General features: G+C 43.9%; 1 protein-coding gene and 1 non-coding gene across 2 annotated transcripts; one reads left to right on the top strand and one right to left on the bottom strand.

The window, feature by feature from the left end:
• Nucleotides 1-68,459: 68,459 nt before the first annotated feature.
• On the bottom strand, nt 68,460-132,406 carry DNAAF9 (dynein axonemal assembly factor 9). The gene is made up of 37 exons (XM_072335895.1): nt 132,239-132,406; nt 125,655-125,734; nt 121,597-121,716; nt 120,680-120,804; nt 116,872-116,968; nt 115,372-115,478; nt 113,880-113,957; nt 112,047-112,145; nt 111,390-111,445; nt 110,267-110,402; nt 108,420-108,501; nt 107,623-107,659; nt 105,319-105,406; nt 104,845-104,921; nt 104,571-104,615; nt 104,051-104,096; nt 103,617-103,728; nt 102,284-102,354; nt 101,494-101,544; nt 100,598-100,685; nt 97,607-97,710; nt 94,347-94,493; nt 90,345-90,433; nt 90,010-90,108; nt 89,627-89,744; nt 87,629-87,717; nt 86,189-86,347; nt 83,915-84,040; nt 82,182-82,219; nt 78,441-78,576; nt 77,998-78,084; nt 76,674-76,780; nt 75,915-75,989; nt 75,576-75,778; nt 74,335-74,400; nt 73,639-73,732; nt 68,460-72,519 (listed from the first exon to the last, which is right to left on the bottom strand). The coding sequence occupies exons 1-37, from the start codon at nt 132,322-132,324 to the stop codon at nt 72,407-72,409; spliced, it is 3,531 nt and encodes a 1,176-aa protein (XP_072191996.1). The 5' UTR covers nt 132,325-132,406; the 3' UTR covers nt 68,460-72,406.
• TRNAL-CAG (transfer RNA leucine (anticodon CAG)) lies at nt 98,021-98,103 on the top strand. Its single transcript has one exon. It is a non-coding gene; the product is annotated as a tRNA-Leu (tRNA).
• Nucleotides 132,407-144,179: the final 11,773 nt, after the last annotated feature.

Below are 144,179 nucleotides of genomic sequence, written 5' to 3'. Positions count from 1 at the left end.
TTATTTGTTCCCATAGCAGAGAGGAGAAATACCATTGTAGCATAGAAATGAGTGGGATGGAGGTGTTATTGGCACCTTCGGCTGTCACCTTATAGACACAGCTCAGGTCCGGTCCTTCTCTTTGCATGGACTTGGCCTTCAAGCAACATATTCTGCTTATACTGTCCTCACTGTAATTTAATCCAAAAAGTAGATTATGTTCCTTTTTTTTTTTGTTTGTTAGGGTTTTTTTTTGTCTCTTTGTTTTCTAATTTACTTTTCAGGTCCATTGGATTTGGCTATTTCAGTTCAAACTTGTGAACAGGAAAAAAAATACATTATTTCTTTATTACCAAGGAAAGAGAGAGGTAGACAATTGATTTTTGTTTTCCTAGTAGCGATTTTCCTAAGGAAATGAGGCCTATTACAGAAAGCTGTGTGTGGAGGGGTATGTCATGCCATTACACTGGTAGGGAATGACTTCTGCTCAAAATGCCTTATGCTTGCAATGAAGACATATGGTCCAGATCTGGGGAGTACGTAGGGATTTATTTTCCTTGCATACAAAGATTTGGGATGCAGAGTTGAGGATATAGATCTAAAGCTGGCTGAAACTTACAGCTTCAGAAATGTAATATTTCTCATAACCAAGTGAGGATGAACAAGATGCTGAGGAACTCAAACCTTCTAAAGACCCTAGAGAATCCACACAGAGTGACATCGCTGTGAATCATAGGGACAAGGTTCTACAGGATGCCTTGTACACCTGGACATGAGAAGGCAGTCATCAGACACAAATCCATGCGACGAGGATGGGCGTTAAGTTTGCTGCAGTTCCCTGAACTGCTCATTTTCATCTTCAGTTTCATCACACAGTCCTGGAATGAGTAAATTCAGGCAGGTAACGGAAGGATAAGCACTCGAGCACTTAAGAGCAATGCACATTTACAATAACTGAATCATATAATAGCTACCCATGCATCCAAGGCCATAATCTCAAATGGCAGCAGCAAAAGACAAGTTAATAATAGTCATTGTTACATGATTAAATTAGGTAGACAGGAATAATTTTTGCAGGACTCATAATGGTTTTAATGATATTATTTGGTTACCAAGAACAATATATCTTCTCTATTCATGAGTTCCTGGAAATCAAGGATGTTGAGCTGTAAAATATGTTTTCAAAGACAGACTTGCAAGCTACAGTCTCTCTGGAAGTTACTTATACATGATATTGCAGTTCTACAGCTATTGAGTTGTGCTTATGAAGTAAGCAGGATGTGCTGAGGGCCTGGAGTGAGATTTGTATGAGAACACTGGGCCTTCGCATGACATCCTGAGTGAATTCGGGTTTTGAGCTTGGGTCTGTAGAAGGATTTCAGATAGGATGAAAGCTTGGAGGTCAATGTCATTGTGTTATTGACATTTGGCACATGGCCACACTGTATCAGAGTGTCATCAGAGTCATTTTCCTACAGACCATTTTCCATTTTCTTGTGAGCATTCTCTTTGAACCACATAAAATGCACAGAAACTCTCCAGCAGTAGTAATGCCACAGTGACATGGTGCTGGCATATGTCAGTGTCTTCACACCACTGGGAGTTGTTTCACAGGACAGTTTACTATGCAGTGCGGAAATGCAAACTGAAATCAGGGAGGCATATTACAACAACATAAAAGCAGATGTTGAAGCATATTGAAACAGGTCAGATAGCTTTACTCTTATGATGGTCATAGCAAGAGCTTAAATTCTTGGTTGGCTTGAGCTGGACTGCACTAACAGATACATGGGGTGCTGGTTCTATCAGTGTGAGCCTGGGAAAAGCAGAATTGGAAGTCCAGAAGAGTAGTTCAGTCTGCTCCCAGTGTAGGATCAACCGCATGTCTTGATAAGATAACAGATCAGCACCAAAACATGACTTCAGCAATGTCATCAAGGGGCCAAGACAACACTTGTGCTGGAAGAATGGGATTGTGCAGGTGAATTTTCAGTGGCAGATGCAGCTGAGCACCCATACTGAAGAAGATAACGGGAGGGGGAAAAAAAAGCTGCTAAACTAACCACTGGCAAGGAGTACAGGAGATGTGTGCCCTGACTTTGGAATACTGAAACAGTCTCTCCATGTGGTTTGGAGAAACAGAGAATGACAGAAACATCTGTGGCTCCCAAACTCTTCCTTTCGTCACCTTTTAGTACAACTATATTTTGACAGTATTTGTCCCATTTAGCAGCCTGGTCGAGACCGTGAGTGAAGACACTTGCCTTTCAGCTCTTTGTGTAAAGTCCTACCTTCTCCCAAGAGTAAAATGAACTTTCTTTTGTTATATTAACCGGAATAGACATCCTCTCACAGAATAATGCTGCTAAATGAGTGCTTCACTGTGAGCATCTCCTCATGCCAGCCTTCATTGGCAATGAGAAAGAAGGTCCCGTGAGGCTGTATGTCGATTTGTCATCAACTCTTAATTAAGATAACTGCTTTCTTAATTCCATGATTAGATTCAAGCCTGTAATTCCAATGCTGCATACAATAGGAAAAAGAATCAAAGGGAGGAAGTCACAGTGAAAATGCTCTTGACAGCATTTACAGATGTCTGTTACACAAGAGGGTGCAGCCCTCTCCCACTGTCACCTGATGAAGCTCATGAAGTAAAGGAAGAGTTCCCATTGGTGGCACTTTGCAAATTCAAGATTCCTAAGCATTGCTAGTTGACTGCAAATGAAGGTTACAACACGACGGGTGAGGGGTTTTTGTTTTTTGTTACACTGAATTCAATCAAAATGTATTTGTATTCTCAGGGGCCAAGAGTCTGAGAATGGCCAACACAAGCCATTCTATGATTCTATGATTTGTGTCTGAGAAAAGCAGGAGTAGCTGAAGTTATTAACTGCAAAGTCCTTGCAGTGTCAAGTCCAAACTGAGCAACTTCAGCAGCATTTCTTTTTGAATGAAGGGCATTGTTTAACTTGTGCGTTTTAAGAGCTTCCCTTTTTTCTGCCATGGAATGTTGGCAAATAGAACAGGCACCTCGTCCCACCAACTTGCCCCATGCTGGAGTGAATCAAGGACACGACTGGCACTGAACTTCCAACCTCAGCTATATGACCTGATCCCTTCCTTGTGCTGAATGAGCGCTATCATGCCTTGTGTCTATTAAGCGTTATTAAATGAAACCACCTAGGATAAAAACAAAACAAAACAGAACAACAACAACAAAAAAAGCACAGGAAAGAGGAATTTTTCAAGCAGATTTGGAACCATCCGTACTTGAAAGCACCAGCCAGAAGCCCTCCAGGTGTCAATGACAAAAGCTCTTTTGTGATGTCCCAAAAGGCAGTGACAACAAAAAACATTACATAAGGTTGAGAAATCTGACAGTACTTCTGTTTGATGCCTTGTTAATCCTCCTGCAAACAGCAATCACGTTCCATTTCTCTCCACTGCTTTTCTGTTTCTACTAAGGCTCTTACTATGGTCTTGTTATCTTTTTATTTCCGTAATCACATCTATCAATCTGATAAGCAAATAAAAGAAAGCATTGTCCCTGTAGGGATGTAAGACAGAAACGAACATCTCCACCATGTGCTCTGGTGATGTCCTGGAAATGTAGCGTATCCAGATCTAAAATCATAGAATCATAGAATCATAGAATTACTCAGGTTGGAAAAGACCTTGAAGATCATGAAGTCCTACCGCAGTGAGATCCATGGGATCTCATAAAAGACTTTTGAAAGGCTTTGGTGTGCTTTAGTGAGAGCTCAGGGAAATAGAAAATAACACTCAGTGACATTTGAAACCATCATCTATGGTGAGTTAGAGGAATGGAAGTATTTTAGGCCAAAAGACCAGATTTGTCTTTGCTTTATACAATCAAGCAACCTGACAACAAATGTTCTATCTGAACGCCCATCTGAATGAAGGTGGAGCAGTCAGCCCTCATGACTACAATCTGGCCTTGTGTAAATCTAAAAACTAAGACAGGGGATGTTTAGGCTGGATATTCGGAGGAAGTTTTTCACCCAGAGGGTGGTGACACACTGGAACAGGTTGCCCAAGGAGGCTGTGGATGCCCCATTCCTGCAGGCATTCAAGGCCAGGCTGGATGTGGCTCTGGGCATCCTGGTCTGCTGGTTGGCAACCCTGCACATAGCAGGGGGTTGAAACCAGACGATCATTGTGGTCCTTATCAACCCAGGCCATTCTGTGATTCTTGGATTCTATGAAATCTGGGGATTACTCACTGATTTTAATGGTGTTGAGCCATTTTCTGGAGTCTGATGCTCATCAGCCCCTTGAAGGCATGGGATCAACCACAATGTGTAATGGTGGCCTTCTGTAGCACTCACTTTGTGCTTTGCTGAGATAATCATTTTTTGTCCCACTTTTGCTTGCTGTCTACGAGAGAATTATTTCTTTTAGAAATCACATGTAGTTGGAGGTCACAGCTTCTGATGCAGTTCCCATCCCACCGCCTCTGAAGCACAGCGGGAGCCACACTTTGTCTAGGAAATAATATCTCCGCCCCTCATTCGGAGTCCATCTCAGATGGAAAATCACAAATGCCATAATGAATAACCACAGGGTTGAGGAAACCTCCCAGCGGAGGCAGGCTCCACTGCTTGTTAATTAGTCCAATCATTAAAGTGAATTTAATGCCATTTCTGGAGTTCTGTTCTCTGTTACTCCTGGCTTTGTTTAACTCAGAGCTGAAGAAGACACGTTTCTCCAGATGAAGAAGCTGAGATCAGATTTCCTTGCAAAGGGCTGATGATGCTAATACCCTTTGCATGAGCTTGCTTGGAAGACAATATTTCAGTTGTTCTCCAGTGAGGATGACGAGTCAGAACAGCAGGGCAAGGCAGCACAGTGCACTGTGACATGTGCAGGGAGTGGAACACAGGACTGGGTATATTCTGGGGCTACACGGGTCACTTTGCTATTCTCCAAGCAGTAATTAAAGCCAGACAGTGGAATGGGAAATGAAGTCTCGATTTTTCACAGTGGATGTGAAATTCTCCAAGGGCAGTAGAGTCCTTTCTTGCTTCACTTCTTCAGATCAAAGCTAAGTCTTTCTGCAAGAGATGCTGAAGGCAAATACAAGCTAGCAGCCTCTTTGCAGCGCTAGTAGGGTGATTTGAAAAGGTCTGTTCAGGTTTTTGAATTTAATAGCATTTTTCCAGCCTTTACAGTTATGATTGTATTGATAGAACAAAAAGTACTAAAGGACACTATCCCACAAACCATCATGTCAACTTTAAACAGAAATAAAATACAACAAAAAATGCAGAAAAATGATAAAAACCAAGGAAGGCTGAGTACTCTTTTGCATTACTCCAGTGGGCTCTGGAGATTTGCTTGTTGCCTTTCAGATCTTTTATATACTTACAGATTTGGGCAAAGTCTCATGGGGAACACATAGAACACCTGTAAGCATGAGGCTCTGGAAGACAAGGTGAAGAACCAGACTACTACCAAGATGGTCCTGACCTCTTCCAATCCCCCAAAGGATGTGTCCATTAGGGTATGAGTCTTGCAGCTCCTCCAATTTAAATATCAGAAGTGAAAAAGTGAAAGGATGAAAAATCACACAACAAAGAGCTACTCAGACCTGGCATGGAAAAACTCAACATGGAGAAACTATCCTCCTGAGAAAAGAAGCAAAGGGGCTGGAAGTCTTACCTTTGGTGGGGTTTGCCTCTAGGGAAAGGATGAAGGAAGAAATTAATCAATCCGGTCTTCTCAAGAGAGGCAATGTTTGGGCACAACCAGACAGAGCAAATATCAGGTCCAGAGCAAGAAGGAGAATGAGCACTCAGATCACCAGATATCAAAGGGACCAATTTAGGAAGCACATCACAGCCACAACTGGAAGAAAAAAGAGTTGACAGCTTTTTGTTGCTGTTGGAAATAGAAGTATAATGGTCAACCCTCAGAGGACCCAGACAGCATTTCAGCAGTTTTAGAAATTCATGGAATCAGATGAATTTCACAGCAAAAGCAGCGCAAGGTGAGTTCAGGCCAGGGAGAGATTTTGCGAGAGCACAATCTGCCATAAAGCAAAACAACAGCCTTCGGGAAAGCTTCTGCAGCCTTGACAACAGTGAGCAGGCTGAAGAGAGCTGTTGAGCCCTCCCTTTTGATGGCCATGGAGCAGCTTTGATTTGGCATTAGCAGTGTTGCTCAGTGATGCCAAACATCTGATGCTCACTCCTGCTGGTCCTCAGGCAGGGGATTGGACATGGTGATAAGGTGGTGTGACCCCCTGATGTAGTTTCTTCCAAAGTCTGAGTGAAGGAACTCAACTGTGTTGAAGCAACACAACAGGGAACGAGCCTTGTTGCACCTCTGTAAGAGCCCCTCTGTGGAGAGCCATTGACCTTGTGGTTCAGTTCTCATCATCCTGATGGAAAGCTGAAATGAAAAGAAATCTGGGCAAATGGTCTGTATCGTCATTTCTCACCCAGGTCTCAGCAGTCAGCTCCGTGTCCCTGGCTTCTGGGATGCCTCTGCCTGCCCTCCAGCCACGGTGTTTTGCAATGCTTTGTTTGTTTATACTGAGGAGACTTCTGTTGTCAGATCTTTTTTGGCTGCTCCATGGGGGCATTTAGAGATTAAGATCAAGCAGCATCTTAACATGCATCTTGTGGTGAAGAAGGTGCCCCTATTTCCCACATGGGGAATGACTCGGAGATACCTTGTTCAGGAGTCTCAGGATCTTTGCAATTAGCAGAAAACACAGGGTTCATCAGAGAGTCCACTTAGTGGCTTCTGTTTACTGAATGCATAAAGTCCCAGGAGCACAGAAATGCCCTGTTTGTTCACTCAGAGATGAAATCCTGCAGTCTCTGACCACCGGGCAAATCTCCCTTTTGTGACTCAGCCCCCGGCTCTGTCAGTCCTTCCAATTGCCAGTGTTTTCAGCAAGCTGTGACTAACTGAACTGCAGACCTCCAGTGCCTTCTCATTCCCATCTTCAGAAGCTGGACTCAGTGATCCTCATGGGTCCCTTCCAACTCAGGATATTCAATGGTTCTTTTTGCTTCCATGATGGACCTGGAACAGCTTACCCAAGGAGGCTGTGGATGCCCCATCCCTGAAGGCATTCAAGGCCAGGCTGGATGTGGCTCTGGGCAGCCTGGTCTGCTAGTTGTCAACCCTGAACATAGCAGGGGGTTGAAACCAGTTGATCATTGTGATCCTTTTCAACCCAGGCCATTCTATGATTCTATGATCTCATCAGCCTTTGGTCAACAAATGGAGGTAGGAGCCCAGGTTCACATGAGTCCCACTGCATCTCCCCACTCCCCGAGCCTTTCCCAGCAACCTTCTCCATGAAGCCAGCCTGTGACCATGTTTTTCTGTCGTCACCCACATTCTTGGCCACTTTCAGGTGCATCCTCCTTGCGTGGCAATGAAAGAAGCAATATTTTTCTCTATTGCAAAATTCCTTCCTTCATCTTTTATGACTTCCCAGCTCTTTGGGTCATCTGAAGGGTTTTATCAGTGGTGAATGAATGTTTTCTTCAGGTCATTAATTCAAACATTAAATAGCATGGAAATGCTCTCTGCCCAAGCCCAGTGGAATCACGGCCACTGTATTTATTATCACATTTGCAATTACTCTTTGAATCTTATTCATTAGCTACTCTGCAAACCATTTTGTATCTTCCCCATGCCCCGTGTACCATTCTAACTATTATCCAAATTGAAAACAAGGCTGAGCTGAAGAACCATTTTCTGCAGTTTTCTGACAAAACCCATAACACCAACCTTGTTACCATTCCTGACAAAAAGAATTGGTAATCTTACTTTTTAAACAAGGTACCAAATTCACTTGACAGCATTACTGCTTGGCTTTAGTTTTGCTACCCTCCTTTAATTTCCTTCCTCTATTAATTATCCTCCTTTAATTTATTGCGTCCTGTGTGAGGTTCTGTATTATTTTGCCTGGGACTGATGCCAGGCCAACAGACTTACCCTTTCCTAGGATATCCCATTTACCTTTTGAAAAACACAGTTTTGATGTTAGCCGTACTCTCGTCTTTCAGAACCACCCAAAACAACGGCAAGAAAAAAAAACATCATTAATGTCCCAGAGACATTAAAAGGCTCTGGTGGACCTTTTAAAACTCTTGGGTGCAGTTATCCTGATGCAGCCATGTCAGGAATTAAGAGCTGCCTGAGCCCCCATTAGGGGGTTACTGTTGGAATGGAAAGCATTTCACCATCTAGGTGTAATCCATGATTACATTATATTACATTAGTCTGTATTCCTGAATACAGAGCAGAAATATTTATGGAACTTTTCTACCTTCATTACTATCGACACTGTTTTCCATTTCAGTTATATGGTAATGGCTCAATATAGTAGTTAACTTCTTGTTGTTGTTGTTGTTTTGCTTTTGCTTTTAACGTTGCTTTAAGACTCCACATTGGTCTCTACTGTCCTGGCCCTTGATCTCTCCTCACATTCCCTGTGACCATGAGCTTAAGCTTCCTTTTCCACCAGAAAAACACCCAAGATGAGAAGTGGCATCGGGTTCTCCACAAGTAATGGGGTCAACAGCAGAGGAGATGCTCAGCTTCTCCCTCCAGGAGCTCACTTTGCACCTTTCCTCTCTGAGCTTTGATGTGGCTGGCTTTGTCTGTCTGTCTCTGCACCGATGGTCCCACAAACACACTGACTTGCACAAGGACTGTGTCATGGGCACAAGGGGTGTTACAAATGGTCCTAGGGCTGTCCATGAGGTGATATGGTGAGAGATATCTCTTGATGCTGGCCCTGTTCTGATGGATAAACCTCCTTAAATGTCTGCTATGTATCCGTGTTACAGATTGGAGCACTGGCCTTCTAGATGATTGCTCCAGTGCAATGGAGCCGGTGTGCTCTTAGACCTACACTGTATATTCAGAGCAAATGGGTTCTCTGGGATGTGGTTTATTAGGCAGCATTGGTGGTTGTGAATGGCTGGACTTGTTGATCTTAGAGGTCTTTTCCAACCCTAATGATTCTATGATTCTGTGATTCAAATATCTTCCAGTGTTTGGGGTTTGGTTTGGTAAAAAAAATAAATAAATTACACTCCAGTTTGGAAATTGATATAGCAGAAATACAAATGCTGCAATGGAAAATAAAATCGAACCGATTCACACTCAGCATTCCACTCTTGAATAGGAGTGTTGTGAGTAAACAAGGCAAGACCTCAGATGTTAATAGGAAGGGTTTATTTCTGTTCAAGGAATACTTGAACAAGACAGCAACTAAGTTATCTTCAAAAGCCCTGGAAAATGATTGCAAGGGAGAAGGTACAACAGGCTCTTATTTGAAAGATTCTTTCATCCTCATGTTTTATTCTAAGCCCTCCACTGCCCAGATAATGTAGGCAGAGCTGCCTTGCCTCCTGTGCAGCCTTTCAGCCTGCTCTCTGCATGAAGGCAGCCCAGAGCTTCCCCTCTTATCAGCCCTCAAACAATGCTTCTACCAACATAAAGGGAAGAGATGATAAATAAAAGGAGACCCGAACAACGGCTAAGGAAAGTCCCACTTCCCACTTAGGAGCTCTTGAGCAGCTGAACTGCTTTCAACCCTACAACCCTTGAGCTGACCAGCACATGGGAATTAGAAGATAGGAGTGAAACTACAATAAATATAAACATAATCCAAAGTGTTAATCCTGGACGTGATAATCAGAAGGGAAAATGCAGTGGGAGAAAGGTTTCAGCTTGTACCTCTTTGCAGATTACTTCTAATGTACCTGGAGAGACTCAGACCTACCCCATGTTCTGTCCTCTGGAAAGAAAAAGCTCCAGGACAACTACGTTATGGGGCTGGGACACACTGCCAGGATCTCTTGCCAGTGGGAAGGAACTGACTGACAAACAGATGGGAAAGTTTCTCTCCAGAAGATGTAGAGCAAGGAGAACATTCTCACAGTCCACCATTTTTATCACTGCAAATCTGGGTAGACAAGGTAGACTGGTGACTTAAGCTCTCAGCATGCAGTGTCCACCCCTGAAACAGACCCATATCTGAACCTTCCTTTGCTGAGGAAGCCCATTGAGAACAAAGGCAATGATTCAGAGGTTCAATGAGTTCATGCAAGAAGTCTCTGTCTGGTTCCACATCCTGACCCCAGGTGCAAGAGGACTGCAGTGAAGGTGAGCAGTGTCCTCCTGAGCTTATTTCCTGCCATTCCTAAGAAAATGGTTACTGGATTGAAGGTAGAAAGGATGTCTTAGATGTGTGGGTATAGACTGAGCTCTTGGTGGGCTCTAGCTCCTTGTGCAAAGCTTTTCTAATGGAAGAAGATCTGAAACAAATACCAGGCTGGTAAGAAACCCAACACACAGAGCAAACCCCTCCTCATTTTGATCTTCCCACTAGGGAAGTTCAAAGAGTGAAATGAAACCATGGCCATGTAGGCGCTTGCTCCTTTTTTTAGCATACACAGCTCTGCAATGAGCTCGTTGCTCAAAGAACTAAGCAAAACCAGGAGACCTTATGTGTGTGGCTACCATCTCAAAGAGCAAAAAACAAAGCAGCCATGTGCAGATAAAACCCAGCCTCTAGAAATGGAGAGCTGTTGTGCTGGGAGGTGTTCATCACTGCAGTCATTCCATGGTCAGCTCCTTACCCAGTGCAATGGGAGACCTGGACTTGAATGCAAAGGAAATGAATATTCAAACCTCTTTGCAGCCTTTGGCTAACACCCTTTCTCAGAGCCTCATCATGAATGTGATTCTGAAGGCCCCTGTCAAACCAAGCAACACTTAAACTGCACCAATTATGTGTTTAAAGGCTAGTCAAGGCCTGAAGAAGCTCAGTAAAATTACTTCTCTGCCACTTTGGTAGGGCTGGGTCTCATTCCACCTCAGTATGGAGAGAGGGCTGGCTGGCAGGGCAATATCTTTGCCTTCACTGAGACATTAAATCTTGGTTTTCCTGTGCTGTCCTCCCTGGATCCCAAACCCCCTGCATTTGTGGACATTCTGGGAAAGTGGCAAAAGACATCTATTCACAATAGGATTACTGGAGACAGCTGAGGGTTGATTTCCTGGAATGATGGAAAAGACTTCTTTGTGGATATCTGGCTGGAGTGTCTCTATTTGAGTGATGATTTGATTGCTCCTGGGGTTTTGCTGAAATACTAGTTATATGTAAAGACATGCTCACCCTCATATGAGCGTGTTTCAGTGTTATTTGAATAGAAAGAAGCTGGTGAATACTAGGGCTGGAAAAAAACAAAAAGGCAACAATACGTGGCTGAAGGCAAGTATATTCGGGTTGGGGAAGGGCCTGAATGGGAAGCATACATTCTTCCGTGCTTGGGTTTTAAATTTATAGTACAGGGTGTTGCTACAGTGCTGCACGTTGGAGATCTTGTTTCTGAGATGAGATAGAAAATTCAACCTGGGCTACCCTTAAGGCACAGATACAGAGCCATAGCCACTGGCAGAATCTTACCATTTCTCCTACTTTTTGCCCTCCTTTTATTTACTTATTTTTTACAGGGTGGTGGGCATGGAACAGGCTCTCCAGGGCAGTGGTCATGACCCTAAGCTGCTGGAGTTCAAGAAGAGTTTGAACAATGGACTCAGCTATAGTGTTTGGAATTTGGGTGATCCTATATGAAGCCAGGAGCTGGACCTAATGGTCCTCATAAATCTCTTCCAGCTTGGGATATTCTATGGGTTTATGAGTCTATGATTCTACTTCTTGCTATCCCAACAAAATCATCCTTCTCCTTCTATTTGAGTCAAAGATATCACTGCAGCCTTACTCATCCTGTGCCTCAGCAACAAGGAGTTGCATCTTGTCTGGCCTCAATGGCAACATCTTTCTCCAGTTGGTGTTTCCAGGCATATCCTTTTGGCTCAGTCCTACCACTCCCTGTTTATGGCCCTTCACAGACTTCCTCAGCTCACTGTCCTTGCATGGGCTCAGAAGAGGACTGCTCTTCCTTTAGGGTTGGCTGAGCTTCAAGCTGTCCATCAATCCCTAGCCAACAACGGCAGATGTGAGCACCAACCCTTCACCCAGCCACCCTCGTGCTTCCCTCACACACGTCCCTTTCTCCCTCCCCTGCCGCCTCATCCATCAGGATCCAGCACACAAACAACCGCTTTCTGAAAGCAAAGAGGGAAAGCCAACAGCAGCTGCTTTGAATCTGTTGTAGTGCTGGCGGCAATTGCATAAGGCAGAAGTTCTGTTGACGTCCCCACCCCATTCCTGAGAAATATTTAATTTATTTGAGTGTTGCTGTGCCCGCTGCCCATGCCCACAGCACATTTGCAGCGCGGGAACCACCCGTCCACATTTGCAGCATGTTGCCAGCAAGTGCCAGCATCAAAGCCCATCTCTGGATTCACTTCTCCCCTGACACGATCCCACAAGAAAGAGGCAAGATTCAAACCAGCCCGCTCGGCCCGGTCCAGCCAAGTTCCTTGTCATGCACTGGACGTGCAGAGCTTGGTAAACAGATGGATCTCACTGTGCCCAAGGGATTGGTGGCTCTAGGCCCTGACAGAGCAGCAAGTTTCAAATTAAATGAGCCTTCAGCAAGAGGGCCCAGCCTGCAGCAGCTCTGTCTGCTAGCAAGATGCATCGCTCAGCCCCAGGCACGGATCTGTCCCACAGCTCTGCTTTGCATTAAAGATTTTGGATGAAGCAGCTGCCCTGAATCGAAGGCTTTGCCTTGAGTGCAAAATCAGGTCTTGTTGTCTCCAACCCTGGATGCTGAAATCTGTTGCCTCAAAGAGCCACTTGCACCACAGGGTGCAAATGGGAGCAGAGTCGAGAGATGCTCTCCTGGATGTGTTGGATGTGGTGCCCCTCCATGGACAGCATGGAAGAGCTGGCCATGCCACAGATGAAGGACTGTCAGATTTTCCTCTGCTCTCAGACTGTGCAGGCCACCTTTCTTCCTGAAGACATAAAACTATAAGCTTTTAAGGCTGGAGAAGACCACTAAAACATTTCCAGAAGTGAAAAAATATGTGTTAAAAAAAAAAATAATTAAAAAAGGCATCTACAGCCCCATCTGTTATTTCTAAACACCTGCAGGAATGATCTTGAGCATAACCTTCCCTTGGAAATCAAGGTTAGGGAAATATGGGACCCATACTTGAGAGATATCATTGCTGCTGTTGTACAGCTAAAATAGTTTGTAGGTTTTTTGAGGTGTCATGAAAGGAAGTTGAGAAAGTCCCCTAAATCTACAGACACTGATAACATAAAGCCAAGAGACTCCCAGGACTCCCAAAACCTCTGAGGACTGATGAGCAAAAAAGATCTCTCCCAGCATCTCAAATCACAGTGCGTAAGAAGTTATGTTTTTCTTACCATTTTACCCAGCCCTGTGAGTTACAAGGGGATTGGAAACGTGTTCATTTTTCAGGAAGAAGCTCCAAGCTTGGAACAGATGACAAGTATTGAATGAGAATATCTGGCATGCTCCAAATCTGCTGTTCCCATATGGACATCTTCCTCAGCCTCCGTTCCCACCTCACTGGGGACTTCATTCCCATTCCAGGCATTAAACACCTCGAAAAGAGGGTAATGAAGCGCTCAGGATTGTGATGTTTAAATCCTCAGTAAGATTTATTTCCAAATGACTCGTTCAGAGCTACAGAGGGGATCTGTAACCATGCCAGGAAATAAATCCACATTCCCCGAGCCCCAATAATTTCTCTTAACAGCAATATAATTCATCCTGTCTCCCAACAGGGACATTTGGAGGCTTTAGTTTAGACTTCCTGGGCAAGAGAGATTTTTTGTTCCTTCAAAAAATTTACCATTTCTATCAAAAATTGATAGCTGGCATTTTGAAATACCTCATGGGTATTTGATTATATTTTATTTTATGTTTAATTGAAGCACATTGGGAATAGAAAAGAAAAGAAAAGAAAAGAAAAGAAAAGAAAAGAAAAGAAAAGAAAAGAAAAGAAAAGAAAAGAAAAGAAAAGAAAAGAAAAGAAAAGAAAAGAAAAGAAAAGAAAAGAAAAGAAAAGAAAAGAAAAGAAAAGAAAAGAAAAGAAAAGAAAAGAGAAAGGAAAGGAAAGGAAAGGAAAGGAAAGGAAAGGAAAGGAAAGGAAAGGAAAGGAAAGGAAAGGAAAGGAAAGGAAAGGAAAGGAAAGGAAAGGAAAGGAAAGGAAAGGAAAGGAAAGGAAAGGAAAGGAAAGGAAAGGAAAGGAAAGGAAAGGAAAGGAAAGGAAAGGAAAAGAAAAGAAAAGAAAAGAAAAGAAAAGAAAAGAAAAGAAAAGAAAAGAAAAGAAAAGAAAAGAAAAGAAAAGAAAAGAAAAGAAAAGAAAAGAAAAGAAGTTTATTTTAACTTCACAGCGTCTTGCTTCATCCTGTTTGGACTTGGTTTAGCACAGAAGTCAAAACAAAGTGGGATGACAGAGTCTGAATGCAGCTTTCTCCTTGCACCTTTCTGTTCCAAATGGAAATGCTGAAAGAAGAGTTTTCGTTTCCCATGACAAACACTGTCAAACTCGATGGGCCCCTGGGAAACGGAGATGCTTCTGCAGAGTTCCTGGAGCTGTTGGCTGTTCTGCTGATGCACACATCTGATGTTTGCTCTGTCTCTTCCCAACGTCCACGTCTCTAAGGAGAAAGGAGGATTTTTTTCTGCCTGTGTTTCAAAAGGCCATTGATAGGGCAAGGGGGAATGGTTTTAAACTGAGACAGGGGAGGTTTAGGTTGGATATTAGGAGGAAGTTTTTCACACAGAAGGTGGTGGTGCACTGGAACAGCTTACCCAAGGAGGCTGTGGATGCCCCATCCCTGCAGGCATTCAAGGCCAGGCTGGATGTGGCTCTGGGCAGCCTGGTCTGCTGGTTGGCAACTCTGCATATAGCAGGGGGTTGAAACCAGATGATCATTGTGGTCCTTTTCAACCTGGGACACTGTATGATTCTATGAAAAGGATTTTGGATTACAAGACTGAGGAAAGCTTTGCCTGCCTTAGACTCACAGCTGGTTGAGAGGAGAGGAGACATGAAAGAAGTCTAATCTCTGGAGACACCCAAGGACAGTCAGGATGGGGCTCTGAGCACCTGATGGAGCACTGGGTGTCTCTGTGCATTGCAGGGGAGTTGGACCAGGCAGCCTCTAAAGGTCCCTTCCAACTCAAACCATTCTACAATTCCAAGCGCAGTAAAAGTGAAGGACGTTTCTGAGGGAACAGGCTGGGAATCCCTCCGTCATGTCTAAAAAATGAGAAGAAAAAAACCAACAAAAACAAAAAGCAAAACCCACCCAACAAAGTCAAAAGGCAAATAGAGCACCTCATCAATTTAAAACGCGTTATTACAATGCCTAATTAAGCTGTGGAACTCATCACCAAGAGCCATTATGCAAGCTCAGGGGTGAGCAAGATTCAAACAGAAAAAGAAAAAGAAAGAAGAAAGGAAAGGAAAGAAAATGACATTCATCTGTCTAATGGAGCATCTACAGCTATGTTAGATGGCTTTGAAAAGGATATCAATTCTCATACTGCAGAGCACAAACAAGCTACCAACAGCCCATTAGGATGAAACTTCCCCTGTGGGAAAATTGCATAATTTATCAAGTGTAGAGCTTCTTACATCTTTCTTAGAAACAGCTGGAGATGATTAATGTCAAAAGCGAGATCTGGAGGAAGATTGGCCACTGGTTCTGGCACACGTGGGCAGTTTTTGTGTCACCGAGTAATTAAACCTCAGAGGATTTCAGCAGGCCAGGACAGAGTTAAATCATTCTCATAAAATTTAAGGACCTCCCGTGTGGGTGCAGAAAGGGAAATTGCATTCTCCGATGGCTGATCCCTGGAAAAGGAGGCCCCGTGGAACATGTAGGACCCTCTTATGACGTGGAGGCAGATGGAAGGAAACGTTTCAGAGCCCAAAGGCAAAGCTGGAGATATCTGTGCTAGGATTCCCAAAGTGAAGGCAGTGGTTGCCTTGGTGACAAAACGATATGGCGATTACAACTCAAGAGGATGTTAACCCAAGGGAGCAATGTAAGAGCAGAAGAGAGGGGCTGCAGTTAGTCACAAATACAAGGAACGGTGACAATCTTTGTGTTTTCCAGGCTGTAACAGCTCTATAAATTGGATAAAAGTTGCGATGACATCTGCCAACAAAGGTGTTAGCTCCATTATCAAGAAGTGGCGGTCAGGAACCTTCCTGGAAATCACTATGGTATCTTGTATTTTGCTCATCAATTGTAAGCAGTTTGGGACAGGGTCAGTCCTTCCATCCTAGACACAGCACTGAGCTCAAACTGGGGCCACAACTGGTACTTTGTGTTTCTACAATAATACGGGTAATAAAACCAGACAAAAGACATTACAAACTCTTGTGTTTTTTTTTTCTTTTTCCCCTACTCTATTTCCTAGAAAAAGTGCTTTACTCCACACTTAAAGGTCCTCAGCTGGACAAAAGATCCCCTGATGTACCCCAGCCACAGAAATTCATCATGTACCCTGAGGGGAGAACCTGGGATGGGATAGGAAATAACACAACCTCTTCCATTTTAATGGTGGAGATGACGCGCAAAGTGACAGCTTTAGTTGATATTTCCCAAACCTGGGCTTTTTTTACTCCTTTTGTTTCTTTCTTTTTTTGGGGGGGGAGCTCAAATGTTTAATTTTTACTTTTTAAAATAAATTCTTTTTAATTTTTACTTTTTAAAATATATATATATATTTTTAAAAATAGGTTTTCAAAGAGTAAAAGTTTTTCAACGCAGCACAAGGAAGTCCAGATGGAATCATAGAATCCATCATAGGATCCAACACAGAAATGCATCTAGGTGGACTAAATGGAATTGTAGAATCATAGAATGCTTAGAGATGGAAAGGATCTTTAAAGGCCATCTAGTGCGACTCCCCTGCAATGAGCAAGGACATCCACAGCTCCATCAAGATGCTCAGAGGCTGGTCCAGCCTTGCCTTGAAAGTGTCCAGGGATGAAGCATCAGCCACATCTCTGGGCAACCAGTTCCAGTGCCTCACCACCCTCACTACTAAACAAAGTTTCCCTTTTATCCAACTTAAGTCTACCCTCTTTAAGTTCAAAACCATTTCACCCTGTCCTATCACCATACACCCTGCTAAAGAATCGGTCCCACTCTTTCCTGTAGCTCCCCTTTAGATGCCCAAGTTTTGACACCCCTTTTTTCCTGTCCCTTTGTTTGGTGCTTGTCAAGATTTTCTCAGGCATAGGTAGTGCTTTTACCACATCACGTAAGTGCCTGTTTTCTTTCCCTATTTGTTACAACCTCCTCCACACACTGAGTCATTCTTTCCACTTCTCCCCAAAATGCTGATGTAAGGCCAAATGTCACGAGCTGGCTGGAAAGCCTTTGCTCTTTTTAGCCTTTCATTTTCCCAGGGCTTCAAGCTGCTCCTTAAACAAGAAGGCAAAGTCATGTGAGTGCCTGGTGCCTGCATGGTAGCCCATTTCAACATGAAATTTTGGACTCCTCAATGAGGAGAGAATCACGCCAACATGATTTTCCCTGCCTGGGATCTTTTGCATGGAAATATCAAATACAGCTGGCTGCACTAATGACATTAGCACGGGCACCTACTCCTGCTAAATAGGATATTTAATTCCCATTAACGATGAGCTAATTAGAGCACGGTAAACAACAATCAAAGAAGAAAACAAAACCTTTGCCTCTGTGTAGAACTAGTTATGATTTCCTATAAATAACTAGATCACCCTTTCGTTCCTTGAGCTCAAGGGAGGATGTATACTCATTGATTAGAACAACCAGCAGAAATCTTCAAGATTTCATCTTTCATCTTTCATTCAGGGATAAATTTAACTACAAAGAAAAACTGTTAGGTTTTCATGAATACAGGCAAAGGCAGACACATTAGTCAGAAAGCCTGCACTGCTAAATACAGTGTGTGCACTCAGAGTGACCTAAATATCTATAAAATTACCCTGCCTAATTTCAAGCAAGAAAAAGCTACCCAGAATTACTTTAATTAGCTTAAAAGGATGCTGTCAGCCACTTTCTCACAGTGGATTTAATGCTTCATGTTATTCACTGCACACATGGTGTCCCATGGTAGGAGAACAAAACGCTCGTCTACTCATTGTTGTTAATATTACCATTATTTATTCTTATCCCGATCTCCTCAGGAATTGCAGAATGCAGTTTGGTCTCCATGGAGTGCTTCATCCATTCACACATTTAACTTCAAGCTTGTTTCCAACCCACTTTTCAATTCTAAGAAACTACAGGAGAGATAGAATGGAGTAAATTCCACATTATCTCCCAGAGAAGCACAGATTTTGTTAACTGCCCAGCTCCGTGCTGGATTAGAGCTCAGCATCTCAAGCCACATTCACTGAAAGCAACAATCTGTGGCTCTCTTGGTAAAGTTTGGGTTGACTTGACCAGCATCATGAAGGAAGAGTGCAGCAGAATTTGAGTCTCCTTGGAAGGATTCCTACATCTTGATTAAGGAGGCTGTGGATGCCCCATCCCTGCAGGCATTCAAGGCCAGGCTGGACGTGGGTCTGGGCAGCCTGATGGTTGGCGACCCTGCATATAGCAGGGGGTTGAAACCAAATGATCATTGTGGTCCTTTTCAACCCAGGCCATTCCATGATTCTATGATTCTATGATTAAGTGAGCTGGTCTCTTCCTAGGTTTATGGGCCACCTTAAGTCTCAGTTTTGAGCATTCAAATTTTGGACCAAATGGTGGTCATAGAATCATGAGTCATTAAGGTTGGAAAAGAGCATCAAGTCCAACTCCAACCCAACACCACAGTGCCCACTGATCATTCCCAAGCGTCACATCTCCATCATTCTGGAATACCTGCAGGGATGGTGACCCCATTACTCCCTGGGCAGCTGTGCCAGTGCTTGGCCATTGTTTCTGAGAAGAAATTTATCCTAATATTCAATCTGAAAAAGAGAAGGAAATCACTCTAGGATCAGGAGGGGCTTAGAGAAGGGGAACTAGGAATACTGGTACAAGACTGAGGGATTTTCCTTTGAAACTACCTTGTGACAGGTGCAAACGTGAAGTTGAGATGTGAAGCTTCCCAAAGCCAGATGCAACCAGTGCTTCACATGTGTTCACAATATGATGGAAGAAGTTTAGGGAAGAAAAATACATGACAGCAGGTGGCAGAGGTTTCAGCAGGTCCCCAGCCTGTGGTCTGCAGCCATGAAGATCATGAAGCTCCATCTTGACAGCTGTGAGCAAACAAGTGGAACCTCAACATCCAGCTGTGAGGTGTCATTTCTGCCTCAAGTGTGCAAGAGCTTGGTTAGAAGTCCTTTCATTTTTGAGTTCTGGAAGGAGAAGTGATAACAGGTCCTTCTCCCCCATTTGGCTAAGGTAAGGATCAGAGAAATTCCCATCATGCTGTTCAAAAGCTGGAAAAACAAACCAGCTTCAAAGAGAAAGGTAGCTTTCAGCATACCAGGTATTTGGAGCATCCTTCCTATCTATGGTCTCTTCTGAAGTGCAACATAGCAGGGAAAACAGATTTGGAGCCCATGAGGCAGTGGAGAAGCTGAGGAGGTGAAGACATTGCTGAGAACAGCAGAAGTAATCTAGCAAGATCCTCTCTCTTCATCACTGGAGCTGCATTTTAGCCGAGTGAACAAGAGAAACCCAAACCACAGTCTCCGCCAACCCGGACAGCCCAGCGGGTTGTGGTGGGGGAAGGAGGAGAACTTTGTCTCATTAATCACTCCCAACTGTGTGAGACAGGCTGGGAGCAGGCATCCTGCCAAGGCGTCACTGGGTTTCCCAACCTGATGCCATTCTCCCTACTCTTTGCTCCCTGACACCTCCCTTCTGCATCAGATCCAAAAGGAATAATGTCCAAATCCAGGACGTGCAAATGGGGGCAAATTTTGCCCTTCACAAAAATCCACGCCAGAGACTTCCCCCATCAGGACTAATTTATCTTCTAGGCTATCTGAGGATGGTCACTGACAATTAAACCTGTCCAAAGGTGTTGTTTTGGGTACACAACCCAGTGAGATCTGGGGGCCGCTGGTCACAGTGCAGGGATGACAGGATTGTACCCATCATGAAACATGCAGATGGAGGAAAGAAAGACCTGCATCTCCATCCTGACATAAATAAATGCAGTACCACATTGACATGCCCTACCTAGGAGCATGAGGGACTCGTGTCTTCGAGGGCATACCAAACAGCTCTTATGCTTCAAGCACTGAAGTGCAACTAAAGGGGAAAGAATTAACTTGAGTTGCTAAAGGCAACCCAGGCACACAGGGCAACTTAAAACATTGCATATCCCCATCATTTTTTTTACTTTTGGAGCTGGATCTGTTTCTCTCCCATTCCCTAAATTTGGCTCCCCGCACCAAAACTAAAACTGAACAAATCTATTAAAAAACTTATCAATAACACCTTGCAAATTATTTATGGTCCTCGTTCACCAGGACCAAGACCTGTCTTACTTTTCACACCTGGGCTCCCAAACATCCCTTTGGCTTCACAGCAGCATTCAGCAGTGCTGGGATGCGTGAGTCTACAGTGTTTTGCCTTCATAGAGACACTGGATTTGACATAACTCATACACAATGCTTTTCACAGGAGGAATTTGGGGAACAGATCAACCCACTACCAGCCCCGCTGGCCCTTTGCTTTCTTTGCGATGCCTCCTGCTTGCTCTAGAATTAGGAAACCTTCCAAATGGAAATGTAAGGAATGCAAATTGATGTCTTCTCTCTGACATGAATTATCTGACTCCTGTGGCTGTCTCTGCAAGATCATTTGAGCTGAACTTGACTGTTGCAATAATTAAGTTCCAATCAAGCAAATTTGCGTAAATCTTCCCTTTAGAAATCTGCCTTAAATCAAGGGTTTAGGCACCACATTCCAGCTTGGTTTCATTAAAAATAGATTGCTATTGAAAGCTGCCAGCACTGTAAATACAGGCACCACGCCACCCTGCAGGATGGCTTGGATACACACTTTCCACATAATGAAAACCTGCCTTAAATGCCATCTCCACAGCAAATATGCCCTGCATCTGGGGGCTGCCATGTTGCTAACTGCAGCTCCAATGGTGTTTTTTCCTTGATGCATCTGACGTTGCAAGGCTTGCTTTGAAGTAAGAGGAATGAGGGCTCCGGGAAGAAAGAAGGTCTTGCCAACTTGAGAAATATCCTCAGATTTTGTGTGCAACCCAGAGCAGACTGCTGTTCCGAGGGGAGAAGAGAAAGCTCTCTTCATAGGACATGAAAGATGCATCCATAAAAAAAAAATCTTTCTCTTTATTCCACGATCACAGAAGATGACCCTAGGAACATGGAGAGCCCATCCCAGCCATCTCTGGAGGGTGAGGCTTGACTCATTAAAAGCACCATCTGATGACATGCCATGCAAGGCCAACTCTTTCAAAGGCTTTGTCTATACTGTATTCAGCAAGATGTCCTAGAAGAAAGAAAATCATTCTTATTGATGTTGAAGTCTACACCCATTAAGTACAGATGAGGTCTCCTCCTTTGCACAAGCACTCCAGGCAACACTGAAGTCCTTGTCCCCTTGTGGCCAGCTTGAGGTTCTCAGAAGGGTTCATATCTCTGGTTGTTAATGATGTTTTTTCAAAGGAAGTGACTGATGTAGAAAAAGAAGAAGAAAATTTGGAGCCGGGCAGAAGAATATCTAGTAATCCTGATTTCCAGCTTCCTTAGCCACCAAAACCACAGGGAGGATTGGAAGTACAAGCCTGCCTGCTGGTTGAAGCACACCATGTATTCCGGGCCTGTGAATGAATGAGAAATCTCCTAGATGAACCAGTGTCTTGACATGTTATTCTGAGACCTACCACTGCTATTTATTCAGAGGAAAAGAAAGAAACATCATCTTTTATCAGCAGCCAGATACAGGAGAGGAACTACTTGTTTCAGGAGTGCCTTTTTAAAAGATCTTGGGTACAGCTTTTCCTTTTATTATTACCTTATTATTATTTCATCTTATTTTTCCTGGATCATGCTGTTTAAACTAAGGAATAAAATAAGTAAGTCAGGTATGCCTGCATCGTGCTCCTTGCTTGTCAGTCTCCCAACCTTCACAGCTCCCCCCCCCCTCCCGTCCACAGCTCATATTTGAGCATAATGAGAATGGATGAGTGCTCTTTGCTGAAGGACTGCCTGTAAAAAGGTGGGAGACAAAAAGCTTGCATAGAGGAGAACACCAGCTTCTCCTTTATCCTATTGTGAGATGCTGACTCAGCAACAAGATAAAGGTGTCAAATAGTTTTTAAACACATTGGGCTTTGGCACCAGGAGCCCCAACACAAACATTCAGAGCAGCCTAATCTATGGGGTCCTGGGAGATAAGATTAAGATTTCCTGTATTTCTCTTTATTAATGGTCTCCAGTGAGTATGAGCATAATCCAGAATCCACCACTCCAGGCTGTTGGTTGGCTGATTGATGTCTTTGGTAAAGACTAAGAACATTCCCTTCCAGTGCATTTATGGTCACTTCTTGGTCCAGGATACAACCTGAGGATCTGGTTGAGGCTGATCTCCTTTAGTGTAGAAGATGCTAAGACTGAAATTTAGCCCAGCTCTGCTGTGACTCCAGGGATGTGTGCTGATTCTTCTTTAGGGATGTGACTTAGTGGGCATGGATGACGAGTTGGTGGTTGGACTTGATGATCTTGGTGGTCTTTTCCACCCTTAATGATTCTTATGAATCTTGGTTCTAGGAGGAGAGATGCTCCTTTTCTCCCTGCCTTTCTACAGCTCTTTCATCTTATATGCTTTCAGATTGGAATGGAGGTAAACCAAGACAAATCCTACAATCCTATAGCTTTCAGGAGGTGGTCCCCTCTTTGTGTCCTTCAGCTCTGATGGTATCAACTGATTCTATCCAAAGGAAAGCACACTAAGTAAAGGCTAATTTACGGAGTTTAGAAGTTGCCTCAGAGAGGCATTTTATGCTCTCTTGTCAACACAGAGTTTCTGTTCAGACTTCTGGGAGAGAGGGATGGAGAAGTCAGAGAGACGGCAACAGAGAAAGGAAGAGGAGTTAGTTTTCCAAAGCTATTCACCACATTCAACACTTCCCCTGAAGCAGCATTGCTCCTAACAGCTACCGAAATCTCTGCACTGAGAGCTGAAACTTCTCTGCCATGTGCTGCTCTTATCCCACTGTCAATACTTAATAAATAACAGAGATTTATACTGAAGTCATTCCTGCCATTAATCACAAGCAAACCCACATCCCCAGTAAATGCATTGATAGCATATCCTGAATCAAGCTATAACATGCCTTACTTTTCTGGTTTGTACCTCACTGGCTGAGATACTTAAGAGACCTCTGCAAAATGACTTTCATCGGCTGCTGTTCAGTTGGTCTCAGAATCTATTTTCCAGTCTCCAAAGCAAAATTACAGTCATTCAATATTAAAGTGTTTGCAGAGCAGCACTGCACAGGGGTGCTGCTATATTACTTACCATGGCAACTCAGGATGCTAATTTATCTTTTCCCTATATATGGAAGAGCCAAGATACTCAGAAATACTCCATTCTTAATGTGATATCATGTAGTTCTGTTGAAAAAAGCTTTTTACGTGCACAGAGAAGTCTCCCTGCCATGCTCAGTCAGAGCTGGGAAGGGTGTTTGTTCACTGATTAGATGAAGTAGAGTGTCCTGGAGTAGTCAACTCATTTTGTTCATTACCTAGGACAGGGAGGAGAGGCCTCCAGGAGGATCTGAACATCCTCAGCAGAATAATATGGGACACTCCTGCATACATAATATAAGAACCTCTCCCTGGCTTTTGCTTCAAGTTGGGTAATTCAGAGCATTTTGCAGTGGGTGTTTCCTCTTTAGCTCAGGTATGTCCTGAAACACCACCTTCCAATGTCTACAATTCCCATGAAAAGCTTTTTCCTACTCCTATTACTCTTGGCTGTGTCTATGTTCCAAGACAAGCAAGTCCAAGCCATGTCCAAAGTGTTTTTCAAGGTGCACCCTAAGTTTTCCCTTACTACACCCCACTGAGAATGACCTACAGTGTACTTTATCTCCTCTCATGCCTGCATACCCAAACCTTCCTTAGAAACTCAGCTGGAAAAGACACTGTCTCCTGTCATGAAGTCAAAACACGGCCAAGATGCCCTGAGAAGCCTGGGGACTTCCATGAACTACTGCTGCCCCATAGAGTTGATTCAACTTCTGTTCAGCCTTCCCAAGGCAGGAGGCTGGGACAGTCTGTGATGTGGGAAAGAAACATATTTTGCAGAAATGGAACACTAATATGTGATTATTAGCAGAGATCTTGCCCACTCTAATTATTTGGTGTGGTTTGTGCGGTGTTCCCTTCACCATTGGTGTCTGAGGATTAGGCTGGAATGCTATTCTTGGCTTAGGTCTGCATTTACTTTGGAATTCCAGTATTTATTCAATGCATAGAGACAGACACGTGTTCACAGCTCAACAGTTTATGGCACTGAACCTCACATATTCCTCTAACCAAGCTTGTTCCAGTTTCTCAGCCCTCCCTCATCAGTTCAGCCCAGCATCTTCTGCTGTTATGCGATCCACTCAACACCACCACCACTTTTCAACCTTCCGTCCAGAAACAAGACAGACAGAAGCTGTCAAATCACATCAAATTCATCACACCTTGAACTTTCTCTCCAGCCAGGGCAAGCACAGACCCCTCACTGAAAGGCTGTCCTTTGTTGATGGAGTTCCTTGTGGTTATAAGTACCCTGGTCTCTGAACATACCCTTGTGAAAATCACCACCACTTTGTCAACATAAACATCAGTGTACTAAAAGCTGCTGAACTGACTTCCACCAAAAGAACCTGGGGTTTGCTTGTCCTGAAGTTTTGAAACCTGCACAGGGCCTGGTGAGTGAGTGGGTTTAGACAGATAGGTGCCAAAAAATTCAAGAGTCCATTGACATCCTCTTGGCTTTAGAGGTAAGATTCAGGAGAGGGAAGAAGTAGGCTTGGCATAATAGGAAGCTCTGCTACATTAGAAAAAGGTTCTCAGAAAGAAAGATCGATCAGGCACTAGCACAGCTGGTGGAGTCACTGTCTCTGGAGGTGTTGAGGAACCATGGAGATGTGGCACTGAGGGATGTGGTTGGTGGACATGGAGGGATGGGCTGATAATTGGATGCGATGATCTTGGTGGTCTTTTCCAACCTTAATGATTCCAGGCATTCATGATTCTACATGCCAGAGGAACTATTACAGAGTAAAGCAGAAAGGGCAACCTCTGTCTCGAGGTCAGGGCTGATCTTATCAGTTTTTGCAGGAGGCAGAGGACATCTTGTCCTCCTACAGCCCTCCTTCTCTGCCTTTCACATTTCACTGCCAGACTCCTTTCCCCCTCCAGCCATCTCCAAAGTCCCTCTTTTTCACACCTGCCATCAGCTTTCCTTCCTCCACATCCTATTCTAGCACAAATCAGAGTCCTGGGCTCTCCAGATGTCCTTAATGATCCCATTACTCAGCTGACCCTGGCTTACACCCCATACCCTGGAGGACACGGATCACCCCATCCATGGAGGTGTTCAAGGCATGGGGCCCTGGGCAGCCTGGTCTGATATTAAATGTGGAGTTTGGTGGTCCTGCCTGCAGTGAGGGGGTTGGAGCTTCATGATCTTTAAAGCCTCTTTCAACCTAAGACATTCTATATCCATCTCCATTGCTGCTGCTATCACACCATTCATATCTTAATCCTTCCACTAGGCTTTCTTGTTATGAAATCCACCTCTCTTTCTCCAGCTCTTCCACCTAGACCATACTGCTTCTAAAACTTCTTTTTCCACGAGTCGCACCCCAACCCTATGCTTCTTCACCAGCCTGAACAGCAGTCACCTCTGCACTACTCCCTCTGTGCTGCCCAGTCTTTGTGACCAGGCACCCACCTCACCCATGCCCTTTTCAGTCTCTGCTGGAGCTTTCTTGCTGACAAGCAACACAAAGCCCTTTTACATCATGCCATGTGGTGGCCAGGAGGGACTTGCTTGGGAGAAAGGCAACAAAGTCCTTCTTTATGGGATCTGCATACACATGGCCCTCACAGCACTGTGGTGAACACTGCCAAGTGAGTGATCTGAATGGAGATGTCCCTTGCTGAATTACAACGGCACTACCAACCCCAACCCACAATGTGTAATGTAGTATAAATGTAATCATCTCTGCAGAATGAAAGGCATGTTGCCAGGCCGCACACAGCTTGGCTCTGGACAATAAAGACATAATTAAGGCTTCAGTGGGTTTGCTTTGCTTTGAGGTTGCCATCAGTGGTGAAATGTTGTTCCATCCTAACCTTCGGGAAGCAGATGATCTCATGAGCTGAAACTGCACAGGCTGAGCTTACCAGAGAGCCTATCGAAATGGGAGAATCAACAGCCTTTCCACTCAGCTGGATGGAGCAAGCCCATGAGATGCTTTGCCCTCCAGGGGAGCTTGCTTGGCCCGTTATCTGCTGCAGTGCACAATTCTACTCCTTGTTTTTGATTTTCTCCTAACCTGGTAAGTCTTAAAAGCCACCATCACTGCAGGAATGGCTTTGATCCTGTGTGCATTCCCATAGCTGTGATCCCCCAGAGAACAACTGTACTGTGCTCCCATCAGACCAATATCCATTGAGCAGCACATCCATGCTCACACTGGGCTTGGCACCCAGTTCTTGTCTTCCATAAATTCCCTTCTACAAAATCCAGCACAGAAGGGAAGAAATACAGTGAGAACGCACCATTATATGATGTTAAAAAGCAGCTACCTCCCAAACCACGTCCAAAACACATTCCTCTGCAGCTCATACCACCAGTACTTGCAGCTAATCTGCTGCCCTCTGTAACGTTTTCCCTTCCCTGTTTCTCAAGCAAACCTCAGTTCAACCAAGCTCTATAGAGATACCACAACAGGCAGAGTCAAAATGTTGCTTAGCAAATCTAACAAGGTCAAGATGTTGTCTGGACCTGAAGATAAATGGGGCAGCATGGGTTGTGTTCATACTCTTACCTTTTTCCTGTATTTCCTGCAGGTGATATTCCCTGGCTCTTGCAGCATTCCCAGCCCTAGTTAAGGAGACAGTTAGCACAGACCAGACCAAAACCTTCTGGAGACAGACGATAGCAATTCCAATGGTCACATAACAGTGTTTGAACCTATTCTCCACCCTGTTTCATTTACTAGTGTATAAGTTGCCACTAACTCTATTAGTGGTGCAGTACACCATGTCAGTCAGCTTCTCCCAGAGGCTCTCACAGTTTCTTGCTGGCCAGCACAGACCCAGCCAAACCTGATGAATCTCTCTAGCTGAAGCCTCCAGAGCCATCCAATAACCTTGCTTGGCACGGTCAGCCATTATTATACTGTATTTGCTGGCAATTATTTATGATAAATTGCTACACTCTGCAGTCTTCTGTCTTCCAGAGAGTCTTTCTTCCCTGTTTCCCCATTTTCCCTGTTGCCTTCCTTTATGTTGGCAAAGGAAGAAGATCTGAGGCAATGACTTGGACACCTGTGAACTGTGTTATTAGTCCCCATCACAACCCAGGAAGTTTTGCACTTAACATAGCATGGGATTCAGCTGAGCTTCATTGCATTACTGACACATTCTGCAGCTGCTGTGACCTGCAACGGCCTCTTGCTCTCCTTGGGGGAATAACTGTGGAAATCAGCTGCATTACACTGCTTGATCCCTATGGTTTTGCATGGAACAGGGCTTTTGGGTCCAATTTCTTCTTGTGATGAATGGATCTCCAAAAGCAGAATGATGGGACATGCTGCATGACCAGAGTCACACAGCAGAGAATGGTTTTGTAACCCAGTTCAGGCAACTCCAGTTTGTTTCTAAGCTCCACATTCATTTTCAACTCCATCCTAAAGGACATGCTTTGTTGTAAAGCTCTTTTCTTTATATGACTTTCAGGGATTTTAAGAGACTACAATTAAACCCAGCTTTTACCAACAACGAGTTATTTTCAACAGCACGTTCATACACTCCAGCAAACATTCCCCAGCTCCAGTTCTCCTCTCTGACTGCTTAAATTTACTCTGAAAACAATGTATTTGTCATGGCAAACCATTCCCAAGCTCTTCCCTTTCCATGTATCTGAGTACTTAAAAAACAAAACAAAACCAACGAAACAAAAATAAAACCCCAACATAGAAAAGAATACCATTAAAACACCCAAACACCAAGTGGGCTGAACAGAACATTTTAAGGCCATCAACAGAATGAGTACATTGCTTAACCAGAAAATACGTCTTTTTTTTGTTTCACAAACCCAAACTTCACATTTGTGCTACCTAGGTTGGTGAGGGAGAAACCATGGCAACTGCACATTTTAATTGGATGTTTGTTGGCTAGAGAGAATGGGAAAGATTGCATAACTGGTGCTTGGGAGCCGACATAAACATGACATGGTTTGGAGAGCCCAAGGATTCTGCTGAAGAGGAATGTGATGTAGCACATGTGGCAGTGGGGTGTATTGCTTTATGTAATGTGAAATCAGAGGGTGTCGGGAGCTTTGCACGGCTTCTGCAGAACAGCACAAAGGCTGATGAGTCAGCCATCCCTCATCACTCCGTCAGCCGCCTGACCCTGGGACCAGGCTGGAAAACAAAAAGGAGTGGCTTCTTCCAGGTCCTCTCCTCTGAGCCCTGCTTACTTCCTAGCAGGGAGAAACTCATCATCAGGCAGCTCCAGAACCCAAAGCGCAGTTTCTTGGAAGGTGGATTTAAGCGATGCCATCAGGCCTTGATTTACTGTATAAGGTGAACCAACAAGCTTTGGGGCTGCTTAAACTTCTTCTTTCACTCTCTAGTTAAAAACTTTGGCCTTTGTTTCTCAGTTCTCTCCCTTGAATTATGTCTCTTTGCCTATCACTCATTTACCTATCACTGTGACACCTCTACCACAGTTTAGCTGGAATGGGCAGCCCAGGTAGGTGGTTGAATCACCCTTTCCTGGAGGTGTTCAAGAAATGTTTAGATGCTGTACTAAGGGACATAGTTTAGTGGGAAATAGTGATTAGTGATAGATGGAAAGTTGGACTGGATGACCTTGGAGCTCTTTTCCAACATTGGTGATTCTATGATTCTAGTTCCTGTACACTCCCATCTCATTTGCTGCTCACACCAACAAATGGGGCATTGCCTTCAGCTTGGTCTACACCTGTAAGATAGATCCTGGTGTCCTGGAGTTAAACTGTGTGAGAGACTTCAGAGATCATGTTTGCAGCGCTGATTGGACCACAAAATCCAATGCACATATTGACATGTCACCATTGGAGCTCTGCAAAGGAAATATCCCAACCTAAAAAGGCATCTGGAACTTACTGAGGTAGTGTAGGACTTCAGTATATGAAGTCTAGCAATAACAGCGACTGGTTGCTCTAGATGTGGTGTTTTGTCCCTTCTTCCCATATCTGAGGGCAGATGCATAAGAAGGACTGAGCTTCCACCTTCCAGACTGGAACAAGCAGCACAGCAGGAGAGGCTTTAGTGTACATTCAGGATTTACTTTCTTTGTAGGCTCCCCAGACCTCATGGAGTTCAAGAAGTGAGACAACACTCTCAGACATATGGTTTGGTTCTTGGGTGGTCCTGTGGGAGAGCCAGGAGTTGGACTCAAGGATAGTTGGGGTTGCTGCCAACTTGGGACATTCTATGATTCTATGATGATCCTGTGATTGAGTGCAGCTCAGAATGGATGAATGTGACCCCTCCAAACTCACCGCAGTTATCTCTGTACATCTTCTCATGGCCTTTAATCTCTACCTTCATAACTTGAGATTCCATTTGAGCCCCCAGGATCTTTCCTGCAACATAATATCTATGAGCTAAATGGATGCTGGTGTTGCTGACAGACCCCCCAAAAAGTCAGAATGAGCGAAATTTACAAGAATCAACAGATGTCACCAGAATCAAAAATGGAATGGAGAAAAAGAAGATGATCACATTGAGAAGATAAATGACACACTTGACCTCGATGCAAGAATCAAACCCGTTTTGGTTTTGGGCTACTCAGCAGGTGTTCAGCCACCCCTTAACCCAATTATGACTTTCCCACTGCGCTCTCTGCTTGAGGAGCCGTCAGAAACAAGCTGGCGTGCTTGTAGCCAAGCCTTGCGTGTTTGGAGGGTTAGCAAACCATGCTAAGTGGATTCTGGCTGTGCTGTTTGTGTTGCTAAAGAGCAGCACATGGGCACAGATTCCGCCAGTTGGTGAGGAAAGGCTGGAACCCAGCTGCATTTCGAAACACGAGACGTAAACAATGATTTGCCAATGAGAGTAAAAGTAACTGCCTCTCAGCAGATGCTATAAACAGTCTCTTGCACATTGAATCCAGAACTGTGGGGCCATTAGACTTGCTATCGATACCTTGGTAATGTGAACTGGGAGAAGCAACTGCCAAATTGCTTTGCTCTATGGCAGCTCTTGCACATCCTCTCTTTACAAAGGCCATACCTCTCCTTGACATAGGCAGAAATTGCCTATGGCTTTCTGTGCTGACTAGGGTTGGCTTCTCTATTGCATTTAAAAAGTTGGCAAGAGGCCTTATTGAATATAACCTGAAACTGAACCCAGTGGAGGCACCCAATCCCTCTCAGTGGAAGATCTGTCCTGGACTTAAGTCATGGGGGCTGAACTCTTCCACAGTGTAGGAGGTTTTATAAAATGACAGAATTTTTGAGGTTGGAAGGGACCTCTGGAGGTCATCTTAACCAGAATATTCTAGATCCAATTGCCCAGGACCACATTCAAGTGGCTTTTAAAGATCTCCTTGCAAGCAAGGCCTGCTGCCTCCTGGTTTTCATGTAGCACTCAGGGTTGAGTGCCCACAGTGCAACCTCATTTATCCTTGTGTTTGGCTATGAAGGGCAGATTGCCTTCCCAAAAGTCATTGGTCTGTCAGTGGAGGTAACAGCACAGGAGGGGATTTCAGCATCAGATGCGCACATCCACACCGGGTCCACATGCTAGATCTGCAGATGACACTGGGCTAAGGGAAGCTGCTGACTAGCTCTGATCCCTGGCAGCTCTCCTTTTGTTGGCCTCTCCTGTTCAACCTCACAGAATCATGGACTTATGGTATCATAAAGCTTGGAGAAGACCTTTAAGATCACCAAGCCTAACCCCAACCCAATCCCACCATGCTCACAAACGTTGTCCCTTTAGTGCCATGTCTCCACGGTTCTAGAACACCTCCAGGAACAGTGACCCCACCACTTCCCAGGGCATCCTGTTCCAACACCTGACCACTGTTAAAGAGAAGAAATGTTCCCTAATAACAAGTCGAACCTCCCCTGGAAGCCTTAAGGCCATCACCTCTCATCCTATCCCTGTTACCTGGGAGACCAACACCCACTTTGCCACAACTTGCTTTCAGAAAGTGATGAGGTCTCCCCTGAGCCTCCTCTTCTCCAGACTTAATCCCAGTTCCCTCAGCCACACCTCGTAAGACTTCACAGCTTCATTGCCCTTCTTCGGACACGCAATGCTCAGCTGAGGAGAGCCCACCAACATGATGCACCTCAGGGGAGCCTTCTGTCCACCTCCTGCTCTCTTCTGCAGGTTCTCCATCAGAGCTGGGGCAGTTCAAAGCCTGACAGAGAGCTCACAAAAGCGAGGGCTGCAGACGCACTTAAGAAACAAAAGAACGGAGAGCAAATTGCAAATAAAACAATTCAGTGCAGAAAGAGACACAGCACCAAATCTCAGAGCTCTGAGCACCTCTGAAATTGCTGGATAAGGCTTGTTATGACAAAAAATATCCCTTTAAAAAAAAAAAAACAACACTTGCTGGGTTGGAGCAACCAGGCCATTCCCAGGAAGCTCCTGGAATTCCTGGAGAAGATGCAGGGAAGGCTGACAGTGAGGACCAACAAATGAGAGTGACCTACAGAGATGGCTCTTCACATCTGCATTGCGCATCTCCTTGCCACTGGATCATGAGGATGCTGACAGTTTATGCCAGCTCATGTGGAGAATGGATAAATTAATGGAGGAGAAATTAACTGAGAATTGCTAAATGTGTAGAGGCAACACTCAGCTTGGGAAGTGTCTAAGACAACAAGCCTGGGGGCTGGGAGGATCTTGCTAGGCTTGTATGAAGGCTCTGTTCTTCTGACTTTCCCTAGGACCCTCTGGCTATGGTCAGACATAAGGCACAGGGTAAGATGGATGTTCTGACTAACCCAGCACTTACACTCCTGTATTACATAGCCCTATCTCTGTCCAGATAGGTCAAGCAGGATAAATGGAAGGATAGATCTGCTCAGCCTTTTCTCTAACAGGGGACTTCATTTAAATGTATACGATGACTAGGAAGCCAGAGACCTTCAGGCTGTGCTTAGCCAGTAGCACAAACACCACCCACCCCTGGGATTATGGTACTGAGAGTCCTCAGGGACAAAAGACAATTACAAGCAATCAGTCTTAGGCTGCTGGTTAGGAAGCAACACGTTTGGCAGTGCAAGGAAGGCAGGAGCTGGCTTGGTGCAGAGCACTTTGCCCACCATGGTTTATGAGAACCATGAGGAACATGGCTCAAGTGGGCATGGTGGTGAAGGATTAGCAGTTGGACATGGTGAATAGGAATAAATTGATGCAAGCATCTATTGAAAAGAGAAGGATCACTACACAGATGTTATAGTAGTCCAAAAGGGCTCATGACCACTATACATTTCTTCTGATTATTTCTTTCTGAGATAGAAGGAAAGCAGAAAAAAAACAGGAAGTATAGAGTCTTAAAATCGTTAAGTTTGGTAGAGACCACTAAAAACACCTAGTCAAACCATCAGCCATCACCGTCACTCCCACTAAATCATGTCCCTCAAGAGACACATTCTTTGAGTGAATTTGATGAATTAAGGGTTGTTTTTAACAAAAAAACTATTGCTACTTTCATACCTCTGCCCAGATTAAGCTCTGCCCATACAGCGCATGTGCTCACATTGCCTTCCCCTTCCATGTGTTTTCTCTTTGCTCATCTGTTAGCAGATCTACCTCCTGCTCAGCAGGACTAAACAAAAGGATTTTCCATCCCCAAAACATGCAGCCAGAAGGAGATTTCCCCAAAGCCACATCTGTTCACAGTGAAGTCCTGTGTCTCCCACAGCCAACAGGCTTTGATTGCCAAACCCCAGGAGATACTGCCCATTTTCAATGAAACTCACCCTTGGGCTGAGCTCATTTCGGTACCCCAGAAGAGTGAAAGGGTTGTGCAAGGAATGAGGTTTGGAGAAATCCATTCATTTATTTCCCCGTCTGAAATCTTCAAAAGCCTGTGGCAGCTGGAGATGCAGGAAAGGGAACACTACAAATTCCACTTGCAGGATTTTTTTTTATCATTTGTTTATGGGGAAAAAAGGAAAGAAAAAAACCCATTATTCTCTTGCAAGTGTTCAACATGCATAATTACAGCTCTGGTGTACAAGCTGATTTGTCCTGGGTGGAGGCCATGAGGCTTCCCTTCCCTTCCTTTCCCTTCCTTTCCCTTCCTTTCCCTTCCTTTCCCTTCCCTTCCCTTCCCTTCCCTTCCCTTCCCTTCCCTTCCCTTCCCTTCCCTTCCCTTCCCTTCCCTTCCCTTCCCTTCCCTTCCCTTCCCTTCCCTTCCCTTCCCTTCCCTTTCTCCTTTGCTTTTGCCTTTCCCCTTTCTCCCTTCCTTTTCCCTTACTCCTTCCTCTTTCTCCTTCAACCCCCACCTCTTTTTTTAAAGAAATACCCATTTATTACTGGCATCTGGGAGCAGACCCCTCAGCAGGAGGGTTACAGCCCCTGTGGGCTGCATGCTCTGTAGCACGGATGTTGCAGAACCTCTCTGTCCTCCACCTCCTGTTGACAGCATATGCCCAGGAGAGTGCCAACACCTCTCTGCCAGCAGCACAAATTCATCAGTGGTGGATTAATTATCTGACAACCAGCCAAATTCATTCCCTTATCATCTCACAGCACACAAATGAGGCTGGTGAGGCAATACTGCTTGGGAGTGGGCTTCGTTAGTGTAACACAAAGGAGCCAGCCCTGGAAGGAAAACATCCAAGGAAACAGAAAATATGAACTCTTACCCTGGTGTCTGCATCCTTTCTAACTGGGGTGAGAAAATACAATTCTGCCTCTATCTGAAAGACTCCTTAATACAAAAGTCAAGTTATTTGTCATAGGAGCCCTCAGAAACCTGTCAGCATGGAGAAAATATCAATTAAAGAATTTGGGGCTCTGGGAAATTCATTAAATCTTGCTTTTCACCTCTCCTTTATCAAGAGGGTTTCTGGCACTACCAATTGGTTTGCACCCCAACAAGCATTTCACCAGCATTTGGCATGAACTCATTAATATTTTCTTCTTCTGGGGCTACAGAGCCTTGTGGGCAGGTTTACCTGGGACTCCAGTTTAAATTGTGAAGTTGCATTAGGAGTGTTCTACGTACAGCTGTGCAATGCTGAGATGATGTGGGGATGTTGTAAACATAAAACTACAGCGCGTGTTTTATAGATGTTACATTCATTTATAACGAGCATCAATAAAACCTGCGGGGCTCTGAGTGTCTCATTCAAGGCAGGAAGAATCTGAAAAATTGGGTGATACAATTAATTCTCCCAACCAATAGGATGGAAATTGGCTCACTTGAAAAATCACCAAGGCTGAATTTGGATCAGGACAAGGACAGGGAATAGAGTAGGTTATGAGATGGCCCTGCCTATAGCAGGAGGGTTGGAAACAGATGATCTTAAAGCTCCCTTCCCACCCAAACCATTCTATGATGCTATGTTTCTATATTCACCGGACAGCATATTTGTTAAGACTTAGCCTGGAGCAGTTCTTCTCAGCAGCTGCAGCTTTAGTGCTTATGATACAAGAAATAGACTAATCTCTGTTATCACATCAATAAAACCAGCACGTGGCACAGTGGTCCCAGACCTGGTCACATGAAGATTGCTCTTGGGAGATCTCTGACATAACTTGTGGCTCATTCTCAGGTGTTGATGCACTGGCACAGCTGCCCAAGGAGTGGTAGAGTGACCATCCCTGGAGGTGCTCCAGAACTATGGAGATGTGGCACTGAGGGACATGGTCAGTGGGCATGGTGGGATGGGTTGGACTTGGTGAGCCGAAAGGTGTTTTCCAGCCTTTATGATTCTATGATGATATTTCATTCTTGCATGCATTGCACCAAGGCAGTTCTCTCTCCTGAGCATGAGAATTTCAAGGCAGCTCTGTTGGGTCTTTCATCTGCACCGTGGCCTTTAAAACCAACTAGGATGGACTACGTCGTGATGGCTGTTGCTCAAAAACAAGCAGCTGTGGCTGTTCTCTTCCCATACCTCCTCCCCTGCCAGAAAACAGAGTTTTCCTGGAAAAGCAAAATACAAGAGATCACTCATTTCAAAACCTCAGTGAACTGAGCTATTTGTTGGCATCACGCCTGGCACCTTATTTACATGGTCATGAAAAAGAGGATTTTTGTGAGAATTCTGAAGGTGGGCAAACACCAAGCTGAGAATGAGATGGAGACCACAAGAGGGTTTTCCTGGAGAGGAACTGATGGATGGGAACAAAGTTTCTAACGTAGTTCAAAGGGGAGCCATCATGACCCTCTTACGAAACACATGTAATAGCTTTGACCAAAGGAAGAGCAAGGAGCTGATGATTGCCGTAGGTATCAGAGATAATGACACCACAGAGGGTGTTCTCATAAACAGAACAAAACAAAAACGCAGAATTTAAGAGCCAAAAAAGGGTTACGTACAATGATGCACAGTACAAGGATGCACACCGAGGGGATGAAACAAAATGTTTCTCTAAATGAGTAGAAATTATGGTTTGGAAGCAATGGAAGGAAGTGAGGGTGCGTGGGATATCTACAATGCATGTAACTGAGCATGTGGGAAAAGGACATTCTATAGAGTAAGCAGTTTCCATGCCCTGTAAGCTGAGTTACCTGGCTTGGCCATAAGTTCTTAGCATCAATAATATCTTCATGTAGGACTTCATCTGTTCTGCAGATGGTTTGTATGAATAGCGCCCATAACAAGGCTTCCTGATATAGGTGCTGGTAACAGAGCTTGAGCAGAAATAAACTGCAGTTCAGGGTCAAGGTGAGGGCTGTGGGTTTTTTATCTCACTGGTTCTTTCAGATTTTATGGAAGGAGTGGGTTTTTCTTTGTTCATTTTTATTGCAGCAGGGGGGGGGGAGGGTTGGAAGTAGATGATCTTTGAGATCTCTTCCAACCTAAGTCATTCTATGATTCTACAAGCTAAGCTCTTGCGAGAGAGGAGCTGCCACGTCAACCTCACCTCCCAGAGCAGACACCACCTAGAGATCGCTATTATTCTTTCCTCCTGCTATGAGACACAGATGCCCCAAAGAGGAATCTGTAAACCCCCTGAGGAGAGCTGCTTGAAGCTTAAATAATGCTTTTGGGCAGCAGTTCCCACAGGCAGAACGGCTGCAGAGGACTCCACAGGAAAGGCAGCAAGATAGCTCCCTAGGAGTGGCAGGGAAGAGAGATTACAGATATTTCCTCTGTTTGTTACTCAAACAATATAGAGACTTTGCTTCTCTCCTAGCAGCACTGCAGAGCTGCCCTCTATTCATGCACAGTGTGCACCCTGCTGTCCTCAGTCCCCAGCTGTCCCATGGGGGACAGCATTGAGCAGGGGGAAAGGACAGGAGAGACACAGAGCTGTGGGATGGAACACCTCCCCTGCAAGGACAGGCTGAGAGAGCTGGGGCTGTGCAGCATGGAGAGGAGAAGGCTCTGGTGAGACCTGAAGGGGCTGTTCAGTATCTGAAAGATCTGTAAGAAGGAAGAGGACAAAATCTTCAGCAGAGCTCGTTGTGATAGGACATGGGGAAATGGTTTCAAACTAAGAGAGGGAAGACTTAGATTGGACATAAGGAAAATGGTTCTTATGATAAAGGCAGCGAGGCAGTGGCACGGGTTGCCCAGGGAGGTGGTGGGTGCCCCATCCCTGCAGACACCCAAGGTTGGGCAGGTTGGTGCTGAGAGTGTTAATGTAGCTGTGGGTGCTCCTGTTCAGTGCAGGGAGTGGGATCCGGATGGCCTGCAAGGGTCTCTTCCAACCCAAACCACTTTATGATTCCATGAGGATGGATGGTTACAGTGGTTGCACTTCCAGCCACATAAAATAGCTGTGCTGTTCCTCCTACCTGTTTTTCACTCTCATTCTGGTCCCACAAGTCCTCTGACCCTCGCTGCCCACATCCTTTGCACAAGTGGGCAGAAACTGCCACAGGTTGGAGTACATCAGGAGATCTGTCTTCTTTTCTTCTCTTAGAAAATCTCAACTTGTCCAAAATAAAACAAAATAAAGTAAAATAAAATGGTTGTCATGCTACGGGACCACTTCTGATCCAAGGCAGAAGTGAAGGCCGCCCCCCATCTCCCAGTTCAGCCCTTGATCACCTCTGCTGCTGAAGCAAACACTGGACACCAAGCTTCAAGTCCAACCCCAAAGCCCAGCAGATGTCCAGGTCCACTGCAGCAAACTCACCACCTCAATCAGTGCTTCAACACAGTTTTATCCTATTTTAGACATCTTCCACAACTGTGTCCCTCTAAGGATGGTGCTGTTGTCCCATTAGGAACAGCATACAAGGCTTGGAGAGCCATGGTGTACCTAAATCAGGAATATCCTTGGAGTCTCCAATTGTTTGCTTGCTTAGAAGGGAAGAATGCTGTTTTGTACATAAGTTGCTCTTGCTTTAGTCTTTAATTATGTAGATCATTCCTCAGTCCTCTGATCCATAAAACAGGCAGAAAACTGACTGTGCTCTCCATCTTCTGGGGTTGCACTGCGCTCACACTGCAAAGAGCTTCCCAGTTGGGCATTACCAAGGCTGCAACTGCTCAGAAATAAAACCTTTCAGCAAAACTGCAGTTTCTCTTGAAAACAAACAAAGAAATAAAGAAACAAACCAGTTAATTTGCTAGGAAGGGGGATAAAAATGCACCGAATGATCTCTCTGGGAAAATGGTTGGGTGATTGGGTTTCTCCTGCCTGCCTGACTGTCCGGCTCCGTATTTTGTCTGCTTTTATTTAGGCTTGAGATCAGTTTTCTGCAATATTGAGAGAAGCTCTAATGAAACAGGGAGCTAGGAGATATGGTTTAGTGGTTTTCTGTAGGTATGGTAGAGGGAGGACGGTTGGACTAGATGATCTTGTAGATCCTTTCCAACCTTGTGATTCTATGATTCTATGATCTTATCTGCTCGTCCGAGGTGAGCCTCACTGTTGGAAGGGAATTGTTTGACACATTGGATTAGATGGTAAAAGAAGCTGTTTCACTCAATACTAATTAGATTAGCATTGAGTGTAAATTAAAAGAAAGAGAGAAGCTGATCTCTCTTAGAGAAGCTCAACACCCAGACGGCTTTAACGGAGCCAAGAAGGATAATTTCTGAATTATCTTTTTTTCTTCTCAGGATTCCTATTTTCCTAAGAGTCTGTAATTCTGAATCACTGTTTTCCACAGAATTGGACTTTTCAGCAAAAAGGAATTTTTCTGGGTTTTGCCCAATGGTGACTGCAGAGCGTAGGCACTGCTGTTAATTTTCACGTTCTCTGGGGATCCTGCAGTTTACAATGGTGTTTAGTGTGTCTGTGGAAATTAATGAAGAATAAGAGCTCTGATCACAGTGTTGCCACCAAATGAACATTATTGTGGATGCATCTCAGTCCTGAATCTCAGACCAACAGCAAAGGGCCCCAGCACTGCTGGGTGTTGTGTTGTAGTGTGGGTGTCTCATTCCTGGAGGTACCCAAGGCCATGGATGGGGACCTGAACAACCTGAGCTGGTGCCTGATTTAATGAACGGCAACCCTGCCCATGATCTTTCAGGTCCCTTCCAACCCAAGCCGTTCTATGATTCTTTGATTCATATGTGCTGCCTTGGTCCCCAAACCAGGAGAGAAGCAAATCTCCAGCAGTTTCACAGCTCCAAAACTGATGTGTGAGTTCAACCACCAAGGCCTTCGCTCTTTGCCTTTGACCAGACATCAGCAAACCCCTCACTGTTAAGAAATTGTCTTGTTTTCTTGCCCCACTTCCCATGAGGGTTTGACTGGACAATGTATACACTGAACATCCCATACTGCAGGTTGTACCTTTGCCTTAGTGCTGTGATAGAGACAAGGCATTTTATCACCTACCCACTCAAAATGGAAGTACATTTCTGAGCTGAAACAGCCAGCCTGTTTGCAGTAGCATATCACCCACGCAAATGAAGCCAAGGTTGTCTTCTCCCTTCCTACACATCTCCAATAGATGGCATCCGTGGTCTCTTTGTTATTTTGGGACCACCATGGCCACAAAGCAAACAAAGTCAAACCAATTACAGCCAAAGCCTGCGGTACCAACGTGCAGATTCCTGTAGAATGTGAATTGCACCTTGAAACTCCTGGAAGTGGGGTGGGAATTCATCTCAGAGCTTTCTTCTGCCTGGTGGATGTGCCAGGGTCTGGAAACAAGGCATTTTCCTTGCAAAGCCATTTCTGAGCTCAAAATCCATGTTTTTTTCTCGTTTTCAAGCAAGATCATACATTCAAATGCCATTTACTTTCTTCCTCTATTTGAATCAGAAAGGACAGATCATTTGTTCTTCCCACACACTCCATCCTTGCAAAGCAGGGATGAGTGAAAATAAACAAAAGCAAAGTGTTTCTGGAAGTGCACTTCTTATAACAGCCTGCACTCTGTCTCAGACATGACTTACAATAGGTGAAAAGCAGTCAAGAAGCAGTGGAGGACTATAAGACATGACATGGTGAGCACTGCCTGTGCAGCTGGGATGCTTACTTGCTATTATTCACCTTGGGGAATTATGTGGCCTCTTCTGACAGATCTGCACGTAGAAGTATGGGCAGTTTGTTCCTGGCAGACCTTGCAGGCAACCTTAGCATCTCCCTGTGTGCCAGCTGACCAATAGTTAGGCAGAAGTTGGACTCGATGCCTGTGGGTCCCTTCATACTCAGGATATTCTACAGTTCTGTGGTGACTTTCTACATCCCAAGACAAATAGCCAACGTCCAAAATGATCTTACTGTTGTGTGTATCCCCAGACCAGTAGGAAACACTAGAAGGGGCCACAGTGATCTCTGTATGGTAAGATCATGGGATCATTGAGGTTGATCACCAAGCCCAACCCCAACCCATCCCACCATGCCTGCTGACCATATCCCTCAGTGTCACATCTCCGTGGCTCTGCACCTCAACACAAAAAGACCAGTTACGTTGTTCTTTCACTTTGCAGAAACCTGACATTTCCAGCACAACAATACCAGGCCCAGCTCAGTGATGTCAGTTAAATACTTATCCAAGCTTCAAAGGATTTGGTGGCAGATTGGTGCCAGGAGGTGGCGGCTCTTAGGGTCACCTCAAACACATCTTTGCTGTTGAGAGGTGCCAGCGCTGGGAGCTCACGAAGCAGAACGTGCCCAGTCTCTGTAGGAGATTTTATGCTTTTGATTCGTTTCTGGTTCAAGTATTCACCTGAAAGGAACAGCAAAACAAAAGAGAAGGACATCATGGTGTAAGGAACTGTCAAAAGCTTTGTGTTCTTCCTCAGGCTGTGAAAAATCACTGTTCATTAAAAAGAAAACACTTGAAAAAGCTCAAAGACAGTGATGCATAAGATGAAACAATTCAGTGACAGAACTGTCTGATTATTTCTTCTATTGTTCCTTAAAAAGTACCTTTGCACCAGCTCCAGCTTTGTGCTGCACATGGGTAAACTCAACCACATACGCTTGAATCCCATGTTCTTAAAGGCCAGTCCAGTAGTGGGGTCACCATCCCTGGAGGTGCTCCAGAGCCGTGGAGATGTGGCACTGAGGGACGTGGTCAGTGGGCATAGAGGGATGGGTTGGGAATCTTGGAGCTCTTTTCCAACTGTAATGACTCTAAGATTCTGTGTTGTCCTTCAATCATACCCTGCCATGCTGGTTTCCAAAGCAGTTGTGGATTTTCCTGCCTGCTCTGTGCTGGGTTTGCCCGATGAGGAATCCAGCACAGACCTGCATCACTTGAAGGTGCTGGCCTGGAGAGTTTTAAAATACAGCCTCTGCTTTATTTCCATGTATTCATTCCCTCTTTCCAGGGAAATAAACTGGAAAAGCGGCTCTCTGCCAACATCTGAAGAGTGAGCAATTCTTCTGCGTCTCTTAAATTCTGGATTCCTGCTGAGTGCTTTATAAAATAAAAAAGTTTTGTTTTGTTTTGTTTTGTTTTAAATAATAAAATAACCTCCAAACCAGCTCCCTGCTTTCCAGCCAAGAGACTCCCTGAGTCTGGAAGCCTTCACAAGTATAACAAAAATTACAATGAAAATGACTTCTCAACCACTCTCTGCAGGAGAAGGCTCAGAAGGGCTGCCACGATCCCACGCCTTGGCCAGCTCTTGTGAATGCACGGTGCTGGGCTGCCATCCTGCTGATCCCACGTTGCTTGTGGTGAGGTGAGCAACAAACATCTAGAGAAAGGTAGCTGCTTGTCCACCTGAAATTTCTCCTCGTTTTCCAATAGTGATGCCACTATCAGGGATGCATATGGCCCAATGGCTACACCCAACCCAATGGGACTATTTGTCAGCCTTCTACCACGCAGCACAACCATGGGGAGGACAGCATAGATAAATTTGCTTTGGCCCAACCCATGAACATGCAGCTACACCTCAACATAGATATCTGTCCTCTGCTCTTTGTGACACATAACAAAGATCTAATCAGAAACAGCGCTATTTGGAATGGACATTTCTTCTTGAACATCTGCTGTCTGCGTTCTCTCCACATGGTGTTTGTATCCCATGCCCCCATCCACCCACACAGATCTCATACCCACATGGGGTCACAGCCGTCACCTCTCATCTGGGCTTGGCTGATGCAAATTTGCCTTTATTACACGTGCAAAACAACTCTCTGCAAGAGTATTTTTAGGCCCTTGCCTTGGCCAGGTCAACTCTTTCTAAATCTCGATTCGCTTTGCTCTCTTTCTGCTTCTGGAAATGGGCAATAAATGACTGGCCACTGTTATCTAAGGTAACACTAAGTGCCCACTCCTGTCTCATCTCGCAAGAGTCCCACAGCCACCTTTATTATCATCCTTTGCCTTCTAGATACTTCCGCAGCACATCGGTAACCTCTGGATTGGGTAGAGGTGGGTGGAGGGTCACATTGTAAAGTAGACCCAATTAATGGCCATAGGCAACTGGAAACATCTTTACCCTGCAGCAGTGCAGACTCCTACCCCAAAGATCCACCACTGTCTCCTTCAGCTTCCCAGTGCCAAGTCCCGCTCCTTGTGAAAATCCCATTTTGAAGCCATTTTCCACCAATTAGGGTGGTCTCAGCGCTGGCACACAAATGAAACATTGTGTGCTCTCCGGTTACTGGGTATGGGGTTGGCCACCTCCTAAGTGACACCAACCCAACACCAAGAAGGGGAGCAGGGGGAGTCACATGCAGGAGGAGGCTGTGGGTTCTGCACCCCAGCAAAGGGGATGAGTTTGCACTGAATCTCTCCTCTTTTGCAAAATAAATCTTTTTTTCTGTCTCTCTTTTTTTTTTTTTTTTTCTCTCTTTTTCTCCCCACTTTCAGCCAAATACTGGGAATTTTTATTCCAAGAATAGGCTCCCATTCAGCTGGCAGCTCCATTTCCCTCCCTTATTATTTCCTGCTTGATCAAGAAAATTTTCAGTATCTGGAGATGGAGCTGAGATGAGTGAGGCAGAAACAAGGGATATGATGCCACTTAGTGGAACATAGCTAGATAATAACCAAGAACAATATTCCAACATCCACGCTGCAAGTTATTGCTCATCTCCATGAGCTGCTGCTCTTATTCCTGATGTACAATGGAGATTTCCCAAGGTACCAAGTTAAGGAAAAAAACCTACAAAGCAGCAAAAGGTGCCCAGAATAGAAGCAAGGCTGCAGCAACACCCAAACCTATGGGCAGCTGCAAAAGCTGGCAGTCAGTCAGCCCCCATTGCCCTGCCAAAGCTTGGGCACTGATAAGAGAAAGTCTATTCCCTCTCTCCTATCTCCCTGCAAATACACTCCAGCCCATATGTTGCAGAAGTGCCGGGCTTTGGTTGGAGGCAGCAACCTTAGCACTCTTGCCAGTGCTTTATAGTATTTTTAGCCCTCTTGACATGAGCAAGGTGCAAAAAACAGAGCCATCCCTGTGCTGGCACATGTATATAAGGGATGGGGCTGCTGGGAGCTGCCTACCTTCTGCAAGCAGTGAGGAGCTGCAGCCGGGTCGTGAGCAGGGTGAGTAGAAACAGACCCATATGGGGTTATTTCCCATCTTTTTTTTTTGCCATTCTTCTGCACAAGTTCTCTTGGCTTCATCCATTTCCTCACGTGCCATGTCCTCACCTGATGGGGATGGGGTCCAACCTGGCTCTTCTCTTCCAGCCCCTCTGATTCTCCCCATCCCCTGACCACCATCACCTCCTCCCCCCAGCCCATGGCATTCTCCAGTCCCTCTGCGTACCCTGCCAGGCCTATTCCTATAGGAGGATGCTGCAGAGATGTCAGGCAGCCTCTCTCTGCTCCTATTGTGGAGATTCTCTATTTGACCCATGATAGCTCCCTAAGCAGCCACCGTTGCAAATTTCCATCCTCCTGACATTGAAACTGCACAGAGCAGCCGGTAATAACACAATGCTTTAGAGTCACACTCATGGTCAGGGCAGTCCAGGAACAAAGTTGAGAGCTTGGTGATAGCACGGCCATCCCTGGAGTTCTTCTCCCATTCAAATCAGAGCAGAGTTCTTTCATTGCCCTCTGCAGCAGCAACTCAGGATTGAAACAGCACCTCTGAAGCTTGTGTTTCATGGGTTAATGTGGTGGTATCACCGGGGTAATGCTAGGTGAAATTTGGGATGGAAAGTAAGAAAGCAGCAGTCCTCTATTCTTCTCCAGCTACCAGTAAGCAATGATTTAGGGACTTCTGAGATGGGCTGTGTCTGAAGGATCCAGTTTAAGTCAAGGGGAGAGAAATCTTCAGAGAAGTCAAAGTGACACTTCAGCTTAAATTGCTTTTAAAGCCCTAAGTATATGAGTGACACAGAATTGAAATAAAATGTTTGGTTTCATCCCCTTCTCCAATTTTAAGATAAGACCGAGCACATGGGGGATGTCCGCCTTCTCAGTCCTATGGGTTATTCCACTGTACACCACAGCCCCTCTTGACTCCCATCCCAAACATGAAGGCATCACAGGGAGGTGTCCTCAGAGTGAGAAAGAAGGGTTGAGGCAAAACTGGGCTTAGCAAACTAACCAGTCTCCAAGCCCTGCCAAAGCAAGTAGAGAAAGGCTGTAGCTCACAGGACCTGATGGGATTTATTTCTTGAGTTGGTCGGTGCTGGTTCATGTCAGGTAATGACTATGAAGGGCTCAGAAGTGGCCTCTTGTTCCTCACTTAGAAAGTGGCAGGTGAAATGCCTTTGTGCCTGTTACAGCGGGCGTCTGCGCATGCACAAGGACAACCTGAATGTGTCAACAGCTGGGCACTAACCATTTGTCTCTTCAGGCTGGGACTAAATGGGGAATATACAACTTCAACGGGCAATACAGAAACCCCACAGCAGCCCTGCAAAGACAAATATCTCATGCACAGGGCATGGAGGATCTACCTAGGGTACAGCATCCCACTGGGTCATCCTCTGCTTTTGAGCATCCAGCACTGGATTAACCCATTGCTATTGTTTACATGGTCTTGTATATAATACATGCATAAATGAAAAGGAAAAAAAAAAATGGATAGACTCATAGAATCATTAAAGATGGAGAAGATCTCTGAGATCACCACATCCAACCCCAACCCACCCACCATGCCCACTGACCACATCCCTCAGTGCCACATCCCCATGGTTCTGGAGCACCTCCATGGACAGCGATCCCACCACCTCCCTGAGCAGCCCGTAATTGGTGAGCATGGAGTGTTATCCCATCTGCATGAGGCTGTCCTACCCTCACAAGCCTCATCCGAAGCAGAAAGAGGAAAACCAGGGATGATTGACATCTTGCTTTCCTGGAAGAGCAAGGCCAGAGCCTGGTGCAGATGCTGAAAAGCCAGCATGGGAGAGGCTGGATGAGGAGAGTGACAGTTCTGGGCGACACTAAGTGGCTCACAGCAGGCTCTGCTATTTGCATGGCACAAATAGTCATTTCATGATTAAAAACAACAACAGCAAATGGCAGCTAAACCAAGATAAAACCAGAGAGAGCTGTGAAAACATTAAGTGCACGTGAGAGCTGTCTCAGCCCACAGCTTTAACCCAATAACCCCATCAGTCCTGGATTACACCTTCTACTTTGTCGCCTGTTTTCTCCTGCAGGCTTCTCACTCAGATGCATTTCAAGTGCAAAGTGATAAAGTAAAGGGTGACGGTATTTCTGCAGACCCTGAGTGGCAGAAGCAAATCCCAGCAAATAAAAACTTTTTGGGTGGAAGGTTGAGAAAAAGGAAAGATTTGCTGAAAGACGAACCACTTTGGAGCACCTAAATACTAATCACATTAACTCCTTGGTCTCCTTGATTCCTGCTTCTGGGGGCAGGGAGAAATGCTATATGACCAGTCTGAGCTGGGCTTTAAACATCCTTTCCAACTCAATCAATTCTGTAATCCTACTTTTGGCTAACTCCTGTTGACCAAATCCCCATTCACTGTAACTAACTAACCAACCATACTGACTGGTGGGTTCCTTTTGTAAAAAACTCATTTGCTTTTCCATCTTTGTGATTTCTTCCTCCTTTGCCCACTGCAAGAATGAAGACCAGCCATGATGGAGCCAAGCCATCCAAATCCCACACCATCAAAGCCAGAGAGCTGATTCTCTCCCCACACTCCAGGAATGGGGGCCACCATGAAAAACAGCCCACTCAAATTACATCAAGATGGGCCTATCCTAAAAGCCATGAAGGAAACTCAATGCCATCCCAGGCAGATGACATCTTGCCTGATCAGAGGGAAGCTCAGATGTCAGATGTCTGTAATGGCAACGTTAGCCTGGGACACGTTTCTGAAGAGATCAACCTCAATAGCTCAGAGAAAATCCCCAACCAGGACAGCAAAGCAAAGAGGAACAAAGATGGGGTATTAAAGAAAGTCTCAGCCGTGCAAAAAGTGAGAGATGAGCCAAAGGATTCCCCGTCCAAGGATGTTTTCTTGTTTTGGGCCAACAAAGTTAACAACAGCAGTAAAGTGAACACCTTCCCAAAGATACTGCAGAAGTCAATTGTGACTACAGGAAACTCCTCTCCATCTCTCCTTCCCCAGGAAAGACTCAGCTTAGAAGAAGAGAATCAGACTGAAAAACCCCAAAGAAAGACCAGAAGAGATCTCTTCTCTGACACTGAAGTTTTCAGCCATATAGACACTCACGTCCTCCACGTGAGCCAGCAGGTAGGTCCTGCAGTCCCTCAGCAGATCCATATCCTAATATTCAACTTTAAGCATAAGGACCTCAAGGACCTGTGAGGTGAAGTTGTCCTAACTATGGATGAAAGCCTCTGTGTCAGGGCACCAAGCATGACTGTATTAGGTTTCTACATGGAGACCCATCTGGAAGGGTTCATTGAGGAGAGAAATGGTCTGTGTGATACCCCAAGGCAGGACAGGCTGTGTTTAGCTAGAAAGGAACCAGTGACCAGGGTGTATAGAAAAACTGCCAGCAACAGCCACAGTCAAGCTGCAACCAGCAATCTCTTCATATCTGTGGCAACCTGAGTCTTATTTTTCTCAAGCAGGAGGCTTCAGTTGTGTCCTCATCTCAGTCTATGCCCTGTCATATGATGCTCTCCCTTTCTGGGTCCTTGGGAGCCCAGAAGGAGAGCACCAAACTCTCAATTCCTGTTACTCGAACCACACGCTGCTGCTGTAATTTCTCCCCTGGGGGCAGCACAATTTGTCTGGGCAGTGAACTCACAGCTTACACATCAACTCATTAGTGAGAGTGAAGAGGTACAAGGAATAATTGTGCTCTTTGTTAGAGTTGAAACCTGCAATTTCTACCTAGCCCGAGGCTAATATCCCTCGGGAAGAAGGATGCTGTGGTGTTTCAGAGCCTACCTAGTCTATTAAAAGGAGAAGAGAGGGGGAGGGAGGTGGAAGAGAGGAGAGAGAGGATAATAAACAACTGAAAATACCTGCAAGGCAATAGGAAGCCATGGGAACAGCCTTGTTCCCTATTTATCCAAGGTTCTTGCTGCTTTAAAATCTGATGAACCTGGCCTTTTCCCCTTATGTGGAATTTACAAGTGTCAAGACCAGCAACAGAGCAGTTCACTGAGCATTGCACCCCTGGTGGTGGATGCTGCTTTGCTGGTGGTGCCCTGGGAGATGGGAATGTTTCTCATCTCCCCATGTATCTCTTCACTGGGTATTTGATGGAAGACCTTGGGCAGCAGAGGTGCAGAGCTGGACCTTGTTTCTGGACACCTAGGAATAGCCTGGGGACTGTTTGAGTGCACCCACACCAGCGCATGATCCAAATATCTCTGTAGAGCCAGCAGTTCTCATGAACCGAGAGGCTCTGACCCATTCTTCAGGAGGCTCAGGAGTATTCAGGACCAGGATCACCCGGGGATCTCTCAATCTGGGACCTAATTTTGCCATTTCTGATTGAAACAAAGTACTGTAGGCTGAATTTTGCACCAAGATGTGCCAACGGGGAAGCAGGTAGCTAGTTATCTAATGGATGAGTATGATTCTTCTTCCTTGGGAGTAATTATCATTACTTGTTTGCCCAGCAGCTGCCCAGTCATGACAACCTCATAATAGAAATGCAAGGGAACAGCAAGAGCACTGTCATTTTAAAATAATTGCTCTTTAGTCGCATCTTCATTTTTAAACTCAGCATCACAAGGAAAATATTCGGCTGTTACTAATGCAACGTTTCCCATATGCAAAGAAAGAGATTTCCACCTTTGGTTGGAGCAGGAAAGTCACTGAGGAATGAAATAGCAGGGGCAGGAGGCTGTGGAATTGAGCTGAACTAAATATAGCCCATTGGAAGAAAAATCTACTGCTCGAAACATTTGTGCTAGCACAAAAGAGGGAAGAGCCCAAGAATGTGGATGAGTGAATGGGAGGAAAGGGGCAGAAAGTCTTTCTTTGGATTAAGGAACAGGTGAAATTGTAGTGGTAGAAGCAATTCCTTTCATCCATTTCGGGGAGTTAATTTGAGTGCTTTTACAGTGTCAAGAAGAGGAACTGAGCCGAAAGGATGCTTCTCTTCTGCATAAATAGACTCATAGAATCGTACAGGTTGGAAAAGACCTCTAAGACCCCCAAACCCAACCCATCCCCATTGATCCCATCCTCATGGTTGTTAAGTACCTCCAAGGACAATACACTGAGATGTTATTTGGTGTAGGGCTGGAAACCCACATTCTCCAGTTCTATGTTGCAGATTTGCACCACTGGAGAGTTAACTATGACAAGACTCTCTGGGCAAAGAAATAGGAAATGCCACCTTCGTTTACTCCAAACAGCAACTTCAGTCCTTAAGATCAAGCATAGGAAAATGGAGAAATGTTCTACCATAAATCATGTTCCTGGATTTCCAGTTCTAGAGGGAGAGAAGTGAAGCTTTGGGGCCTTTGTGATGTACCTTTTCCTTCCAGCAAGTCCATCCTGTCAGCAGTCACTGATCCATGCAGTTATAACACCAAGAGTGCCTTTACCTCACCTGTCCTCTCCATTGCAGCTGAAATCAGGGCACACCAGGATGTCGGTCCAGGCCATCGTTCCCCTGATCACAGCCAAATCCCAGAGCAAACTGGAGATGGTGCGGGCCATATGGTTCTGGCTTTGCCATAACATTGGTAAGTCTGGTTCCACTGTTTTGCAGTAACGTGGTGGAGCTAAGAGTCTCTTCCTTGAATGCAACATCTTGGATTTTGGCTCTTTGTGTCCTGCAGAACAGATTCTGCAATGCTCTTGTTGCAACCACAAACTGAAATATTCCCTTCTCAGCTTTGTATAGGTGCCTGGGATGGGAACTTGTTGCAAACTGAGAGCCTCCATTCTGAAAATGGCACCTGCTTTAAGGCACTGCCCACTGTGTGGGCACCAGACCCAAAGAGACACCAGTAAAGCTCTCAGCTTCAGTGCATTGCAGGGCATTTCCCCAGTAATGCATGCATGGTGCAAATTCAAGGAAAACTGAGCTGTGCTCGTTGCAGTCATCTGGGGACACCAGAATCTCTGCACAATGCAGTCACTTCGTGCTACTTTACCCTACTACATCCATGTGTGCAAGACAATATGACTGTCACTGTACCTCACTTTAATGGCGCAACCGCTGTTTACATGAGCTGCAAACCCAATTCCCCCAAGGCTTTAGCAATTCTTTGCTCATATGGGGAATTGTCAAACCCTTGAATAATGATTGGGAGAAGAGCTGTCATGGATTCCAGGGAGAGTAGAAAGAGAAACAGGGTTGGGCAGGAGAAGGAATGGGATCATTTTGGAAATAATAAGTCCTCACGTTGGCCTGAAATTGGGTGGTATTCTCCCTTTCCTAGAATATGATGTGGATGGCTTCCTGGGGCTCTCTCAGAAGATCCACACGGCAGATCAGGTCCTGCAGACGGGGAGAGCTGTGTGTTCTGGCTATGCTCATTTATGCTGGGAAATGTGCAGGTAAAACTCACCTTGGGCTTTCTCCTCCTGCCCCTGTGAAGATAAGAGAGGGGAACATAAAGATAGGATGAGCACTACCCCACAAATGGCATGGAATTATAGAGCATCCCAAATCAAAATGAGATAGTAAGGATCACTGAGTCCAACCCCTGGCTCCACACAGAACCACCCAAAAATCAGACCACGTATCTGAGAGCACCATTCAGATTCTTTTGAACTCCAGCAGATGCTAAAACCACTTCCCCACCACATCCCTGGGTGCAGCAGCTGCCTCCCTTCTTATCTGCTTGGATGGAGGACCAGATACAAGTTCGGCAGATCAACCACAATCAGAGATACAAGGAATGAGGGTCTAGGGCAAGCAGGGGGGTTGCTGAAGTGTGAATCTGACCAACATCTGGCACAAGCAGAGCAGAGCCTTGGCTTTAAGGAGGTTGTACTTACTATGGAAGTTGGGCTGGTTTCCAAAAAGCAAGCACCAAGCAGTATTTGGTGTGTGATTACCTCCCCTACGGTCTCTCCATGGCAGGGAGGCAGGTCTGAGCAGCGTGGAGATCCCAGGGTTCAGCCGAGGCCCATGCACCCGTGGAGGTCAGCAATGCCAGCAGCAGAAGAGCAGCCACATGTGGAATGCAGTGCAGCTGGAAGGACAGTGGTGGCTCCTGGATGCCTGCTGGGGTGCAGGCACTGTGGACACAGAGAGCAGGCTGTTCGTGCCCAGGTGAGACAGCCCTTCATCCACCACCTCTGGAGACACGTTTCTCAACACAGGTGTGCAAGGCTCAACCTGACCTCAGAAATGGCCACCCCAAACCTTCTAGTAGACCCTTACTTACCAGATTCTCCAGGCCTTGAGCTCTCATTTCAGGTGCATCCCCAGACACCGCTTGCAGATGGTCCACTTTTGACCACAGCGGTTGATCGGGAACCTCGTGCAAAAATAGACAGTCACATACACATTAACACCTACTACATCCAATGCCTCACTCCCTGAGCTGTGGTGGCAACTTCTCAGGTGATAACCACCTCCACTCCCCACCGACTTACTGTCATTTGTGGTGAGTGTCACTTCTGACACAACAAATACTTGTTTTTACAGCAACTTCGCTCTGATGTGGCTCTGCACGTAATTACTTGAGATTTCTTAGCCCATGCTAAGCCAATAATGACTCTCACAGAGGTTATTTGTACAATTTAATAATTTCCATTAACTACATTATGGGGCTGAGGTTTATCATTCTTTTTTTTTTCTCCCTAATAATGCATAATGAAATAATTGTGGAATTTCTAGTAGGTAATTATCTTGCTGAGAACAGTTTATAACACCAATGAATATGGGCTGCTTTTAACTGAGCAGAAGCAGACTAAAACATCACCTATGGCAACAGGCAGAGATAACAGCTTCTTGTGGGTCCATCCCCTGGGTGATCTGGTCCTGGCTGGGCAGGCTGAATGTCAATGCTCTCAGAACCATCATATCAACAGACACAACGTGGCTTCCCACCATGAACCCAACACAAGGGCGAAGGTCGACCCGCTCAACACATACCTAAGCAGAGGTGGTACCTAGAAGGTCAGGTAGAGCACATTCAATTTGCGATGCACTTTTCTTCAAAACAAAACAAAATATGGGTAAACTCTTGGGAGAGGTCACAGGACTGGGTGTGTGGAATGCAAGACTATTAACTACGACCATGTAGTTAATCTGGAGAGTCTAAATGAAAGCTTGGCCCTTCCTCACTGATGCTGGCTCCACTCCGATGGTGTGGAAACCCCCTTCTTGTACAGCAGCACATCATTATCACTATCACTACCCTGGATGCAAAAGTGGTTTCTTGCTCCCTTCACAACACCCTCTTCTCTCGCCTTGCAGGCATGATGATTTCTTCTTCCTCACCGACCCTGAGCACTTCATTGAGACCCACTGGCCAGAGGACCCCATGTGGCAGCTCCTGGAGCCCCCCATCTCATGGGAGGACTTTGAGCAGAGGGTGTTTAAAACATCAGAATTTTTCAGACTTCAGCTCTGCCTCCTTTCTCCAAACACTTCCCTCCTCAGAACAGGTAAATCCAAGTAACGTAAAACCTAGCTTGCTTTTAAGAAGTCCAAACTGAGGATGTTTCTCATTCAAAAATGAACCATCTGTTGACCTTTGAGGTCCCTTCCAATCCAAGCCATTCTATGATCTGTCTATTTTTAAGCACATGTTTAACATCCAGTAGAGAGCAGAGGAACATATTTAAGCAATTTCTGGAGTCATGGCCATTGTGTGATACTGTGATTAGCAAACTGGGAATTAGGATTCATAAATCATAGCTAATGGAGCCAAATCACTCAGGCCCTTTTGTACATGGCTTTTCCCCTCTAAATTCACCAACAGTAGCTAAATAGTTTTAAGATACCTGAGACACAATCCTCATTGTGTTCACCAGATGGGGAGGGACCCTCCCAGACAAAACATAGCCTGAAACAGTCACGTCCCACACTCTAAAAGGGAGGTGGAGTTGTTTTTCTTTGAATTTAGTTTTCTGACAGTTTTTTCAGGTCATCATGAGAGATACATGTATTTTTTGGATACATTCTGTACATCCATTGCCCTCAATGGTTCCACGTGCATATAGATTTCTCCTGTAGTTTAGTCTATCAGCAGAGCCAGACAGGAGATAAAGCTATCTCAGATTGTTGTCGGGCTTACAGAAAATGAATGTACAGCAAGGCCCACCAGGAGGCTTTTGACCATGAGGATTTATTATATACACAGGAGACAAAATCCTCCAATATTCCCAGGACACTGGACGCTGATGAAATGGGCTGTTGCTACCTTTGGAACAGCAAAAAGCTTGCACAAATTCAGTGACATTGAGAATAGTTGAAAGGTTGGCTATACCTTTATGCAGAGGTGCCTCTCCATTGCAGAAGCTCAGAGCAAGCCAGGGTTGAAGAAGAAGACTTGGTCTTCTTCTACCAAGAGCCAAACAGCCCCAGTGTGGAAAGCCACTTTCCATTATCTGTCAGCATTACTGTTCAAGTGGAGAGGACTCAGGATTGTAGGCTTGCCAACATTACTCTGATCTGCAAGAAAGGCGATAAGGAGGATCTGTGGAACTGCAGGCCTGTTAGACTGACTTCAGTGCCAAAAAAGTTGATGGAGCAGATCATCCTGAGGGAGATCATATGGCATGGGCAGGATAACTAGGGGATCAGGCCTAGCCAGTGTAGGTTCATGAAAGGCAGGTTCTGTTTGACCAACCTGATTTCCCTCTATGATTGAGTGACTTGGACAGATAACACTCTTTGCTAGGTAAAGGAGAAGCTGGATGGCTGGGCTCAGAGAGTGGTGGTGAATGGAGTCAAATCCAGCTGCCAATCAGTCACAAGTGGTGTTCCCCAGGGGTTGGTATTGGGGCCTGTCCTGTTCAATATCTTTATTGATGATCTGGATGAGGGTATTGAGTTCACCCTGGGTAACTCTGCATATGAGACCAAGTTGGCTGGGATTGTTCAGTTTGGAGAAGAGGAGGCTCAGGGGGGATCTAATGGCTGTCTACAACTACCTGAAGGGAGGTTTTGGCGAGGAGGGGGTTGACCTCTGCTCTCATGTAACTAGAAATAGGACTAGGGGGAATGGCCTCTAGTTGCACCAGGGGAGGTTCAGGTTGGACATTAAGGAAAAGTTCTCTGAGAGAGTGGTCAGGCACTGGAATGGGCTGCTCAGGGAGCTGGTGGAGTCACAGATCCTGGGGGTGTTCAAGAAACATTCAGACGTTGTACTGAGGGATGTGGTTCAAAGGGAAATACTGGTGGTAGGTGGATGGTTGGATTGGCTGATCTTGGAGGTCTTTTCCAGCCTTGGTGACTCTATGATTCTAAATGGAAGGATGGAGAGGCTGAAAAACCCCCCTTTCAGGTCCCGGCCACAAGGGAGCTCCAAGGCATACAACCAAGTAACACAAAGGTTGTAGCCTCAGAGGAAAAACAGGAGATCAACAGCCCAACCGGTCCCTTGATCTGCATGCCAAAGTGATAAACTGCAGAACATGGACTCTCACCAAAAATCATTAACTGTGGTAGAAAAGCCCAAGGGGAAGAATGAGGAAAAATAAGTATTTTGTTATTCTCTCTCCTCCCTTTCCTCAGTTCTTCATAGCCAAAAGACATAGGAATGGAGCCTAGCAGATGCTGAGGGCTTTGGCCCTTGCTGACCCGCTAGATGCCATGAACTAAAATTTCCTGGGAAGAATATTTAAGGGTACAAAGTAAAGCACATTCCAGCACACCACTGCTCTACACCCCCTTGGAAATCCTGCCCCACAACCATAGAACTCACTGGCTGACCTGGACTATAGGCACAGTTTTCCCGTTTTTTCCTCTAAAACTCAGACAAAAAGAGATTTTCCCATTAGAACATTAAAAAAATCTGCCAACTCTTCTTTTTTTTTCCCCCAGTGATTTTTTCATCTTGTGGAGGGAACAGCTTTCCTGGGCCTAAGGCCTAACTTGAACAGTTTAACCACTGCCATTAGCTTCGACATCCAGAGCCATATCAGAAATGTGCTTAAAACACCAAATTACATACCCAGATTGCAAACAAAGGCAGAAGTCTGCTTTTGTTGATGCAAAATTATGATTACATTGATCTTGGTCAATGGAAGGAAACCAGCATCTTAAACATTCAAGACAATCCAAGTACAAAAATACTCAAGATCTTTGGTGCAGAAGCCATCTACTTTTCCTTGTTAGCTCCTGTGGATCGATTCCTGCTCGATCACATTTGAGCAGCTCCCATCTCTGTAAAATACTGAAAAGCTTTCAGCCAGGATTCCTCCCACAGACCACTATCTGGCGGGATCTGGACGGGGAACACCTTACAATGGGACCTGATTTTTAGGAAATACCTGGCATCCAGCCTCTGTAAACTCATCCCCTTTAATTGGTAACATGACCCGAGCCTTTAGAGTTGGTAAAATCATAGAATCATTACGGTCAGAAAAGACAACTTAAGATCCCTAAGTACAACCCCAACCCACCCCTACCATGCCCAATGACCATGTCAATAGTGCCACATCTGCATGGTTCTGGAGCACCTCCAGGGGTAGTTACTCCATCACTCCCTGTGTAGCTGTGCCACTGCCATGACCAGTCTTTTGGCGAAAAGATTTTTCCTAATACCCAACCTGACCCTCCCCGGGCACAACTTAAGGCCACCACCTCTCATCCTAAACTGCAAACATGGAAGGCATTTGGTCCTATGGAATTAGAGCTCTGTAAGACTCGTGTTTGTAGGAAGGCAGTCGTCGGTGGCATGCTGTAGATGCTAGAGTGGGAGAGGGGCAGGGAAGACTTTTAGACAGAGCACGGAGAAATTAGAAACATGCCTGTACTTCAATGGTGTTTTTTTTTCCCCCCTCCAAACAATTAATACAACATACATTGACCTCCTGCGATGCTGAGGGTGCTGACATGGGAACCCACCCCCAGCATCACCTGGCCTCCCTGAAAACCAGGAATTTTTAGCTGATGGTTTGAATTAACCCAATAAAACAAACTAATGTTTGTTTTAAACGTAGCCATTAATTATCTCCTTGGGTCCCCTTCCCAAAGCAAAGCGCACTGCTGGCTTCCCTATCTCATCATCGCTGGCTCTGCTGCATACAATGTTCTGTTCTTTTCTTTCTTCCTAAAGATCCTAATATGATGCAGCCGGCCAGGCCAGCAGCTTCGGAAACTAGCATAGAGGGAATTTAATAACAAGAAAACCTGCAGTTAATAAAGTCTGTCATCAGTAATGTCTCCACTGAACGCTTGCCAGGAGAGAATTGTTTGCACTTACTGTGTGAGCCAAGTCACAGCTTCAACAGGCAAGGCACAAATAAAACCCAGCCTTCCCATTCTTTTCACGTCTCTGTTTCAACCTACCAAGAAATATCTGCGGGTCAAACAATGAAAAAATCCAGATACAAACGAGGCGGGGGGGGTAAGGGGGTAGCCAGAAAAAGTTGCCCCATTATTCATTAGATTATGAAACATGTTTCGCAATCCAATAATTAGCAAGGGATGATTTTTTTTTCAAGCATGAAAAAGGAGGCTTTTGTCATTTTGTGTTAGCACCCCAAACAAATGAACATCGCGCACAGCGCTGGTGCTGATACCACCCCCGGGCTCCCGCAGTGCCATCGCTCCGTACCGCTCGCCTCTCTCCAGTAAAAATGTTGTGGTGAGGACGGGACGACGCGGAGCAGCCACACTCGGGACATGAGATGAGTCCCCCCTGGGTGCTCAGGGCCATGGGGTAATGAGGAGCAGGCTTGATTTCTACAGACTTTGAGGATGGTGGGTTGGAGAATGCATCGCGGTATGCCAGTGTCTGGGAAGCACTCTGGGATGCTCCAGGGGCAAAAGAACTCAACGTCTTGCTCTCTGTGGTGGTTTTTCTCATCCTCTCCCCTACACTTAAGAGCAATAGGGTACAAAATAACATGAAAGTAGGGTTTTATGGCCATGCAGCCCCTGGTACATCCCTGTACATGGGATGATATAGCTCACCACATGTTGAAAGCAGCCTGCTGGTTAGATGGCCCCATCTTCTTTGAGGCTTGCGAAACCTTGCCTTGTCCCTGCTGCACATCCAACCAGCCAACCACCCCTTCTGCCCAGGAGCAGATGGAGGGCCCTGGGGAAGGTTTCCTGCACTGAGCAGTAGAGGGCAATGGGAATAGAACAGGCTCCCCAGGGCAGCGGTCAGCGAACCAAGCTGCTGGAGCTCAAGGAGCATTTGGACAATGCTCTTAGACACAGGGTTTGAATTTTTTTGGTCTTCTGTGGTTGGATTTAGTGATCCTCGCTGGACTCTTCCAACTTGGGATAGCCTACGAATCAAAGACATGGCACACATGGAACGGTGACAGCAGTGACTCTGCTCCTCCATAAGGACTTGTCCTGGAGATGCTTCAGTTCTGGGTACGAGCACAGGCTTAGACCAGCTGAAAGCCTCCTCCTGTCACTAGAAGCACCAGATGGCAATACCAACACACCCCTCCTGGACCTTCTCTTCTCCTCTTCTATCTGGCTAGGGCACACTCCAAACCAGAAGCTTGTATATGTTTGTGATTTACAGCGAGGCCAAATTTTAGAAAGATGTTATTAATGGGGGGGAGAAAAAAAACATCCAAATGACCTAATCCCTAAAATGTGGCAGCATCGTGGGATCTCCCACCAACCAGGCTGGGAAATTCTGATCCTCCCAGTTGCTTTGTTGGATTGACACCATAGTAGAAGGCCTGCAGCTTAGAGGAACATCACGAGGTCAAGAAGCCATGCAACGATAGCCTCCATATAGGACGCTAGATTTATTCCGAGTGTCTCAGGACCCAAAGTTTAACTCTGTTATTCTCTCCAGATCTAATAGTATCAACATTTCTTTTTCAACAATGATAGAAAAATGGTAGGAGGTGAGGAAGGATTTCACTAGGGTCCCTTAGCAGTTAGGGTTAAAATGAGAGGGAGAAACAGGTCTCAGTCCCCTGCACAGATAATTTCAGTCCATACCACCAAAAACCTGGCTCTGAGTATTACACTGCTGATGAAGGATTGTAAAAAGTGTTTTGTTTATCCTCCTACAGCCCATGGAGAGGCATCAGTGACATTGGGGAGCACTCATCCAACAGAGTTCACCTACCAGCTCTCCAAACTCCAGGGCACCGTGACCAGAGAGAATGTAGGCACTGCTCACGGGATGATGACAGTGTCTGAGAACAGCGTGACTATCAAGGTGATTCCCCCTACCAAAGGGCTGTTTGACCTCATGATCTTTGCACGTCATGCCGACTCTCTGGATACTTACAACTGGGTGTGCTCCTATCAGATCCTATGCCTGGAGCCACACAGTGGGGAGGCACTGCCTGAAAACCCTTTTCATTTCTGGGGCCTTCACCAAAAGATGAGAGATTTTGGCATTGAGGATAGCAGCTACAAAGGGGAGCTGCTTGTTGCTCCACAGGGGACTTTGCTCTTGACTCTCCAAACATCCCGACCCTTGCTTGCCAGCTATGAGCTGGTGAATAAGGACTTAGATTCCACTATGAGCAAGAAATGTCTGGCCGCTCAAGCTGAGGACAAGAAACTGAGTTGCCACGTACTCTGCCCATTCCAGGGTTACTACCGCCTCTCCGTGTTTGTGAAAGATTTAGGAGGTACCTCCTTCAGGAACACAGCCAATTTCCTCATTCGTTGCTTAGGACCTGTCAACCAGAACGAGCTCTTCCCCTTGGGGCTGAGCATGCACTGTGGGAGCGGGATCAGCTCCAGTGGCTGCGGCCTCTCCAACCCCAGCCACTCCGACCCCATCATCACCACCAAGATGGGCAAGTGCAACATCACCTTCCATGCACGGGCTGACGTCGAGGTGGCCGCCAGCTTGAGCAAAGACAAAGTCACCAGCACCGAGTACCCCCTAGAGAGATACGTGCTGGTCACCCACCTGAAGTCTAAAGTCAGCGTGTGCATCGTGCTGCCTGAGCCGGGCATGTACAAAGTGGGGCTTTACGGGAGAAACAAAGACCACAAGGAGTTTGTCCATATTTGTGACTACATCGTGCGCTGTTTCTCAGAGCTGTGCTGGCCTCCTTTCCCCAAGGTCTACAGCTCATGGAGGAGAGGGTGCGTGCTGCTGGAGCCACGCACGGGCCTCCTCCAGGAGCAGAGCTGGGTCCGCTTCAGGGTGAAAGTACCAAAAGCCCACAGAGCTGTTGTCCTTGGGGAAGAGAAGACAGCGCTACAGCTGAACCCCAGCTCTGTTTGGGAAGGGGAGGTGTTCAGCGGGTCAGAGGGGATGCGGGTCCGACTGGCAGCCAGCTTCAGCCCGCGCTGCTCCTCAATGGAGGTCCTGCTGGAATTTGAGGTGGGACGCGGCCCACCTGCCTCCTCGGGGCTCTCAGGGTAAGCTGGGTGTCCCGCAAAGTGTGTAGAAAGCCAAGGGAGGAAGGAGAAGCTCTTAAAACTGATGGACGTCGAGACAAGGACAGAACTCCCAGAACGTTATGGCACATCATGGGGAGTCGGGGTGTCACACGCAGAGCTCCTCTTCCCGCAGGATATCCAGATACTTGCTGGGGCCTCCCATCCCTCTTGGAGACCTTACTGCCACGTAAATCAGGACCAACATATGGAAGGCTCCTAATGTTTTGCTTCTGTCAGAGGAAACCATTGTTCAGCTTCTCTACAGGAAGGATGTCTCGCTGCTTATTACCAGCCTTGAATAATCGTTTGGAATGCTTCGTTTGACATTTATTCAGGAACTTGGAAACCACACGGTTTCTCTCTCTGGAGAGGATGACAATAACAACAATTAATGAAAAAAAAAAAAAAAAAAAAAAAAAAAAAAAAAAAAAAGAAAGAAAGAAAGAAAAAGAAAGAAAAAGAAAGAAAAAAGCCCACGCCAGAGCCAACAGCATCAAAAAATGTAAATATATAGTAAAGAAAGGAGGACCTCCTTGCAGAGGAAATCTGTGCTTGGGCAGAGGAGAGAGGAAAGGAAGGACATACTGTATTTTATCAACCACGTCTTCAAAATATCTTCTGGGTCTTCATTATCAATGCAGACATGTAGATACACTCTTAAGAGCACCAAGGGCTTGAAATTAAGAGAGGGAAGAGGCAAGGAAGTAACTCCACAGCCAAAGCTTCTAACCGCAGAGTGGAAAGCACAGACAATTGCTCTTAGGTTCTAGCATCATAAACAGGGCATGGGCAGGGTCCTCACAGCATCCAGGGGAACACATACTCGTTGTCTGAAGAAAACATGCTATAAGAATCTAAAGTAAAAGGCAGGAAAAGCAATTACATCATCCAGCGCTTAGAAATGGTGCTACTGTCGAGATAAATTTAGAGACCACGGGCTGGAAAATACACAGCAGAAATACTTCTCCACGCTTGCAATGGGGTTTCTGGCTGCAATAACAAAGAACTGCTGGTTAATTTTGGATGCTGCACAATAGATGAGGAAGGGAGACTGCTTTCTTCAAGTCCAGCAATTTAAACTTGACCTGTAGCGAAAGCTGAATTAGATTTGAACCTTCTCTGCTTCCTGGAAGTCGGGCAGCACAGCTGATGTGCCAGGATCTGCATTTCATAGCAAACTTGCTGGAACCACGCTGATGTGTTGGAAGATTCCTGGGAAGAGCAAAGTCCAAGGGTTGCTCTGAATGACGGGAAGCACCTGCAATGGCAGGCACAGGAGAAACGCCTGCCTGCATCACTAAAGAGCGATGTAAGAAGCACAGATCCCTCTCTTCTCACCTGTAGTGTTGCAGCTCCCTGTTGGGAGCTTGTCAGGGCTCCCCAACCTGTGCATTGCCTGCAGATAGCACTGCTTGTGAGATTATACCTGCAGAACCAGCACACTCTCTAAGATTGCTTTTTTTTCTTTATTTTGTGGAATAATTTTGGCACAGCGCACCAAAATGGTCAACAAGAGAAATGACTCTCAGTCCCCGCTGCCATCTTCCCCTCCAGGGAGAACTCAGCTTTAATTAATACCTCTTAATCCATCATAACGAGGTCTGGGTTAGAGTTACCTTGATTTGGGGTCCAAACGAGTTATGTCAGCATATAATTACCGGAGGTGCTGAGAACTTTAACCATACTCCCACGGGGGATTTTTTTCACTTCAAGGATCTGAAGTCAATCCTCTCACATTTCTTTTCTATGCACGCTTGGGTATAGCATACAACCCATCTTAAATGTCACTCTGATTTAGGTGTACGTACCTCAAAGCCCACACCCCCAGCTCTGAGTGCCTTTGCAATAAGCACCGGCAGCCTCTCCAACAATAACAGCCCTGGAGCGAGCATCACTCATGAAAAAACAATGGGAAGAGAAAGAACGCTCCTGCATGTTTCTCCTCCTCTCACTCCCTCTGTCCATCAGGATTAAATGAGGTAAGGATGGATTACAACACATACCTGCAGCTACAAAACATGCCTCGCTGTGAGCTAATTTGGTTCAGAAAGTCACTGGGAGGCCTCCAGGTGTGCATGGAGCTGTGGACAGCATGAAGACCAACAGAAGGGCTGTGCTCAGCTCTACCAGCACACCAAGAGGCTCCTTCACAGCCAAAGCCAAGAGGAGGTAATACCAGGATGGGCTGAAGCTGAAACCTCCATACCAAAAGATGCTGACTTCAATGGAGTCGTGAGGTGTCAACCAAATGTGGTGTCCAAACTCTTTGCCTTTACACAACTCAAAATACAGAAAGATGAAACATCACCGACTTTCAAGGGTAATTTCAAACGCTTCCTCTTTGGTCTGACACCTGGGATTTCGTGGCAGAGATGAAAGAAATGAATGGGTGTAGGCGAGCAGAACGTATGTAAGAAAGGTGTTCCTCAAAGCTGAGCCAAACTGTTTCATGCAGTCACCTGAGACACGTAAGCAAGGGCAATTCTGTTCAGCCAGTCCCTGGGGATACAGCTGGGAGGATGAGTGAGAGGGAGGAAGGGTTAAAGATATGCTCGAGAGAAAGCTGGGCTGCATCCTGCTCTCTGCAGGCTGGCACGTGAGTGGGGCTGGAGGTAGACAGAGCTGGCTAGAGGTTCGGCCCCATCCAGATTGGCACCAATGATTACTGGAAAAGATAAATCTGGGAAATCTTTTAGGAAATGGCACAGGTGAGTGTGAAGACCCCCCCTCCCCATGGGAAAAGGGAGGAGGAGGTGATGAGCAGAGCTTTTTGCAGGCATCGGGACAGAGGACTTGCAGAGATGGAGACTGATGGGAAAGCTGCAAAGGGCATTTCTATAACGGCAGAGATTAGCTCCTGGGATGGCTGAGCACCAGGCGAACACGTCTCCCAAATCCCACATTATTAAGGATTGAAGCTACTAACCCATTTTACAAAGCTGTCCAACCATGGGCACCCTGTTAGCATTTTCATGACAGCAGCCAAAGATGTTCCACCTCCGGGGCTGTGAAAACAAACAGCCAACGAGACACAAGCAGGACAAGAACAAAGGAGAGAAGGAACAGTTTCTCATTGTACCAAAGAGCTGAACCCTTGAGCAGACTCACCGAGAGCACTGGAGTGATGCTAAAACCATGACATCATATTTCCTACACTTTCACTTGCTGTACCAAAGTCTTCATTGTTGTGTCTCTGCTGCTTTACAGCCTTGGGTACACTGCGTACTCAGTCTATATATAAGGAAGAGACCTCTGCTATCAGCAATTCTGCTTACCATAAATAAAAGCATGGTAACCAAGGTTACTCAGGTTTTGCTCTTGTCATTTTTGTTCCCAGAGAAAGCAATGTTCTCCCTCCTGCATTTGGTGGTGCATTGACAGCAGCCTTCCCATGAAGGATGGACTCAGGCTCCTTTTGGTGGTACCCAGTAACAGCACAAGGGGCAATGGGCATCAACTGGAACCCAAGAAGTTCCATCTGAGGAGTTCTGAGCTGAACTGCATTTGAGGCTGCATAGGGCTGTGAGCAACCTAGTCTAGAAGGAGGTGTCCCTGCCCATACCAGAGTGGTTAGAACTAAGTGATCTTAAATGTCCCTTCTAACCCAAACCATTCTATGATTCAGTGACTGCACAAAGGACACGCGTTGGTTTCTTGTTGTTTGGCACTCAGTAGCAGCTCCTGGCTCTGCTCAGCTGGGAACCATGGACCTCATGGCAGACCTCAAGCAGCAACAAGGGAGCCACCAGGAGCAAACAAACTCCATTAGGTTGTATCGCCTGAACAGACCCTTCCTAACCTTAAGCTCTCCCTTACCAGGATGTTAAGGAAGACATGAGGGAGCATTCAGCCTCTGCATGCAGACCCTTTATTTACCTATGTCAGATTAAAAACACAGCAGAAAGGATATTTTGCACTGCCCCTGTTTGACTTCCCCAGCAAAGTTCTTTCCTTAGTGAACTGCAGTGCCAGAAGATGGGACAGACAGGTTGGGTGTCCATTTTTGGTCATGTGAGTGTCACAGACCCAGCTCTCGTACAATATATACATTCAGATTTAATTTCTTTATTTTAGAGATATGCTTAAGCAGTATTTTCCTTTCCCTTGAGCTTTCTCCAAGGAGAATCTGAACATTTCAGGTATCTTAGAATGAGAATAAGGCACAGCTCAGATCCCCAAAGTAGCTGCCATCAAAGAAGCAAAACCAAAGCAAGGAATCAGCTGTGCTTTTGCACTTTGTTTTCTTTCTCCTACCTTCTTTATACCTACCCTTGGGAAGATAATGGAGATAATCAACCTCTGCTGATGGCCTGGCTATGCTCTTCTCAATTGGGGAATGGCTTCCATTCAGAAACCTGCATCTCCATGTGACTTCAGACACACCTCGAGGTATCTCAGGTTCTTTCACACAGATTTATCACAGTGGCTTTCCCCTCCTTATATCCTCAGTAGAAGCAGCATGGGAGCGGGACCCATAGAATAACCCGAGTTAGAAAGGACCCACATAGATCACTGAGTCCAACTCTTGGCAATAGAAGGGATTTTGTGCTTGGAAAACCTGATGCATCCACGGGAGGTTGTGAAGGTTTGCAGGGTGGTGGAAGGCATCTCTGCTGATACAGTTCTCCATCAGAGGAGACACATCTTAGGGGTGGATGATGGATTTGGCTTTCCTGGAAGGACATGCTAAGATGGCACCTTGTCCTGCTCTGTTGGGCTTGGGGAATGGCCGTACTCTGACACGTTCCTTCCTTGAGTTGGTAGAAATCAGCTGGATCCAGGTCCTTGCATCCAACCAATATCACTTTTGCTGTGACAGGCAGCAAACAACTCAAGCACAGCTGACAGACTGGAATATAAAACAGCAATAAGGAATTTCTCCACTCTGAGCAGAGACCATGCTCTGAGCAGGCTCTTTGACCTGACCATACAGAGAAGGCTACAGGTGACCCATGTTCCAAGAGCTGCAAAGCATCCTGCCATGGTCTCCTCCCATCTGAACCCTCTGGTGTCCCATATTAGACATGGAGCAGAGCTGAGCTCCTCACAGAAGGTTTCATTAAGGCTGGAAAGGACCTCTGAGATCCCTGATCCCAACCCATCCACCATGCCCATTGACCGTGTCCCCCAGTGCCACATCTCCAAGGTCCTTTAACACCTCCAGGGACGGTGACTCCACCACTTCCCTGGGCAGCCTGTGCCAATATCTGCAAACATACCCTCAGCAACCTCACTGCAGCCCAACTTGCCAATATCCTGCTCAAGGGGAAGGTTAAAGCTGCCCCATGACATGCTTCAATTGCACCATCTATGGTGACATTGGGTTCAGCTCCCCACTATCCAGCTGCTTTTCCCTCTGCCTGCTGCACAGATCCGTGACCATCCTTTCCCACAGCCCCTTGGCTTTGATTACCAAGCAAGGCTCACCCATCTCCCTTTTCCTCCCTTAGAAATGAAAGAGGAAATTTGGCTGCATACGATACATAATTAATTGAAGGGCTTCAGTTTACAGAGACAAAGGGGGGGAAAAAAAAGTCAGTTCACTTAAGTTAAAAAATTAACCTGCAGCTGATGAGTTGAGACTGGCTTTCTGCAAGCTAAAATCTTTCCCAGGTATTAGTTAATGCTTCCAGGGCTGCCTGACAGCCTCAAGGCCATTAGAGTGTCTCCCCCAGGTAAAGCTAAAAGCATCCTTCAGTTTTACTGAGCTTCCATTTCACCTCCACTTCCAGAAATCCAATGGTTGTCGAGGCTGCCCATGGCAGGGGGGTTGGAATGAGATGATCTTTAAGGTCCCTTACAACCAAAGCCATTCTATGAAATCACAGCAGGGGACTTTAGGAGCGAGAATTGGATGGATAAAAGTAGTAGGGAGAGCTCTGCATGGAGAACTGCATGCGTAGAGCAGGAAAGCAAACAGCAATAAAATCACAAAGAAAGTGCTGATTTGTTCCTCCCCTACGAGATATGAACTCCCCTGTGTGTCCCAGAGGAACCACTGAGCTTGGGATGGAGTTCAACATATCCTGGATGGTGCCGATGTGGTTTTCCTCTGCTACTGCATCCCAGGGTGCTGGGTAGTGCCATCCAGATCCTCAAGGGAGGAAATATGAAGTTTGAGTCCGGTTAAGGAGGGAAAATCCATAAGATCTAACCACATTTCTAGTCATCAGCCACCCAGGTGTACAACATTTCTGGTGCCCCTTCCTCCTATTGGAAATGAGCCCTGCCCTTCAGTGCTGCTTTGGGACATCCCATCCATCCTCATAAGCATAACCAAGGGATGTTCCCACCAGGCTGATGCTGCATGCTACAGTGCTGCCACCAGAGAAACCCACCACCTTTCCTCATCAAATATAGCCAAGCAGCCCCATTAGGTTTGCCAGGCTCTAATTCATAGGATGGCTTAGGTTGGAAGGGACCCATTCGGTTCCAACCTCTTGCCATGGCCTGTTTGCCCCCCATCAGATCAAGGCATCCATGGCCTTGGGCACCTCTAGGGATGGGGCACCCACACTTCTCAGGGCAGCAGCACCAGTACCTGCAAGGCAGGTGGCTTTTCTCACCTTCTACCACAGCTGAGTGCACTGATCCAGAATACAATGGCTTCAATCTAATGCCATTGAAAGGCACTAGGTAGATGTAGTTACATTCTCATACCCAGGAAACACCATGCAATGATAGTCCCCCATACCTCACATTACTCTGATGACTCCTAGCAATCACCACACCATGTCCCCTCTCCTGTGCCCACCCTGTTCCCCCACATTGCCCACAGCATCCCATCCCAGGCTCAATCCTTCTCTTTGACCTCTCTGTGAGCCCATCGTGTTCCCAGGAAAGCTTATTGTTAGATTCTGCTCCCACCTATCTTAACCAAACAAACAGCCTCTAGCGGAAGGGACACCCTTCCCAAACCAAGTCAATTTCATAACAGCTGTATTCTATTCACTGTGCAGCAGTGATTTTAATCTGCAGCACAGACCCAGTGTGGGCAGTGGTCCCTTCCCAGCTCCCCTTGCCTATTGTAGGGAAATCTCCCCCTGAAGTTATTCCTCTGTTCTTACAGCCAGAGAGAGAAGACATCTCCCATATCAAGCCTGCTCCATCATAACCACCATGGCAAAGGACAACCCTTCAAGCAGGGGGACAAAGCAGCCTTCAGGCAAATCAGTTTGGTTAGGGGGTGGAAAAATATATCACTAAACATGAGAAAGCTGGAGCCAGCTCTCTTGCATCCCTGCCCTGGGCTGGACCACCAGTTGGAGGCACAGGGGGACATGGAAATGCTTTAGATGATCTTTAAGGTCCCTTCCAACCTAAGCCATTCTATGCTGACTAAAGGGCTGCTGGGCGATGAGACACTGAACAGGCTGCCCAGTGAGGCTGTTCCTTCCCTGAGGGTGTTCAAGGTCAGGCTGGATGGGGCTTCGAGCAACCTGGTCTAGTGGGAAGTGTCCCTGCATATAGCAGGGCGTTGGAACTGGATGATCTTAAAGGTCCCATCCAACCCAAACCATTCTATGGTTGATTCAATGACTCGGCTTTCTGCCTTTCTTCATCTCCTTCCCATAAACTAAGCAGAAGCCTTCCATTCCCTCCACGGCACCTTCTCATAGCACCTGTAAGCACTGATGCGGATGTGCCTTAGGAAGATGCATGTCATTCTGGCAGTACACTCAGGACAGAATACACTGAACTGGGGCAGGTCAACTCTGACAGCACAAGGCATAAGGGAGACACCGTCACTTTTAATCCCCTCTTTGTGTTCTTCTTCGTGCCAGCAGAGAGAAGGGATGTGTCTGCTGGTACAGGATGAACCTCAGCCTTTATCTCAAGAGGTTCCATGGGGAAATATAACAAAATCCTCTATTGTTATGCAGGAAACACATCTTTCAATAGCTTTCGGCATCAAACCTGTCTCTGGGACCTTCCCTGTCTGCTGCTGACATCCCCTCTGACCTCGAGGACGGCGCTTCCTCCTCATCTCTCCACACTGCATCAGCAAACAGCATGCACGAAGCCTCCGGGCCCTACGCTGGGTTAGGGCAGAAGCAGCTCCCAGACTGACAAGATAAAGAGTTAAAGCAAAGCAAAAGCATCGGAAGAAAAAAATGGTTATGTAATAAATCAGAGATTAGAAGGCAGGAAGGTGTGCTATATAGAGGAATCAAAGTCCGGAACAGGATGTATATAAAGCAAATATTGAACTAACTTTGATAACAGAGAAAAATAGAAGATTTTTGGTGGGGTGAAGCGAAGGCTCAATTTTAACTACTATAAATTTCCTGTTTTACTCGTGTCGGGTGGTTTTTAACAGTGATCTATACAATACATTGTGTGCCTAATGATTTCCTAGCCATGAATGGGTCACTCAGATTTTACTTTCCATGCTCTTTATTTTCTCTGTCTCTCCAATAGCAATAATGCTATTGAAATCCACCAGGCCTTGCCCATTGGGTGTTTTCTTTCCTACCAAGACATCAAAACTAGCATGAAGGCTTTTTTTTTTTAAAGCAAATTCAATAGAAGGGATCACACAAGCACCTTGTTGGAAGCGTACAATGGGAGCCTAACCCAGTGCTATTCAATTAACAAGTGCTCCATTTTCATGCAATTCCTGTTGTGAATTCATTACTTTAATCGGGCTGGCAAATTGCGAAGCTAACACGGCACCATTTGTCTGCAGACACGTAGGCTAAGAAATTCCACATCACAGAATTGCCTGGGATAGAAGGGACCTCAAGGATCATTGAAGCTCCAACCTCTGCTGCAAGCAGGGCCACCAACCTCCACATCTAATGCCAGACCAGGCTGCCCAGGGTCACATCCAACCCGGTCAGAAACTATTTTCTGAAGTTTTCCAGCTAAATATTCTTGGGATAAGGGAAAACTTTTCTCCCAAACTTTTATCCAAAGCAAAATAATTCCATAGGATGGAGCATCCCAGAACTGTCGCCTCTTTAATCAACCTAATAAGACGATGATTTTTATTTCAGGTTACATCTTAGTTCTGCTTGAAAAGTGCCATAAAGATAACTGCATGGGGAGACATCAATAAACCCATAAGCTGAGGCTGTAGATTGCCCTACTCAAGCATTTAAGGCATGGTGGAAACCCTCGTTACTTGGTCAGCACTAAGATAACAGAATTATAGAATGGCTTGTGTTGGACCCCAAGGATCATCGAGCTCCACAGGCAGGACCGCCAACCTCCAGATCTGGTTCTAGACCAAGATCTAGCCCAAGGGCTTGACTTAAGAATGCATTCCCCCATTCATTAAGAACAGGGCCACAACATTCCTAGGAAAGCTAATGGATAAAGGCAGATAAGATGGGACTGTTCATTTGTCCTCGTTCATTGCAGAGGAGTTGGACCAGATGACCTTTAAGGATCCCTTCCAACTCAAATGATTCTATGACCACCCTCTCAATGGCAGCCTGATTTTAGACCAACAGAAGCCAAGGATGTGGTTTCAAGATTAGTTATGAAGGCAAGGAGAAGGATTTAGCTCTTGCACGTGGGTATGTGCAACTATCAACTTACGGTTAAGCAGAGTTAGTTGAAGGACTGAAACAGCAAGCGTGAAGCCAATCAACATCCCTCCTCCAAACCAACTTTGTTTTTTACCCCATTAGAAGTCCAGGTAAGAAGGTCTAAAAGAACAGCTTTAAAAAGAAACACGATTTTGTTAAAATCTTGAGATTTTTGTTGACTATGAACCCATCACCATCTCGATCCTCTAATATCCTCTTCACTTTCAGCTTAGAAAAGCAATAAAGTTTTTAAAGGAACCTCCAACAATCAGAAATCCAAGCTGAAGAAATAATGAGCTTAACTGAAGGAGCCAACCAGACAGCAGATGGATACTGTTTATTGGTTCTTTCCATCACATCTGAGTTACGGGTGTAAAAAGTCACACACAAACCGCGGGTATAAACATGTAAAACAATACAAAAATAAATGGAAAGGTAATTTCATATTTACCGAATCGAGTTGTGTAATAAATACAGTAAGCAAACAAAGCTTCACTCACACCCATTCAGTTTAACTGAAGTTACAGTAGTGTTTGGAAACGCACGTTTTTTCGCTTAACGTTGCAAGTATTAAAGCATTGACAACTAGTATAAAAGTGAATTTTGGCACGTTGTACAAGTGAGAAGTGTTACATCAGCGTCGGGCTCGTGTAAAAACGGAGCAGTTTCTCACTATCTTTCTGAGGTCCGTTTGCAAACCATCTAAAATTAGATCAGCAACGTAGTTCTAACGACTCACAGTTCGCAATTCACTATACTAGTTACAATTCTTCCCTTTTAAGAATACACAACGTATTCCAGAGCTTAAATCTGTGCAAATTCTGAACAATTTCAATTAAAAAACAATAACTAAAAAAAAAAAAGAAAAGCAACTTAGTAGGGAACTTTTACATGCAACTTCAGCCCTCCCTGCAATGGGTCTTGTGAATCACAAAGCGTAACACGGGGCTACCTCCACATTGCATGGCTTCCTATCAAACACTCTGCCCAAGTTGCAGACGTTCCTCTCCTAAGTTGGTCACATTTTTTTCTCCCTATAACTTCAGTAACTTCTGATCACACTCATTCTTCGTGAGGGGGAAGAAAAAACAAACCACATCATCACCACCACGAGCCGCTAACATGAAGGTCAGCAAAGCATGTAAACCCCTTGAGGACTCTCAGCGTTTCTTTCCCATCTCAGAAATGCCTGGACACAAAGTTACTGTTACTATATTGGGGTGGCTTTTCCCTCCACCCCCAAAATACAGTAAGAGATAACAGAACAGTGTAATGGCACTTTTTCTGTATCCAAACATTCGTGGTTCAGAAACGGTGCTTTTTTGTATTTTGTTTTAGTTTTACAGTAGCTAAAAAGTTTTCAAAACTAGATCCTTTGGAGTAACTCCATCCTCACCCCGACTCCAAAAGAGTGAGGAAACCACATTTCCAGCTTATAAACACCTCTGATCAGAGTACAAAAGTTATGCTCTCCTAAAAAACAACAAAATAAGAGAGAAAAGTGCTGCTGACTGTTACAAATAACCCCCAAATAATCAGCAACTGCTAGCAGCAGCATCAGGCCTTTACACCTCTGAGTCCTCAAAGAGCTTCCTTTTAGACAGTATTTGTGCTAATATTCTTCGCTAGGTTAATTTTAAAGTCCTTTCACCAAAACTGTTCTTCTCTTTAAAAAAAACAAAGAGGTTGCAAGCAATACAACCTCATGATGTCCATTTATTTTACGCTTTGGGCATAAATGGCATCATCTGCAAGGCACTGCTCTGTTTCAAGGATACCTCTGTCACAGTTTCACTGTTTGGGTAATTTCTCAGTTTTGAAGTCACAGTTAAAAGCTAAAAGAAAAAAAAAAATTGAGGTAATCAAATCGTTTCAATATCAAAACATCATCATTGAAATAGTACCAGTATGGTGAAAGGTCTTCCTAATACACAGCTATCCTCACATAGCATGCAGTACGGTATACCTGTATACTAGGCCTTTGTTCTGAGCTCTTCTGACCTGGTTTTTGAAGAACACCTCAATGTGCACACGTTGCACACTTACTCCATGTTAGTTCACAGGGCGCTGCGTTTGTGATGGGAATCTCCAGGCCCATCAGCCCTGTGAACGCTCATGTTCAAGCGGCGCACAAATTGGGGCTCTTTAAAAAGAGTTCAGCAGAGCAAAGCAAGCTACAGCATCTTCACCTATGGTTCAATCAATTGCACTTAAACCTACACGGTTACTGACTTACAGCCATTCAGCCACCGCTGTTCCTTCCGACGTCGCGCCGTCACTCTGCTATCCTTAGATATATGGCTTTGCAGATTAGATAACTGGTACTGAAGAGAAGCACGCGGGGTTTACGCTAAGTTGGTTGGCAAAGAATCCCACCTTATGAATTTTCCTAATGCCCCTTTTATTGCAGTGTTAGCTCCAGAATTCTGTTCCCTTGTAACCCTGGTCTGATACATCGCTTTGTGCTGCCAACTGCACTTAGTCTGTAAACGCCTGCTGGCCCCCTACACCCACTGCTAGCTACATTTCTCTACCAGGCACTACAGTATATTAAGACTAAACCATAGCCATGCATAGATAAACTCACGAGCCTTATCATGATGCTCTATACCTGTAATAGGGTTACCCAGAAAGCCTAGATACACAACTATAGCTGGCTTTTACCGGCCTTAACAGGACACGAGTCGTTTATAAAGCCTCGTGGTGTGCAAAGAAAAAGAATCCTTACGTTCAGACAACTTCTTAAATCTAGGAGGAAAGCTAGAACGAAACCTTACCAACATCTACATCCCAGTCTGCAGCACCTGGAATTCCACACCTGTACCACCACAGGGCAGGCATGGAGCCAGCTAGTAGCAACTCACACTGAAACTTTGCCTATAAAAGTGTTTCAGGTTCTGATAGGCTTCTTCAAGTTTTAGCCATGTCAGATTCCAAAGGTAAAAAATACATTTCTTAAGTATGCAGCCCTAGGTATTAATCTCATTTTTCTCCCATGGAAACAGGCTGGATCATGTATAGGTATTTTATGTGTCCTGTAAGAAATAATTCAAATCCCTATCCGCATTATATGCATCTGACTAAAACCAGAACTATTTCTAAGGCTGTGAAAAAGAAAAAAATAATCAAATCCTTGGACTGTTTTCACTTGACTAAAGTCTGAATGCACAGCAAGCTACGATCATCTGCTTATTCAATAAGCTCCAATAAGGATGTCCAAGTAGCTGCTAGGGTACCACATACCAATATTCCTTCAGTCAGTGAGCTACGGGGCCTCACTTCAAGTTGTACCAAATTAAGTTAAAGGACACGCTGCCCAGGTTCCCATCACAGAACCCTTTTGGTAACTGTAAAGATCTGGGTGCATCAGTTCAGTGTTACAATATGCATCCCAAATTCTTTCCTATTTCAAGTACGTCTTCTGATATTTTTTACCTTTGGAAACAAGAAGAGCAATTCTTTAGCTAAAGAATCCTGGCTTTTCATGCTCTCCTCCTTTGCTTGCTCTGCTTAGTCTTTACTACTCAAGTAGGAATCATTTAAGCAACAGCAAGTTGTACATTCTAGAAAACATGACATCAGCTGCTAGAGCAGCACTGGAAAGGAAGAGGTATCCCACCTGTCCCTCCTTTCACCTTGAAACGTATAAAACCCCTTTTTTTCTTTAAACAGTCAAAATTTTGACTGCAGATTCAAACCATGCAGAGGGTTCTGTAAGACACGCTGTCCCCTTGGAAGCAGAGCAGAGGTTTGTGTGCTCCCCCATTTCTCGCTTTAGGAACACCCTTACAGCAGCAGGACTGGACACTCCTCAGAGCTTTTGAAACATTCCCCCATTTCTCGCTTTGGGAACATCCCCCAGTCCCACATACTGAAGTATACCACTGCTCACAGGCAATATGATTCAAGGGACATCCAAGAGATGGAAGCAGTTCGATCCTCTGCACGTTGGACCAATTCCATTCCACATTCTGACCTGCTTTCCTTTTTTTTTTTTCTTCTTTTCAAGACATTTCCACTACTAGACAGAGATTCCAGGTGATGCTTTTTACAGTCTGGAATTAAGGTGAAGTGGAAGCAAACCTGACAGTACAAACAGCTAAGCAGTTACCATAGTAAAAATGCCAACCTTACGGGAATGATCTTAGTTTCAAAAGGAGTGCAGAAAACTGATATTTCACTTAATTTTCTAGTTAACCAGCAAGGACAACAGCATTTTTGGTTACTGACAATAAGTGGTCTAGAAGCCCATAAAAAATACATGCTTATGTCTTCTGCTCAAAGAGATCGTGATACTCTTGCTCTTCTAGTTCTCTGTTGTACTTCTCTATTTCCCTGTTGGCTTCTTCCAAGTAATCATTCATGAATTGGTCCATTACTGATTTTGAAAAGCTAAGGAAAATAAGAACATTTGTGCAGCATTCATTACAAAAGACCGAACAGGTTGGAAGGATCTGCCAGTTTAGGGGCACTGCCTGAAAGTAAATTCAAGTCCAACATTCAGAGCCAACCACAGCTATTCTTCATTACTGGGCAATAGAGGAGCTTCCCATGAAAAAGAAAACACGACAGCAGAGCTACAGCAGGTTTATAAACGTTGATAGCTACTTTAGTAAGTGAAAGTCAATCAAACCAGCCCAACACAGACCTGCCAGAAGCATCTGCACAAACCTCACCTCCTCCACAACACCAGGATCCTGGTGGTATAAAGGTTGAGCAAAGAGTGGAGCTGAAGTTCACTGTTACTTCATTTTCTGCCAGTGTTACATAGCCAGGAACAACCAGAAGTCTGCTGATCGAAAAGGTAACCTTGTCCCATAGGAACGTAAATAGATCTGTACTTAATCCCAAACAGAAACCACTCATGTTTTTGTGATGTTTATCTAAGCTGAAGTGAACTGGGAATTTAAGACCAATGTAAGACTGAAATTTCAGTGATAAAATGAAGGCAAAAGAACAGTAGGGATGCAGAGAAACAAGAAGAGAAATACACTGGAAGATGAGTATTACTATGGAGTTTCTTGCCAGAGACAAGAATATGGTCAGGTTTAAACAACAAAAAAAAGTAAGAAAATCAATATGGATCCGGAAAGAAAACCAGAGGACTCTGCTTTGGCTCTAGCTCTTTCTGTAACCGATATCAAGCAATACCAGTAAGGACAGAGCATTTGCAAACAAACTTATATCGCTATTAGATAAGTACACCATACTGCTTGCTCAGCTGAAGTACTTTTAAAATCAGATTTTACTTGCTTAAAAGAGTTTAAAAAGTGATTACAAAAAAAATGCAGTTCTGCATATTGGTCATATTCCTGCTTTGCATCCACTGAGACCTCACTGTAGCCTTCCAGTTGGTTCTACTTCGCTTCCCAGTTCATACCTGCAAACAATCTGGCTCTCCAGTGCATCATCTGCTTTGGCAGCCTACAAGTCAGACCTGCACAGTCTGTAGTCTTCCTGCCTAATCCTTCACCAACAAATGCATTTTAAAGGATACATGGATGGTAATCCATTTTGTCACCAAAAAAGTTCACAAACTGAGTCCCATTGTAAAAATAACCAGCTGGAAGTGGATCCAAATGGCGTTTCACCTAAAGAAAGAAAGAACATACCGCACATTAAGCACTTGTATGTGAAAATTGCTTAGATACAGACCTAGCAAGTTTAAAGAGAGGAAAAACTCCCTTTTTTAAGCAGCCAGGCAAGAAGTTACAGCACCTGGATATAAAAGAGCACCCTGAAAAGACAGTATTGAGAAGTGATATTTACACTGGCTATGGGAATTCAGTACAGCAATACTTTATCAGAGCCATGCCAAACTTTTAGTACTCCAACTCCAGAGACAGCACTTACACCCAAAGTTAGTTGATAAGTGCTATTTGGGATCCTACTTTGGAAGTAATAATCTGCACAATACAGTGCAGGAAGAAAAGGTTTGTAAAGACCATTACATCCTATGCTCTCCTCCACTTCCCAGGGCTTACTGAGATAAATGCCTACACAACACCAAGAGTTATATCTCAAATCCCTCCTGGACTGCCTCATCTATGTTTTGAGTCTATAAAGAGACAGTAAATGCTATAATTTAGAGTTCAGCATGCTTGCTACAGCAGACACGGGAGGTGCTCTATTGTATAAATGGATTCTTGAGGAAATCATCCAAAAGGACCTGCTATTAATTGCTTCTACTTACGTGAATGTTTTTAATTTCCTGAAGGGTTAGCATTCCTCTGGTTTTCAGGGCTTTCCTCTGAGGTTTCTGTATGAAGAATCAGACCCCAGTTATATACCTTCTGTACGACAACTTGACATTACAGTTCAGTTACATTAGCAAAACAAACAGCAAAGTGCTTCCTTGAAATGCAGATAAACTAATTCACGCTTGAGAGATGCAATTCATTTGAAGTTCCAAGCTCTTAGAAGATTAAAACAGTATTTCAAAGAGTGCTCTCTTACAGGGAAAAAAAAAAGGATCTATCTGTATATATTACCTGTGTGATATATGCAAAGTATGAGATATCATTACAGAAAATGTATGTTCCTTGAAGTAACCTGCAGGAAACTTATCTCCCTTCCCATACAATGTTCTGGAGATACTATGCAAATCCTAACCCATTCAAAAAAAGTAATTACGAGCATGTTTTAATTAAGATGCTCCAAAATGGCATCATAAAAGGGCAGAGTTGGAACTACAGATTCAGGATCCAGCTGAAGTACTAAAATAAACTATCTGTATGGTTCAACATTTTCTGTTCAAGTGGATTTCCAAAGCAAAACTTTCAGACTCATTTCCAAAGACCTTCATTACTCGGTATTACTCGGCTGGGTAAGAGAAAACTTCTCATCCCACACTCCTGGTCAGGCTGTGCCAGTCTGAGAAGTTAGAAAGACGCCACCGTTGCAAGATGTGCCTCAAAGGCTTATTATGTGCATATTCCCTGCCTGTGTTGTGTACGTACACTAACCACAGAGGAACACATGCAATCTTGCATAGCTGTACACTGAAATATAGCAAGAACAAATGAAAAAGCTAGACCCTCTGTTTTAATGTGTGGCTTCCAAGGAGGCTTAATTTAGGGAATCAAAACATGTTTTCAGCATAGTTCATCTACTCCCAAGATTTATTTCATACTACGTATTAGCTTTAGGCAATCACATCTCAGCTTAATCATCTCATGTTTATTCTGGACCTACTCCATTTACTCAAGTGTTCAAAAGCAGATCAATCTATGAATAGCAGTTATTAAAACAACACGCACTTGCAAACTGTTGGTCTTCTGTTTGAAACACAATTTGCACTCTGGAATGCTAATACCCTGACAGAAGAGAAAGGAGATTAACAAAAAGGTTTCATCAAGGCACTCGGATTTCACCTTTCATTGTTTAGAAATACCAAAGAGATCATGCTGAACAGAAGTAAACATGCCCACGAACCTGTTTTGCAGTTTCTCTGAGCCAGTCTTTTATATCCTCTTCCTTAAGCGAGCAGCCAATGAACACAAGGAAGTACTCCTGTTGACCGCTGCAATCTCTGCTATCGTTTCTTGAATCAGGAGGAGTTGGCCCCTCCTGAACAGGCACAAGGCTTAGCGAGTTGGATGATGTGTTGTGACAAACCTCAATCACTTTGTCAGAATCTAATGAGAAGACAAAAGGAGAAGGTGCCTTGATAACTTGCTCATCTAATTTCACGCCAACACACCGGTGTGTTTCCAAATACAACCGCATGCAATACAACCCTTAGACACTGCAGAAGTAATATCTTGCTCTTACCTGAAAACTTAACTTTGCCCATGATGTGATATATGTTTCCAGAAAAGGGACTTGGCTTGAGCAGTGACTTAATTGCTGTTAGAAATGGAGGACAAACACATTATCTCACTTACTGCTCTTCTCCTTAGGGCAGCTTCTCATCAGTCCTATGCTACAGGTCTCTAATCCACATCCTAATGCTTCAGGGGGAAAAGCTGCAGTGTCCCCCCAGAGCTCCCACTACAGAACATTTCTACACGTTCAACTCTCCTCTATGGGGTAGGTGGGAAATAATGTGTTCAGCATAGTGAACGCTTACAGTGTGTGTGGAAAGTAAAGTGGTGCTCCTTAACACTGTTTTGCTATGGAAAGAAGGAAGGGCATGGTTATACATCTGGTCTAGGAGCCTAACATGCAGCTGAGCCTATTTTCTAGTAACTACAAATAATTGTTGGGCACAAATAGTAGAAACTGATGCTCTTTTACAAACTGCATTTCCATACTAATAAATGAATGTGAATTTACAACAAAAAGCAAAACACATGAAGGTAACTGACTCAGCCTTTAGAAATTACATCTTTATCTGAACAACATCATGGATCAGCTTTCCAGGGCAGATGCTAAAGGTCATTTACTGTACTACAAGGAAGGAAAGCTGCATATTCAATTAAAAGTTTGCTTCAGCAGTAATTAAAGGACAGTGCTACGTCAACATCTTCCTTCTACTCCTCGGCCTCTTAAGCTTGGATTTGAATTAAGTAAGTCAAAGTTCATTTGTACCTTTACATTTGGTCACAAATCGTGTTTTTTCTAGAGGACGGCTAAACCACACACAGATCTGAACCATTGGAGGAAAGACAGACCCAGCTCCATATTTACCTTCATACCTTGAGACAAAAGAAACAGATACACCTTCAACAAAGAAAACACACACATCTGTGCTTTCCACCTAGCAGAGCTCTTAAAAAGAAGGTCCATTATTTCACTACAGGTGGCTTTTCCTTATTGCAAGAAATCCAGAAAGGCACTAAATGAGGTTGCCCAGTGTTGTGGTTGATGCCCCATCCCTGGAGAGCCAGCCTGAATCAGGCCTTGGGCAAGCCAATCTAGCTGTGCTGTCTCTGTTCACTGCAGGGGACTTGACTGATGGCTCTCAGAGGTCCCTTCCAATTCTAAACATTCTATGAAAGGACAATATGAAGTCTGAGGTTATACAAAGAGTTTGCGAATCATTTTGACAACCTTCCTGCTGCTGGTTTTACTTTTTCCTTAGATGCTACTTAATTCCATACTATCAAATACATCAACCGTTGTCCAAAGGTTTTCTCTCTCTTCTTTGGGCACCGTGCAATTTGCACACTCCAGGCCTTGTGCCAATTCACTTTAGGAACCTTACCTCATTCCAGATTTTGATTAAGAATGGTGAACAAAGAACATACACGTGTATAAAGGACTGGCAAGGCAAGGTACATAAATCATACTTCCAAAACTATCAACGTAACCAAAAAACAGCCAGCCAGGAGTTGTAACAGCTGACAAGCTTACATTTCCTGCCAAATAGGTGTAGCGCAGATAACTACAACAAGATGTGCAAAGCACCCCAAAGAATGAAAACTATCACTATCAATTAAAAGCAAAGCTTGGTACCACTTATTATTGAGCCCCCAAGCCTTTGCCAAGACTGTCAATAAAGCTGCAGCTCTTTATTTTTTTTTTAAATGAATAATTGTTCTGCTAATAGCAAGTTCATTCCAGTAAGGCTGAATAGCTGTCAGAATGAAATTACTCTCATCATTATTGGCCTCACCCATCCCAAGCCTTCCCAGCTTATTCCCAGAGGGTTCTTTTCTATTCTTCTTAAAAGCAACAGTAATCCTGCCACTGATTTAAATGGTGTCCAGAAAGGATCCTGTTCCCCTTAAAAGGACAGCAGTTGTGTATCTGCTATGAATAATCATCAGCTTTCTCTCAAAAATGATTTACAAAGCTATTTTCTGTTCCAAATGAGTAGTCTTAAAAAGAGGATAAATTAACTTAGAGAGACTTTTTAATCTTCAAGTTAATTAGAAAAATAGTTTTAATATTTCTCAGTCTAGATACTTGCCAGCCAGGATACATTAAATATCGAGCTCTAATCTTCTGAGGATTTGAGAAACTGCTTTCTGAGAGAATTAATTCAATATCTTCGTTCCTATAGAGGGATAAAGATGAACATATTTAATTTATGACCTCAATAAAATGGACACTACTATCTGTATTCTGCTTAAATAAAACAATGTGTTAGCCACAGTAAATTAAGAGTATCTTCCCACCAGTATGACAGTGACAGTGAGATAAATCACCCTCTACAAGCAAAAACATACGTTTCCTAATCTCTGTATTTATACAACCATAAATGTAAGGGGAAGATGCCTTTTACATTAGAAGCAATTAAGAAAAAACGGGCATCTGTGTAAGTTACCAGAGTAAAACAAGAGGATGCAAGCTTCTAAAGGCAAGTGTCCCATCTGCCAAGAGTGACAAACGGTGGATGGTGATTAACATTACCTCGTGACAATTCCATTTTCTGCCAGGATGAATGAAACAGAAGGATTTGCTGCTCGGATGAGGCTCTGCAGTTGCATAAGGAGTGGATGCCTCTGCTCTGTAGCATGACTTGTGAATATCACATTACTCACCAGACCTGTGTAAGGAAATCAGAAGACAGCGTATACGAGTCAGGCACACAGCAGCGATTAACAACTGGGAAGTTTAGATTGGATATTAGGAAACATTTCTTCTCCCAAAGAGTGGTCAGGCACTGGCATGGCTGCCCAGGGAGTGGTGGGGTCACCAAACCTAGAGGTGCTCCAGAATGGTGGAGCACAGAGGTGTCATGGAGGAACATGGGCAGTAGGCACGGCTATGGTGGGTTGAGGTTGGGACTGGGTGATCTCTTGTCCAACATTAAAGATTCTACTAACACCAATCATCAACGACTTGACTAATGAGGAAGAAATGCTCAATGATTCACAGGATTTATCATTCAACTGATATCAGTGTTCTAGAATCTCTACTTTACAATTACATTGAGGCGGTGCTACACCAGAATGAATTTCAGGCCAGCAAATTTCTCCATCAAAGAGGAACACCAGCTTTTTAGGAATCCCTAGGATGTCAATATTGTCCACAATGCAGAAGAAATGCCATTTCTTTGCTCAAAAATGTGCATGTGTGCAGCTCAAACACTTCCCTCCAAGTGCAGGCATAGCAAGAGAGCCTGGTAAACTCTTCAACTACCCATGAGTGTTTGAACCAGGACACATTCCACCTCATCACCACTAAAGCAGAACACATAATGAAGTTCACATTGTCATCTGCTGCCTGAAGTTATTCCTACAGAATAGTCTATAGAAGTTAAAGAAATCTTTATCCTGGCACTGGTTTCCTTATGCAGAAATCCAGAGTTGGACTCAATAATCCTTGTGGACCCCTTCCAGCTCAAGATCTTCCATGTCTCTATGGTTCTATGGGTTTCTATGTCAACCATTCTAGGTTACCATTATGCCATATGCTCCCATTAACTGTGAGTTGCATCGCCGACCTTTCCAAGCTAAGATTTTAATAACAGATGCCAATTGCCATCATTAGTATTTATTTTTTTTCTTAATCCCCCATAGAATTTTCCATTCCATTTTCAGAAACATCTATAATCTACTGCACTATACGCTTCCCTTGAGAGAGACTAGGGAGATGAACAGCAAGCATGCTTAGGAGTTTAAGTCACATAAATGGTTGAAATTACTACGTAGATCATGCAATTAAGATGAAAATTATGAATCAGCTAATCAACAACCACCACATTATGGGTGTGCTAAATGGCACTGTGTTGTGGGGTTTTTTTTCCCTCCTTTTAGCAGCCTCAAAATTGACACTGATTTTAAAGCAAAGCTTAATTAAAATGCTAGTTATACTTTCAGTGAGGCTGGGACAATAAACAGGCTGTGTCACAAAAATACTTTACAATTAGAATAGCTGTGCCTCGGAGAGATAAGGTAATCGTTAGCATCTAAGCTGGCAAAGCTTGAGTTCAAAAGATTCAAGGAATAAAATATCCAGCAGATCCAAAAACTGGAGAAATCTCATCCCATCCTTCTCACTTTCTCTACCACTTCCATTGCTTGTCTTTAAAGGGGACAGCTCTAAGGTGCTAGCTGTTACTCCTGTTGTAAGCTCACACACAGCCTTGCAGGAAACAGAATCCATGGAACTTTCAGTCTTCAGCTGCACACACCTATGAATATATCTGCACACACCTATGGACATACCCTGGAGGAGCCCTGCGTTAGCTGGCAACAGTCAACAACTCTGCTTTGATAGACAGGTGGTGCAACCCAGGCAAAAAACAGCTGTTTGAAGCAGCCCATACAGCATTATAATCATTTTGACCTTTTCTATTTGAGTTGTCACCACCGCCTCTGTATCTGTTGCCTATACCCATGTGTATCCTTTCTTTATACTTGCACAATGCCCAGTGCAATGCTGCCTCAGCCCATCAGTGCTGCAGTAACACTAACACTACTGGGGTACAGAAGACAAAGACATCAGGACAAGCATCCTCCAGTGAAGGTCTTGCTGAGTATTGCTCCTGTTGAGCCAGCAGCCAAGACTTTGAGCTGTGCATAAGGCTGGATCTTGCGCTCCCTCTTGCTCTTTTCCTTACTGCTCTGCAGTGACACATCTGTAGTGTTTGCATTTCCACAACCTACAAAACGTTTGATTTTTTGCAAGGGGTGGTGGAAATAAAAGCTTTGTTCATTCCAAGCCACTTTACATTCATACTATTATAAATGTGATCATAGAATGGCTTGGGTTGGAAGGGATCCCAAGGGTCATCAAGTTCCAACCCTACTGCCACAGGCAGGACCACCAACCTCCAGATCCAGTACAGACCAGGCTGCCCAGGGCCCAATTCTGTGTTTGCGTTACACTCTCAGACTTGCCAGACATCTCAGTTCAAAGCAGTTTTCCTCCTAAAACTTTGCAGACAAAGATTTGCTTTGCATGAACTGACCTCTAGGCTATCCTGATGTCACATTCTGTATCTGCCAACTAGATGACAAAACCTTGCCACATGCAGAACTAATTTGCTGCCAGAGGAACATTATTCTAAGTCTCAATAGTTTCTTTTTTCTGGGGTTCGTAGGGAAATTAGCTATTCTTGTTCTAAGCATGTTTTTTTTTTTCTTTTAATGTTTAAAATTGCTAAACTAACAAATGAGAACAAAGCACTGATTTACGTAATAGCACCTACATACTTTCCAGTCTGCTCGTGACTTCATTCTTTTGGGGGCTCTCCTTCACACACACACAAATAACAAGTGGCATAATTCTGGCAGCAAATCAGAGCAGTACAGAGTCTGAACAGCCACAAGAAGAGAGTGCAGCATCTTGCTTTGACAACTGCATTTAAAACAAAAATGTACAGTCCCGGAGTTGTGACAAGATCAGAAAGTCATGCCATGGTAACTGCTGTCTGAATGTGTCTTGAAATCCCCACTCTTCCTGCTCTGTCTGATTTCAGGTTGCTTAAAGTTATGATTACTTGACCTGTAAAGGTGCTACTGCTGAATTTGCTTTTGCTATTGTAAATTAAACTACTTACTTGATGGTAGGGCAGGAAACACAGAGGTGCTAACAGCTACTCAAGGTTTCATATTTGACAAGGAAAATGATGCAGTAAACATTTCATTTCAGAGTCAGGACATAAAACTAAATACACTGGTAAGAAACAGCTCTTTGGCAAGTGTACTCATCTGCTGTAATGTCAAATGAAACTCAAAAGGATCCCCAGTATGGTATGCAGAACTGGATATAGGAAACAAGCTAACTAGCTCATTTTTAGCTTTTCAAAACAGGAGGAATGGAAGGAGAGCTCCATTTCCTCATACTTAACCATAGAAAAGATGGGTATGTACGAGGAAACAGAGCTCTCCTTTCAAACCCCGTCCATTTGGCAGCTAGATTAGCAACACATCCTGAATTACAGTAGCTCCAAGGAAACAGTTTAATTTATGGTCTTCAGAAATCCATTCTCCAGGAGAGAACAGCTAGAATGCACCAAGCTACAGGTTATTATATCTTCACCATGCACCTACATAGAGAGAAACTGTCACTTCTGCACAGAGAGTTCTTACCTACAAGAGCTTATTATGACCTCTTACTGTATGCATTTACAGTGTATCTATCTGGCCACACAGCTCAGCTACTTGTTCTGTATAGCTTACATTCAAGAGTGATGACACGTACCTTGTGAGCACTGGTCCAAGAACTTGGGAAATAGAAGTCTGCAATATAAGAACAAAATTTACATATAGACAATTGGTATTACTTCTACATCTCCCTTCAGTTCAAATGCTTCCATACGTTTGGACACTGTCAGCTGGAATCTTATTACTCAATCCACCGTCATGTTCTCTTTCCTATATCTATATATGGGGATGGTCCAGTTAGGTTAGCATTTTGAAGAGCTCTTCCCCCAGAACTTGCTGAAGAGCAAGTTGCCACCATGAAGTCTATTCTGTATTCTAGGAACTCAGAAAGGAACACGAGTAATATTGAAGTCTGTTTAATTAAAAAAAAAAACAAAAACAGGAATTGTGTTAAGCTTGCCCTAAAGAACTGTGCCTTCTGAATACAGAAGGGAATTCTTTCTGAGAAGATATTACATAATGCTTTCTGACCATTTTATAACACATCCGCTATTGGATCAGACAAGTGGCAACTATGTGTATTAACTTTATCCCACAGAGAAAAGCTGTGAACAGGAGACAATACCTTACCTGTTTGTATTTAGCTACCTATCCCCTGTCCTGGCTTGCTGTTCAACACTGCAAAGAGCTTTACCCTAGTGTATAAAAGAATTGGATCTCCAGAGCCGTAAGCTTTCTGGGATAGGAAAGTGTTTTGCTTCTCTTGACTGTGAAAGTTGTAAGTCAAACATCAAAAATCACTTTTCTTGTCACTTGTGGTGAAACTGCCGAAGCTTTCCAACTGAAAGATTTGTCACTGGCAGTTATGTGGCTCATTTGTAAGCTCTTATCAGCAGAAACTTCAAAGTGAGACATAAATAGTCTACAGCATAGGCTAAGCCTCTTCCTTCAATTGCTACTGCACTTCAGTAGACAAACAATGTTAGTCAAAGGGTTGCAGGCTACTGCTGCTATAAATACCACTCAGTGCCACAACCACAAAACACTGAGGGAATGAGCTGGTCTCTACTATAACTTGGGAAAGAACAAGTTTAGAAGAGCACTCCAGCATCAATTCACCAATATTTTACGTAGTTCCTACAGCTTACAATCTTGGCTATGAAAACCCCAAAAAGCAGCAACATAACATGTATCATTGGCTAGTGTAAAGCACAGAAGTCAATGGTTCACGTTTCAAGAACCACACTACTTTAAGGCATTACCTCCTTGGTTTTGTAATGGATTAATTCCCAACCTGCCTCTGTGGTTACCCAAGATATCAGACTTTTAATACCTGCAATGCTTTTGCCTCTGTGCTTTGCCATTCTTTTTCCACTACATTTGTGACCTCTTTCCTCATGTTCCACGCTTTGAATGCAGGAAATCTTAATTTAACATTCAGTGATATAAGCAATAACCCCAAATGTGATGTGTGTCCCACTTACATAACAGAAGAATGGCTACAAAAAAACAAACACGAAGCACGACAACGATCCAGATTTTACAAAACACTATTCCTATTAAACATCATTTGAGGAGTATGCTAATGCCTCGTTGAACTTTCCACACAATAAACTTCTATTAAGATTGCATAATTATACACCTAGTCCAAATCAAATTTCATCATTATAAACCGAACACTGAAAGTTCATCCAAGTCCAATCACCTAACAGTTTTGAGGGATTTAAGAGGGTTATGGCATTTAGCCATCATACAGCCTGTTATTATAACAGTGACCTCAAACTCATAAATAGCCCATGCTTAGATTGCTAAAAATATTACATAGTGTACCTGTGCTCTATATAGCAGCTCAGTGGCTCTACGCAAGTATTAACTGCCCCAATGATGAAAGAAGACTTCACATCTGGGTCAGGATGAGTTTGTAGAGCCTGTACAACATCAATAACATCAGTATATCTGTAAGAAAACAAAACAAAACAAGGTTTCAGAGAAACAGAGCAAAATCTTCCAACATCACCCCTGCTTCCTAATGTTCATCATCTAGAACGTTGAAAACTCATGACACTTCTTTTTTGTAGCTAAAACTCTTGAAGAATTGAAATAAGGACCACCATGTTGGATGGGGCCCTGGGCAACCTGATCTACTACTACTACTGGGGGGCAACCTGATCTACTATTACTACTGGGGGGCAACCTGATCTACTACTACTACTACTGGGGGGCAACCTGATCTACTACTACTACTACTACTGGGGGGCAACCCGATCTACTACTACTACTACTACTGGGGGGCAACCCGATCTACTACTACTACTACTACTGGGGGGCAACCTGATCTACTACTACTACTACTGGGGGGCAACCTGATCTACTACTACTACTACTACTACTGGGGGGCAACCTGATTTACTACTACCACTACTGGGGGGCAACCTGATCTACTACTACCACTACTGGGGGGCAACCTGATCTTCTACTACTGCTACTACTGGGGGGCAACCTGATCTACTACTACTACTACTGGGGGGCAACCTGATCTACTACTTTGTATCAGAAGAGGTTTAGACTGGACATAAGAAGGAACTTTTTCTCTCAGAGAGTGGTCAGGCACTGGAATGGCTGCCCAGGGAGGTGGTGGAGTCACCATCCCTGGCAGTGTTCAAGCGGTGTCTGGATAGGGAGCTAGGAGATATGGTTTAGAGGTTTTCTGTAGGTATGGTAAAAAATAAGCAAGACACACAGCAGCTCAGGCTTTCAAGTTTATATTTGGAGAAAAAAAAGCATTGTAAACTGAATGGGCCATTTACTTGTGAAAACTATAAATTTGTTCATTAATGACTGTCTAGCATTCACTGATCTTTCAAAAGTTGATGGTACTGTTTGAAGCCGGGAGAGATAATTATAGTTTTTATTTCATACCATATCACACTTCTTGAAATTAAATTCAGTTCTGAAGCTGCACAAATTAGAAGTTACCGAAACGTTCTCAGTCATCCAATGCCTTAAACACAATAGATCTTCCTCTGAAAGAAACAGGGAGGTGCTCCACCCTCATTTTTCATCAAAACAATTTCAATATTTTTGTGATCTTACAAAGAAAATGGTACGTGGAAGGTACACCACGAAGCCAGCTAACGTGCTTTTCCACATTCTTTAACAAGTAAAACCTTTATTGTGTGTTTTAGTGTTTTGTTAGTTGCAAAGTATAGGTCTGTTGCCAATAATTCATTTGTGTACCAACAGGAACTACAATATGCAACCCTCCCTCTATGCATTACAATAATGCCATAGAGGGATACAGAATATTCAAGAATATTCACCTGCAGCTCTAGAGTGAAGCTGGCAACATAATCTCATGCTGTCCGTGATCTATTGTTCCTGCCTACATCTATGGCTTTAAATGTGGGCAACCAGGGCTCTTACAGGTCTGCAGGAGATGTGAGAATACAAACATGAAGACAATACTGATGAACCTGCCTTGAAAGGACCATCACCTCTCTATCTAAGATGTCTTACTTCTCAGAAAGGGTGGTCAGGCACTGGAATGGACTGCCCAGGGAGGTGGTGGAGTCACCAACCCTGAAGGTATTCAAGGAACAACTGGATGTTGTGTTGAGGGACATGGTTTAGTGGGAGCTACTGGTAATAGGTGAACAGTTGGACTGGACGATCTTTTAGGTCTTTTCCAACCTTGGTGATTCTATGATTCTATGTCTGGTGGGGGGCACAGGGATATCTGTTCCAGTGGAGTGCTATTTAACAACAGGTTAAGGTCCAGCTGGAAAGGATATGAGGCACAAAGTCAATCTCTGAAACAGAGGATACTGATCAAATTCAGTCCTTCCTCCCATGTAGAGGAAGGAAGACTTTGTGTATTTGTGGGTAATTTTTCCTGCAATGGAGCAGCAAGCAATAAAATTAACCAGCAGCAGGAAAGTTGAGTTTAGTGCATACATTAAACGGAATTAACAGAGAACCACACATTAGAACAGAAATATGAATGCCTCCAAGTGATGGAAGTAGTTTAAAAATGCCTTGGAAATGAGAAGGGAACAGAAAATCCCCTATTCTATGCTACAGTCCAAACAAAGTTCAAACATTTACCCTTGCAAGACCACTAAGAGTCGCTTGCTCTTCCTGGCATAAGTGGACTGACGGACACTGTGCTTTTGCTGAGCCTCCAGGACACCAGAGAGATAACGCTGGAAGTGGGCTGCACTGAAGCATTCAGGGCTATCCATAGTCTGGCGATAAACTAACCACCTATAACAACAGAAAACAACAACAACACGTTTTCTATGACATCATATGTTTTGACCAACCAAAAACAAATCTGACAACCCTCAGGGCTCCACATCTCTCATAACACACGCAAAAGAGAAATTTACTTAGTTTTTCTATCATTCCAGAATGAACACATTCCTTCAATCAGTGCCAAAAGGGTTTGTGGTTTCTCCTTATTGTGTTTTTGTTTCTGTTTGTTTGGGTTTGTCTTTTTTTTAACACAAATGATGCACATATGAGTAATTCTCATCTTTGTTCATACTGCAGTAAACAAATCTTACACTAACGTGATTTAAGAACAATTCTGGATGTGAAAGTATCTCACTGCAAGACGTAACGATGACATTTGTGTGGAAAACTTACTGAAATTTGGTATTACAGAACATTCAAAACTCACCTTGCACGTTCACCCTATAAAAACAACCACCACGATATTCCACATCAGCTTGCTAATATGAAGTCTCTGAGTTAAAAGTCTCACAATACAACAGTCTAGAACCTTACTGAGATTCAACTCTCTACGGTGCTTGGCTGTGAGATTTAAAAGGCTAAGAATTTCTTGCTTCCCAGATCAAAGATCTATATCAACACACAGAATGGTAAATCCCTACAGCAGATTTGTCTTTTTGCAATACAATGCATGTCCTGAATATACCTCCCTACTGCACAAGCAGAATGAAAAGTAGGGCAGATTAAAAACAACGCTGTTGAAAGGACCATTAATACAGTGCTTTCTCCAAGAAGAAATGATGCGTTACCACACAAGTCAGTAAATGGGAGCTCCTAACATTGTGACAAGACCACTTCCATGCTTCAGACAGGATTCATTTGGACCTTCTAAGATTCAACTGTCCACAACATCAGTGGCAGTTCCAGATAGACCAGATCTATAATGATACCTCTGATATTTGTAACAAGGAACATCAACAAAGAAATCTGTGACGTTTTTCTTCTCTGAACAACCAGAAAAAGAATCTACCTTGCACTTCAGTTAAATGAGATACCTGAAATAACAGAGCTGTACGCATTTAAATGCTTCCCAACCAAAAATACACCCTACACTGTGCTGTGCAGAACTATTTAAAGTCCTTGGTAATAATCACCAAATTTATTCTTACAATAGACCTAATTACAAGTCAGAAACAGAGATAATCTTTTAAAGAAGTGAAGCATTCATAACTCTATTTCCTTCACATCGAACAGCTCTTTGATGACATGCAAGTCCACTGCTGTGGACAGTAAAACCAGAACCATACGAACCTCCCAAGCTCCTTGTTAAAAGTGATGAGGAAAGCACACAGATCACTGGAGCGACATCCTGGAAGACCTGTTATGATGGTGATAACCACCTGAAACACAGGGAAGGAAAGGGAAGAACTTGTAAGAGCAGAAACGAGTCAGCAACATATACATACAATGCTCTATCTCCATAAAGCCTCAAATCAAAATACAAAAGTCAAGTGGCATTACACAAACAGCAAGATAGTGAACATTCTGACTGTATAACATCTACATGTTCAATCAGATAATACATCATTTAAGGAAGAGGTTTTATCATTGTTCTTATACCTTAAATAAAATGAAAGGATAATCAAATACCAACAGAGTATTGCCAATGCCATTACATTAAAACCAACATTAAAAACGTACCTTAAAACCTACATAACTATTAACGCAAATGTGAGACAAAACACTGCAGACACCAAACAGGTTATGAGGAAAAGGGTGAATTTAAATACATACAACAGTATTTGAGAAAACAGCTCTAAGGAAGCGATGCGTATTTTGAACTGTCTTAATGACAAACACAAAGAGAAGCTCCGGGTTTCTGATACTGAACACTGAGTGTGTTGTAAGAAAAACTGATGACAGCTTTAAGCAAAGCTCTGTACAGCTTTGAGATGGATTGGGAAGAGGCTGCACATTAACAGTGCCAACATGGCAAGAGTTACTCTGCATAAAGCAGCCCTGCTGCTGTTCTTTGTATTCTTTGAGGTGTTCAGAGAGGGATCGGAGCAGAGAAGCAGAAAGAAGCCAGAGTGCATCTCCAAAGCATATATACAGCTCTAAACCACGTAGTACGGAGGCAAGCAAATGAGCTCTGGAAACATGGTTGAAAACAACTCTGTGCTGAAGCTGACTAAGGAAATTACTCTGGTAGCAGTTCCTGTTACTAGCAGATTAATTATCTCTTCCAGATTCTTGCCACATTATAGCTGAAGACTATCACCTATAGGTTATTTTCATCGTGTCCTATGCCCACAGGCACTGAGTATATATAATAGAGATAGAGAAGAGACTGAATGTTTTATAGCAACCGGTATGAATGTCAAAAGAATCTTTAAATATTCACAAAGACATTTAAACCCACCTTAAAATCAGATCTAAAAACACAATGAAGTGCTTATTATTTAATACTTAAGTGTCAGAATGGTGGCTGAACTAGACCCTAGGAAATAAGGCTGCCACCATATTACAATATCCAAAGACAAAGGCCATATTCCTGCTGCCTTGGTTTTCTTGCTGACAGCAGACTTCAAATGCTGGAAAGTTACAAAGAAATAATTTCTACTAAAATCCTATTTAAAGCACCCCGTAAGTTTGACAATTGTTGTTGCCCCTATAGAGAACAGAATGTTCCACAGATAATATCAGCAAATGTTAAATATCATGTGCTACCTCCATGCTATTTAAAGGACTTATGTTCCAGAGAACAATTCAGTTAAATTATTCAGCAATTCATAAAAAACAAAGTACTGCTTCGGGGCTGAATCTCTGGACATGAGAGAAAAATGTTCAGTTGAAGATCTGCTCCTCATTTTCTGCCTCTATTTTATCAGGCTGAAGGGCCATCAGCACTTCCAAAAAGACTGTTTAAATGAAAAAGAAAAATAAGTCATGTAAACAGGGAAACAAGACAGGGCAATTCATTCTAAGGAACAGACCTGAAGCAAACTCAGGATCAACTGGTGGTATTGGAAAGGAAGCAGAGAGAGTTTACATCAGTTTTGTAATGAATGACACTGTATCATAGAATGGCTTGGGTTGGAAGGGACCTCAAGGATCACCAAGCTCCAACCTTCCTGCCACAGGCAGGGCCACCAACCTCCACATTCAATACTAGACCAGGCTGCCCAGTGCCCTGTCCAACCTGGACTTGAAAACCTTCAGGGATGGATGGGGCATCCACAGCCTCTCTGGGCAATTATGTGGTAAACAGCACTAGGGATAGGAGGCAACACTGTGCTGCTTACTTACCTTATCGCTTTCTGCTCTGCTGTCAGGAATGGTTTCTGACTGTTGCAACAAAATAGGAAGATGTGCTGACATTACCGGCTCACGACTGACGCTGCTGACAGCAAAGTGCTGCATGAACCTTTCAGGAAAGAAAAGAAATGTTTGTCCAGTTCAGAGCAAAATACTTCATTTATATAACTAGCTGGGAAATAACTCCAGTCAAATTGTGAAACGGCCAAACAGAGGCTTCCCAGAGAGGAAATAATTCATCCCAAGGTAAAAACATCAAGTGGGAAGACGGACTTACTACATAAGCAATTTCTAGACAAGCATTACATGTATGAAAATATTTTCGCACTGTTCCTTTTGAACCTAATCCCTTAGAAACAAAAATCATTTCTCACCTCTCTAATTCTGGGAGGGCAGCAGATATTTTCAACTCGTTGCATCTTTCCCCAGAAGGAGAAGACAAAGAACTGAAAAGCTTCTGAACGCTGGAATGTCTAAAAAAAAAAGCACAGAATTAATTGGTTAGTTGAAAGGAAAGCCTAGAAGTTTCCCTTCTTTAAACCAGATGGCTAATAACAAGCACCACACAAAAAAACCCCAAACAAGCGTTGCATTAAGAATGCAGCAATCTCTTCTTGAATCATTATCAAAATCTGTGAGTGTCAGCATTTTTCTGATGGCAGCATGTAGTTAACCTCTAATTACAGCTGAGTTTGTAGCGTGAACTTACAGTCTCTTTTGTTCCACAGACAGGAATTCTTCCTGGACAACCCTTAAAGATAATCCTGAGTTTGTTTGGTTTTGCCACGAAGAGTAAACCTGCAATAGATGAGGCCAACTTGTAAGGATCATTAGTTTGCAACATTTGTTTTAAGACTTTCTTTCATTCACCTATAGGACATATTCATTTTAGCTAGCCGTTAAGATCATCCTTCATGATACTGGTTTTGTTGGAAGTATTCAAAACATGGAGTGAGTCTCCACAGATCAAATTTGAAAGCTCTGGCTAGACTGGAATGACTTTAAGAAACAACTTGATTGAAGCAGCCCAGTCTCACATTTATCACTCAGCCTTCGCATGCCTTGCTACTAGAAATGCAAAGCATTTATAGTCCAACTGCAGTGCAGCAGGAACTGAATTCATATACATCTCCTTTAATTACTGTTGCGATTACCATTAGGTAAGACTGTATTTCTAGAAATGTAAGAAAAACTTTATTTTTCACAACCTAAGTCCACGTTTCTCTAGGGAACAGCATTTTGGCTGGCATCCTATTGCTCTAGCCAAGTCACATTAATATGAATGGCATTCTGAAAGTAGAAATCAGATTCAGATGAATCACGCAGCCATTTAAGCATTCGGTATTTCCCTTCTTTTCCTAAGTAAAGGCAACAGCCATTGTCATTTTTCACAATAATTTTCTGCAAGACAAAACAGTTTGGGCAGAGTGTGAGGGGGAAGACTGCTTGCCATTAACAAATTGGCATCCTAAACATGCTGAACACCGAGATAAAAAAAACATCAAAATAAAGTTTTGATATTAACAAAAGACCAAATTACTCCTGTAGAATGAGTCATACAGCTAAAGAAATGACAGCTTCAAAAAAAATGGCTAAGAGACCAAGGAAAATGTTTACAAGGGATGGGAAGAAGGACTGGTAGACAGATAGATGTCGCCTTTAGAAGTCGAAGGGATGGGGATAGAGTAAAAATGCAGGTCAGACTGGGTGAGAACTTGTAAAAAGAACCCAAGAAAACTGGTTTACAAGAAGCATCCCTTTTGTATGACTTAAAAGAGGGGGTAAAATGCTGCTACAGTATTAGAAAACCAGAGAAATCCATAAACCCCAAAGCCAAATCAACTATCAATTACGGTGAAGATGTGAAAGGAGTTGCACTGTCTTTGGAGAATCCTCCAACCAGATTCCATTGCTGCATGCTTGAAGTCTTGCAACCAACACTGCAGTTATACAAGGAACAGAAAGCATTGAGATCTGGAGGGATGAGGAACTGCTGTTTCCTATTTCAAAGGGGGCTTGAAATAATTAGATCATATTTACAGGAAGTCTGTTAAACAAGGCATCGTGTCATACGACTGCAGAAGAGTAAAACCACGAGCTGCAGCTCAGTGAATCCTTGCAGCTACTTGTCTGCTGAGCAACAGATGTGTCTACATAATTCCAATTTTACGTGGTTTTAGAATAGATTTTGGAAAAAAGCAATAAACAGCTGCAGGAAGGCACTAACAAAATATAATACCTGATTCACATGGCTTACATACTGAGGAACACACTTGGTCTCATGACTAGTCTTCATTCATGAGATACCACCTCCTAGACAAAAGATATGTCTCATCCATGAACTTGAGCAAAACTTGATGCCAGATGATTAACTGATAAATCCTAAAAACTGTGACTTGGTTGCTTAGAGAAAGTTCCATGACACCATCTGCAATGAATCTGAGATGAACTGAAGTGAATCAATAGGACTGTGGGGAAACTAAAGTGGACTGCCATCATGGAGCGCTGCAATGCTTCACATTGAAGACAACTATCTAATGTATAATAACAGTGGAATAAACAAGATAAAAGTACAAGGCAGGTAAGAAAGAAAGCAAGAATGAAGACACAAGCACTTCTAGAATCAGCTGGAGTATTAATGGTTATCAGTGGAACAACTGAATCATTCCAGTTGGAAAAGACCACCATGATCACCAAGTCTAATCACCAACCCATCACCACCATGCCCACTAACCATGTCCCAGCAGAAGGGAAACCCAAAAGGTGTTTCTCAGAAAAAAAACAAGGACTGTAATCTGTTAACTCCAGATAGTATCACAGAATCATAGAACGGATTATGGAATGGCCTGGATTGAAAAGGACCACAATGATCGTCTGGTTTCAACCCCCCTGCTATGTGCAGGGTCGCCAACCACGAGACCAGTCTGCCCAGAGCCACATCCAGCCTGGCCTTGAATGCCTGCAGGGATGGGGCATCCACAGCCTCCTTGAACAGCCAGTTCCAATGAAGTAATAGTGCAAAGTCAAACTATAGGCAACTCTGAACTACTGAAGAGTGCTGTTACTCTGTCTGTACAAGATACAAATACCCTTCTCTACAATATTGCACACAGTTTGGATGACTACAGCCAAAAAAACAAATCAAAAGAGAACTATTACAATGATTAGAGGAAAGGAGAACATTTTTATAACAGCAGACTAAAAAGGATCTGGTTTTATTTCATCAGGCCAAATAAACCAGAAAGAATAGGTCTGAAATCTCTGAATAGCTCAAGCATTCCTACTGGGAAAACTAAATAATAACAGGTTTAAAAGTAGACCTAATAAAATCAGTTAGAAATTCAAAACCAAACAAAACATTCCCAACCACTCATAGTGGAACAGTGGGAAAAATCTAAACACTTAAGATAAAAGGAGGAGAAATTTTATGGAGTCATTAGTGCTACCAGTGGGGACTGTACACATTGATCTAGGTGGTCTTTTCCAGTCCAGGCTTATGATTGCCTTGTGAAGTCCTAAAATCTCCACACTCACTTCCTCAAAAGTACTATTGTTATAAAGTTTTGTTTATTAAAAGCCTCTGCATTCGAATGCATGAGGCCAATTTACTCAGAAAACAGTACAATGCCATATGGGATACTTAAAGACTTTAACAAAACTTCCCTAAGGATCACGATCCAAATGTGTCTAACCACAAAAAACACAATAGAACCTCTGCCACTACATGCAATTGCTGTAGCCAATTACACACTAGTGCTACATTTAAAATGCAACTACTAGAAAACAAGCCTTAGAGCAATCAGCAACTTCAGAAGACAAAATGAAAGCACATGGTGACCACTAAACCCTAACAAGCACAGAGTCACTAGAAATGGACATATACATTGAAGTTTCTCACACATGCAAATTCCTAAGACCAGGAGCAATCAGCTCTTGGGAAGGACTACAAGGCAAGCCAGTTGGAAGCCATCTCAACTCTACAAAGGGAGTTGCCAAAGCTCTTGCAGGAAACCCAGGTTCTTGGTTGGAAGTGATGCCTCTGGAAGTCTCCAGATCAACCTTCTGATGAAAGCAGGACAGACCAGCTTTAGCTACAGATTTGCCCAACCAAGTTTTCAAAGCCTTCAAAAGATGGAGATTTGCTTTCAGGGTTGCTGCAGCGCTCTTTGCTGAAGACCACCCTCCTAATATTCAGTTTGCACCTTCAAAGCTGCAGTCTGTGGTTACCTCCCCTTGTTATCTGCCACTAATGAACAAGATCTGTGCAAAAGCCCCTCCAATATTTGCAGGCTGCTACACCTGGGTTTTATTATGAAAGACAACAAGCAGTTTCAAAAATCACAGCCCCTTTTCAATGCCCTCCATCAATCCCATCCATCTTCACAGAAGCTTTCAATCTATTTTCTAACCTGTTGCTCCATCAGTATTAACCACCTTCTCTCCCAGACTGTGATGAGCATGAAGATAAAAGAAAAGCTTTTGCTTGTGAAAAACAACTGAAGAAGGAGCCCATACCTTTTCTGCATCTACTTGATGACAAGCTTTAGCAGCTTTTCTAATGTGAGAAACAAATCCCTTTTTCTTTGTAAAGGTAATTACTCAAGACAGATGTTAACACATTCAATTCTTGCCTAGCAAACATGAAGGATAATTGCTTTGTGTGGGGAAGGGAGGGGGGAGGAGGAAAGCTTCCAATTTTTATTTACTTTACCTGTGAATAAAAAGCTTTATAAATCTTGGTTTTGGGAAAAAGTGCAATCATCAAAAAGTTGTCTCGGGTATGGAATTCAATTGGTAGATGAGCAAGCAAGGAGCTTTTGAAGTCTACAAAGAGAGCAGCAACAACGCCAGTCGAATCCTAGAAAAGGAAGAAACAAGACAATTTACAAAGAACAGTTATTAAAGTCAGAACAAAGCTTAAAATGTTAAACAGCACGTACCAAGAAAGAAAAGTTAAAGTCACAGCTGACACTCATAAAGCTCTTAACATGTCAGCTTCCATAGGAGTGGTGTGGAGCACTAGAATTACCTGCAGCCACTTGCAGAACTTCTCAGTCTCTATCTTGCAGCTATTAGCAATATCATATACTTTAAAAGAAAGCAACTGAGATTGCATGTGGATGTTTTTAAGGGTTCAAAGCTTGCAGGAACACACACACACAAAACACTTCAGTTTTAATATCTATTCCTTCCTCCAAAAGCTAGAATTTTAGGCCTGCTGAATCATTACAATAGCGCCAACCTTATCTCACAGGGTCAGAGAATCACCAAGGTTGGAAAAGACCTCTAAGAGCATCCAGTCCAACTGCCCCATCTATGACCAATATTCCCCACTAAGCCACGTCCCTCAGTGCAACATCTAAACGTTTCATGATCACCTCTATATCCACCCATCTCCTTTGACACAGACACTCCAAAAGAGCAATGTAAGCCTGACAGCAAGAAGATGGCATGGTGCAGTTGCAAACTTCGATGCCACTCTCCAGGCTCTGAGCTGAAAGCGGCCATGCTGCCATAAGATGCACATCTGTTGGGCCAGCAATTGGAAACGTGTGCCACTGGCAAACTGGCAATGTCCCATTTATTCAGATGCTTTAACAGGCACAAACTCCTCCAGACTCGTTGCTACTTCAACTCAATTGTCTTCATCAAAAGAACTTACGATTCTATAATTCAGAATCTGAGTAACATCCACTTCCTTTTCAAGAGAAGTGGGTGAAGAGCTCTCCTTACTGATTTTAAAGGAAAGCCCAAACTGAGGAACATTTACACAAGAACTGGTATCAATTCGGTGACATCTGCAAACAGGATCTCTACCCTGTGTTGACTTAGGGATTAATTACACCCTTTGCTGACTCGAGGATTAATTATAAACGTCACCTCCTGAAGTCATTAAGGTTATTGAACAACAATAGAATGGCATTCTAGGAGAATAATTTCTCTTAAGAGAAAATGGGCCCGGAGATCCAGATCTGGATTCTGCAAAGTAATGAAGATTTCATGAAGAGCAACTAAAAGGCAAACTCACACGCTGCAATCTGTATGTGAAGTGCCCAATCTAAGTATCACTCCATAGTATTCATTCACTTCATGACTAATAACCAAAACGAATACTGGATTCAGGTACTTACAAGCATCAATACTTGGTCTTAAACGAACTAAGCATTTAGTCTCTAAGCTTTATACAATTAGGATGCCTTGCTAAAATTCACTGAGACACTGAACGTCTACAGAAGAAAGAAAACTAAACTTTGAAGTTTGGAGACCAGGGTAGCCTGCTGGAATTTTTGTTTTATTTTATGTAGCCTTTAGGATGGATGGTATTATGTTAGAACAGAGAAGAGCAGTGCTTCACATCCCAGGAAAATAGAGATTGTGTTTGGCTCTCACAAGATTATACAGGGTGTTATCTGCTTTCAACCTTCACAGTAGAGCTTTGTGAGCAATCTGCCCTGTCCTCATGTCTGTGATCCCCAGTGACTCCAGGAGTGTAGTTGGCAGCTAGGTGCTCATGCTCCCACAACAGAGAAGCTTACAACACATTAGAGGCAGGAATGCAAACTTTACCAAGTCAGGGAGAGAAGCATCTCACAGGCATCATGAAACAGCTGCTAAGTGGCCATACTTTGCATCACTTCAACTCTTTGCATCTTTTACTTTAATCCAGGCGTTTAATTACCCTCTACTTTCCATCAATACTGTTGTCGCAATAACTTGAAGAAAAAGCATGCTAACAATTACCCTTCTTCTCCTGACACTTCTCAACATTTAAGCTCTCCACCCTTGCATTACGCCAAGTCAGTTGAACAATAAAATGCTCCCTTGTCAAGGTTTAGCTTTACACAAAAATCTGGCATCAGTTCAAGAATGATAGCCAGACCCCATAAATAGCAAGTTTTATGAAAGTGAGTGTCTTGAATCAAACAATAGAAGGAAGGTCAGTGTTAAAATAGCTACTTAAACTACCACAGGGCAAGCAATACGACGTACAAGACAAGGCAGCTAAGGTAAGAGTCTCTCCACTGTTTTGAATAACACACTTTTATTGTATTTTACTGTTTTCCTCTATTATACGATGAAATGGAGGCTACACAATGCCTTCTGGAGGTCACTACACAAAAGTGCAAAGCTGCACCTGAAGAATACAGAAACTAAAGGAAACATGAGGGGTGCTTAGGAAACAATAACCTACCCAAATAATCTCTTTTCCATCCGAGAGAAGCAACAGTTAAGGCAGCATGTCTGCCTTGAAGAGGAGAGCAAAAAGCTGAGCTGTAGTCATTAACCTAACTCTTGATTTCCACTAAGCCAGAAAGGCAAACTGTTAGCATAGCAAGTTAGCAAACTAAGTAAAGAGATATAAATTGCTCATAGGAATGGCAGAAGTAAGTGCCTCGCAGCGTGTCCTTTAGCACCATCACTTGGCATGTGCACAGTCACAAGCAGCACGTCCTTCTGTCTCATCTCTCAGCCTGGAAAACACAGAGCAGTCCCTCCCTGCACCTTGTCAGTTACACGACGCCCTACGACATGAGACAGACTCTCTTGTGGCCCCTGGAGATAAGGAGTACATTGTCACAAATGTTTGCTTGAAGGTTAAATATCTTTTGAACAGAATGCAGCATTTCACCCTCTGATACAACGCCTTGAGCTCCTCAGCCTAATAGAAAATCCTCTCTTCCTTAAAGCTTCGGAGACCAATAATTGGCTTAGCTAAGCAATGCTAAAACTACATACCATAGAATGGCCTGGGTTGAAAAGGACCACGGTGATCATTAAGTTTCAGCCCCCCTGCTATGTGTAGGGTCAGCAACCAGCAGAACAGGCTGCCCAGAGCCACATCCAGCCTGGAGATATATTTGCATCTTATAAAGATACAACTGACGTTGAACACTTTGCATCAGTACCCTCAAACTAAGGCTAAAACTCGATTTAAAAGTTTATGATAGAAGGAACAAACAAAACACTCACCCCATCGTACAGAGTAATGGAACTGATATGGTCCTTTGAAATGGAAATGCTGCCGTGGTGGGGATCGCAGAACAGAATGCCGTCTGAGAAGAAGTACAATTTGCCTGCAATTTGCATGGAGGGAAAAAGAAAAAAGAGTAATTTAATAATATATCAATATTTCAGCATTGTGTGAAGAATGCCTCTTCTGCCTGAGGAACACTCTCTGCTCTTGCAGGACCTTACCCGTACTTCACGTGGAATATACCACAGTAAATTTCCCTTCGCTTCCTCATGATGAGGAAATCTTCTATCTGCAGACTCCTTTCTTTCACACACCCCAGAGCACCCCTTTAAACCCGCTCCAAACTCAATGCATGCTGTGCACGCGCTGCCATAAATGCTTTATCTCTGTCCCAGATTCACAACAACAGAGTCAGGATGGCCGAGCGGTCTAAGGCGCTGCGTTCAGGTCGCAGTCTCCCCTGGAGGCGTGGGTTCGAATCCCACTTCTGACAAGTTGTTGTTTTCCTCAATGGGTCTCAGCACCCCGCTCTGGGTGGCTGTTTGAACAGTAGTTAGACTACAGGACCCCCTTTCTAACGATAATTATGCTGGAGTTCTGAGAGAACTTTCTGCACCAGCAATTTTCCTGCACGCAACTTGATCGAGCTACAGCCAAGGAGACAAAACTCATTTATCTCCTTTTTTCATGTTGTCTTAGAGACTGATTTCTAGCAGGGAGAACCAGCTGGAAAGACAAGCAGCAGCAAGGCTCAACAGCATCATGGATAAAAAGGCAGCTCCATCAAGGCCCTGGAAATTGATATAGCAAACAGCTCATTTCTGGTTGGCATAAAGAGGCCATAAGAATAAGTTGGGGTTGCTCACTGGAACTCTGCTACCAGTGCTACATTGCATATTAAAGGCAGGATCGCATCCCATAAAGGGAAGCACAGGATACAGCCAAATGGAAAGGTTATCTCATTTGATAGAGCAGCAACATTCAGAGCTATGCTCTAAGAAAAAGCAAAGCTAAGCAGAACAGCTACGAGATAACACGACTGCACACCCAGCTCAATCTAACAAAGAGCAGTTAGGAGAAACAATGAAGAATTAGACTATTTTTCCCTTGAAATGGTAACTCAGAGTGAGCTCTTCAAAACTGTTTTTTTTTGGTTGTTTTTGTTATTATTAAGCCATAACATTGAGAAGAGCTCGATATGACTCGAGTCACAATGTTTAGGTAGCGATTCTATCAGTCACCTAAAAAGCAGAGTCTGTGAGCTATAAACACAGCTGTTTTAGAGTGAAGCTTTCACTTAACACTAAAGCTGCATTGGAAAGATGACTAATATAACACACTGCTATTAGAAGTAGGGCAATACTACCAACACGAATTCAAGATCTGAGTTCAGGGCAAGTAAAATGGAGACAGAGCTCAAGTGTCAACAAATCCACCACGTTGTTCAAGACACCAGAAAGCTGCATCTAATGAAACTGATAGGGAGAGGGAGAAGAAAGGCAAAATCCAGTGCTTGGGATAGTGATTTTTTAATCAGATCTCATTGAACATCACAGACTGTGTCAGTGAGGATAACAGGCAGAGAAACCAGATTTAGATCTTTCATAGAAGCGTTTTCCTTTTTTAGGAAAGGAAGCCAAGAAGAACAGAAATTAATCCAAACTAATAGGGCCTCTTCTAACACTAAAGGCAGTCAAAGGAACAACTTGATGTGCTACCTATGTATTTTTCATGAGTCATCAATCACAGAAGCGACAGCTTAATTGGCAACAGTGATTGACTCACCGTGCAAAAACACAGCATGGATGTATTAACATGACAAAGAAAAGGGTTAACAGCCTGCTTTTCTTTTTTTTTTAACATGACTTTGCATCGTGATGTAAAGCTTATTATAGCAAGGCACAATTGGTAGAGAGATGTGTGACCGTGTCAGCACCTTTTTCCACCTAACCTTTCCTATCTTTATGGCTGCAACCCCAGCAGGGCTCCAAGAGGAGCAGAGCAAACTGCACTGCACATGAAAGGGAATGGCATCGAGTTGATTTTCACTTGACACCTAAGGAAATATCTCGCTTGTTGAAGTGTTACACAACGGTCTTTCTATCACCTACTTATAACCCTCCACCCCAAGAGTTATGGAAACATTTCAGTTAAATGTACCAAAAAAAGGGGTAAAAGTCCACAGCTCGAGTGGGGCAGACAGCACTCACAAAGCAAGAAGGAAAAATACACTATTCAGCCTTCGGATTTTACTGAGTGAGACTGCACAGCCAGCAGTGGGCTGCAAAATTGCAAAGTATGTTATTCTGCATTAACCTTCCCCTTAAAATGCTTAGAGTGAAAAATCAACCCTGTCATGTGAAAGCTGCTGTTTAATTGCCTCGTGTGTCATTTATCCTCAGCACTCACCTTCTGTAGCTTTTCTCGCTTTCATTTTTGTAGCTATTTTCTCCCAAAGACTGTCAGCTTATACTAAGCACTGTGGATTTCAAGTAGTAGTCACTGTTACAACTGCTGTACATCCACACTGTGACAGCAGTACCTTCTCTGGACAGAGGAACATAGGAGCGTTATGCCCTAATATACTCACAAATCAAAACATTTATTCTACTCTTGAGTTTTCTGAGAGCAAAGCCAGGGATATTAATGCAGTGAATGTAAAGTGAGGGCAAATCCAGTTCTTCAGAGTTGTCTTTAGTCATATCATTGGGATATTTCTGCTTCTTAAAGGAAAAGGCACACTGTGTTCAAGCCCAGGTTGGATGGGGCCCTGAGGAACCTGGTCTAGTATTAAATGTGGATCTTGGTCGTGGTGGGGAATTTGGACCTTCATGATTCTTGGGGTCCCTTCCAAGCCAATCTATTCTATGCTTCTATGCTACAAACAGACACCAGATGTGTGAATCCCAACACGTCTGCATCTCTTGTACTTAAAAAACACACCAAAAAGTGGGCTGGTGCTGCAGGCAACTAAAAATCACACTCACCTTCTGCAGGCATGGCCTGTGGGTTGCTAGAATAAATATAAGCTCCATCATCTCCAGTAAGTAAAGTGCCCAGAAAAGATTTGTCTTCCTAAACAGGAAAAACAAACAGTAATATCACAAACCGCACCACGGAGTAGAATTCAGATTGAAATATTTTCTTATGGTTTTACTGCAAGAACTTTTAAACAGCAGCTGTCAGAACTTTGCAAGAGCAGTGAAAGACACAGTATGTCAAGAGCATAATTTCTAAAAGCACCTCCCGGGGCCATTTGGTTTTGCCAATAGCTATTAACTTGCAAGTTATTGTCACAACCACAAGGCACGGCTTTTTGTTTTTAGATTGTCAATCTACTGAACTTAAAGTATACGCTACAGGAAAATAAATCTATTTGTAATGAAGATTCTTGGAAGCCGCAAATTAAACCAGAAATGCGAAACTTGTGTGGTTTAAGACGTTCCCAGATCCCAAATTCTTTTATTTTTCATACTGCTTGAAGTGTTTTCCTTTAGACATTGTAGCATCCTAATTAAGTTACAAGAAAGTTGCATGTAGAACGACACTGAGGTTTGGTTTTGTCGTCATTCTTTTTTTGGAACACAAGAAGCCCATGGGTAATGCTTAGGGAGACTCCCATGCAATCTCAGCCTTACTAAATCTTTGTGCTCTTGGGTTTTGTCATCCCTTCAATGAAAGCAAACCACCAACCTGTACATATGATATATTTACTTCTCCTGTAGGTCAGGGTTTGAAAAGCAAAAGATAGAACAGACAGCTCTGACATAGAAGAAGAAGAAGCTGCATGCTTGATGCCAACTTCACTAGCAGTCAAAGTTTCTAGAACATTAGTTCTTGAGAAAAGTAATCTCATTAATTTAACTGAAGTGTTTAATTTTACCTTCAATATTAGCTGCGCCTTTTCAGACAGTTTCACATCGCTATCTTCGACCTGTAGCCAGAAAACATTCCCATTTGCACAGTGAGTAGATAAAGTCGGGTTAATTTCAAATGCAAAGAATTCAAGAAGGTTCTTGTTTTTCTCTGAACCACAGTTAAAAGTCCAGAGACCAAACTGCTTCAAAGACAGCCCTGTGCTTTTAAATACCACAGGACTGAAGTAGTTTTTATTCAAGGGGATATTCCCCATTAAATTCTTCCACGCGGGCTAAAATTGTGTTGCATAGGCACACAAAAGTACATCCTATTCAGTCTTTTTAAACACACTATTATTAAAGTGGTTCAGAAGTAGGGATTGCCAACTGGCACGGTGTCATCCATCTTCTGAACATTCATAATGCCAGAGGAAATATCTCTCTAGCAGTTCCTGCAGTAGAGGCCGAGAAGCAGACCTTCAGGTTGAGGCAGACACTGAATTGACCTTAAGTGCCCCCACAATAAGCACATTTCTCATAAGTTACACCTTTTTGCCTCCGCACAGCTCAGAATTGAAGCAGTGGTGAAAAGGATTTAAACTTGTAATGAATGGAAACAGCATCCTATGAGTCTATGATTCTGTTTCCACTTAGAAGTTACACACTCCTTATCCAAACATAAAAACCAAAGCGTCATTCTGTGTCAATGCATGGGTTCTATACATTCCCCTCCATATATCCATATGTTTAAAACGACTTTGCAGTTGTCAATTTGTATTTACAGACAAAAATAGGAACAAGTTTTTGCATACTGACCAGCCAAGATGCGTATCGCGGGATAGCTGCGGTCAGTATTATGTGGCTGGTTTCTGAATTAATACTGCCATCTGCAGGGAAGTAAATGGAAAGCAAAGTAGTATACACCGTCCATATACTTCAGACTGTTTAATGTTAACGACTGGAAATTCCTCTGTAAAAATGCAAGTTTCCTCATTATGACTCATTTTGTAAATGAGGTTTTCCCAGTGGAGCAGCTCCCAGTCTTCCTGTGTAGTAACACAACCAGAGCCACTATACGATACCAAAAGGAACCCTGGTGTACCTCTTACCACAGCTAGCTTTTTGGCTATTTGCTACCCCTTTCTAGCTCCCAGTATGGCCTAAGATACAGAGTTTCCCTCCCAATTCCTGCCTGCAATCCATCCCAAACTGCAGTCAAATAATTCTTATTGAAGATGGACTACACAGTTCTAACCAATATATTCATAATAGTAGTTTTTCAACATGATATGCTTCCACCTCTGCTCTCTTTCCTACCAAAGGCGTCCTACCTCACACAGTTAAAAACCTCACAGCATATCTGCATACAAGAATTCACAGATGTTATCCAGACTATCTTAATAACTATGCTTCTCTGACATGGGTAAACAGTCTGAGAAACACACACTTGGTAAAGCTAACACTCAATGCTCTGTATTTTAAATCAAGATTATTTCAAAACCAAGTGAGGGAGTATGACTGTTTACGAGGGTGGACAGTGATAGGACAAGTTGGGGATGGTTTTAAACTGAGACAGAGGGAGGTTTAGCTTAGATATTAGAAGGCAGATTTTCACCCAGAGGGTGGTGACGCACTGGAATAGGTTGCCCAAGGAGGCTGTGGATGCCCCATCCCTGCAGGCATTCAAGGCCAGGCTGGATGTGGCTCTGGGCAGCCTGGTCTGCTGGTTGGCAGCCCTGCACATAGCAGGGGGTTGAAACCAAATGATCCTTGTGGTCCTTTCAACCCAGGCCATTCTATGATTATATCATTTTGTTTCATTTTAGCCTCCCAGCAAAAAGCAAGTGATATTAAAGCATAACGTATAAGAGTGTAACCGAGTGATAAAAGTGAGCCACAACAAGAAACATTCACTAAGACTGAAGGGAATTCGGGAAGGTTACTACACTTGGATTCTGACACCCCAGCCCTATCATAGGACAAGGCAGCTACAAAACCAAAGACCTTTCAGTGAGCTCAGAGCAACTGTCTTGACAAAAGATAAGATATAAAGATCTTTTAATTAACATCCATCAGAAGCCATTCTGCTATTCTTCAGCAAGAAAGTTCAGAGTATGACAACGTCAGCATTAGAATTCAAACTAGTTACCTTTCTCTTTTACGTGTATCTGTGATGTTAGGAATGACTCTGAAAAGACAACAGATCCCAAGCACCCTCTTCCTGTGAGCAAGTCTGGAATGTCAAACACCATCATAGATGCCTGTAGCAATCAAACAGTTGGACAGGAAAGGAAGAGAAAGCAGAATTTGAAGTATTTCAAGGGAAGCAGCAGATCCTGTGCATTTTTTTTACTTCCTTCAACACAACGCTTCTATTTTTTAAGTGGAAAGACAGAGATTTTAACTATACGTTAACATTTTAATCCAAATTCCACCATCAGACTTCATATTCAAAGTCCATCTTATCTCAGGTTCAGCATCTGAAATTATCTCTCCCCTTAATGTTACTTCCACCCAGAAGAGCCATTCAAGCTCTGTTCTCTAATAGAAATGTATAAGGCAGATATTAAACAGCTTACTTACTGTTTTAATCAAACTCAGGCTATCCTCATTATTTAATGGAGTAACTCTAGAAGAAAAAAGGATAATTAAACATTTAATGACTGATCATTTTGAGTGACTTTATAACAGACAGAAAAGCTGTTTCATCTTAACATATGCTCTTATTTGTGTAGGCCATTTTGGTTAATTAGACAATACGAGGATCAAAAAGCACAACCTTGTAAGGTTAAACAAGTTAAAAGCACTGTTTTAAATGGAAACTCATGATGTGCTCGTGCTGCTTCTACTGATTAATGGAGTTAATAAAAATATTCTGCTCACTTGTTTAATTATTTTAAGGTGTTTCTAAGATTTGATGGGTTTGGAGATATAAATGCATTTAACTGACTCCGAGAAAAAAGCAATTGGGGCATCTGGTACAAAATAATCAACTGCAATGGTTTTTCAGTCTCCAAAAAGGAACAATGAACTCATTGGATTAAACAAAACCCACAAACTTAATCTATTGAGGCACTCATTAATAACAAGAAATGATACAAACCTTCCGTGATTATTCACAGCCTGAATTTGAAAAGCAACTTTGGAGCTGTAGAACAAAAAGCAGTAACAGATTAATAATTGTTGGAGTGACTGAATAAACAGGAAAGGAAAAACAAAGTACTTATCGTGATTGTAAAAGGTTTTGAACACATTATGAAGTCTCAGAATTCACCAATTATGCAAATTTAATTAACATTTTGTCTATCTCCCCCTTCCCCAAAGAAGCTAGCACACTCGCATGATTTGTAGATCAACAAGTACTTGAAAATCCTTACCGCAGTGCAGCTTTCATTTGTGTTAAATGCAGGCTGTCCAACACAGACATCAGCATCTGCTCTGCTGCCTCCTTGGCCTGAAAAAAAGGAAATTGGGAATAAAACACCTTTTCCTGTGCTCCAACATTCCAGCAACTGCAAGAGCACCTATAAGATACACAGAGACCACACAGCAAGCAATAATACACAGAAGCACCCAGAGAAATTTGTTCACAACTCTAATTTTTCTCACTATAAAATAAGGAAAACTCATGAAAGATGAAAAACAACTGTAAAATAGTAAGATACTCTGACGTTTCTCTAACAGAAAGGCTGGTTGGAAGCCACAGTATTAACCTTAATTATGTTATTATGCAGCTGATTGAAATGTTTCGTGAAGTATTTTGGGGATGGGGGGGGGTGTTTGCATGTAATCTTACATTGCAAGTAATCCAAATCAACAATGACAACGTACAGAATCAGTGCTTCATTTACCTTGGATTCAGTGGAAGTTTTAGCATAGCACTCAATGCCAGCAAGCACAGCCTCTACAACAGCAGTATATATTTGCGACAACAGCATACTGAAGAGAAATACAAACACAGCATTTACTAGATGGATAGAATTTGGTTTCTTCCACTGTTCAAAAGGAACATCTTTATATAGTGTTAGCAGTCTTTCAGTACAGGGGGGCTGTAAAAAAGGAGGGGGCAGACTCTTTAGCAGGGTCTGTTGTGACAGGACATGGGGAAACACTTTCAAACAAGAAAAGGGGAGATTCTGACTGGATATAAAGAAAAAGTTCCTTCCTAAAAGGACAGTGACACTGTCAAAGGTTGTCTAGAGAGGTGGTAGACATCCCATCCCTGGAGACAGCCAGGGTCAGGCTGGACAGGGCTCTGAACACCTGATGGAGCTGTAGGTGGCCCTGTTCACTGCAAGGGACTTGGACCAGCTGACTTCTAGAGGTCCCTTCCAACTCACACAACTTGATGAGAAACCCTTGGCAAAAAAGTAGCCCTGCTCTCATCAGTCAAGGAAAAAAGACATCTTATTCTTGACTTCCACCGGGATTGTGTTGAAGATCACACCATAAATATTCAAACAAAATAGAATGGTAGCCCCATGTTCTGCAAAAACTAGACTGGTAAACACATGGAATCAACTTTGGAAACTGTCTCCTTCTAGAGAATGTCAAGCAACAGATAAATCTACAATGAGCCAGTCACTGCCTTTAGAGAACATCCATATCAGACTTAGGCCAGTTCTCTTTGGAGCAAATACTACACTGAAGTAAACAAAGATTATGTGAACCCAACTAAGAACCATTGGCCCCTTGACTTGCAGCTAAGCTGGAAGAGCATTGGCTTTTTGTCTTGGAACCAAGTTGGAAAAGAAAGATGAAGAGGTCAACAACACATCCCTACTTCTGCTAACCTGTACTCTTCTGCAACTGCTACATTATGAGGGAATGATGGAGGGGGGAAAAGGAAGAAAACAATACAGCACTTAAGCCTATGCAAAGCATTTCTGAAGGATGGGAAAAAAAGCATCTGAAGCTCCCAAGCATGGCCCAATATGAAGAAACCTCAAAATGCACCAAAACTTGCCCAGACAGACACTGATCAATCCAAATAACCCCTATTAGAGGTACTGTTCTTCTAACCTCATCCCTCAGAACAGTTCCAAGAAATCATCTCACGAGGGGCTGCGATTCAAACTAATCTTCTGCCCATTTTAAAATGGTAATACTAAAGGCAAAAAGATGTGCTGGCTCCCTCCAACACACCTTTTCTTTCTTGCTAAAATGAGGTTCCTGAAAATATCCTAACCAGTAAGGAAGAAGTTTCTACAGCAAGACCTTTTTTGTTAAGATTGTCAGCAGTCCCAAAGTAGATTATCTACTATCTTCTATGGAAGAAAAGCAGTGTGGATAAATCACGTTATCTTCTAAAGGTCAAAGTCTCTGAAAGCTTTGTAGCTTACAAAATATATATATACAAATATAGAAAAGCAGAAGTTTACTTTACTTTCTACTCAACATGTTTGTAAAGGACACAAAACGAGAAGGATTGGCTGACATGCCAAGGGGTGGTGCTGCCATCCAGAGCGACCCTGACAGGCTGTAGGAATGCGCTGAAAGGAACCTCAAAGAAGTTCAAGAGGGAGAAATGCAGAGCCCTGCCACTGAGGAAGAACAGCTTCCAGGCACTAGCATGTGCTGGAGGCACCCAGCTGGGAAGCAGCCCAACAGGAAAGGACCTGGGGGTTCTGGTGGGCACCAAGTTGAAGATAAGCCAGCATTCTATCCTTGCTACTAAAAACACTAACAGCATTCTGGGTGACATTAGCCAAAGTCAAGCGAGGGAATCCTTCCCCTCTGTGTAACACTGGTGAGGGGACAGTTGCCATCTAGAGGCACTCCATGTTGGAATTTTCACTAAGAAATACAAAACCTCAGCTTGATGAAACTAGCTTAAGAATTACTTCTATGAGACCTACACTCCCAGTTACAGGTACTTTCACCCTCAGTTTATGGTGCATTTTGAAGTAATTCAAATGAAGTGAAGTTTGCTAATACTGTCTTTCACGTTTCACTGCAGAGCTGATGGGATGTCACACCACGTAACAATTCCTGTCTTGCTCAGTAGCATCCTTTGCAACCTTCTCACACTCATGCTCTTCTAAATAAAAACGTAGCTCTGAAAATGCCAGCAGCCACTGCTGACTAAAAGGGGTGTGACCTACTGCAACAAAACTGAAAGAGCAAACAGTTACAGAATAAAGTTGGCAGCTTACACTTGTTCAGGTTTCTTGTGCACCTCGTTGTCATTTCCTGTAAAGAAAAAATAGAAGTTTATTCTGAGCACTTTTGGAAGGCTTTTACACAAAACCTCTTGGACACATGCAGTTCTGCTGTATATTTTTTGTGTAATTATCCAATGCTTTATGTAATTTCAACTTGTTTGTAGATTCAAAGATCAAAGCACAGATGAACTCATGTCAGTAGAGCCTGTACATACAATGGCAAGAATTAAGACCTGCACCCTCAGCACAGCTCCGCTGGGTCAGAACAAAGATGACTCTCATGCTGTGTCCTGTCTCCTAAAGGTGCTATTACTGCATGCCCAGAAAAAAGCATGACTAGCACAGATACGTGCTACAGTTCTTTCGGTCTTTAGTGTCTCTGACCACCACCTCTTCTAACACTTTCTGAGCTGGATACAATTTGCAGAGGTATACTGACACTAAGGAGACTGAATTTACCTAAAGATCCCTCCATAGACTCTAAGCCAATTTTAAATTCTTTTTGTTTGGCTTGTTTTTATTAGGGAAGATTAATATTACAACAGTGTATTCGATCATAGAAAGATGAGAGAAAATGACTCAAAGAATTTCCTGTTCCTCCAAAGATCCTTGCTTTGTCCCTCCACTTTTACCCTCTTTGAAAAACCTACATAGTTAACCACTGAACAAAGGCTACGTGGCCTATCATTTATAAAGGAATCAAAGCCAACTTTTAGTAACTGGAAGTCTTAAATAATCAAAGGGAAGTACTGCCTTAGAATATCAGTTGGTATGCTTAACACACTTACCCAGGAAAGGAATGTGAGTGGTTCCAAAAAAATAGGTCCTTGAACATGCCAGAGGTCCCTTTGGAGATACACACTGCACTACCTAGTGGTCAGTATTAATGAAACACAGAAAGACTTCAGTGAAATAAAGAATTGGTGTAATACTTAACAATACACTAAGTTCCCCTTAAGTATTCTAACAACTGATATACTACGGGAAGCATACAACACAGACTTCACTGGTTTAAAGAGGGCTACTTACGTTTTCAAAGGTATATTTCATTTTTGACTTGACCTGAACGATTCAAAGGCTTTGGAAAGGAGATGAGCTCTGACTTCCATTAAGTGTTAAGAATGCGTTTTCAACTTCCTATGCCAACTGCTCTTCTCATGAAAAGGGAAGTGTGTCAGGTTCCGATAACTATGCTTGCACTTGGCCTTATTTACTATTTTCATGACACCCTATTAAAACAGTTTCACCTGTACCTGTAAATAAACCATCTTTTTTAAGAACAACATCAGAATTGCGATACAAGAGATGGAGCAGGTACTGCATCATAAAAAAATTGTACTTGCATTATGAAAGATCACACATGGACTCAACTGGAACATTCACATGGGGAGGAAAAAAAAAAAAACAAAATTGGAGGTGTCTTCAAAGAAATAAAGTCACGGTAGCAAATGGTGAATGAGATTTCACTGGAATGCTAACACAACTCTTTCTCAGGCCTCTGACACGTGTGAAGTGTCAAGAGTACTCATATCCATCCATCCATCAGGCAGCTGTGTGTGAAATGTCATGATAAGATCATAACATCAATCCCTCAATCATACGTTCACTCCACGTGACCTGTACTCAACCACATCCACCTCTTCAACAGCACAAACTCTGGACTCGCACAACTGACGGACACTCCCAGAGGCACAGAGATGAGCCAGCAGGGAGAACTACACAACGCAAGCTGCACTCTACCTCTCCTCCTTCGCTGTGAGTTACCTTCTTGATGCACCCAGCCCAGCCAGGCAAAGGATCTGAATTCCCTGGGGCCGCTTCCCCAGTTACGTCCCCTGCGCAGTAGTGCAACAAGCCATCGACCTCATGATATGTTTTATAACTAAGCTTTTACTTGAAAATGGAAACAAGTTAATCTTACAGCTTAATCTTAACATTTGTTGAACACCAGAAAGATTTTTTCGAAGTTATGAAGTGTTTGGATCCTGAAACATACACTGGAATTTGGATATACATATATATACTCGTGTACTTATGAAGCCATCATAAAAAAAGAAGCCCAAAACAGCTAAATAATTGAAATTCAATTGAACTCTATGTATCAGAGTTAACTACAGTATATGCCACTATGACAAAGATTTTACATCTAGGATGAGTGTCACAACTATAACTTCCTCTCCCTCACCCACACATTTACAGCACCACAAGTTTAGAAGAAATAAAAAGCAGTGTTTAAAGGACTGCTTTCAGGAGTCCATGATTAAACAGCCAGTATATTTTGAATGGGAAAAAAAGAGGAAAAAAGCATCTGATTGTTAAAAATCATAATGTTATGGGCTGGAAGCGACCTCAAGGATCACCAAGCTCCAACCCCCCAACACAGACAGGACCACCAGCCTCCATACCTAGTATCAGATCAGGCTGCCCACGGCCCCATCCCACCTAGCCCTGAACACCTCCAGGGATGGGGCATTGACAGTCTCTGTGGGCAGCCTGTTCCCGCATTAAGATCCTTTCTTACAGAATTGATTTGGTCTCTAACTAATGGAAAACAAGTGTTTTAAGAGCACAGAAATATACCAAGGAAACAACGTACACTGCTTTAAAGTGTTGGATAATTACTGAAAAACCTCACCATGTGTTTAGCTGTGCTCCCACCAAGGCCAGTGTTTCGAACAAGGTGTCCTTCTGATGGAAAATTGAAGTTACCAGAGTTCAAGTTTTCTTTCGTTGAGTGGCTACCAAACAGAACGAAAGGCTGCCGGCTGGGGCTGAAGAGAAAAGGAAACTATTACTACCCAGATACTGGAGGAAAACTAGAAGCAACGAATGAAATCAAAGCTTTCAAGTGTGATGGATAAACTGTTCAATTTCTCCCATTCAGAGCAGGACAAAAATCTTAATGCAGCTAAACAGATGAAAGTCACAAACCTTCCTACTGAAAAAACCAAGTTCCAATGGAAAAAGGGCTTGAATTAATAAGACTAATTTATTTTGTACACAACAGCATACCTCAAAACCCTGAAATAAATACAGTAGAATGCAATAAACTCAGTTTGTTTTTAGTTCTGGCTTAGGGCCCGTGACTCAGCTGTTGAGAGCAAAGCTTTTCATTATTTAAATGCAAAATAACACACAACTCTGAAAACAATCAACAGTGGAGTTAGTTCAACGTCATGGAATTCCAAATAAAGAAGAATCTGCACAGACGCTGAGGGGCTAAGCAACCCTTATTTAGCTCTAAGTAACAGAAACCTCCCTCCTCTCTCTGCTGAGGATTCTGGGCCAAAACAGAACTAAGATGACCTAAATTCTACCACTTACATAGGCTGAGATTGGGTTTTTAACTGCCTTGTTTTAAATGCTGGTTTTGTGTTGTGTCATACAATAGTACACTGACTTCTTCAACCTTCATATTTCAGCTGTTTATATCAGAAATAGAAGATCCAATTTTCAAAAACAACTATCCAGAGCAGCAAATTCTTGAGTTTCTTTTGATATCTGACCACGAAGAAATCAACTGTATTAGAAAGACTTGATCTTATAGTGACATTCTCCATGTAACGTCTACAGAATTAAAACCCATGAAAATTTGAGATACCCTGTGTAAAAGTGCCTCTGCACGTATGCAAAGACAAGATGTAATATGAGAACAAGCCATAAGAACAATTATAAGCATTCTTATGGCATCAGAAATATGAAAATAACCATCAAGAAACTCCAGACACCACAATTTCACAAGGAATGATGACTAATACCTGTTATCTGTTATATGGCTTGAGATCATTCCGTGACTGAAATAACTTCTGAAAGGCTGCGGAGAAGAAGAAAAACAAAAATCATTCTGATTAACAAGCAAACGAATAGAATGTGATTTATCCTCGTTATTATCAAGAGCCAACCTGAATTTTCTTCTAAAAGATTCCTCAACCTTCAAAAACTTCTCTGTAACCTCAACCTTCTCTGTAAACAAACCCAGCCACCATTAAGTTTTATATAAGCTTAAAAAAGCAGCCACTACCACAAGAAGCAAATGCACTGCATTATTTTGATCCATCCTCTATGCTATAACCAGTTACGCCTGAGACTCAACATGTGAAGCCTCAACTCGTTAGGGCACATACAGGAGCTCCCGTTGAAATGATATTTGATCCACCTACAAACAGAGCTGTGTCGTGCAGACCTAAGGCAACTAAGCTGAACTATCAGTAAGCATTCAACTCTCAATTACATCATGCAGTCCCGTGCCATGGATAGATAAGATGGGTGGTGAACTTTAACTATAGCCTTTGATTTCTCAAACATAAACGGTGAGATGGGGTAGGCAGGGAAAATATAGCAACAATTCAGAATGCTTATTATAACCTCTGTATAAACGACACCAGTATTTCAAAGAGTAACTGAAGTAGACATACCTCCCCTGCCTGAGACTCTGATAGCTCCAGAATGAAGGGAATTTCAGTGTCAAAATTGGCAAAAAAGTTGGTCCACTGATGTTCAAAAGTCATTAAATCCTAGAAGAAAAATATTCAACATTAATTGTTGAGTGCTACACCAGAGTAAGGAGGCACTGATGTTACTCAATGAACCCGAGTTACATTTCTGTATGCAGTACAGAACACAGTCTGTTCAATGACTCAGGAAGAACAACAGAACATAAATATCCTCTAGCTGTTAACTAAAAAAGTAAAAACGTATATGAAATGCATTAAGTTCACTCAACTTCATCCTTACTAAGAAAGCCCGGCATTTTTTAAACCATCAAGTTCCATGAAATCAGAATTATATGAAAAGTTTGTTCATTAATTTCAATGTTTTGGAGAAAGTTTCAAGTCAATTTAATAATTTTTGGGTTGAAGATTTAAAAGAAAACAAAAGGGTAAGTAACCCTGCTTCAGAATAGACACATGTCCAAGAAAACGGTCCCAGATGTTTATCTCACTTCCAAATAGGTGACAATTACTGATATTTATTAATAGAGAATATTTATTGCCTAAATTGCAATATAGTAAAAGCTTACATTACTGCCAGGCTAGAAACTTAAGAATAAATAAGCAACTTTAATTCCTGAAAACCTGAGCTACATTTACAGATGAGATTGCCATAAGTTGCTGTGCAACAAGCCCTAGCTGAAATGACATCCTATTTTGAACACCTGAACGTGTGCAAGAGGTATTTTAAACTCAGACGGAGAGGTTTAGGTTGGATATTAGGAAGATGTTTTTCACCCAGAGGGTGGTGACACACTGGAACAGGTTGCCCAAGGAGGCTGTGGATGCCCCATCCCTGCAGGCATTCAAGGCCAGGCTGGATGTGGCTCTGGGCTGCTGGTTGGCAACCCTGCACATAGCAGGGGGTTGAAACCAAATGACCATTGTGGTCCTTTTCAACCCAGGCCAATCTGTTCTATGATAGTTCAGAGAATGCAGGAAGTTCAACATGAGAACTCATGAAGACAAACGATATTCATGGCTCCGTTTTCTAGCACTGAGATCTGCCCGCTTCATTCAATTGAGAAATCACTTTACAGTGTGTGTTTGTATTCCTCAGAGCTCCCAGGGTAGCCACTGTGTGTCACTGTTATCTGCTTAAAGCAATTATGAAGCAATCATGGAAGTGTTTTTTCCTGTAAGAATGGCTGCATGTATGGCAGTTTTTCCCCTTACCACAAAGGGAGGATTAATGCACGCAAACATACAACCCTCAGTACTTCGTACGCAGTCCCATGACCTGAATAATTCCATTTAGGGCCTTTTTTTTATATAAGACTCTCAGGCATTTTCCTATGAAGAAAGGTTGAGAGAACTGGACTTGTTTAGCTTGGAGAAGGACTGGGGAGATCTCATTGTGGCCTTCCAGTACTCGAAGGGAGTGCATAAACAGGAGGGAAAATGACTGTTTATGAGGGCAGACAGTGGTAGGACAATGGGGAATGGTTTTAAACTGAGACGGGAGGTTTAGGTTGGACATTAGGAGGAAGTTTTTCACCCAGAGGGTGGTGACACACTGGAACAGGTTGCCCAAGGAGGCTGTGGATGCCCCATCCCTGCAGGCATTCAAGGCCAGGCTGGATGTGACTCTGGGCAGCCTGGGCTGCTGGTTGGTGGCCCTGCACATAGCAGGGGGTTGAAACCAGATCATCACTGTGGTCCTTTGCAACTCAGGCCATTCTATGATTCTATCATTTTAAGAGTTATAAGCTAGCTATGTTCAAATTCTGCAGACCCTGCAGCTATTTGCAGTGTTACCTCAAAGATCAAATCCTCCAAGGAAACAGGATCCATCTTGCTGTATGTTTTCCACAAATCAACGCTGACATCCATTAACTGAAAAATATTTTAAATGTAATTCTGTGAAGAATGTCATGAGGAATGTCCCGCGTACAGATCTGAGTTGCATTGAAAACAGATCTGCGTTGCATTGAAAACAGATCTGCAGCAACTGCCCAGTCACAGTCCTCCTTAACTCTGCATTTAGAAGTACTTTTCCACTGTTGGTTACAAAGGAATGGACTGGGAAGGATGCAAATATTCTGAACGCTCATCAGCTTCAATACGCGCAACGTTTTGCGTGCATCTTTCAAACAAAACTCCTTTGAAAACTCAGTTAAACAGTTAGGAATAACGGCAGCTGGTGCAACCAGCGTGGAAAAGTCAGTTTTCTGCAGATCCCAAGTGCTATACAATAGCCAATTCAAATTACATGCAAAGTTGACATTTAGACAAAGCTGGTTGAACCTGGCAATCAGCACTGTGTTCTTCCACGCATTAGGATGATGTGTGCAATAACACTCTTCGAAAACTTATTCCTGAAGGACACCTGCATCTGAATTGCTTCTGCATGTACTCTGTGCCCTCCCAGCCACGCTGCTTTACAGAGTCATTTCTACCCCTCATAACATGAAGACAACCATTTCCCAAACGTAACAAGATAATGGTATCTCAAACAAATGGATTGGATTTCAGATTTTCTAACTTAGCAGCACTGAATGCACAGCAGAGGGAAGGAAAGTCTGAGGAGCTACAAATGGGTCAAGAGAAGCCATTCCATTTTAATAATGGAGAAAGCATTAATTAATAGGTCATTTACAGCAATCTCAAATGCACCTCCCTCCACAGATTGTTTTCCCTTTCCCTGCCTGTGACACACAGCAGCTGCTCAACAGACAACCACGCAAAAGCAGTTATGTAAAAAGTTAAGAATGCCACTTCCCACTTGAAATCCCCTTATGATTTGAAGGAGGAAGGAAGCAAGAAGTCATGCTGGAACACGGCTTGGAGGTGAGGTAACATGTTCACTGCTCTGACTTTCTCAGCAACAGCCATTTTCGCAGCTCATTTTACAGTATTCATTACTAAGCAGCTTCTCTTATAGCACTTGTGAAGATCTGCTCCCAACTAGCAGAGCTGAAAGAGTTGTGTGTCTGCTATTAAGACACCACAGAACATAAAGAAAATCATTCTAAATCACAGCAGACGGCTCCAGGTTGAATAACAACCATTTAGCGAGGACTGAATATTGGACAGGTCGTAACAGTCTTCTGGTGAGCCTTGCATCTCCATCCTTGGGACATTCAAAACTCAGCTTGGAAAAACAACCAACTTAAAAGTTGAGCCTACTGTGAGCAGCAAGTCAGAAGCAGATGATCTCATAAGGTACTTTTTGGCAAAGAACGATTCCATGAACCTATTTCTGTTTCAAAAAGGATGACTTAGAAAAATGAAAAGCTTAAGTACTCACTTCATATTTCATGGTAAAGAAACCATCACCACCAATTCCTTCCAGTGCAAAAGCCTGCACTATCGGCCACTTCTCAACGATGAACATATCAAAGATCTGTAGATGACCTGCAAAATAGAAGATTCACATAACCATTCTCTCACAGGTACTGTCAGTTCCTGTATGACCTTAGAATGCTCTGAGATTCTAATAAGGGCTCTTGATTATCTCATTTGTCCAAGTTCAAGTATGAGAGTAGAAGTGTGTTTTGGTGAGGAAAGTAACTTTTGAAGACTCCTTTTTCCTCTACAACTCAAATTTTGTCCTCTTTTTCCAGTTATCAGACTAATAAAAGTTATTGCTCCTCCTTGAAAGTCTGTTTCCAAGAGCATTGGTAAAACTGCACTCGTTCAAATTCTAGATAACAGGCAAGCAGTGCTTACTCCAAAATCTTCTATTCCTTGGCCATAAGTTATATATAATCATCATTGCCCCCATTTTAGTCAGAATTTTAGGTTGGGGAAGTGGAAACTGTTCAGTCTGGCATAACAGAACTCATCAGTGGAGCTGTAAGTCATCTGAATTGAAGCACTATCCCTAAGACATGCCCCTTCCGTAGGGATTTCCTAACAAAGGGCCTTCATCCTTCACAACTCATTAAGGATTTCACAGGCAGTGAGAGCATACCACCTTTTCCTTAGAGGAAGCGAAGAATCATAGAATGGCTTAGGTTGGAAGGAACCCCAAGGATGATCAAGTTCCAACCCCCTGCCACAGGCAGGGCCACCAACCCTGCCTTGAGCACCAACAAGTTTTCCAGATGCTGCTGTTTAAACTTCGAGAACACATGCAAAGGGAAAAATGTAGGACCGTTACTGAGAAAACAAAGCTAACCAAAGTAGTCTGGTTTGGATCTGAACAGTTGAAAAAAAGAAAGAAAAAAAAGCCAATTTCTCCAGTTTCTTCTTAAGAGGAAAAAAAACCCAAACGAAGAAAACAACTTGTCTTTCACCTACTGTACTACAGACAAAAAACCCCACAGTAAGTAAGCACACGCATTGCTTTGCTTCATTATTCACCATTGGGGATACAGCAAAATACACTTTACTAAACAATATAAGATTAAATTGTTCAGAGTGCAAGGCTGGCTACAGATCATAACAGGAAGCCACACAGCCCAGTTTCTTCAGTGCTAAAATAGGAAACTTGCATAACGAAATGTTTATTCTTTCTTTACATAAAGGAGCATTTATCAAGCTCCCATCTGAACAGAGAACTTCTGTAGTAGCAGAACACACTCCTCTGAATGCAAATCACTTCTCTGTCTCACACTGAGAGCATTCACTCTTCAGATGAAGTCTGTGGGCTAACGTTTTTCAGAAAGAAACCCAACTCCTAAGCAGGAAAAAAGGCCAGATTAATCCTTGTTTCCTACCAAAGGCAAAGAAATCTTCCTTCCCTGAAATGCTTGACTTGCAGGATGCAGAACATTTACGCCAAGCATAAAGCAAGCTAACCTACCTTGGCAGCTGTATGGAATACCAATGCGATGGCAATCTCGAACCATGTCTACGAAGCTGGAAATCTTGAACTCCTCTGCAGCTTCTTCATCTTCATACTGAAAGACAACATTTACATTAGTTGGACTGTTAGTTTTACTATGAAGAGGACATACACTGTAGAGCTTTAATCTCATGGCAAGTGCCGTATCATGTAATCCACAAAACCATTATCTACAGCTTCTTAAAAACTCTAAGAACCTCTTTAACCTCCCTGTTTTGGAGACTACATCATGGCATGGGTACATTCAAGCCAATGGAGACTTTATTTTTTAATCCAACTTTACAGCAACACTTTTAATAAGGTTATATGAAGACATAAATGCATATCTTATTTTTCCAGAAATTGGTGAAATCTTTTGAAAGTCAACTGATTGACAATTTTTCAACAATGAAAAGATATTTTGAGAGTATCACTTGGGAGTGCCACAAAGAAAACGAAGGGGAAAAGAAATGTCTTAGATTAACAGCATTAAACCAGGACAACAGACTGACTAGTTACGCCTCAGGTCACAAGCAAGCAATAAAAACTAATTCCTGACTGAAGGAGCAGTATATGGAGGAAACGCAGGAGGAAAGAAGACACAGCCAACCTCATTTCATGAGACACCTGCCTTTCAGAGCATGATCAGAAGGCAGAGGTGCTTTGCTTACCTTTTATCTTATTTTTACATTGCACAAGGTAAATTACACGATTAAGAACTTTCTGTAGGCAGCTCTTGGAAGCTTCAGGGTATACCCAAGACATTTATTTTAAGAACAAGATCATTTCAGACAAGCCTGAACTTAAGATGCAGCCCAAGTTCTTCCATGATGTGTTCTTTACTCTGTCCCAGAAAACCAGATCAAAGTTTGAGGTCAAAGCCAAACTCTAAACAACTGCCAGTTTCTCAAAACTTGAAATGCCAACAGAACAGGAACTGGTTTTTTTGGCAGGATGCTAAAGGCTTGCTATCTATTATTGCAGATATATAGAACCGGTACAGTATATGCAGTCATGATACTCAGAGAGCTTATACAATTCCTACCTTACTTGGCAATAAACTCCTATCTTACTCATCCATATTGAAAATAAGCATTCCTTAGTTGTATGTTTTTCCTTTCACTAAGGCAGGATATTCATCTTAGAGTAATAGAATGGTTTGAGCTGGATGGGATTCCTAAAGACCACCCAGTCCAACTCTCCTGCAACAAAGAGGGAGCTCAGAGCCCTGGCTACACTTCTTTGGATGCAGCCCAGAATCCAGTTGGCTTTCTGGGCTGTAAGGGTACATTGCTGGCTCACATCTAGTCACCACTCACTATTATGCCCAGGTCCTTTTGCAACAGGGCTGTGGTCTGTTCTTACCTCCCCCAGCTTGCACTGATAGCAGGGACTGTCACTACCCACGTGTAAGACTTGGGTTTACTGAACTGCTTGAAATTCCTGTGGTCCAGTTACAAGCAAACAGGAAAGGAGGAAAAACAAAGGCTTTGCCAGATTTATCAAGAGCTACAGAGCCAGGTATGGCATCACTTGCTTTATTTCCAGAACAATGTTTCACTTTTTAGAACAGCAAGCAAAAATTATTTCTATCACTGACAAAAAAAGAAAAAGAAGGCTGCTTAGAAGTCACTCCAGGCAATCTTTGTGTAAACAGGATGTATCTAAAGATTAACACAGCAACGGACTTTTAATTGTGTGGGTTGTTGGTTTTTTTTAAATCAGAAGTAATCTAGGAAACTGGCAATTCTTATACTTAAGAAATGACAGGAAGTGCTGCTGCATGAATGAGCTGTGTGATGCAATGAAATAAACCCTGTATTTTCAGCATCAGAAATCCCAGAGTCTTCCATCTGTTTCTGTACAGTTTACCTTTCCAGTTGGATCATTATTTCTAGCTAGCACTGTGTGATTAAGGTGACTACTTACCAGGACAAATCATACAAAAGCCCATAAGCAGATGCAGCTTATTTTTAAATAGCTTAGACTGCAGTTATGCTAGCTGCAGCGTGTTAAGAATGCCTCCATTCTTCATTCCAAAATGCATGGTTGACCGCCTTCAGGCACGCTGCAAGATTGGTCCTTTCAGCAGTGGGTTTCACAACAGAAAAACCTTATAAGGTCAAGGTTTGGGATTTTACTATGCTGTGTTTTAACCTGTGGTTCAGCTGTTTCTATCTTAACAGCAAGCAGTTATCCATGAAGAACTCACGGGACCCTATCCAGAATACTGTTTGGGACTGGTATACAAGTTTAGTGGAGAGCCACCAAGCACACCAAGGGGCTGGAGAACTCATCGTATGGGGAGAGACTGAGATTCTGTTATTGCTCGGAGGCTGTGGTTGCACCTTACAGCTTCCTTTTAACATCTAGAAGAAAGTTACTGAGATGGCAAAGACAGGGTCTCCACAGTGCTGTGCACTGGCAGGTTGTATAACAAAGAACAGGATTTGAAATAAAAGAACATACAGATTGGATAAAAGGAAACTCTTTCTGCCATTAGGACAGCCAACTAATGGTAAGTCAGGCAGCCAAGAGAAGTTCTGCTGTCGTCATCCTTGGAGGTTTTCAACACCCAGCTATAAAGACTAGATCTGATCTCACTGTTGACCCTGCATTACGCAAAGGGTTAGTCAAGATTGTTTCTGAAGGTCCTTTCTAACCGAGACTATTTCATAATTCTGGATACAATCTCAGTAGAAAGCAGTCCCACAAAAACATTCTTAACTGTAATCCCCATCACTTTCAAGCTGGAAGAAGAAGGGAACAAAATGACTGTCTCCCTGACCTCCCCATTTATTCTTCCACTAGTTTCACCCTGTTTCATCAAGGCTCCTGATACACCATCCTCAGATTTCAGCATCACTCTGATTTAGAAAAGTAACTAAACAGAACTTAATGGGGAAGAGAAGCTTGCCTTCATAGGACTGAATGAACACTACTCCAGTCTCAGCTGGAATACAAAGGTTCATACTCTGCTCTTCAATAAGCACCAGAACTACCTGCAGAGTAGCATACAGTGGTAGCAGAGTGCTGCTTTGTAATCTTAAAGTGGCACAGTCCGAGGCAGCTAATTGTCTACTAGCATGTGCCCTCATGTCATTCACTGCAAGAAATGAGAATTGGCAACTATTTTCATTCTTTATCCCTCTATCATTACTAGAATAACTACAATACGCGCAGCTTTTCTAAGAATACTTTGGCTTTTAAGTGCGAGATGAAACTCTTATCCAGTAGCCACATTCTGATTGAAGTGAGTGACACAACCCAGCCTTTCTCATTACTGAGATTAATACCACTTGAAAGGAGTAGTTGAAAGTTAAAACCAAGATAGATAATAGAGTTCGCCGATTGTAAATGCCTAACTAAGCCAATCTTTCCTAATATCCCCAAACTACTGGCATACAATGCATTAAAACACTGCTTTGGTAGCAAACACAGCTATCACTGGAAACCACAGTGCTGACTGATGTACATGATTCAGATCCTGCATTTCTTCTAGCCCACGTTTTTCCTCATTGAAAGATCACTGAGTCATATCAAAAGAAGAGTAAATTAGTGGGGGAGCAATTTCTTTTTGTGAGCCAGCAAATGCCAAGTATTCAAAACATATTTTCCTTGCAAACACTGGCAAAAGAAAACTAAAATCCATACATAAATGCAGATCGTCCCCTATAGAGCATGAAACAGAGAAAGAAGGAATGTAAATAAAAGTTCCATTTTGAATGAGTTCATTAGAAAGGTATTACTGAAATGCATTTCTTATCTGCATCCATTTTCCACTTACCTCGTTTTCAGTTAGGCAGTGAAAATGCAAGTTCCTCCAGCAAGCCACATATGGTAAAAGATGATTATAATTCACAGGGTTACAGTACAGATGGACACTATCAGGTTTTATTAATATGATTATATCTGCAACAACCAGAACAAGCATTATTCCAGCATCAGGACTCTTAACTGTACAACCACAAAACTAACACAGGAACTGAACAGAAAGCACTTTCCCTACTGTACCTCATTAAAAGAAACTGTTTAACTATTTAAAATAAACAATCATTCCCTACTTCTTTATTTCTTTCCTTTATGAAAAGGAACAATTGGCAGCCATACACTGCTCCAACTATAACAGTACTTTTCACTGTTTGGAACAACTGTGGGTTTATTCTGAAGTCTTGCAAAGAACTTGCATCAGCCTGTCCTTGGACGAGCCAAGAGTGTCAGAGATGAGCACTCACAGAACACTCAGAACTGTAAACCACAGCTGCTCTTGCCTGATATTACATCAGGAGGTTGCTCCAACTGAAAACCAGCCTTGCAGCACACAGGATGGATACTCAAAGCTTTGTGAAAATAAGGGAATAACGCAGGGTCACAGTGATTGGCTGCCTCTCAACTATTACAAAAATGAGTAAATATATTCAAGGAAAAAAAAAAACAATAACCAAGAGTGTTTTAAAACTCCACTGGTTTATCACACACTGATTGATAACAAAGGTACAAACAAACTGAAGCAGGACTTCTCATAATGGGCTCATTTCTCCACATTCATAACATCTGAGTGGGGCATGTTTGATAACAAGAGCTCTTTGGGAGTGCTCTCAATCAAGTTTCCGTACCATTAGAGCAAGCTGAGTCCCTTTTCCCAGCCCACTCCATGTCCAAAAAGACGAAAGAATGGGTAAAAATGCTAAACACACTACTTACCATCAAGAACTTCTTCAGGAAAACCAGTTCTTTCAAAGTCATTGTTACTCTGATTATACAAGCCAAAAAGCAGATAGTTGGCCAGCTCCCTGCAGCCTTCATTGTATCGACTGTCTATTCCTGCAAAAGCAAAATCTCATGTGAGATGTTCTGTCTTAATACAGGAACATTTGAAAAGTTTGGGTTCTTCCCAAAGAAGAAAACTGTTTAAATAGGAGTTTTATCTGAACTCCTTCTCACGGTCAGGGAGCATTCTGGTTTAACACAGTGGAAAAGCATGGGGAAGGAAAAGGGAGTTCTTCCAAGTTTGTTGCTACATACTCTCACTCCTCCCTCGACCTAAATCTACAGCCCCTGCTTTAAATAAAGTCTATTTGTTTGCAGTATTCTGAAGCAACAGAATTTCAACTTTAGTGACACAAAGCTGACATCTGCCTGTATGCAGTGCTCATTCTAACAAATATGTTCTTGATTGAAGCTTCCTAACAAACTAATCCCGTGACCTAAATCTCCTGCTTTGGAATACATGATTAAACACTATCTTGCAAGTATTACAGTATAATCCCTGAGTCACCAGAAAGCCACTGCAAACTTCAAGCAAATAATGTGAAGATATTCTGACAAAATATGTAGTACACAAATTAGAATTACATGACCTGACTGAAACCATTCCATGATGCTCCAGTTCTGCACGTTAGGAGGTGTTCCCTAACAAAAGGGAGCCTTGGCAGCTCATCTGGAACTCAGGTCACAGCACAAATTCGATTCAGCTCAATAATCCTGAGACTCAGTCCTCTGTTCTCCCTCCCAGGAAGCAACCGGCCCTTTGCTTGTGAGAACTATTGAAATGCAACCAGTCACCTTGAAATCTAGGATAGCATTTGAAAGCTAGCACACACAATGTGCTGAAGATAATCTGGTTTACTGCTGACTTGCCTAACTGAGGTATCTTTTTGAAGGCAATCAGTTGAGCAATCAATTGAGAACAAAGCAAGAATTAGGATGGTCCCCTTCAGCAGCAGCAAGCTGTTAGATCAGTTGTTCCGCAAGGGGCATTAACTGATGTCTCAAAAGCAAACATCACTTACGATACCAAACGTTAATCTAACAAGACATCACCAACTCTGGGCTCAGCAAAAGAAAAGGGGCAAAAGTCACAGCCACTTCCATCCAGCCAGGCCCATGACTGTGGTCTACAAGGCCTAAGGAGCCAAGGGGGTAAGCAGCAGGGACAGGCAGAGAGTAACAAGAGTTAGTAGGAAAAAGGAGAAATAAGAAGCCTGGAAAAAAAATCATAAGAAAAATGAGGGAAGTCCTCACTAAGAAGGCGTAGTAATCATAGGAAGGGTCTGAGAAAAGCCCTTTTTGAGCCAGGATTTTTTTATGCTGTGGCTTTAGCACTGTTCTACAGAGGTAGATAAGAGTTAAAGGAATAGATACATTCAGTGGAAAATAAACAGGAAACGAAACAATGACAAAGATGCATCCAAAAAGTCTATCAGGAGCCCTCAAGAGAACAATGGGGAAGGCCAGCAACTAGGAAACCCCCACGCTTGGCTCCAGCTGAGCTGCAAATTTAGTCATCCCTGTTCCCATCTCATCACACAAGGGCGTTGCTAGACAGTGACTCAGGCCAGCAGCCCACTGCTGCCCAACAGCCAGTGCTGCAGCCAGTGCTTATCTGGCCTCCCCGAGCTGATTAAGTTCATCAAACAGACTTGAGTGCCAGGCAGGTATGGAAAGCCCATGGGCTCAGCAAGATGGGTGCAAGATAGCAGAAGGACACCAAGAACTGATGCAAATTAATTAATTAAATAAATAAATACAAAGAAGAGCAGGCTTGGATCAAAACTCCTTTTTCTGCAACAAAGGTTATTCAAGCTCTTCCATCTCACATATTTGCCATTTCCCAGTTGCCAAGCTGACAAAAACAACCTTAAAGGGAGAAGAAGTGTTGCTTTCTGTGTCCCAGCCAAGCATTTTTGGCATGCCCTTCTGCAACAAAACCAAGAGCTGTTCTGTAACACACTGAATGCCCTCAGGAAGGTGATGCTGGAGAAAACAGACTGGTCACCTTTTGCCAGTCATTCAAAACCATCACACAGCTGTGGAACTGCCATGCAAGATTTACCGTCCCTGAAGAGGAAAGGAAAAGTAAATGTCAAAGTCCATTAAAATGTACTTAACTACACTATGGATCAAACTGCAGATCAATCAGAAGAGTTACAACCTACAGGCAGATTTACAGATATAACCTCCTGAAACCAAACACACATCCTTGGGAACCAGGGTAACTTAATGGAAAGCCAAAAGGTAAACTGTGAGAAACATGAGTATTAAAAAAAACTGACAGTGTAATTTAGGTAGTTCAATATACTGTTTTTTTAATAGCCTGAACATCAACACAGCCCCACGGAGCTTTTTAAAGACACATCTGACACACATGTCTTCCCTCCTGACCCCCACATTCCTTTTTCCTGCAGTTTGCAATGTCTTCTGTCCCCAACAAAGACTGCAGGAATGCCACCATTCCATACTTTACAATATCAGACTTAGGATTATTTGCAATTAGCCAAACTAAAGCTGGGGGGAGAGAAATCCATTAAGCCCAGCTCATTAAATACAGCCAGGAAAAATATAACATGCGCCCACTGCTTATAAGTGTAAGACTATCTGCTTTGTACACACATCAAGAGGAATCAAGACATTTTTGTCATGCCAAGTGTGAATTTGAAGAGTGATTTAAAGCATTTGCAAGAAAGACATTCCCGCTTAACCAGAAGTTACGTGAGAAATTCTTCAGACTACATTAGGTCAGATTAGACAACAGTCTCATTGTGGGTGCAGAAAGAGATTAATGCAGAGCACAAGTCTAACAACAAACACTTCCTATACTTCCATAAGAGAAATGCTTATTAAGAGGTATGGTCTTATGCATGGTCTTAAACATTCCACATTACTCTGGGGCTTACACAAAGAGACTCCTTTTAACTGCAATGTTTCTCAAATAAACAGGTCAGTCTTTTGCTTGGGACTTACTGCAGCTTCAGCATTACTAACAGTCAGGGAGTAATGCAGAGCCAGTGGCAGAGACGGCACAACTTGATGTATTTTACGAAGCTAAGCAGGCATCAAAAGCAAAACCAAGCTCTTTAACTTGTATAATAAAGCTCCATTGACACAGATACCTTGATAGGTCTTCTAGCTGTGAAGCTACTACTAACCTTAGATCTCGAACTATTACTGTAGGAAATGTGGCTTAGGAAGAGTCATAATACACAGACAACATCAAACTAAAGAGAAGTAGGTTCTACTATTTTTATGTGGCCCAGGAAAGCATCAAGTTTTCTTGCTGCTCCATTTAAATATATATATATATATATATATAGAGAGAGAGAGAGAGAGAGAGAGAGAGAGAGAGATAGATATGGATATAGATATAGATAGACAGATATAGATGCACATGTAAAACAGGCTATGACTGGAAATACTTCCTAGCACCACTTCTTAATGCAAATCCATCTAACCCAATTCCCCCTGTAAGCCAAGCAGGAAGAAGAGTCATGCTTGTTCTCAACCACCGTTCTCCATAAACATGCACATCATCATTTCTAACTCTGGCACTCATGGGGTCCTCTCCAGTCCCTTCACTTCCCTGAGTTCATGGAATAACCAGCTGCAACACACCAGCCTTCACCTCTTACACCAAGAAACAAAACACTGCCTGGATAGCTGACTTTTTGTCCCAGATAAGTTAAGTCCTCCCATCTTCCTTTCAGCGTGGACATTGAGAAAGATTCTCTCTTCCCTCCAGCCACTGAATTTTCTTCAAGGCTTGGAAAAGAGCACAGATATTGTTATTACTGCACTAAGCGTGCCTGAAATTAGTAAACAGACCTAAGAACTATTTTAGGAGGTGCGAGTTTAATTATCAGATAGATGTCAGCTTGCTGAAGAACAAATGGCAAGAAAAGTAGACTGTGTTACTGTTTCTGAAACTCGTGGCATCTTAATACAATGAGGTGTGGGGGAGAGGGGGTAAAGAAAGTAACACTAACCTAAAATGCAAAGGATTCCATCAGGTTGAGATTTGCTGCTTTGTGTCAGGATGCTCTGGATGTTTCTCAGGCGGCTGCAGCTGCAACAGAAAGAGAACTGGTCCTTAAGGAGAAAACTAGAACCTACAACTATTGCTTCTAAACACGTGCCCTGGTTAATCTCTGCATGACACAGAAACAAACCTCACTTACATTACTGGGTTTCCAGTCGATATAAAACACAGCACAAAATATGCTTAGAGTGAATAATATTTAAGAGAAATTTACAGGAACCTTCCCCTTCTATACCAAATGAAACACATGGAATTCTTCCATAACATTTCCCAGGTTACCTTTAGCTCTTCAACTGAGCTGAATTTATGGTATGCCTAAATAAGCAAGAAAACAACATCAAGTATTCCCATTTTCATAGTTACTTAAGTAAAAAGCAAATATACCTTTACAGTGAGACTATAATTATCACACTCTACTTTCTCTGAAAGACAGGACAGAGATGTAGGATGTACATTATTGCTCATCTAAGCGCCATTCAAACACCCACACTAAAGGATAGATATTAGGAGGATGTTTTTCACCCAGAGGGTGGTGATGCACTGGAACAGGTTGCCCAAGGAGGCTGTGGATGCCCCATCCCTGCAGGCATTCAAGGCCAGGCTGGATGTGGCTCTGGGCAGCCTGGTCTGCTGGTTGACAACCCTGTACATAGCAGGGGGTTGGAACTGGATGATCCTTGTGGTGCTTTTCAACTCAGGACATTCGATGGTTCTATAATCAATCGACAAGCTCAAGTCCAACAAAAGGAAGAGCTAATCAAATAGGTTCATCTGCTGTTAAGCAAAAGGAGCATTACATGCCCATGCAACGAGCAGAGAGAAGCACAAAAGGGAAACATACAGGTCGGACTATATGTTACTTCCTAAGAAAATGTAAGACTACAGACACATTTATTTCAACCTCTTAACACTCAGCAGCCTTTGGCAGGATGTTTTTCCTTGCTTTAGTTAAAGACGTGGTTTCTATGAAAGAAATCTTTGAAAAAGCTTCTCCGGAGATATTTTCAACATCATTTCAAGTGTGCATCAATCATTACATTGAAAGGCTGACATTAAAAACAGGCGACTTCTGTGTCTAAAGAAAGATGTTATTCAGAAACACTGAAGGGAATCATTCGAACTCTCACTACACGCTTTTCAACAATACAGGCTGGACTGTGTATGAAGTCAGAGAAAAAAAATGGCAGTTCCTTGCATTTCACATTAAAAACAGAGCAATGGTCCTGGGAACAGAACCCCTGACTTTTCCACCTCCAGAGTTAGTGCTGTACATAGGGAACTGAGTCTTCCATTTTGCCCCAGTAACACGATTCCAAACAGAACCACAGAATGGCCTTGGTTGAAAAAGGACCCACAATGATCATTTCAACCCCCCTGCTACTTGCAGGGTCGCCAACCAGCAGACCAAGCTGCCTAGAGCCACATCCAGCCTGGCCTTGAATGCCTGCAGGGATGGGGCATCTTGGGTTGTAATGAAAAACGACTTTTGAAAAGCAGTATGACTTTTTGGGTTTGGGGATGCTCTGCTAGAAGACAGGGCTCTGATCTCCATATAGAATCCTCTGAAGGCCATCTAGTCCAACTCCCCTGCAATGAGAAACCATGAGTAGATCAGGTTGCCCAGGGACTGACCCAGCCTGGCCTTGAAAGTCTCCAGGGTTGGGACACCCACCACATCTCTGGGCAACCTGTTCCAGTGCTTCACCACCCTCGCTGTAAAAGAATTATATTGATATGTAAACCACGCAGCTTCACTTTACAGCAGCTCAGTGCTGAAGATGAACATTAGGTAGGTTTGAAAGCACAACTTACAGAGCCCTTCTAAGGCAATCCTTAATTCTTGGACTTCAGTGAGCTTCAGACAAGACCTGAACTGCAAGTTATCTAACTATGCCTACTACAAACATACCCAGAAGGCAAACACGGGTAGCCAGGCTGCTTTCAAAGCAGGTAAGGAGCTGATGTAGGTGAAGGGAGAATGTTTCCACCACACAATTCTTAACAGCAGATGCAATTTCTACCCTGCTTTATACCAGAATAAGAGCCCTCGTTGCTGCGGGGCTTTGTCTCTCCCTTTGTATCTGTGCTAACAATCTTGAAGCCATGTGTCAAGTCAGATGAGCCTATGGATCCAAACAAACGCTAGAGCAGGGATTAAAAATACATATAATGCTTTCAGCCATCAGCAAGCTGACCTGACTGCTGATGTAGGGGGGGGGGTCAGAAGGCAAACCACAACATGGGGCAGCATCAGGCAACAACGTGTGCTTAGGCCAATTAAGAAACTGTTACCATACTGGCTTGATCTTGGAATAGATGCCAAAAGAGAAAAAAAAAAAGCAGAAGGGAGGAAAAATGATAATCATTAACTTGTAAGAATTAGAAATGCTCATCTGTTCACACGTCTCCATACTGATTATGCAGAATCCCTTTGTAACAGCACTGCCTCTCACTACCCGGTGAGAGACACAAGCTGTGCGTGCCAGCAAATGAACACAATTAACAACTGTGCCTTTCTCAATCAGGAAGAAAAAACAACACAAATACGTTTTTTTAAATGATGCCACGCAGCATTTAACATCCATTTCATTCACGTTTCCACGGTGCTTTCTGCACTCCTTGCTACCAGCTGAATTCATTCTGTGCACAAGCTTCTTCCCTTGTTGTAACCCTATGGCACGAATGCAGCATCATCAGCATCGATCTCCTATCGGTTCCGTGTTGATCCCTATCAACGTCTGAGATGGCACAGCTGTGTTTTCTATGCTGTTGGGGTGATGGATGCGATTTCAGGGCAGCTCTGAGCTAAGCATGTTTTGCTCCACATTAGCAGATGTTACACTCCTCCCCCACAAAGGCTACAAACCCACACATGGTAAAGCCCGAACAGAGAGCAGCCAACATGGGGGAACACTGAGACACCCCTGGTAAGACCCTGCAAACCTTCACATTAGCAATCAGAGAACAACGTGAATAGATGCAGGCTGGCTACCTAAGAAAGATACAGTTTTAACTTAATAAAGGAAAGAAAGAAGGGCTCCTCCTTTCTCCCAGCGAGCTGGCTGCTACCACCATCTGTTTCCACTCTAGATGCCAGAAATAAAATACATCAAGTTTGTTCTTTGCAAGGCTTCTTGCTGACCTTCCAGCGCTGTTATTTTCTGTGCAGAGCGGAGCGCTGGATTTCCCACAGTCTGATCCCCACCTTAAGACATATATGAAAAGAGAAACCAGAAGCAGGGCTGTGCTAAAGGCTCTCAGAAATCCATCACTTTCAAAAGCAGTTTATATGAAATCCAACACCCAGTTTCAGTAAGACTTGTGGTTCTTTTCTTAACTCGCTAAAATAATTCTGTTTTACTGCACAGAAGTCATTGGAGCTCGCTCACCTTCAACACATCACGATATCCCATCTATTTTCAGAGCTGCCCTACAATGAACACAGGCAATTCCATTGCAAATAGGAGACCCAGCACCTTTAGAAACGGGATGCTCAGCAACATTAATTAGTATTTGAACTGGACCTGGAGGAAGAAACTACAACTCAGCATGCATTTTACAGGACCAAACTCCCGGCTTCTTGACCTTATCTGGACAATAACATGAGTAATGCTTATTTACTGTAAGCAGATCCTGCTTCATCAGGTTCTGAAATCAGAAGTGCCATAACACTAAATTTCCTTTCCTAAGACCAAACTCACTTTCAGAGCCCATTACTGGACCACCAGCACTACGGCCACGTGGCCACACAATACCAAACCAGAATGCTCTCCATCAGCTTGAGCCCGATGACCTCCAAATGCTAATGGCAGCTGGAGCACCACATACAGCTGAGTTCATCTCACAGCTCTACCCCTCTCCTTGGTGACCCTTCTTTCTTACTCCATCTTTCCACTTCCATCAACCACACGGCACCACATCCCTTCCAACTTTGGTCTCAGCCTGGCAGTCAACAGACCCTAAGACATCTTAATTCTCCAGCATGGTAGGAAGCTACATAAATTTGGGAACTTCTCATCCTCTCCTTCACCCCTTGAATCATTGAATGGCCTGGATTGAAAAGGACCACCATGATCATCCAGTTCCAACCCCCTGCTATGTGCAGGGTCGCCAACCAGCAGACCAGGCTGCCCAGAGCCACATCCAGCCTGGCCTTGAATGCCTGCAGGGATGGGGCATCCACAGCCTCCTTGGGCAACCTGTTCCAGTGCTTCACCACCCTCTGGGTGTAAAACTTCCTCCTAATATCCAACCTAAACCTCCCATCTCAGTTTAAAACCATTCCCCTTGTCCTATCACTATCCACCCCCATAAACAGTCATTTTCCCTCCTGTTTATGCACTCCCTTCTTGTACTGGAAGGCCACAATGAGGTCTCTCGGAACATTCTCTTTTTGAACTTGAAGTCTCTCTTTGCATTGCTAAAATAGAGCTCCTTTAAAACAAAAAACAACCCTCTGGAGGTTGATGGTCTTGCCTATGGCAGTGGGGTTGCAAGTTGATGATCTATGGGTTCCCTTCGAACCCAAGCCATTCTACGATCACAAATAATTAGGTGAAACAAATCCAAACCCCATCGTAACGACAAGAGGAACACGTGGATACAAACTGTTAATCTTTCAACACAAAGACATCGTCCCCAGCTACAATTGGTTGGGAAACCACAACAGCTCTTCCACTCCTGCAGCACTGCGCTCCCAAACACCCCCACCGACCGCTCTTCTGAAGCTGTAGGATAAAAACCCACACACTTCACCACTCGGTGATTAAAACCAGAACGGTTTAATATTAGGTATATAGGCAAAGACAATGTAAAATGAGCCCAAGTACTCATTTTGCACCTCCCCACACATAACACACGTCAGTTCTTGCAGCGTGCCTGTTGCAAACGTGGGTAAGTACTAACAACGGGGATCTGCCCATTCTATCTTACACAAAGGTAATGCAAAATTAACAAGCTCGCTTGGATTTTAGATGGTGGTATCTACCCAGCACACCCAACGGTTCAGAAATGCATGTATTCTCAATTAAAACACTCATTCTCTGCAAAAAACAGACACACAAAGCATGACATCACCTCCTAAAAAGGCATATCCTTCTTTGGGCATTACTCATCCTTTAGTTAAGGGGTGATTTTTTTTTCCCCTCTTGGTTTTAATTATTTTTATGGCAGAACTTTCATTCTTCTTTTTTGTTGTTGCGATGCTGAGGGTCCCTGTGGTCAACACCAGCTCCCAACATACCATACAGCACACCAGAACTCTAAAGCATATGGAAGAACTCCAAGAATCATCTCCATCCGTTTCTCTATTCTTTATATAGTCTTAAGAGTTTTTCCATTCCTGTTTGGGGCTCGAAGCAGGGGGGAGGGATGGAGGAAGGGAGGGTAACGGGTTGTTTTGTTTTAAGTTATTTTTATTAACTGCCCGGTATCTGCTGACCACTGGGGGAAATTTATTGCAAACACCGACCTCCCCGCCTCCATCTGGGCTGCAAAAAGGCAGCATAAGAACCAATGCTGGAGAGGGAAAAGAAGGGGGGGGAAAAATAAGGAACAGACGACATGCCTCCTACAAACACACCACATTGCAGATGCTGTCTGGATCTCCCAACGGAGCTTGAAAGCTTGCAGATGTTCACCGAACGTTCTCATGACAACTCTGAAACAGGATCTCAAATTACAGAAATGGGCTGAGAAAAGAAACGGGCTTGAGTGGAAACCATTTTCTCTTCCAGTTTTTGTTGGGTTGTTGTGGCTTTTTTTTTCTCCTGCCTGTTGGGTGTTTGGCTACTGGTTATGAATTGCGAGATGCTCCACATTCTAAGCTCTAAGCAAGTAATGAGCTCGATGAACTTATTCATTAAATATATTTGTGTTTGAATACAGTCAACCCTCCCTCTTGCCTTCCCTCCTGTGACCAATTTGCTTTCTAAGCACAGAAGGAACACAGCCATCACCCAGCAGCCATATTCACCTATCTCAAGCAAACAGAACGACCTCCATTTCTCTCAGTGCCCAATTTTCTCTCTTCACATCCACGTCGCCTGAAAGGCAAAAGCACTTTTATTCCCACCTTGAGCAAAGCCAAAAGCCTGCAGCTACCACACGGCATCTTAACAGCAGGTAGCACGGCCAGCTGTTTGCTTGCTGGCAACCTGCAGCATCTCTGTTTATCACCTGATTTTTTTACACCGTTGGGTGCTTCCACATAGAGCGCTATAAACGTCTGCTGTCCTCATTGCCCCTGGGCTGCAATTCGTGACGCCGAAACGCTTCAGGTAATACACTATAGCTTAACACACATCCCTTGAGCCTTTAAAAAGCAACACTGCTCTAGTAACCTACTGATACCTGAGCTGACACCTGAACTCCAGGCAAGCCAACACCATCACCTCACACAGCCCCGCATCCTCTTCAGAAATAGGTCGGCAGAGCTAAGAGCGAATATTCCTGCCTTCCTGCCTCAACGTCCCACCTGGTTCTGGTCCCATTACCTCTCTCCCAGCCCTCCCCATCACATCACACCGTTACCTGACGAAGGCCTCGGCTGCCCTGAGGCGACGCGCTGCGGGACGCGGGGACGGCCGGAGGAACGCCGAGCGGCCGCACAGCGCCATAGCGACGGCGATGCAGCGCTCGGGCGGCGGAGCCGGCAGCACTGCGGCCACTGCGCCCTGCCCCGCTCCGCGCGTACCACCTCAGGCCAAGGGTGGGTGGGTTTGGGGGGGGGGGAAGAGTAGGAAAGCAGATAAGCCGCTCCTTGCTGCAAGGCATCATCCTCGCTTCCCTTGTATAACGAAGAATAGCCTTCAGTTCGAAGAAGAACTGGGAAGATTTTGTCAGCTTGGCGCAAATACTGAGGGAAATATGACTTCTTCCTCCAGTCCCCCACCCCTACGGGGAGAATGGACTCATCCAACGCCTGCCATCGGCGCAGCGCCCGTTCCGCCTCACAGAGGCGCGTCTCACCACAGACACACACAGACACACACACGCACCTCCCCCTTAACCCCCATTGACCCCCTGCGGGCTGTCGGGCCGTTTGGGCAGCGATTGGCTGCGGGTTTTCCGTCCCTTTGGGAACGGGTATTTTGAAAAAAAAACAAACATCGGCGTTTTTGGAACCCGTCAGCTGTGCGTCTCTGGGCTGTGAGGAGCGCGGCCTCCTCTTCCCCCAGGAGCCGAGCTCTTCATCGAGCTCTTCATCCTAAGCAGGGACTGAGCCGGGAGCGCCTCTCAGCGCTGTGTTTTGATTCTAATCTATCTCAGCTGTGCCAGGGTGACGTTCTCAGCCTTGTCAGTTCGATATCTTCAGCCTCAGAGTCACAGAGATGGCCGTGTCACTGAGATACCCTCAGCCGTGTTAGGGGAAGGGCAGGCTGGCTGTGAGGAAAAGGCTCTGCCCCATAGGGCATTGGGCATGGAATAGGCTGCAGGAGCTCAGGGAGCATTGGGACATTGCTCCCAGCCATAGGGTTGAGCATGGTGCAATGTGGACCCTTAATGTGGTTCCCTTCCAACTTGGGATATTCTGTGATTCTCTGCTCTCTCCAGCCTTGGCCGTAGTGGGAGCAATCGGGGCCATAGACCCCACTATCACCTCACTTCAGGTGACGGTTTGTTTTGTGGAGGTGTTTCCTTTTTTCCTCGAAAACCAAACTGGACTTTGCTCACTGCCACAGGGCAGAGAATACAAGATCAATGTTCTGAGCTGTGACCCAACTTGCCCTGGGCCAACAGAGAAATGCCATCTCTGGCCTCACTGGTACAGCTCACATGGCTTGGATGGGCCAGTGTCCCCAGGTTGTGTGTCACGTCTCCCAGCCCCTCCTTGTATGTTGACATCGAGAGCTGAATGAAATCCGTAACAGCTGACAAAGAAGGGAAGATGAATGCAAAGTGATGGGGAAAGAGTGCAAACTGCTGCTGCTGATGTTCCTTGGAGGGTTCTCCTGACCTAAATCGCATCCAACAATAAAGCACAAAATCTGGGTAAAGTCTCTGTTTGCTTGGCCTGGATAGAGCTTTCTCATTATGCTTTTCAGCTCAACATTGGCATCTGCCGATGGAAACAGCTGCCTTCCTCCCATCTCCTGTGAATGCATCCTTATTTTTAGTAAATCCTTTCTGCACCGATGGAGAAAGCAATGCTGGAATGAACATAGTGTCCAAAAATAGCTTTTGTTTGACCTGGGATGTGCACCTGGAGAGATCCTTCTTTCCTCCTTTTTTGGGATCACCTTTACACCCAAAGCTGGTGGATGCTCAGGAGCCTGGAGGTTGCATCTGATTAAAACCTTCATTACCTGCATATCGTGCTACTGGGATGTCCCATGCCAAACAATTCACAGTGTGTGCTGCTCATTCTGTTGGCATAGGAGCTGGTGGCCATGGGAAGGTTTGGATATCCTTGGCCCATGCCAGCTACAATTCATCATGGAGAACTTCCCAGAGGGATGGAAGCCCCGTTTTGTAGCTGGAAGATGTTTCTCCATCCCTTGTGTTCAACCAGGCACAGCCAGGCAGAGGCAGCTCCAGAAACAAAGCTGGAGGGCAGAGCTCTGGTTCTGCTTCTCTCTATGGTGCCAGGCACAGCTGATAACTGGTGGCACTGATAGCACAACTGTTGCAAGTAACCACAAACAGAAAAGCTTTATGGCTTACACAGATCTTGCAGTCAGGCCCATATAAGCCAAGGCTACGTCTGTCAAGGCTTTCAGTTTTATTCTTTCATTTTATTGTATTTTATTTATCCCTGTGTAGAATCAGAAATACAAGGAGCAGCTCTCCTGCTGGACCAGCACGTTTAAGGAAATAGTTCAAACTTCCTGGAGAGAAAAAGCAAAGAGTGCCATACAACAAAGAAGGCAGCCACCTGCTGTGCTCTGTAACAATTGCTTTTCCTCCCTTCCATTCCGATTTATGGGATCCTGTAGTCTTTCTGGGATCCCATAAGGGTTTCAGCAGAGCCCACCTTCCAGGCAGTGCCCTCCGAGCCGCGTACATGTCCATGTCTCAAACAGATGCTCTGCCTATAGAACTCTTGATGTAACATTTATGCATAGCACCGGCCAGGGATAGAACAAGACTCAAGAGGGAAAATAAATAATAAACAGTGCTGGTGATAAATACTTCCTATTCCATTTATCCAACTTCTCCAGGCTAAATCTTAGTTCTATCCAAGTGTTATTTTGGGAAGACAGATAGGAAGATTTCCTCTACCCTTAAGTTATCGTTTTGTTTTCCTTGCAGCCCTCGAGTCAAAGGCAATAAGAAGGCAAGTTCATTCTCCACCAAGATGAAGACTGTGTGTTTATAGCACTGGGAATCTGGTGCCGAGTGCCCATGAAATACAGGGTGGGGACACAGGAGATGATGGAGACACGGCACACCAAGATCCTGCAAACACAGGAAAGGCAATGCAAAAATAGCATTGCTAACCCTGAGTTACCTGGGTGTTTTTGCTGCTGGTCTTTAAGTGAAGAGTTCAGCTAAGTGAGATACCAGGCGTAGGGTGGCTGTGAGCTGGAAGAGGTTTATGGGGTGTAGTGTTGCATAGAATCATAGAATATAGTGCATTGGAAGGGACTCATTACCCCGTTCATGCATGGAAAGCTGAATTTGGGGCCATTGGTGGTAACAGCTGAAGTTGCCTTTGACTTTTCTATAGGTGGTTGGAACAGGGAGATGTTTACTGGTGGATGGAGGAAGCCCTGTCCCATAGGTAGTTCAGTGCCACGCTTTCTTCATCCCCACATGGTGTGGGACATCTCCAGGTGCTATACTTGATGAAAGAAGATGCCAACACTTTCTTTCCTCTTAATCTGCTCATCTTCAGTCCCATGGTGCTGTTTCTGTCTGTCTTCATGAGATGAAATTCAGATCTCTATTTACTCACAGCGTGACCCTGGAGGTTGAAAGCAGCATTTTGGCAATGTCAGATTTACCCATGGGCTATTTTTTTTTTTTTCTGATGAAAAACAGGAAATAATTGTCAGGAATGGTGTGCTGACTTCCTTCCTCTAACCCCTGGATGCTCTGGAAAGACTCTGTAAGTGGAGAACACTCTGGATATGCCATAAGATCATAGGAAATTCAGGTTGGAAGGAACCTGAAGAGGTCTCTATCCCAACCTCCTGCTCCAAGCAGAGTCAACCACGAGGCCAGACCAGGTTGCTGAGGGCATTATCCAATCCTGTCTTGAAAACCTCCGAGGACGGAGACAGTGTAACCTCTCTGAGTGGTACAACCCCAAACCTCAGAGACCTTCTCAAGTACTTGACCACAGCAACTGACTCTACACCCATCTCCTTCCCTCCTCTTGACACAGCCATTCCAGCCTCAGATGCACTAAGGAAGCCAAGACCTGCCGTGCTTGCTGTGTGGCCTCCCTGCACCTTGTTATCTCTAGGAACAGCTTCCCACCTCTCCCACCCTGCTTCCTCCAGGGCTCCAATCCCTCCCTGCGCTGTGCTTCGCCCTTCCAGGAGTCCCCTCTGAAAGTTGCCTGGGGAAACACTTCCTAAAACATGCTTGAAGTCAGCAATAGCAGATCCTACAGCTCTCCAGCTTGCTCTCAAGTCTCTACCTGTTGGCCTCAGCCATCAGACTGGGGAGAGGTTGCAACTCCAGGCAATGTACTGCCTTCAAAAGTGAAATGTGTGGGCTGAGAGCGGCTCTGAGCCTCCCTGTGCACAGCAGAGCTCCTCAGATGGTGGTCCTGGAGAACACAAACAGTGCCTGAAGAAAGCGAATTTGTCAGCGTGCTTAAGTTTGTTTTAACTCCATTGCATCATACAGGGAAATTTTTCATGGCTCTTCAATGGTATCATAGAATCAGAATTATGAGAGAGCTGTGTTGGTGTTGGTGCACCTCTCTTCATTTTCCTCCACTAAACAGACTCCCAGGAGATGTTTCTGTCTCTCTGAAGCCATTTCCCTCCTCTTGCCCTGCACTTTTCCTCCAAAACAGTCAGAATTTCTCTGGCATTTCCACTGTTGGATTCTGTTTCCAGCTTGCAACGGTTCCTGGCTCAGCGAGGCTGTGAGCTTACGAAGCCAAGGATGTCAGCAAGGGAAAATCCACCTAAGCTTTACATCTCCTTTGCCAACGTTTCATATAACTGATGTATTCATGCTGCCAATGCTGACATCTTCAGCTGCTTCCAGCCCACCTCCACACTCAGTTCAGTGCTGTCCCTTTCCTACACAAGAGGAAATCACAAATGGTGCAGTGATAACAGAGAACTGATTCCTCTTAATCCCTTTCTTCTTCTTCAAAGAAAGACTTCTATACCTTCAGACCCTCCCATCACTCATTTCCAGCCTGCAGTCACCACTGTCTTTCCATGCCCTTTCAGACCCCTTGTATGACATGACCTCATACCCCTCGGGTTTCCCAGCTCTCAGCAAAGCAGCACCACGCTCTCTGTTTGTCAGCACCTGGGGTCAGGGGAAGGAAACAGCAATGACATCACTTGGAAAGCTATTTTTTTCTGATTTGGCTCGCTCAGTGGGAAGCCAGGGGGCTGATCAGCAAACGCTGAGAGGCAATTTCCTTCACCCTCTATGATAAATGAAACTTAATCTTGCAAGACATCATCTGTGAAAGCACAGGTAAGAATACAAGCCAGCAGTGGTCTGTTTTTTTTCCTCCACCCTGCCTTGGTGCACAGAAGGAAGGCTGAGCTTTGCAACCCTGTTCCATGGTGGGGCTTTGGGAACCAGCAGGCATCCTGTGAGTGGGACAAAGCCAACAGCTGATGTCTTGCACCAGGCTCAGCTCCCAGGTTTTGTTCAATGATGTATGTGGCTGAACACATCGTACCCCCTGAGTCGTTCATTCACGGGTTTGATGTTGGGCACAGATCCTCATGATCTACAGCGCCCGGCCGCACGCTCAGCAAGCTTCTCTGCATGTTGGCGTTCAGTGCTCACGAGCTGCCATGTCCCACTGTTAACAAGACAAATCAGAGGAATAGAGTTCATTTTACAGCTTCCTCTACCTAAATCTACTGTGAAACCACCAGGGAAAAGGATTCCTTGCAAATCAAAGATGTGGTTCCAAGGATTTGCAAAGGGGAAAATGCACTTGATCAATGTGCTGCCCCTTGGCATAGGGAAAAATAGAGCCTAAAATCCGACCTTGGGATGAAAAGCTTCTCCGTTCCGAGCTATTCTTGTGAACTATGCAGCAAATAGGTGTAACCAGCCATAAATCTTGATTTATTAATCATCTCTCCCTACCTCTAGGACACTTAGAGCTGGAGAGTGAAACTCTGCCTCGTGTTGTATAAAGGCTGGGGAAATCTCCACCAGAAATCAGAGCTGGTGGGCAGGCTTCAGAGAACTCCAACCCCAGTGAGCAACCTTTCATCTTATCATGGGTTGAACAGCCTTAGGAGATTTGGGAGGAAGCATCTGGAGGCAAGACCCAGTCATGGAGAGCCCACGGGGAAGGCACAGCGTTGGTGTTGCATAGAGGCAGCTGCTGAGTCTCCCTGTAGGAGGTGCTTTGGCCACAGGTCTTACACAACAATGGCTTGAAATCTGCCTTTTGGCCCCAAATCTGCTTTTTGGCTGGTGTCCGCTGCAGGACTGTATGTGCTGAATGCTGAGCATTGGAGGGGTTTGGCTGGAGCCGACTTCTCCATGAGTCAAACACCTCCAGGTCTTGCATCATCCCCAGCCTCTTCCAGCATTGAGTTCAAAATCACCCAAGGGAGGGCAGCTGCTCCGTGCTGCTCTTGGGGTTTGCATGGCCTGGGGGGTAGCTGGGGTTCAGGGAGTGGGGCACCTACAGCTTCTTTGCAGCAGGGGGTCAGGAGGAGGAGAGGGGGGGAAGGAATGAGAAGTAGGGAAACTGCAGGTTGCTGAGCTGGGGAAGAGAACTGGGATTTGGTGTGCAGGACTGGATTTCAACTCTGCTTTGTCTCAAACCTCACTTACATCAACCTAAGGAATTGCGTAGTGTAAATACATTGCAAGAAACCAGCACCAGCCTCCTCTAAAGGACTGTGATTTACTGCCCACTGGCGTGACAGCGGTGGGAGCAGGAACAGAATTTCTCAGTGGGTATCTCAGAGCTAAATGCAACGGTGCAGTACCTTAGTGGGGATCCCATAGGCACTGATTTATTATCACTAATAGCAATAATACCAATACACCAGCAGAGAGATTAAAACACCCAGCACACAGGCAGAGAGCTGACCCAGAGCTCGGTCAGCTGGCAAACCGTGCAGACGGGCTGGCTGTGCTGCGCTGCTGCTGGTTCTTTCACACCGAGTGATGTCTTTTTCCTATTTCACCCCAAACACAACAGCCGTCTCATCGCCCACAAGCCATCCGAGCCGAGTTAAATCCCACGGAGTAAATGCGCTTTGCGCTGTCACCCAAGGTCAGCAGTGTTTGACTGGCGGCTGCTTTGCCCGTTCCCCCAGAAACGCGGCATGGAGCAAAGCAGGCAACCTCTTCCCAAGGGTTTTCCCAGCGCTCTGGCTTGCCCTCTCCAGCTTTCTGTGAGGAAGGGGGCTTTGTCAGCCCTTTCCTGGCAGTCATGCGTAGCAGCAGCTGGGTTATTTATGCGGCTCTGCCTGTCAGCTGGCAGCACAATGCACAAAATGGGCCCTGGGAGCTGCTCGTGCAGGGAAGCAGAGCACGCAGGCAAAGCAGGAATTTAAATGCCATCTGAGCAGCAGCTCTGCGTGCCTCTGAATAATAGTAATAATAATAAATCTTCAGAAAACTCACAGCCTTTTCTACTCGGCTTCTTACACGCCTCCTTCAAAAGGAGAGTGCGGTGAATGAACAGCAGCTATTGCAGTCTTTCCTCGTGTAAAAGCTTGCTTTCCCACAGATATTTTAAATGAAGACAGAAAACCTGTTTATCAATTCATTTCCCCAGCATCTGATGCAGCTGTGTCCGAGCTGACATGTGTGAACACCCCAAAACTCAGCCTAAAGACTTACTATGTATTTGAGGTGTGGTGCTGAACACACAGGGGACAATTGGGACAAGGGGAAATGGTTTCAAACTAAAAGAGGGGAGATTTAGACTGGGTATAAGGAAAATGGTTTCTAGTGATAAGGGCAGTGAGGCAGTGGCACAGGTTGCCCAGAGAGGTGATGGATGCCTCATCCCTGGAAACATCAAGTCAGGCTGGATGGGGGGCTCTGAGCAGCTGATGGAGCTGTGGGTGCTCCTGTTCACTGCAGGGAGTGGGACCAGATGGCATTTAAGGGCCTCTTCCAACTCAGGCTGTTGTATGATTCTATGAAGGCTGAGTTCACTCTGCACCAGTCCTGGGGCAAAACCTGGCCAAGATGACATGGACTTGTCAAAGTGGAGCTGGGGTGATGGGAAGGAGGAGGATGCCAGCTCACAGCATCACTGGATACGCTCTCAGATGCATCAGGAAACGAAATCCATCACCTCCGTGTAATGAGAGCACAGCAGGATCTGAGAGTCTCAGTGCTCCTTGTGCAAAAAGCTCTGGATGCTCCATCACAGGGGCAGGTTGGTAATGGTTTTTAGGTGGAAGAGCGCCCAGTGTGCTGCATTTGTTGGTCCCCTGCTGTTCCCTCCCCTGAATCAAAATCATTTTTCCAGCTTCTGGGGCAGTTTTGCTGCCAATTTGCCTGGCAATAAAGCTGCTTGCCAATAGCCCTCGGCAGGCAGCACGGGAGGGGAATTTTGTCTGTAAGCCTGCTAAACAGGCAAAAAATAATGTCTTGATCTTATTGAACAGTGCTTTTTCATGGCTTTCTTCTTCCTTCTTCACTCTAAAGAGCTCTTTGTGACCATCTTTCCCCCATAATAATATTGCTCATCTTGGTTATCACCAGCACTGCGAAGTTGGCAGTTACCCCAGAACCACTGAATTACGGCATGGTTGGGTTGGAAGGGGCCTTAAAGCTCCCCCAGCCTCACCATGGGCTGGTTGCTCCTCACCATCTCAGGCTGCCCAGGGCCCCATCCATGGCCTTGGACACCTCCAGGGATGGAGCACTCCAACTTCTTAGGGCAACCTGTGCCACGATATTGCTGTGGGTCTTCAAAGAGGGATCAGAATCTGTGTGAACTGTGATCCAGGTGACGATGCTTCTCTCCCTGTCCCCAGCAAGGAAGACAACAATGAGGCCAGACTGTGCATTAAGGGCTAGAGCTCAGGTAGAACTGCAACAGCCTTCCCAAGAAGAAGCAAACAGGCACAAAACAGCGTCCAGGCATGAACCCAAGGGCTTTGCTGTGAGCAGCAAGCATGTACTGCAAGAAACATATGGGGACAGAAAGGCAACCTCCAGTATCATTAGCTGGGAAAATAAATAAACCATAGGTGTCTCGCCTTCATTGTCTGGTTTTATATCTGGAACTAATTTTGTCATCATTCTGGTGAGTGACGAGATAATTGCCGCAGCTGCGCTATTCAGCCCCATCCAAAGAAAGCCTTTTTTCATTAATTCAGGCGGTGATTACACACTCCCAGCCAAATTTCTTCTGCATGTAACCCCATTAAGGCAGCGCCTTTACCCTGGGGATGGCTCAGCCCTCCCTGTTCAAACAGCGCGTTCACGTTTCTTTGTTCTCCTGGAGACAAAGGAAGAGCTTTTTTTCCTATGTAGAAAATATTAAGGAAACCTGTTGTCTTCCTGCACAAAACAAGACACTTGAGATGCAATCAGAGACAATGAGAAATGAACTATTCCTGCCCCAGAGACAGCGATCTTAGACAGATCTTCAAAATACATTCAAAATATCCTCTTGTTTTCTGGGGAAGGAGGAGGAGGAGCGGCGAGGATACCGGGCGTCTGCATGACAGCCATTGGAAAATGTCCCTTTGGCCAACTGGGAGAGCTTCGTGCAGAGGAGGGGCTGCATAAGGCAAGAAAAGAGATGAAAAGGACCCACCGTAATGATTCGGTGATTCTATGAAAACACGTGTGGGTTTAATGGGAATGCAGATCCTATTAAGCCAGTGCAATGATACTCACAATATTTTGGCTGAAAGAAGCTCAAATGCAGATTTAAAGCAATGTCCTGCGCTGAGAGCACAGGAATGAAGCTGTCCCATTGGCAGCGGTGAGCAATCTCTGTCTTTGACCTTGACATTCACCTCGTCTGCCTTCTGCCTTATTGTACCCAGAGCTTTGCATCCAGACTTCCCCTCTCTTTGTCCTTGAACGGGAACAATAGGAAGCAGGCTGGCCAGTTAAACTCAATGTATAGCTGTTACCCACCTCCAAAGCAAAACAGATGGGGTTTTCCATGGCCTTCTGGTAACATTTATTGCAAGCAAACTGCTTCCTGGGCAGCCCATGAAACGCCACTGCTTCCAGCAGCACGGGCACAGCCCCAGGCTGCTCCCAAGGCCAACAACGCAAACCTCACAAAGGCCAATAATTCCATCTTTCTTTTTGGCTACAGGGGATGTTCTTGCAGCCCGATGGCTCGCTGGAGATAGCTGGAGGTAGGCAGCCTCCATCAGAATGCTGTGTTCATTTTCAGTGCAAACCCAATGTTATTTCCCCTATCGATGACTATGACAGTGTCTTGGGAATCTGGGCTGAAATTTGAAGTCAGCACAAAATCTCAACGGCTCCAAATCGGTTATGGAACAGGAAACCCACAACGTGTGCCTTCTGATAATTGCTCGGCAAAGACATGAAACTCATTTCTGTTTTGAAAGATACCTTACTCTTAGATTGGAATCCTAGAATAGAATCATAGAATGCTTTGAGTAGGAAGGGACCCTTCAAGGCCACCTGGTCTAACCCCTTTACAATGAACGGCTCCATCAGGTGCACAGAACCCATCCAGCCTGACCTGAATGTCTCCAGGGATGGAGCATGACTTTGTTGTCATGGGTGTAAGAGATGAACCAGAACTATAACACACACAGTTTCACATGGGAAGGTCCTAGATCTTTAGCCCGGAGATGTGGTTGATGCCTCATCCCTGAAGACAGTCAAGGCAACGCTGGATCAGGTCCTGGACAACCTCATTTAACCATATATGTCCCTGTTTGTTGCAGGGAGCTGGACTAAATGACCTTTAAATGTCCAACTCTAAGGATTTTATGATTCTGGGGCTACAAAATAGTTTGTAATTATCAAGTATTGTGACTCACTTGAAAAACGTTATTAACTTAGTAAAAAATTATTAACTTAAACATTGTTATTAACTTAAATATACCTCATCTGTGTACATCCACAGGCAGGGATACTTCAGGTGATTGGCTCCAGTTTGCTATCAGATAGCCCCAAATATCTGAGACTGGATATGTGGCAGGTGGGACATTGCATGCATGGGTCTCGATGCCTCTTGCCTGTGCTGTCTGTGCGGAGGAAAACTACAACAGTTCCTCACTTTGCAGGCACCAGGAGGCAGCAAATGCACAGTAAAGGTGCAGAGTTAACTGTGAAACGGCCCGGCTGCTGCTTTGCCTCTCATTGCTGTTGCATAGCTAAAGAAGTAGCAAAACGTGCCTTGTTCCCATGTTTAACTGCATCATCTTCTTCCCTGCAGACCCACAGATCCAGGCAGAAGGTGGCATTGCTTCCACAACCCCAACAGGAGCATCATGGCATGAATAAATACAGGGCTGGAAACTGCAGGGAAGTAATCACCCCCCCGACTTCTGCATGGCTGTGATTCTCACTTTGAGGACTCATGGACTGTTGTGCCATTTAGTGCCTTAAAAATCACTAATGTGGTTCGTTGTAGTAGGATCGTTGCATCCCCAAAGCAACACAGCTCTCACTCAAGGCTATTTCTGATATCCCTGAAGTCCTTGCAGTGTGATGGGTTTGTTCTCACTCAGCACAGATGTGGCACAGACATTTAAATCCCCACCCTCCAGAGCTGGCTCAGAGGTGTTGGAAATAAATACCACCCTTATTGAAGTGTCAACCCACGGATTCCCATGGTGTCCCACTGTGGCTGGGTGGAACTGAGCTTTCCCTGCCAGACTAATTGGAGGCTAAAATCACCTGTGCCTGGGCTGTACCTCTGCAGGAGCTTTGCAGGGACTGAAAATCCAATTTCAAGTTATTCAAGCACTGTAAAGCCTCTAATGCTTGCAAAATTCAAGTTAAAAAGAAAACAGAATTAAAATAAAATGAGAGAAAGAAGAAAACAACAACAACAAACAACAAAAGCAAACAAACCCAGAACAACACGCCATCCGCATCTCTGCTGGCACGGCAGGATAAACAAATCCAGCAAGGTAATGCAATCAGGTTCGTGTCTGACAGGCCACAGAGAGCTGTGCGCCAAAAAGACTCAGAAACTCACTTTTGGCATCGATCTCCTGTAATTCCTTCAGGATAAAAGAAGCTTTTCCCCATCCTTGAGTCACAAGCTCATGTAGGATGCAGAAGAGACGGGGCTTCATTTTGCAATGGGGCAGAACAGCCCATGCTTTAACCCCGATGTGGGCCTCAGGTATGAGGGGTGGATTCTCAGATGCAGGAA

This window comes from Excalfactoria chinensis, chromosome 4 (assembly GCF_039878825.1).
Source record: "Excalfactoria chinensis isolate bCotChi1 chromosome 4, bCotChi1.hap2, whole genome shotgun sequence".
NCBI classification, from domain to species: domain Eukaryota; kingdom Metazoa; phylum Chordata; class Aves; order Galliformes; family Phasianidae; genus Excalfactoria; species Excalfactoria chinensis.
This window is presented reverse-complemented; position numbering and strand designations above follow the sequence as displayed.

What these genes read in the sequence shown, in the direction of transcription:
- DNAAF9 (XM_072335895.1), bottom strand. Translation starts at nt 132,324, where the DNA reads ATGGCGCTGTGCGGCCGCTCGGCGTTCCTCCGGCCGTCCCCGCGTCCC. An exon ending in AGCCATATAACAGATAACAG is followed by an intron (nt 110,403 to 111,389) that starts GTATTAGTCATC and finishes TTTTCTCTTCAG; the next exon opens with CCCCAGCCGGCAGCCTTTCG. An exon ending in ATAAAGCTTTTTATTCACAG is followed by an intron (nt 90,434 to 94,346) that starts GTAAAGTAAATA and finishes CATCTATTGCAG; the next exon opens with GTTTACTCTTCGTGGCAAAA.